The sequence below is a fragment of the Electrona antarctica genome, assembly GCF_951216825.1.
Source record: "Electrona antarctica genome assembly, chromosome: 7".
NCBI classification, from domain to species: Eukaryota; Metazoa; Chordata; class Actinopteri; order Myctophiformes; family Myctophidae; genus Electrona; species Electrona antarctica.
In genome coordinates, this window is record NC_136812.1 from 48,202,286 (window position 1) to 48,346,464 (window position 144,179).

Genomic DNA, 144,179 nt, shown 5'->3' on the forward strand with positions numbered 1-144,179 from the left:
GGGGGATTCAGATTTTACGGGGCCAGTTTCGAATTGCAGCCATCCGTAGGTGCCCTTTGAGAGCAGTTTTGAAGGAGTCAAGGGATTTGCATGTCTTAATGACTGTTGGTAGGGCGTTCCAAATTTTGGTGGCATAGGAGCGAAAAGAATTTAGTCCCTTGTTTGTGCCGAATCTGGGTTGTACATGGTTCGTTGCACTCCCTCTGGTGTTGTGGGTGTGGACTTTACATTAAGGAAGTATCTAGACAGGTACATGGGTATCTTGGTGGAGTATCGAATCTTGTGGACCAGACCCATTGCAAGATGCTGTACTCTGTCGTCGACCCTAAGCCATTCCAGTCTGTCAAAGCGGGCAGGGGTGAGGTGGGTTCGGGGGGTGAGGCCAAGTAGTATGCTTGTTGGATGAATGTTGTGTAGTGTCATGGCCGCCCCAATGCATTTCCAATGGGAGTCACATGGTTTGACACAACATTTGTGTTGTATGAGGGGGAGGGGCGCAGTCGAAACACAGCCGAAAGCCATACAACAGCTTGTAGTCCAAAATGTGGACTACAAACCATGTGACTTCCATTGGAAATGCATTGGGGCGGCCATGACACTACACAACATTCATCCAACAAGCATACAGCAATGCAGTAAAGGTCTGAGTGAGGCCTAATGATGCTTTGTTGTGCAATAGTGTCATGCACTAAAAATAGCTGATCTACAAACTCACAGCCTGTTGCAGATGCAGTAGATCTGCTATTTTTGGTGCATCACACCGTCGTAAGAAGGGAACTAGACTGCTCTGTGTGCTTGTTACATTGATATGTTGTGCTTCTGCTGGTTTGACAACCATTGATAGCTAAGATTGTACTGAATGACAACCATTCATTTTGTGTGATAGCTAACATTGTACTTGTCTGATAGTCATTGTGTATTATATTGAAGTAGCCTGTATACTACTTGTTAGTCATTCATTAAGCTGAACAGCAGAACATATTGACTCACCTCCGTATTGTCAGTTTTCACAGCATCAAGACTGGCTTTAAGTGACTGGATCTCCTGACAACAGAATGAAGAGTTGGAGTGATAAAGGATCAACAAAGACCAGAACAATTATGTTGCCTTACATTTGTGCTGGTGTTGTGCTGGAGTTCATGTGTTACATGTGTATATTTTGAAGTACCCTACTAGTAGTTAGCCATTCGTTAAACTGGACAGCAGAACATATTGACTCACCTCCCAAATTGCTGTGGTAGCCTGACAAAATAATTAGTGATGCAAATCGGCAAACACATCGGTATCGGCCGATTTGAGTTGTTTTTAGATTAATCGGGATCGGTTCGATTAATCAATCAGGCCGATTAATTAATTGGTCTGTCTTTACAGATAAACAATCCCAAAGTAACTTCTTGAACAGATCTACAAGCTTACAATATTAAATATAAAGGTATTCAAGTTAAACCTGACTTGCCTAAGCCTGCAGTGCAGACACCCTGTTACATGTATTTTTCTGAATGGACAAAATTATAAGAATTTTTCAATACAAAATTAGATCATATCGACATCAGTAATATCGGTTATCGGCCGTAAAAGCAATTAATTATATCGGATATCGATATCGGCCAAAATATCTAAAACCCTAAAAATAATGAATGATGTGTTATGAAGGCTCAACAGAGACCCACAACAATGTTTACGTGTTTATGTGTATACAGTATTTGAAGTATAGGCCTACTAGTTGTCATGTGTTAAACTGAACAGAAGCAGAACAGATTGACTCACCTCATCCAGATGCTGACAAAAGAAGAAGAGTTGGAGAGTTATAAAGGATCAACAGAGAACAGGAAAAAAAATTGTGTACCCTATATTTGAAGTACTAGTCATTTATGTGTGTATTTCATGTAGTAGTTTGTAGTCATTCTGTGTATATGTACGTCTACTGCACATTTGTGCTGGTGTTGTGCTGGAGTTCATGTGTTACATACATATTTGAAGTACCCTACTAGTAGTTAGCCATTCGTTAAACTGGACAGCAGAACATATTGACTCACCTGCCAATTTGCTGCGGTAACCTGACAAAATAATGAAGAGTTGGTGACGTTATAAAGTCTCAACAGAGACCCACAACAATGTTTACGTGTTTATGTGTATACAGTATTCAAAGTATAGGCCTACTAGTTGTCATGTGTTAAACTGAACAGAAGCAGAACAGATTGACTCACAGCATTCAGATGCTGACAAAGGAAAAGAAGAGTTGGAGAGTTATAAATGCTCAACAGAGACCAGAAAAAAATAATTGTGTACCCTATATTTGAAGTACTAGTCATTTATGTGTGTATTTCATGTAGTAGTTGTTAGTCATTCTGTGTATATGTACTACTGCACATTTGTGCTGGTGTTGTGCTGGAGTTCACGTGTTACATGTGTATATTTGAAGTACCATACTAGTAGTTAGCCATTCGTTAAACTGGACAGCAGCACATATTGACTCACCTGCCAAATTTCTGCGGTAATCTGACAAAATAACGAAGAGTTGGTGTTATAAAGGCTCAACAGAGACCCACAACAATGTTTACGTGTTTATGTGTATACAGTATTCGAAGTATAGGCCTACTAGTTGTCATGTGTTAAACTGAACAGAACCAGAACAGATTGACTCACCGCATTCAGATGCTGACAAAGGAAAAGAAGAGTTGGAGAGTTATAAAGGCTCAACAGAGACCAGAAAAAAATAATTGTGTACCCTATATTTGAAGTACTAGTCATTTATGTGTGTATTTCATGTAGTAGTTGGTACTCATTCTGTGTATATGTACTACTGCACATTAATGTGCTGGTGTTGTGCTGGAGTTCATGTGTTACATGTGTATATTTGAAGAACCCTACTAGTAGTTAGACATTCGTTAAACTGGACAGCAGAACATATTGACTCACCTGCCAATTTGCTGCGGTAACCTGACAAAATAATGAAGAGTTGGTGTTATAAAGTCTCAACAGAGACCCACAACAATGTTTACGTGTTTATGTGTATACAGTATTTGAAGTATAGTCCTACTAGTTGCCGTGTGTTAAACTGAACAGAAGCAGAACAGATTGACTCACCGCATTCATTTCCTGACAAAAGAAAAGAAGAGTTGGAGAGTAATAAATGCTCAACAGAGACCAGACATTTAGGTACTTCACTTGCACTTACATATATATTTCATTTACACATACATACTTCACTTGAAGTTGCACATACATACATACTTCACTTGCACAAATATAAATACTTAATTTGCGTGGATACAGTATTGGAAATATAGGCCTACTAGTTGTCATTTGTTAAACTGAACAGAAGCAGAACAGATTGACTCAACGCACGCACGCACACACACACACACACACACACACACACACACACACACACACACACACACACACACACACACACACACACACACACACACACACACACACACACACACACACACACACACACACACACACACACACACACACACACACTTGAAGTATGCATGCAGCATTTTAAGTATAGGCCTACTAGTTGTCATGTGTTAAACTGAACAGAAGCAGAACAGATTGACTCACCTCTCTCAGAACCTGACAAAAGAAAAGAAGAGTTGGAGAGTTATAAAGGATCAACAGAGACCAGAACAAAATAATTGTGTACCCTGTATTTGAAGTACTAGTCATTTATGTCATGTGTGTATTTCATGTAGTAGTTGTTGTTAGTCATTCTGTGTATACTATATGCACTACTTGTTGTCAGTACTAGTTCATGTGTTTACTTAGTCTTGTGTGTGTCTAATGTCTATTTGACCTTCTGTTGTGTTGCTGTGTCAGTTCACTGTGTGGTACAGACTGTCAGCAGGATGCTTTCCCTTGTCTCTTTGGATAATTCTCTCCCTTGTAAGAGAATGTTTGTTATTTTTGGCCTAGACTCAAACTGAATTTACAAGTCCCCTTTGGGTTCAGAAGTTTTTATTAGGGCCCGAGCACGGCACAGTAGTGCGAAGCCCTATTGAAATCGTAATGATTAATAAAGCTGCAAGCAGCGATGACCGGGGCCTCGCACGTGCAAGTTACAGGCAAATATCAAATAATCAGAACTGGGAGCTAGCAGAGCTAAGTAACTGAATGACAAGGATTTTTAACTGAGTCCAGTGAGGTGACTCATGACTCTGTACGGCAAACTGTTCAAAGGTTATGGCAAATGATAGAAACTATAGCATATTGACCAATCAGAAGAGGGGGCGGGGCTAAGTTTATGCACAAATGAAGTATTTATATATGTGTAAAAATTAAGTATGTATGTATGTGCAAGTGAAGTATGCATATGTGCAAGTGAAGTACCAATACTGTATGTATGTGCAAGAGAAGTATACATGTATGTGCAAGTTGACTATGCATTTTTGGCCTAAATGGCTTCTCATATTCACTTGTAGTGTTATAAATACTGTAAATAGAGCATCGCAGTCCCGCCCCCTTTCAGCGGCCTGAAAGAGAATTTCCCATTGATATTTCCCATAGACGTTTCAAAAAGTAGGTATATTTATTTTAAAGGGATAGTTCGGAATTTTTTAACTTAAGCTGTATGAAATACTTTCCATTAATACAGTGATTGCAACTGTATTGCCCTAGTCCCGTCGCTCCACAAAACCAGAGCAGTTCTGCTTGGTGAAATATTAAGTAATTCCGGTCATTTTGTGGGGGGCACAGAGGGCCACGCAGTAAAAGTAAATTAATTCACAAAACTAGCATCATTTGTATTGTTGACCTATTTATACCATATAGTGCAACTTTCGTTCATTTTTTACCCCTCTATACAGAACTAGGTTTTTTGTGTCCATATCACTACGCCCAAAAAATAGTTCCATGTGATAGAGGGGTCAAAGTTGAACGAAAGTTTTTTTTATTTTAGAAATAGGTCAACAATACAAGAGTACCACAGACGAATAACAGTCTAAGTCCACACTATTGATCCATAATATATAAATGATAGATAAGGGTTCAGGACAACGAGGCCTTTTCGTGGAGGGGGCAGTCTGAAATTTGGACTTAGACTGTTTTTCGTCTGTGGTACTCAATTATTATTAATGATGGTAGTTTTGTGGATTAATTTACTTTCAATGCGTGGCCCCAGTGCCCCCGACAAAATGACCGGAACTACTTAATATTCACCAAAACCAGAGCAGAACTCCCAGCATAGGACTCGGGCAATCAATTAATACAGTTGCAACCACTATATTAATGGTAAGTATTTCATACAGCTTAAGTTTAAAAATTGTGAACTATCACTTTAAGACCTTTTAAGGCCTCGGACAAAGCCAACTGGGATGGTGACAACTCATGACAATAAACACAATGTTTTGGGCCGAACAAATAATTAGAAAGAAGAAAAACAACCAAAAAAGTGTTGTACCCTGCCCCTTTTTTCTTCTTTCTAATTCGTCGGGTTAAGACTGCTCTATAGTCTTCTGTTATCTTTCACTATGGGTTCAAGTTACCCGTATTTGATGTTCCAGATATTCCATAGTATCCACGATCGAAGCACCTTTGAAAGTAAAATAATAAAGGTTAACCTCAAAGGCCCTTAAAACAAGGCTCCAAACAAACTGGTCAGGTTACTACTCACTCCCCGAACCCACCTCACCCCTGCCCATTTTGACAGACTGGAATGGCTTAGGGTTGACGACAGAGTACAGCCTCTTGCAATGGGTCTGATCCACAAGATTCGATACACCACAAGGTACCCATGTACCTGTCTAATTACTTCACTAAGATACCCATGTACCTGTCTAAATACTTCACTAAGATACCCATGTACCTGTCTAAATACTTCACTAAGATGCCCATGTACCTGTCTAAATACTTCCTTAATGTCAACAAAGTCCACACCCACAACACCAGAGGGAGCTCAATAAACCATGTGCAACCCAGATTCGGCACAAACAAGGGACTAAATTAATTTCTCTCCTATATGCCACCAAAATGTGGAACGCCCTACCAACAGTCATTAAGACATGCAAATCCCTTGACTTGTTGTTGGCTTGACCTGTTTTGGTGTGTTTATGTGTTTTCTCCAATCTGTTAATAAATTCTTCAATCAATCAAAAAAGTATTTGTTAACTGTGAAAAATCCACAGGCCACAGCAAAGAGACATTGGGTGCATGATTGGTTGGATACTGTGCAGAAGCAGAAGTACAGTTGAGAATAAATCCATTTGTTTGTTTTTTTGTTAAAAGTTTGAATCACAATAATAGTAATCATTGCTATACAGTGTTTGTTCAGTCACAGGGGTCTCCTTGTCTCTCCAGTTCTTTATCAGTAAGTGGTGACGGCAGATAGGAGACTGCTGGGCGAGCGCTGGCACTTTGGCATGGGGGGGTCAGATCAGCATAATGGAATATGTTCTGTACTGGTCATATATGGAGCGTGTCTTGAGTGTACAGGGTTTGTTGAGGTCAGATCAGATCAAGAGTTGCTGGCCATATATGGTGGTGTGACGTGTCACGAGGCGTGACCATATATGGAGGCGTTAAGGGTCTCAATGATGTCACGTGATGTCACGAGGCATGATGGATTGGCAACCATATATGGAGGTGTGACGGACGGACGGACGTGAGATGCAGGATTTCATACTAGTAAATGTGACCTCCGGTCGCAATAAACCGAAAATACATTTTCAGGTAGGTGACACAATTTCAGCCAATCAGGAGAGAGTAGCCATTAATCAGCTTTTTTTTGAGTGGTGCAAACCACTCCAATAACCAGCTTTGTCTGTATGTATGTGTCTATGTATGTGTGTACCTGTACGTGTGTGTACCTGTACGTGGGACCCAAAAAAATGAGCATGGTTACTATGGTCACTGACATTACGTCACACCACAGCTGATCAGGCTATATATATAAGACCTCAGTTCACACGGGTGTGATTTTTTTATTTCTTTGTGTCATCACTTACAATTCCACTTGTTTAATCTGTATCCTGACTGTGTTCTCTATCCTGATTGGATAACATTGTATCCAGACTTGGAGCTGGAGAGCATGGTACTGAACAAACACGCTATAGAAATGACTATCACAATATAGAGCTGGAGAGCATGGTACTGAACAAACACGCTATAGAAATGACTATCACAATATAGAGCTGGAGAGCACGGTACTGAACAAACTTAAGTAAAAGTACCAATACTGCAATTTAGAACTACTTCGTTACAAGTAAAAGTACGGAATTGAAAATGTACTTGAGCAAAAGTACAAAAGTATCTGCATCAAATTGTATTTAAAGTAGGACTACTAAAAGTAAAAGTACTCATTGTGCAGAATGTGCCATTTCACAAGTTCAAAATGTGTACAAAATCTATTGAAAATAGCAGATCTACAAGCTCACAATGAGTCGCGTTGCGAGTTTGCGACACATTGTGAGCTTGTAGATCGGCTATTTTCAAATGGCCGAAATGTATAGGGTTGAAGTGGTTAATGTATGTTTTCTAATCAAAATTATAATCGCCAAAGTAACTCAAGTTTTCAAATGATTGTAGTGGAGTAAAAGTACACATTTTGGCTCTGAGATGTAGTGGAGTAGAAGTAAAAGTATTGGAAATTGGAAATGCTCAAGTAAAGTACAAATACCTCAAAATTGTACTTAAGTATACAGTACTTAAGTAAAAGTACTTAGTAACTTTCCACCACTGTGAATGCCTCTGTACATACCTGCACAGTGGCTCAGAGACAGGACAGCCAGTATGGAGATGGAGATCAGGAAACACAGCTTCATCTAGTAACAGTAATAATAGTCAAATAAAATAATAATAAGAACATTGTATTTCATAACAACAATACTACAAAAAACACTCACATGTGTAAAGTCTGGTATTAAAAATCTACTTGAGTAAAAGTACAAAGGTATTGGCATCAAAATGTACTTAAAGTACTCATTAGGCAGAATGTCCCATTTCAAGTTTTCAAAATCTTTTGAAAATAGCCAAAATACATTGAGCTTTAGTGGTTAAAATAATAAAATCTAAATCTACAAAGTAACTATAGTAACTAAAGTTTTCAAATAGTTGTAGTGTAAAGTAAAGTAGAGTAAAAGTACGATATTTTCCTCAGAGATGAGGTGAAATACTCGATACTAACCCTACACAACAGAAAATGGGCTCACCGTTTCAAAAATGTTGTCCTGTTGGCTTGTTGCTTCTGAGATGAATCTAAATCAGATCCTGGCAAGAGAATATGGAGTTGGACTTATAAACGCTCAACAAAACAACAATGTGACCTTGCCATGATGCTATGGTCACGGGTATGTGAGTCATAACAGATACAAAAGTAAATAAAAGGTTTGATATAGAAAACGTGATGTTCTCCAAAGTCGATGAGATGTGCTTCAATCAATAGAATAGCAAGTATAAACCTAGACCTCGGGCAGGTGGGGTTATCAATACCTCCGTACACCAGTGGCGGAAAGTAACTAAGTACATTTACTTAAGTACTACTTAAGTACTTTACTTGAGTAAGTCCAATTTTCTGTACTTTAACTTCTACTCCACTACATTTCAGAGGCAATTAAATCTTGTACTTTCACACCACTATCATTATTTGACAACTTTAGTTACTAATTACTTTGTAGATTTTGATTATTATTACAAAGCATATACATTAACCACTTCAGTCCTATATACATTTTGCCCATTTGGAAATAGCAGATCTATAAACTCACAATGCGTCGCGATGCGTCGCATTGTGAGCTTTACATCTGCTATTTTCAAACAATTTTTTGACATTTTTTGACATTTGAAAACTTTTACTTTTGGTACTGTGGTAAATATTGGACACCCCCGAGTCCTAAGACCTGACTCACACCTTCGCAACAGATTGATGTATGCTTGTTGTATGAGATGTATGCTTGTTGTAAGCTCTCAATTCATTTCCAATGGGAGTCACATGGTTTGACACAACATTTGTGTTGTACGGCTTTCGGCTGTGTTTCGACTGCCCCCCTCCCCCTCATACAACACAAATGTTGTGTCAAACCATGTGACATCTGACATCTCATACAACAAGCATACATCAATCTGTTGCGACCGTGTGAGTCGCCCCTAAGGGGCCCCTATGGCCTCACTCACACGGTCGCAAAAGATTGCTGTATGCTTGTTGTATACAAAGGGTGTGACACAGCTTGCCCCAATGCATTTCCAATGGGAGTCACATGGTTTGACACAACATTTGTGTTGTATGAGGGGGAGGGGCGCAGTCGAAACACAGCCGAAAGCCATACAACAGCTTAACCATGTGACTTCCATTGGAAATGCATTGGGGCGGCCATGACACTCACAACATTCATACAACAAGCATGCATCAATGTTTTAAAGGTCTGAGTGAGGCCTAAGGGGCGACTCACACGGTCGCAACAGACTGATGTATGCTTGTTGTATGAGATGTATAGCTGATGCAAGCTCGCAATGCATTTCCAATGGGAGTCACATGGTTTGACACAACATTTGTGCTGTATGAGGGGGAGGGTGGCAGTCGAAACACAGCCGAAAGCCATTGTTTGGCAGCGGTGGCCGAACGGTTTGCGGAGCGGTCTTGATACCGGAAGATCGCCAGTTCGTATCTCCGGACCGGCACGTTAAAATTACCACCGCTGAAGTGCCCTTGAGCAAGGCATTGAACCACTACCATGAAATGTTCTATGAGCAGGGCCTGACTGTAAACAAGTATCTGATGCTTAGTCCAGTTACCCTGGGTAAATATAGTAACTTTGCTTTGTTGTGCACGAGTCAGGCCTTACTGTGTACCGAGACTTGACTAAAAACTGAGAGAAAGTTGAGACAGCAGACAGCAGCTTGATGTTTCCTCAGGCTCAGATGGTCATTTATTAGCAGACAGAGTACAAGGCTTCCGCTGCCAGCAAGTGGCAGTGGGCCCCAAAATGACCATCCACACGTATAATGACCGGACCAACTGACTGAATTCTCATAAAGGGTAGTTTACAGGCATAGAGGTGAAGAAGAGAGGCCTCTCTGAAGGCAATTTGATCAACAATTTGCTCCTGGCCCATCAACAAAACCCCTTTGTCATACAGATGAGATTACCCCAGGAACAAGTCAGGAGTCGACCATCCTGCAGGAACCATATAACAAAATAATTGTAATCTTGGTGGCACTTCACCTAGCTTTTGAATACAGTTAAGAACAGGCCTTGGGATACACTTGGCTTGTATAAGTAGGCCAGACAGGCCAGACCTATAGGCTTCACACGGTGCACATTTGTCCAAGAATAAGAGATAGGGCCTATCGCGTTGCGTGTTCGAGTCATGACAACCTTTGTTGCGTGTCTCTCCCTTTCTCTCTCTCTCTCTTTCCTGTCTATCTTCACTTGATACTATCAATAAAGGCAGAAAAGCCAGAAACAAATCTTTAAAAAGAAAAAAGGAGATATGTTGATTTATATGGTTCCAAATATCGTACAGTACATTTGTACTTTTACTCAAGTACATTTTGAATGCGGTACTTCTACTTGTAACAGAGTATCTACATTGCAGTATTGCTATGTATATATGTATGTGAGTACCGTACTTTTTCCATCACTGCCGTACACAAACGTGTCTGTGGCAAAAACATTTTTTTATTTTTACACACGTTATTTTTTATTTTTTAAGATATATTTTTGGGCTTTTTCTGCCTTTATTGGATAGTGTACAGTATGGTGACAGGCTGGCTTAGCAGCCTATAGTGCCCGGACCGCTCTACTAGCCGCCCAGGCACACACACCTTTATAATGTTATTGTTTTGAATGTCAGAATATGACACGTACTAGCTTGACACTATTGCACATTAGGAGGCCAAGTAGTAGTAGTGGACTAGTGGTTCTCAAATGTTTTATTTGCAAGGACCCCCGAGTGTACAAATGGACCCATAAGGGTCAATTTGGTTCAACTTGCAGGTTGAGAACCACATGCTTTGACAAGCCTGTGCGTGGTACAGTCGTTCTGCCATGAGCACAAGGAATGTTACAAGGACAAGCTGTACCATATACAATAGCTATCAGGCCTAAGAGGGCTATATCTTGCTCTCAGAGGCAATAAGGCAGGGGTGTCCAAACTTTTTTCAATGGGAGACATCTTGACTCTTATGTCATATATACTTATCATAGCCGGGGCACAAGGATGAATAACAGAAGATAAACAACATAATGTACTGGAAATAAATTTGTCGTGTGATACATATTGTCTGCAGTGTCATCTCGTTGGAGCTCGTCACTCAACTCACCACCATTGGAGGGACACTTGAGGAACTAAAAACACTGTGTACATGATTCTACACTATTGTCAACAACTTGGCACGTACCAAAGTACATAACCTCAGTGTTTTCGTTTATTACATAAAAATGCATAATATAAAAAGTTAAAATGTTCAGGTTGGAATTCTTAATGCTGCAGGCTGGTATATACACCATTTATGTTATTATGATTTATTAGTAACCTTATTTTCAGTACATTATGACGTAAGAGCCAAGATGTCTATAGGCCTGATAACTATTGTTGATTAGCCTCGTGTTGCGATACTAATAATATAACACTGCGTTGAGCCAATATGCATTGTTTATGGTACAGTTTGTCCACCACTCTGTACACCAAACCTACAGACAAGAATAGTCTTTTACATGCCACCAGTGCACACCCCCCTGCTTTGAAGAAAGGTTTGCCATATATTCTCAATTCCTTAGACTGAAACGAATCTGTAAGAGTCAGTCAGATTTTGATAAAGAAAGAGACATTATGTACAGAAACTTTGTTGAAAGAGGGTACCCCAAAAAATGGCTTGACTCTGCTTTAACTAAATTGAAGAAAAAAAAGAAACATTAATGTGCCTGCATCACTACCTAAAATCCTTTGAGCAATGATATACGTAGCATCCTAGAGAAACACTGGCATGTTTTGTCAGCTGATCCTGAAGGTGCCAAAGTGTTCACTGACCCTCCTCTTTTCTCTCATTATAGATCTCAAAGCATCAGAGACTATATGGTGAAAGCAGACTGCTACATACCCCCCCAGCAACACACAGGGCTGGATGGAGTCACCGGCTTCTACCCTTGTCTACATTGTGTGGCCTGTAAAAACTCCAAGAAAATGAACACATTTACAAGTGCAGTTACTATAACAAACAATACACTATCAGACAATTTGTAAATTGTAGTTCTTCTAATGTAGTCTACATGAGTAAGATGATTTCATGCAAATGCAATCTACAGTATGTAGGCAAAACATCCAGGGCAGTACGCACACGCATCATAGAACACATGAGTGCCATTAGATGCAAGGACATCAAATCTCCTGTCGCAAGACATTTCATGGAAGCCGGTCACTCCATAGCAGATCTGTCGTTCACAGTTATTGAACAAGTTAAGAAATCTAGAAGAGGGGGGATTTAGACACTAAACTCCTCCAAACTGAATCTAGATGGATTTTTTTATTTACAGTCTGTCAATCCGGGTGGCTTGAACGAAGATCTCTCACTCCAGTGCTACCTATAGAGAAGTTATTTTCAAAAAGTGTTTTGTATAAGACTGTCAAAATGTGATGTACGTATGCAGTAGGCCTACTCATGTTTCCTATATACCTGTATGAACTTGTATATCTATTCTGTAATGTCCACACCCCACCATCAGGTGATGTCACCAACACTAATAACACTAATTCTCAGCACCTGAGCTAGTATTGTTTGAGCTCTTTGTCTGTGAAAATCAAATAGCACTGACGAAGGTCGTCAGCGTTTGCTTTTTAATTGCACTTTGAGCACAGAGCACTTTATGAGCATGATACAATAAAAGGAAAAATGTTTCCCTAAGTCTCGATCAGTCTATAGACGTTTTTACTTCATTTTGTTATACAGTGAGCGAGTCGTTTTCGGTCAAGTTTTCCTCACAGTTTGTCCTTGTAACAGAACAGTATAACCATGGTCTGATTCCTTGTGCTCTTGGCAGAACGACTGTACCACAGGCCTGTACTAATAATTATTGTACATCTCCCCTGTCCGCTCATGTTTTAAAGCACAACCACCACCACCTTTTAAGCAATGCCTCTGACTCCTTAATTTCATATTATTAATTGACCAGTGAATTCCACTACACAACCCTATGGGACACGGCGAGAACATGCAAACTCCACACAGAAAGGCCCTTTCGCCAACTCCACCTAGGGTATGGGTGCTAATGACGCGGAGGAGAGAACACGCCCTCAGCCTCACATGCCCAGAACATCAGGATAAACCTGTGTGGTTTATTTACAGTAGTGGCAACATTTAACTTTGGAGAAAAACGGAATGTCAAAAAATACACCGCGGTGGCTGAGACCAGAGCCATAGAGTAATGGTTGAGACGAAGCAGTGAAAGGTCCTGAAAGAGTATGAGGTTTAAAGTACAGCAGCCTTGTGTTCATACATCAGAAAGATTGGGTATTGGGTAAGACTGATGTTATGTATCTTTCAGGACCTTTCACTGCTTCGTCTCAACCATTACTCTATGCAGTTTGCAGTTGCAAGTAGCTGCTGCTGCAAACTACTATTTTGACATAAATTGAGCTAGTGTTTATAATAATATAGAGTGACTTTTATTGCATGGTAGCACATATTATTTACATTCTTATAACTAGACTTGTAAATAGTGATATTCAAACGCATATATACCACCTGACCGGCTGCCGGGGTTTCTTTTTTGATTGATTGATGTCTTTATTGATCATTAAATAAAATCATCATTGTCACATATGCCTATATGTAACAAACATCTGACCCACCACAATGCACAAAAGCATAACGCTTTGTCTGTTTTTGTGTGAACACAAACACGGTGATTTAATTCTGATAGTGATCACCCTATAACGTAGCTGATTGGCTGAGCATATTGGCTGAGCATATTGGCTGAGCATATTGAGTATAAAAGTGAGGGCAGAAAAGTGAAGTGATTGGCCGGCATGACATTTGTGATGATTAATTTGATTGAATGAGCACGGAATGTGATGTAGCCTACGTATGAAGATGTATGATATAAGAGCGCCCCTCACTTCACACAAGTGCAATTTTTTCCTTATAAGTGGTCCGTAGACGTGGTGCATCACTGCATCAGTGCATGGAGGTATTGCATGCATGATTAGCCTGGATCCAGCCCGCAAAGACCCCGCCCACTCTTTGAGTAAGCTACAGTCTGATAATCAGGCTAATGCATGATGGTAATGTAGGATGTTGATTTTGCACTGGTCGAGTCATTATTATTAGGAAATTATTATGGACCATTGGTATAAAAAAAACAGTGGAAATGGTGATAATACACATGGATGCATATAGCAAGTGTTCCCATACAAAGCACTGTCTATATTAGCCCATATCCCACCCAACACAACAGGTTGATTCTAGGTCAAACCCACTACTGAGCGGCACGGGGGCTTTGACCTGCTCCGTTTCCGACCTGGGCCGGTTCACCCCTCCTTAGACAACCTGGTGGTCCCGGGCTCCCCCGGGAGCTCCATATCGATACCGAACTTAGTGCGGACACCCGATCGACATAGTCCACTGCAGCTCAGAACTCCTGAGCTCAAACGATCCGCCAGCCTCAGCCTCCCGGTAGCTTGGATTACAGGCGCACGCCACTGCGCCTAAAAGTACAGTAGGCCTACTTGAAATGCCATTCTGGAAAGGTGTCCCATTCCTCCATTACTGAAATTAGTTGTTGTTGTTGTTGTACTATTGTTGTACTATTCTATGTCTGCCTAAAAGTACAGTACTTGTTAGAGTTAAAGATTTAGCTGGGGACCTGGAGTCAGACTAACAGCGCCACCAACAGGTGGATTTTTGAAAAGGACTCAAATCATGAAGGCAGCTTACATGGAATCTTTCACAGACTTTCATAGGCTACTAGGCTGAGGAATATATCCCACCCTTTTCACATTGGCCAGTTACAGCGCCACCAACAGGTGGATTTTTAAAATGACTCAAATCTTGAAGATTTATATATATATATATATATATATATATTCACTCAAATAAATGGTTACATTCCTACAGTTGATCTGTTGTTGTTGTTGTTGTTGTATGGGAACACATGTATCATTTGCCACATATAACATTTGCTTGAATGGTGTTTGATACGTTTGAATGAGGCCTTATTAGGCCATATTCACACGTACCAAACGCAATCAAACAAATGTTTGGTTGTTTTTTTGTTCACAACACCAAGTTTGATGAGGTAGTATTATATATAAAAATTATTATATATTATTATATATATTATTATATTATTATATATAAAAAAGAAAGAAAAAAAGAAATGAGACATCTTCTCTTAACCTGAAGCTTATTTCAATTTATTAAGCTGACATGACAGAACATTTTAATCATAACATTTAGATCTATAGACCAATTATTTGTTTACAAACATGGGGACTGGGTGACTGTTTCATGTAATCAATTCCCAACAGCAAATTAAAGTTTGATGGGGCATTTTTTACACGTGAGTGCATGCTGTTTCTTATCAGTGTGACGTCGTCTGTCAGGGTGCATACTTAGTTTACTAGTCATTGGTTAGACATGGATTAAGGTTAGGTTTAGGTGTGCTGCCCCGTGGGAGGTTAGGTTTCGGGTGAGGGTTCGAGATAGTCCAACCAATAGTTATAGTGGTCGCTGTAGTCTTCCGGCGGCGTCTCTTCCGAGTTTTTAGACAGCTGGTGGATGGAAATGCAGCTTAATTAGCATCATACATCATCATACATCACATTCCGTGCTAAGCCAATCAAGTAAAAGTATCAATACTGCAATGTAGAAATACTCAGTTACAAGTAAGGCCTCACTCACACCTTTAAAACATTGATGCATGCTTGTTGTATGAATGTTCTAAGTGTCATGTCCGCCCCAATGCATATCCAATGGAAGTCACATGGTTTGAATCAACATTTTGGACTACAAGCTGTTGTATGGCTTTCGGCTGTGTTTCGACTGCACCCCTCCCCCTCATACAACACAAATGTTGTGTCAAACCATGTGACTCCCATTGGAAATGCATTGAGAGCTTACAACAAGCATACATCTCATACAACAAGCATACATCAATCTGTTGCGACCGTGTGAGTCGCCCCTAAAAGTCAGAAAATCTAAATGTACTTGAGTAAAAGTACAAATGTATTGGTATCAAAAGTACTTAACCCTAGAACACTAAACACGGGTGATTTTCACCCGGACGCTTATATCTTTGTAATTTTCATAATGTTGCTGATGTCTGAGGTGGATGGGTCTTTCAGTAGCTTCATGATGCTCAGTGACATCATAATGTTGCTGATGTCTGAGGTGGATGGGTCTTTCAGTAGCTTCATGATGCTCAGTGACATCATAATGTTGCTGATGTCTGAGGTGGATGGGTCTTTCAGTAGCTTCATGATGCTCAGTGACATCATAATGTTGCTGATGTCTGAGGTGGATGGGTCTTTCAGTAGCTTCATGATGACATTATGAGGTTATTCTGCTTTATTGTTCCTATACATGTTATTGTTTTTATGAAGTGAAATGTGACATGTGATGCTGACTATTTGTAGAATAGTATTCTTTCCTATGAGAAAAGTAACAGATTTCATTGTGAACCGTTTTATTTTGTCAGTTACCTTTTGTGGCATCTCTATATAAATATACAAACTATAACCCTACGATCTTCCTTAGTTAATAATTTCCCCTAATGCACAAAGGGCGATTGTTACAACATCATAGAAGGTAGCTTTGTTTCCCTGTCCACATCCCTGATTTTTTCTACAGGCAGGTGTTCGGGTGAATTTCACCCGTGTTTAGTGATAGTGTGATAGAGAAAAATCCCACACACTCACAATGGACTTTTATTTTATTGTTCTCTTCACTGGACCATTCTCACATGTCCTAGAAATGGGTGGACCAAAGGAGAAGTTCCCAACTTCATTTATCTTTTTTTTTTTTATATCTTTTGTTTTTTTGTGATAAGTCATGATGAAATATTAAAGAAGAGTGGCTCAAGTTGCCATATATTGCTGTATTGCAATATATTTTGATGAGAAATATTTTTTATGGAATATTTTACATTGTGTAAAATATACCCGTGTTTAGTGATGGTGTAACAAAAAACATGTTTAGTGTTCTATAGGGTTAAAGTACCAAAAGTAGAAAGTAGTCATTATGCAGAATGTCTCATTTCACAAGTTTTCAAATGTATGCAATGTATACAAAATAATTTAAAATGGCCAAAATGTATACATTGCTGAAGTAGTTAGTTTATGTTTTGTATAATAGTATCTAGTAACTAAAGGTTTCAAATAATTGCAGTGGAGTAAAAGTACCTCTGAGATGTAGTGGAGTAGAAGTAAAAGTATAGTGTAAATTGTAAATAATACTGTAAATTAAAAGTTCCTCAAAGTATTTAAGTAGCCTATACAGTACTAGAGTAAATGTATTTAGTTACATTACACCACTGACTGCAGCGCAGGAGGAGCACTAATGATGCTTTGTTGTGCAATAGTGTTAGTGTCATGCACTAAAAATAGCTGATCTACAAACTCACAGCCTGATTCAGATGCAGTATCTGCTATTTTTGGTGCATCACACCGTCGTAAGAAGGGAACTAGACTGCTCTGTGTGCTTGTTACATTGATATGTTGTGCTTCTGCTGGTTTGACAACCATTTGTGTCATAGCTAAGATTGTCCTGAATGACAACCATTCATTTTGTGTGACTAACATATTGTACTTGTCTGATAGTCATTGTGTATTATATTGAAGTAGCCTGTATACTACTTGTTAGTCATTCATTAAACTGAACAGCAGAACATATTGACTCACCTCCTTAAACATCTGGTGTATATAGCATGAGCAACATCAAGACGGGGTTATAGGTTATGGGTTATCTCCTGACAACAGAATGAAGAGTTGGAGTGATAAAGGATCAACAAAGACCAGCACAAATGTTGCCTTACATTTGTGCTGGTGTTGTGCTGGTGTTGTGTCTTGCATAGTCCCCAGTGAATAGGCAGGTTGCCCTTCACTGGTAACCTTACATTGGATTTTAAATAAGATAAAGGATCAACAAAGACCAGCACAAATGTTGCCTTACATTTGTGCTGGTGTTGTGCTGGAGTTCATGTGTTACATGTGTATATTTGAAGTACCCTACTAGTAGTTAGCCATTCGTTAAACTGGACAGCAGAACATATTGACTCACCTGCCAAATTGCTGTGCTAATGTCGTGTACTTTGGACACGACCTGACAAAATAATGAAGAGTTGGTGTTATGAAGACTCAACAGAGACCCACAACAATGTTTACGTGTTTGTTTATACAGTATATGAAGTATAGGCCTACTAGTTGTCATGTGTTAACCTGAACAGAAGCAGAACAGATTGACTCACCTGCCGAATTGCTGCGTTATTTGCTGCGGTAACCTGACAAAATAATGAAGAGTTGGTGTTATAAAGGCTCAACAGAGACCCACAACAATGTTTACGTGTTTGTGTGTATACAGTATATGAAGTATAGGCCTACTAGTTGTCATGTGTTAAACTGAACAGAAGCAGAACAGATTGACTCACCGCTTCCAGATGCTGACAAAAGAAAAGAAGAGTTGGAGAGTTATAAATGCTCAACAGAGACCAGACATTTAGGTACTTCACTTGCACATACATATATATTTCATTTACACATACATACTTCACTTGAAGTTGCACATACATACATACTTCACTTGCACAAATATAAATACTTAATTTGCGCACATATAGATACTTCATTCACACATACTTCACTTGTACATACATACATACATACATACATACATACATACATACATACATACATACATACATACATACATACATACATACATACATACATACATACAGGTACATACATACTTCATTCGCACATATACTGTATAACTTCACACACGCGCGCGCACACACAAACACACACACACACACACACACACACACACACACACACACACACACACACACACACACACACACACACACACACACACACACACACACACACACACACACACACACACACACACACGTACAAGCCGTCGTACATGTCCTGACACAATAATGAAGAGTTGGAGTTATAAAGGCTCAACAGAGACCAGCAAAAAAATTAATTGTGTACACAGTATGTGAAGTACTAGTAACTACTTGTTAATCATTTGTTAAACTGAACAGCAGAACATATTGACTCACCTTCTGACTGGCTTTACGTTCGTGGATCTCCTGACAACAGAATGAAGAGTTGGAGTGATAATATACATCATCATACAATAAATTCCGTGCTCAGCCAATCAAGTGAAAGCATCAATACTGCAATGTAGAAATACTCTGTTACAAGTAAAATTCAGAAAATCTAAATGTACTTGAGTAAAAGTACAAATGTATTGGTATCAAAAGTACTTAAGTACTTTTGTCAGGTCGTACATGACCTGACAAAATAATGAAGAGTTGGTGTTATAAAGTCTCAACAGAGACCCACAACAATGTTTACGGGTTTATGTGTATACAGTATATGAAGTATAGGCCTACTAGTTGTCATGTGTTAAACTGAACAGAAGCAGAACAGATTGACTCACCACTTTCAGTTCCTGACAAAGGAAAAGAAGAGTTGGAGAGTTATAAAGGCTCAACAGAGACCAGAACAAAATAATTGTGTACCCTATATTTGAAGTACTAGTCATTTATGTGTGTATTTCATGTAGTAGTTGGTAGTCATTCTGTGTATATGTACTACTGCACATTTGTGCTGGTGTTGTGCTGGAGTTAATGTGTTACATGTGTATATTTGAAGTACCCTACTAGTAGTTAGCCATTCGTTAAACTGGACAGCAGAACATATTGACTCACATGCCAAATTGCTGCGGTATTTGCTGCGGTAACCTGACAAAATAATGAAGAGTTGGTGTTATAAAGGCTCAACAGAGACCCACAACAATGTTTACGTGTTTGTGTATACAGTATATGAAGTGGCCTACTAGTTGTCATTTGTTAAACTGAACAGAAGCAGAACAGACTGACTCACCTCATTCATTTCCTGACAAAAGAAAAGAAGAGTTGGAGAGTTATAAATGCTCAACAGAGACCAGACATTTAGGTACTTTACTTGCACATACATATATATTTCATTTATACTTCACTTGAAGTTGCACATACATGCATACATACTTCACTTGCACAAATATAAATACTTAATCTGCGCACATATAGATACTTCATTCACACATACTTCACTTGTACATACATACATACATACATACATACATACATACATACATACATACATACATACATACATACACACACACACACACACACACACACACACACACACACACACACACACACACACACACACACACACACACACACACACACACACACACACACACACACACACACACACACACACACACACACACACACGTACAAGCCGTCGTACATGTCCTGACACAATAATGAAGAGTTGGAGTTATAAAGGCTCAAAAGAGACCAGCAAAAAAAAGAATTGTGTACACAGCATGTGAAGTACTAGTAACTACTTGTTAATCATTTGTTAAACTGAACAGCAGAACATATTGACTCACCTGACTGGCTTTACGTTGTTCCTGGATCTCCTGACAACAGAATGAAGAGTTGGAGTGATAAAGCATCAACAAAGACCAGCACAAATGTCCTTACATTTGTGCTGGTGTTGTGCTGGAGTTCATGTGTTACATGTGTATATTTGAAGTACCCTACTAGTAGTTAGACATTCGTTAAACTGGACAGCAAAACATATTGACTCACCTGCCAATTTTCTGCGGTAACCTGACAAAATAATGAAGAGTTGGTGTTATAAAGTCTCAACAGAGACCCACAACCATGTTTACGTGTTTATGTGTATACAGCATTTGAAGTATAGGCCTACTAGTTGTCATGTGTTAAACTGAACAGAAGCAGAACAGATTGACTCACCGGTTTCAGTTGCTGACAAAGGAAAAGAAGAGTTGGAGAGTTATAAAGGCTCAACAGAGACCAGAAAAAAAATATTGTGTACCCTATATTTGAAGTACTAATCATTTATGTGTGTATTTCATGTAGTAGTTGGTAGTCATTCTGTGTATATGTACTACTGCACATTTGTGCTGGTGTTGTGCTGGAGTTAATGTGTTACATGTGTATATTTGAAGAACCCTACTAGTAGTTAGCCATTCGTTAAACTGGACAGCAGAACATATTGACTCACCTGGAAAATTGCTGCGGTTCTCTGACAAAATAATGAAGAGTTGGTGTTATAAAGGCTCAACAGAGACCCACAACAATGTTTACATGTTTATGTGTATACAGTATTTGAAGTATAGGCCTACTAGTTGTCATTTGTTAAACTGAACAGAAGCAGAACAGATTGACTCACCTCATTCATTTCCTGACAAAATAAAAGAAGAGTTGGAGAGTTATAAATGCTCAACAGAGACCAGACATTTAGGTACTTCACTTGCACATACATATATATTTCATTTACACATACATACTTCACTTGAAGTTGCACATACATACTTCACTTGGACAAATATAAATACTTAATTTATACAATACATACAGTACTTAATTTGCACATATACTGTACACACACACACACACACACACACACACACACACACACACACACCCCCCCCACACACACACACACACACACACACACACACACACACACACACACACACACACACACACACACACACACACACACACACACACACACACACACACACACACACACACACACACACACAAACACACACACACGCACTTGAAGTATGCATGCAGTATTTATAGGCCTACTAGTTGTCATTTGTTAAACTGAAAAGAAGAAGAACAGATTGACTCCTCCCAAATTGCTGTGGTAGCCTGACAAAATAATTAGTGATGCAAATCGGCAAACACATCGGTATCGGCCGATTTGAGTTGTTTTTAGATTAATCGGCATCGGTTCAATTAATCAATCAGACTGATTAATTAATTGGTCTTTCTTTACAGATAAACAAGCCCAAAGTAACACCTTGAACAGATCTACAAGCTCACGATATTACATATAAAGGTATTCAAGTTAAACCTGACTTGCCTAAGCCTGCAGTGCAGACACCTTGTTACATGTATTTTTCTGAATGGACAAAATTATTAGAATTTTTCAATACAAAATTAGATCATATTGACATCAGTAATATCGGTTAACGGCCATAACAGCAATTCATTATATCGGATATCGATATCGGCCAAAATATTTCATCGGCACATCCCTAAAAATAATGAAGAGTTGGTGTTATGAAGGCTCTGCAGAGACCCACAACAATGTTTACGTGTTTATGTGTATACAGTATTTGAAGTATAGGCCTACTAGTTGTCATGTGTTAAACTGAACAGAAGCAGAACAGATTGACTGACCTCCATCTCCATCAGATGCTGACAAAGGAAAAGAAGAGTTGGAGAGTTATAAATGTTCAACAGAGACCAGAAATAAATAATTGTGTACCCTATATTTGAAGTACTAGTCATTTATGTGTGTATTTCATGTAGTAGTTGGTAGTCATTCTGTGTATATGTACTACTGCACATTTGTGCTGGTGTTCATGTGTTACATGTGTATATTTGAAGTACCCTACTAGTAGTTAGCCATTCGTTAAACTGGACAGCAGAACATATTGACTCACCTCCTGAATTGCTGCGATATACTGACAAAATAATGAAGAGTTGGTGTTATAAAGGCTCAACAGAGACCCACAACAATGTTTACGTGTTTATGTGTAGTATACAGTATTCAAAGTATAGGCCTACTAGTTGTCATGTGTTAAACTGAACAGAAGCAGAACAGATTGACTCACCGCTTTCAGATCCTGACAAAATAAAAGAAGAGTTGGAGAGTAATAAATGCTCAACAGAGACCAGACATTTAGGTACTTCACTTGCACATACATATATATTTAATTTACACATACATACTTCACTTGAAGTTGCACATACATACTTCACTTGCACAAGTATAAATACTTAATTTATACATACATACAGTACTTAATTTGCACATATACTGTGTACACACACACACACACAAACACACACACACACACACACACACACACACACACACACACACACACACTGTAGTAGGAGTTGTTAGTCATTCTGTGTATACTATATGCACTACTTGTTGTCAGTACTAGTTCATGTGTGTATACTTAGTCTTGTGTGTGTCTATTTGACCTTGTGTTGTGTTGCTGTGTCAGTTCACTGTGTGGTACTGAAGTCAGTTAGTTGTGTTGTGTTGTGTTAAGTTTAAAAATTGTGAACTATCACTTTAAGACCTTTTAAGGCCTCGGACAAAGCCAACTGGGATGGTGACAACTCATGACAATAAACACAATGTTTTGATCCGAACAAATAATTAGAAAGAAGAAAAACAACAAAAAAAGTGTTGTACCCTGCCCCTTTTTTCTTCTTTCTAATTTGTCGGGTGCGACTGCTCTATAGTCTTCAGTTATATACAATAAATATTTCACTATGGCTTCACGTTACCTACATGTATTTGTTTCATGGTCCATGAGGTCATGGCATCAGCACCTTTGAAAGTAAAATAATAAAGGTTAACCTCAAAGGCCCTTAAAACAAGGCTCCAGACTTCCCAAAACAAACTGGTCAGGTTACTACATGGCCTCACTCCCCGAACCCACCTCACCCCTGCCCATTTTGACAGAATGGCTTAGGGTTGACGACAGAGTACAGCATCTTGCAATGGGTCTGATCCACAAGATTCGATACACCACCAAGATAGCCATGTACCTGTCTAAATACTTCACTAAGATACCCATGTACCTGTCTAAATACTTCCTTAATGTCAACGAAGTCCACACCCACAACACCAGAGGGAGCTCAATAAACCATGTGCAACCCAGATTCGGCACAAACAAGGGACTAAATTAATTTCTCTCCTATATGCCACCAAAATGTGGAACGCCCTACCAACAGTCATTAAGACATGCGAATCCCTTGACTTGTTGTTGACTTGACCTGTTTTGGTGTGTTTATGTGTTTTCTCCAATCTGTTAATAAATTCTTCAATCAATCAAAAAAGTATTTGTTAACTGTGAAAAATCCACAGGCCACAGCAAAGAGACATTGGGTGCATGATTGGTTGGATACTGTGCAGAAGCAGAAGTACAGTTGAGAATAAATCCATTTGTTTGTTTTTTTGTTAAAAGTTTGAATCACAATAATAGTAATCATTGCTATACAGTGTTTGTTCAGTCACTGGGGTTTCCTTGTCTCTCCAGTTCTTTAACCAGTAAGTGGTGACGGCAGATAGGAGACTGCTGGGCGAGTGCTGGCACTTTGGCATGGGGGGGTCAGATCAGCATATGGAATATGTTCTGTACTGGTCATATATGGAGCGTGTCTTGAGTGTACAGGGTTTGTTGAGGTCAGATCAGATCAAGAGTTGCTGGCCATATATGGTGGTGTGACGTGTCACGAGGCGTGACCATATATGGAGGCGTTAAGGGTCTCAATGATGTCACGTGATGTCACGAGGCATGATGGATTGGCAACCATATATGGAGGTGTGACGGACGGACGGACGTGAGATGCAGGATTTCATACTAGTAAATGTGACCTCCGGTCGCAATAAACCGAAAATACATTTTCAGGTAGGTGACACAATTTCAGCCAATCAGGAGAGAGTAGCCATTAATCAGCTTTTTTTTGAGTGGTGCAAACCACTCCAATAACCAGCTTTGTCTGTATGTATGTGTCTATGTATGTGTGTACCTGTACGTGTGTGTACCTGTACGTGGGACCCAAAAAAATGAGCATGGTTACTATGGTCACTGACATTACGTCAGACCACAGCTGATCAGGCTATATATATAAGACCTCAGTTCACACGGGTGTGATTTTTTTATTTCTTTGTGTCATCACTTACAATTCCACTTGTTTAATCTGTATCCTGACTGTGTTCTCTATCCTGATTGGATAACATTGTATCCAGACTTGGAGCTGGAGAGCATGGTACTGAACAAACACGCTATAGAAATGACTATCACAATATAGAGCTGGAGAGCATGGTACTGAACAAACACGCTATAGAAATGACTATCACAATATAGAGCTGGAGAGCACGGTACTGAACAAACACGCTATAGAAATGACTATCACAATATAGAGCTTTTTAACACGTATTTTAACCAATGCAAATCAAGCCTACTGAATGCCCAGTGGTGAAAAAAGTACTCAATTGTTTTACTTAAGTAAAAGTACCAATACTGCAATTTAGAACTACTTCGTTACAAGTAAAAGTAAGGAATTGAAAATGTACTTGAGTAAAAGTACAAAAGTATCTGCATCAAATTGTACTTAAACTAGGACTACTAAAAGTAAAAGTACTCATTGTGCAGAATGTGCCATTTCACAAGTTCAAAATGTGTACAAAATCTATTGAAAATAGCAGATCTACAAGCTCACAATGAGTCACGTTGCGAGTTTGCGACGCATTGTGAGCTTGTAGATGGGCTATTTTCAAATGGCCGAAATGTATAGGGTTGAAGTGGTTAATGTATGTTTTCTAATCAAAATTAAAATCGCCAAAGTAACTCAAGTTTTCAAATAATTGTAGTGGAGTAAAAGTACACATTTTGGCTCTGAGATGTAGTGGAGTAGAAGTAGAAGTATTGGAAATTGGAAATACTCAAGTAAAGTACAAATACCTCAAAATTGTACTTAAGTATACAGTACTTAAGTAAAAGTACTTTCCACCACTGTGAATGCCTCTGTACATACCTGCACAGTGGCTCAGAGACAGGACAGCCAGTATGGAGATGGAGATCAGGAAACACAGCTTCATCTAGTAACAGTAATAATAGTCAAATAAAATAATAATAAGAACATTGTATTTCATAACAACAATACTACAAAAAACAATTACGTTTATGTTTGAAAATCTACAGAAAACTGTTTTGATTCCGTCATGTCGTTTGATTGTAGTAGTAGTAGTAGTAGTAGTATAGTGTTCTCTATGCCAAACTACAATCAACTAGTTTCAGTGTTGGAAAAAGTACTCACATGTGTAAAGTCTGGTATTAAAACTACTTGAGTAAAAGTACAAAGATATTGACATTAAAATGTACTTAAAGTACTCATTAGGCAGAATGTCCCATTTCAAGTTTTCAAAATCTTTTGAAAATAGCCAAAATACATTGAGCTTTAGTGGTTAAAATAATCAAATCTAAATCTACAAAGTAACTATAGTAATTAACGTTTTCAAATAGTTGTAGTGTAAAGTAAAGTAGAGTAAAAGTACAATATTTTCCTCAGAGATGTAGTGAAATACTCAATTTAAGTAAAAATATCTCAACATTTAACTCTAGTACAGTACAGTAGTTGAATAAATGTACTAAATGAGTCAGAACTACACAACAGAAAATGGGCTCACCGTTTCAAAAAAGTTGTCCTGTTGGCTTGTTGCTTCTGAGATGAATCTAAATCAGATCCTGGCAAGAGAATAAGGAGTTGGACTTATAAACGCTCAACAAAACAACAATGTGACCTTGCCATGATGCTATGGTCACGGGTATGTGAGTCATAACAGATACAAAAGTAAATAAAAGGTTTGATATAGAAAACGTGATGTTCTCCAATGTCGATGAGATGTGCTTCAATCAATAGAATAGCAAGTATAAACCTAGACCTCGGGCAGGTGGGGTCATCAATACCTCCGTACACCAGTGGCGGAAAGTAACTAAGTACATTTACTTAAGTACCACTTAAGTACTTTACTTTAGTAAGTCCAATTTTCTGTACTTTAACTTCTACTCCACTACATTTCAGAGGCAATTAAATATTGTATACTTTCACACCACTATAATTATTTGACAACTTTAGTTACTAGTTACTTCACTTCAGTCCTATATACATTTCGCCCATTTGGAAATAGCAGATCTATAAACTCACAATGCGTCGCGATGCGACACATTGTGAACTTGTAGATCTGCTATTTTCAAACCACTTTGACATTTTTTCACATTTGAAAACTTGTAAAACAGGACATTCTGAATAATGAGTACTTTTACTTTTGATACTGTGGTAAATATTGGACACCCCCGAGTCCTTGTACCGAGACTTGACTAAAAACTGAGAGAGAAAGTTGAGACAGCAGACAGCTGCTTGATGTTTCCTCAGGCTCAGATGGTCATTTATTAGCAGACAGAGTACAAGGCTTCCGCTGCCAGCAAGTGGCAGTGGGCCCCAAAATGACCATCCACACGTATAATGACCGGACCAACTGAATTATCATAACGTAGTGGCAGTTTACAGGCATAGAGGTGAAGAAGAGAGGCGTGTTCAATGCCTCTCTGAAGGCAATTTGATCAACAATTTGCTCCTGGCCCATCAACAAAACCCCTTTTACAGATTACCCCAGGAACAAGTCAGGACAGTCCTGCAGGAACCATATAACACAATAATTGTAATCTTGGTGGCACTTCACCTAGCTTTTGAATACAGTTAAGAACAGGCCTTGGGATACACTTAGCTTGTATAAATAGGCCAGACAGGCCAGACCTATAGGCTTCACACGGTGCACATTTGTCCAAGAATAAGAGATAGGGCCTATCGCGTTGCGTGTTCGAGTCATGACAACCTTTGTTGCGTGTCTCTCCCCTTCTCTCTCTCTCTCTTTCCTGTCTATCTTCACTTGATACTATATCAATAAAGGCAGAAAAGCCAAAAACAAATCTTTAAAAAGAAAAAAAGGAGATATGTTGAATTATATGGTTCCAAATACCGTACAGTACATTTGTACTTTTACTACAGTACATTTTGAATGCAGTACTTCTACTTGTAGTATCTACATTGCAGTATTGCTACTTTTACTTGAGTAAACAATGCGAGTACCGTACTTTGTCCATCACTGCCGTACACAAACGTGTCTGTGGCAAAGACTTGGTCTTGTCTGTGGCATTTTTTATTTTATTTTTACACACTTTATTTTTTATTTTTTAAGATATATTTTTGGGCTTTTTCTGCCTTTATTGGACAGTGTACAGTATGGTGACAGGCTGCCTTAGCAGCCTTTAGTGCCCGGACCGCTATACTAGCCGCCCAGGCACACACACTTTATAATGTTATTGTTTTGAATGTCAGAATATGACACGTACTCTTTACCATGACACTATTGCACATTAGGAGGCCAAGTAGTAGGCTACTAGTGGTTCTCAAATGTTTTATTTGAAAGGACCCCCGAGTGTACAAATGGACCCATAAGGGTCAATTTGGTTCAACTTGCAGGTTGAGAACCACATGCTTTGACAAGCCTGTGTGTGGTACAGTCGTTCTGCCATGAGCACAAGGAATGTTACAAGGACAAGCTGTACCATATACAATAGCTATCAGGCCTAAGAGGGCTATATCTTTTCTCAGAGGCACTAAGGCAGGGGTGTCCAAACTGTTTTCAATGGGGGCCAGATTAGAAAACATGAAAACACCCAAGGGCCAACTAGTGTACATCTCTTACCTATCGTAATTTACTTTCGGACCATAATAAAGTCACAGGCTACAAATGCATTGCATTTCAACCATTTTATTTCATCAATATCAAAAGGTCATTCATCATAATGAATGTAATCTGATTTGCAAGATAAAACAAGATAAAAGATAAAGATAAAACAAATAGTAGAAATAGTTTAAAAAAAAAATAGCCCTTATGACTATAAGGGCTCTATTTCCGTCAGTGCTTTTACCTGTACTGCGACAATGCCCACAAGTCAGCCAATGCCCGCAAATTACGGATATAGCAGCTTGTGTTATCCCTAAATGGTACCTTGGTGCAGCGTTACCCGCTATTATATCCATTATGCTGACACGACACCATTATTTGCATGGGCGTGTTGGCACGCTTTCCCCAAAATTGCTATTGTGGCCATACGCATTTGGGAAAGCGCATAGCAGAGTTTAAAAGCACCCGTAAACTGTAATCCCAAATCCGTTTGGCGGCATGCCTGCAATGGAGCATAAGCAGCGAGTGCATTCTCCGGCAGCAGCAATGAGACTCTGCGCTGTCGGGGGGAGGGGCGGAACCTGCCGGAGAAGGTGGGTGGATTGTGACAGCTTCGTTCCGCGGCACTGTCGGTCCGTTCCGTTCGGCAGCCGCCGCTCCAGACGTCGCAACTGCCGGTAACAGCCGCGGCGCTGCCGGGGGGAGGGGCGGCATCTGCCAGGGAAGCTGGGGGGATTATGACACTCGACTGCTGCTCACTTCCACGGCAGTGCGTTTGGTCCGACATGCGTTGCATCGTGCTTGCGGTTACGGTTAGGGTTTGGGGTAGAGTAGTTTTTCCACCACTGGCTCTTGCAGCCGATCAAGAACACGCCACCCGTCTCCTCACAGCTGATCCAGAACACCGCCACCCGTCTCCTCACAGCCGATCCAGAACACCGCCACCCGTCTCCTCACAGCTGATCCAGAACACCGCCACCCGTCTCCTCACAGCCAATCCAGAACACCGCCACCCGTCTCCTCACAGCCGATCCAGAACACCACCACCCGTCTCCTCACAGCCGATCCAGAACACCACCACCCGTCTCCTCACAGCCGATCCAGAACACCGCCACCCGTCTCCTCACAGCCGATCCAGAACACCGCCACCCGTCTCCTCACAGGAAAAAAAGAAGCGAGACCATATCACTGCAGCCTCGCTCCATTGGCTCCCTGTCTGCTTCCCAATTGACTTTAAGATTTCAACATGCTTTTGAAATGGGTTGGCACCCTTTCCCAGCCAGAGCCTTGAGATCAGCGACCAAAACAAAGAACTAGGGGTCATCGGGCCTTTGCGGCGGCTGCCCCAAAGTATAATTTGCCCATACATATAAAATCTTCCCAGTCGATAGTTACTACATGTATGTTCTATTGTTATTATCGTACGTTCAGCTAGACTTGCTCCGCCCATTTTACAGTGACACTCGTGCTCTAGCTGTGCCATCTTGACTCTCACACGAGAGAGTTTTGTGTGTGTGTGTGTGTGTGTGTGTGTGTGTGTGTGTGTGTGTGTGTGTGTGTGTGTGTGTGTGTGTGTGTGTGCGTGCGTGCGTGCGTGCGTGCGTGCGTGCGTGTGTGCGTGCATGCGTGTAACCCTGCCTTTTCAGATGTAACAGCTAATACACCAGATGCTGTTGTTCTTGATGAGGACAGTAGAGAAGTGACCATTTTGGAAGTGGCATGTATATTTGACAACAGTCTAGAAGAGGCATTCCTTTAACCTGACTCCGCCAGATAAGTCAGGTTAGCATTACTTACCTAGGTACTTAAAAGTACCAGCGTGCTATTATACAGCTTGGTTACAAATGTAAACTACTATCAGTTGGTATCACATGGTAACATTTTATCACCGTTTCCTGCCCCGGGCAGCCCACCTCATGCGACCCCTGTATGAGGCCCTTAGACGCAAATCCCCCAAGCACGCTGTGGACGGGTCCCCGGAGAGGGACAGCACATTCAGGGCTGCCAAGTACGCTCTATGTCACCATGCTGGCGCACCCGTTGCTCCATCACCACTGACGCTTTGGACTATGCCGTTGGTGCCGTGCACGAGCAGTGGGTGGACGGCGCCTGGCAGGCACGCGCTTTCTTCAGCCGACAGCTGAGCTGACAGCAGTGAGCGCAAGGTACAGCAATCCACCGACGTCGATGCCATGCTCCTGTGCGACGTCTCGCTGGGTCAGCCCAGGCCTGACGTGCCCTGTCGGTGGCGTCGGCGCGTTTTTGACGCTGTCCATGGGCTCTCTCACCTGGGCAGGAAGCCATCACAAAAACTGGTAGCAACCAAGTTTGTCTGGCATGGCCTCAAAAAGGATGTACGGGACTGGGTGACCACCTGCGTGACATGCCAACGCTCCAAAGTGCACCGCCACACTAAAGCCCCCCCTCTGACGCCATTCCTGGTGCCAGAACGGCGTTTCGACCACGTCAACGTGGACCTGATGAGCCCTCTGCCTCCTTCCCATGGCTTCACCCACCTTCTCACCATGGTGGACAGGACAACCCGCTGGCCGGAGGCCGTCCCACTGTCTTCGACGACGACTGCTGATGTTGCCCAGGCTTTCATCGAGACTGGGTTTCTCGTCTGACCTGTCCAGTGACCGTGGTTCCCAGTTCACGTCTGAGCTGTGGACCGCCGTTGCTGAGGGCCTGGGCACGAAGCTCCACCGCACCACCGCATACCACCCACAGGGAAACGGCATGTTTGAATGTTTTCCTCGCGCTATGAAAGCTGCTCTGCGGGCCAGCCTCACGGAACAATGCCTGGATCGACAGGCTTCCGTGGGTTATGCTGGGCATCAGGACTGCTCCCAGAGGCGTATCTACAATAAGGCGAGGGCAGGCGTCCGCCTGTCCAAATCCATTTCTGGCCTGGCCAAAATCCATACAATGAGAAAAAAAAAGGACAAAAACAAGACCTGAGAACTATTAATGGACAGCTGATTGGCCGTTGCGGTAGAGCGCGACCATCAATCACCCATTGGAATGTAAATGCATGCCTTTCAGCCTTTGTATCCTACTGTCTGGCAGGTATATCTCTTTGAAAACCTTTAGTGCTACGATTGTGCACGGGGAGACGACAATTAACACATGATCTTGCCTGCCCAAAACGTAATTCCTGGATACGCCACTGACTGCTCCCAAGGAGGATCTTTCGTCCCCTCCGCCACGACTCCCTGGTCGGCTTCCCGTCAACGTTCCTTGCTTCTGGATCAGGCAATAAATGGGACGTGTCGTCCTGCACACCCACAGAAAGAAGTAGCACTATCAAATATCAATCCATCATTTCCTGCTATTCCTACAAACGAAAAATAAATTGAAATTAAAATTAATGTCATTGAACCTTTAATACAGTGGTTCTCAACCTTTTCAGGCCATGACCCCCCAAAATAAATCATACGTTTTACTCTTATGTACAAGTCACAAGATGTAACAATAAAGTACAACATTGAACCTTGAAGGTATTAAAAAGGTCTTCAAATTCCTTACATTTTCACTTCACTGTCATCTGGAGACCACCCAAAATAATGTGGAGACCGTCCTGGGGGACCCCAACATATGGGCTGAGAACCACAAGCTTCAATACAATACGAGTGGACAAGGGAGACACATTGAGTTTGGACAGGCCTGTGGTACAGTAGTTCCTGCACGAGGACAAGCAATGTTACAAGGACAAGCTGTACCATAAACAATAGCTATCAGGCCTAAGAGGGCTATATCTTGCTCTCAGAGGCACTAAGGCAGGGGTGTCCAAACTTTTTTCAATGGGAGACATCTTGACTCTTATGTCATATATACTTATCATAGCCGGGGCACAAGGATGAATAACAGAAGATAAACAACATAATGTACTGGAAATAAACTTGTCGTGTGATACATATTGTCTGCAGTGTCATCTCGTTGGAGCTCGTCACTCAACTCACCACCATTGGAGGGACACTTGAGGAACTAAAAACACTGTGTACATGATTATACACTATTGTCAACAACTTGGCACGTACCAAAGTACATACCCTCAGTGTTTTCGTTTATTACATAAAAATGCATAATATAAAAGGTTAAAATGTTCAGGTTAAAATTCTTCATGCTGCAGGCTGGCATATGTCCATTTATGTTATTAGCATTTATTATATGTAACATTATTTTCGGTACATTATGACGTAAGAGCCAAGATGTCTATAGGCCTGATAACTATTGTTGATTAGCCTCGCGTTGCGATACTAATAATATAACACTGCGTTGAGACAATAAGCATTGTTTATGGTACAGTTTGTCCACCACTCTGTACACCAAACCTACAGACAAGAATAGTATTTTACATGCCACCAGTGCACACCCCCCTGCTTTGAAGAAAGGTTTGCCATATTTCAGATTTTGAAAAAGAGAGAGACATCGTGTACAGAAACTTTGTTGAAAGAGGGTACCCCAAAAAATGGCTTGACTCTGCTTTAACTAAATTGAATAATCCAAACCAGGTTGCACAGACTAAAAATAAACATTCATGTGCCTGCATCACTACCTATAATCCTTTGAGCAATGATATACGTAGCATCATAGAGAAACACTGGCATGTTTTGTCAGCTGATCCTGAAGGTGCCAAAGTGTTCACTGACCCTCCTCTTTTCTCTCATTATGGATGGAGTCACCGGCTTCTACCCTTGTCTACATTGTGTGGCCTGTAAAAACTCCAAGAAAATGAACACATTTACAAGTGCAGTTACTATAACAAACAATACACTATCAGACAATTTGTAAATTGTAGTTCTTCTAATGTAGTCTACATGATTTCATGCAAATGCAATCTACAGTATGTAGGCAAATCATCCAGGGCAGTACGCACACGCATCATAGAACACATGAGTGCCATTAGATGCAATGATATCAAATCTCCTGTCGCAAGACATTTCATGGAAGCCGGTCACTACATAGCAGATCTGTCGTTCACAGTTATTGAACAAGTTAAGAAATCTAGAAGAGGGGGTGATTTATTTTTTATTTACAGTCTGTCAATCCGGGTGGCTTGAACGAAGATCTCTCACTCCAGTGCTACCTATAGAGAAGTTATTTTCAAAAAGTGTTTTGTATAAGACTGTCAAAATGTGGTGTATGCAGTACTCATGTTTCCTATATAACTGTATGAACTATCTATTCTGTAATGTCCACGCCCCACCATCAGTAATAATAATAATTCTCAGCACCTGAGCTGTATTCTTTGAGCTCTTTAATAGCAAGTTCTTTGTCTGTGAAAATCATATAGCACTGACGAAGGTCTTAGGACCGAAACGTTTGCTTTTTAATTGCACTTTGAGCACAGAGCACTTTATGAGCATGATAAAATAAAAGGAAAAATGTTTCCCTAAGTCTCAGTCTATAGAAGTTTTTACTTCAAGTTTTCCTCACAGTTTGTCCTTGTAACAGAACAGTATAACCATGGTCTGATTCCTTGTGCTCTTGGCAGAACGACTGTACCACAGGCCTGTACTAATAATTATTGTACATCTCCCCTGTCCGATCATGTTTTAGAGCACAACCACCACCACCTTTTAAGCAATGCCTCTGACCCTTTAATTTCATACTATTAATTGACCAGTGAATTTCACTACACAAGACACGGCGAGAACATGCAAACTCCACACAGAAAGGCCCTTTCGCCAACTCCACCTATGGTATGGGTGCTAATGACGCGGAGGAGAGAACACGCCCTCAGCCTCACATGCCCAGAACATCAGGATACACCTGTGTAGTTTATGGCTGCTCCAACAGTAGTGGCAACATTCAACTTTGGAGAAAAACGGTATGTCAAAAAATACACCGCGGTGGCTGAGACCAGAGCCATAGAGTAATGGTTGAGACGATCACTGCTTCGTCTGTTGCCACTACTGTTGGAGTTAAATTGGACTTAAAAACAGCTATGGTTGGGGATTTCCTAATGTAACCTGGAATTTTATTCCAGCTTTGTGGTGCATAATAGTGCAATAGTACAAAATCCAAAATCACAGCCAATATCCGGTCTAATATCAGGGTATAAGGATATAATATTGATACTTTTTTTCTCCCGATCCGATTCCGATCATTTCGGTTCCTGAAAATGCATTTTCTGTTTAATAAAATGCTGGAGACATGGAGACTCCTGTAGTCCTATTACTGCAGCAAACACTATACAGCCATGAGTAGGCTATCAACAATATGGAGTTTTTTAACACTTATTTTAACTAAAGAAAATCTCTTACACAGTACAGAGACTATGAAAATATATTTTAATTTGATTATAACAACCATATTATTGCCCTTGATTTATCTTCTCTTTGAAAGAGTATACCTACTGTATTGACCTTGACTTATCTGCTCCTTGAAGGAAAACCTACTGTAGCATACGGTCCTTTTCCTTGACTCTCATTCTCCGACAGAGACATCTACTCATTACAGCCCATGTGTTATACTGTATCTTATCATTTGATTCCACCCTCTGGCCACAATCAATATTACATCAGAGCACATACGCACCCCTTGTGTACATGCTAACATCTATGAATGAGTGCAGGAAGGCATTCTGTTTTACATTTCTGGGTAGGCCACACCATCCTAAACGAGTACAGAGGTTTTTGTGAGCAATACTTAAAGGCAGCTAAAACAAGTTTGCAGCAGCAAACTAGTATTTTGACTTCAATTGAGCTAGTGTTTATAATAATATACAGTGACTTTTATTGAATGGTAGCATATACATTCTTATAACTAGACTAGTCCACTGCAGCTCAGAACTCCTGAGCTCAAACGATCCGCCAGCCTCAGCCTCCCGGTAGCTTGGATTACAGGCGCACGCCACTGCGCCCGGCGAGAAGCAGAGACACTTCTAGGGCTTTTAACTTTGAGAATCATTACGTCATTCATTGGTGATACTGCGCTCGTCACTGCCATCTAGTGGTAGTGTTAAACTGCTGCGGGTTTGGAAACAAAGTGGTGTGGAAAGTACTCACATGTTTTACTAAAAGTAATTAGCAATGTACAAACACTCTGGTGCAAGTAAAAGCCCAAAATTAAAAATGTAGGCCTACTTGAATAAAATTTGCTATTTGTAGCCTACTTACAAATAGCATTTCTACATACTTTAGAAAGTCGGAGCAGCCAGCCAGTCTACTAATGCAGAATGTCCTTGTCCCATTTCCCAAGTTTTCAAATGTCCATCCATCCATGAGATGAGATGAGATACTTTATTAATCCCCGAAGGGAGATTGAAGCGCTACAGCAGCATAGAGTGACACATAAATCAAGCTGAACAAACAAAAAAAACAGTAAACACATAAGTGGACATAAACACACTACCAGGACCACACGCAAACTTTGGGGAGGCAGTTCTTATGCATTTGCATTATAGTCTGATGGCAGGGTAGCAGTAACCTGACTCCGCCAGATGGGGCAGCAGAGAGTACACTGGAAACCCAGTATACTCTCTGCTGCCCCATCTGGCGGAGTCAGGTTAGGGTAACAGGTCATCTCGCCCCTTTGCCAACTCGCGTCCACGAAAAGTGAAGACGGCTCGCCCCGGAATTTCGAAAAGTGAAGACGGCTCGCCCCGGAATTTCGAAAAGTGAAGACGGCTCGCCCCAAGCCGTGGATAGCTCGCCCCCAAAGCGTGGATATCTCGCCCCAACGCATGGATATCTCGCCCCATGTTTATTTCATGTTTATTTTACCTTATTTCTCATATTAGAACATTTAGAATCAATGTTGTTTGTCAAAGGAGAACATTTAGAACCAGTTTGTTGTTGTTGTTGGTCAAATTAAAATTATGTATGGATAATGAATGGCTCACCCCCTTCCATTGTTCTGGAAATTCCATTCTGGAAAGGTGTTCCATTCCTCCATTACTGAAATTAGTTGTTGTTGTTGTTGTTGTTGTTGTACTATTGTTGTACTATTCTAGGTCTGCCTAAAAGTACAGTACTTGTTAGAGTTAAAGATTTAGTTGGGGACCTGGAGTCTGTGAAATCTTTCACAGACTTACAGCGCCACCAACAGGTGGATTTTTGAAAATGACTCAAATCATGAAGGCAGCTTACGTGGAATCTTTCACAGACTTTCATAGGCTACTAGGCTGAGGAATATATCCCACCCTTTTCACATTGGCCAGTTACAGCGCCACCAACAGGTGGATTTTGAAAATGATCAAACACCAATCAAGCAAATGTTTGGTCGTTTTTTGTAGGCCACCACAATGCTTTTCCAATGGGAGTCAAATGGTTTGACCAAACATTTTTGTTTGATGAAAGGGCAGGGGCAGAACACTGCCAGCAATCAGCAATCGAACACAAATGTTTGGTCAAACCATGTGACTCCCATTGGAAAAGCATTGTGGTGGCCTAAAAAAACAAAAAACGACCAAACATTTGCTTGATTGGTGTTTGATACATTTGAATGAGGCCTTATTAGGCCATATTCACATGTATCAAACGCAATCAAACAAATGTTTGGTCGTTTTTTTGTTTTATTATATAACATCACAACACCAAGTTTGATGAGGTAGTATTGCTTTGTTGTATTGCTTTGTTGTATTGCTTTGTTTTCAAATTTTAAGGTTTTCTTAATTTTTCATTTTCTAAAAAAGGAACATTTTGGAGTTGGGTGGTTTCTTCTCAACAGCAGAAATATGAAAGAAAAAACAACATAAATATGTATTATTGACACATTGTACCACATTGTAAAAATAAAAAGAAAGAAAAAAATAAATCAGACATCTTCTCATAACCTGAAGCTTATTTCAATTTATTAAGCTGACATATAGAACATTTTAATCATAACATTTAGATCTATAGACCAAATTTTTGTTTACAAACATGGGGTCTGGGCACACGGGTGACTGTTTCATGTAATCAATTCCCAACAGCAACTGAAAGTTTGATGGGGCATTTTTTTTCCATTGCATCTTACGAGAGGAAGGGTTCTTCTGCTGCCGGTATGCGCGCACATGCTGTTTCTTATCAGTGTGACGTCGTCTGTCGGGGTGTCATATATACTCTAAGGTCCATACTCCATCCAAAGGTAGTCTTCGCTGTAGTCTTCCGGCGGCGTCTCTTCCGAGTTTTTAGACAGCTGGTGGTGGATGGAAAAGCTGGAAAAGGTGGAAGCTTAATTAGCATCATACATCATCATACATCGCATTCCGTGCTCAGCCAATCAAGTAAAAGTATCAATACTGCAATGTCAGAAAATCTAAATGTACTTGAGTAAAAGTACAAATGTATTGGTATCAAAAGTACTTAACCCTAGAACACTAAACACGGGTGATTTTCACCCGGACACTTATATTTTTGTAATTTTCATAATGTTGCTGATGTCTGAGGTGGATGGGTCTTTCAGTAGCTTCATGATGCTCAGTGATACATCATAATGTTGCTGATGTCTGAGGTGGATGGGTCTTTCAGTAGCTTCTTGATGCTCAGTGACATCATAATGTTGCTGATGTCTGAGGTGGATGGGTCTTTCAGTAGCTTCATGATGCTCAGTGACATCATAATGTTGCTGATGTCTGAGGTGGGTGGGTCTTTCAGTAGCTTCATGATGCTCAGTGACATTATGAGGTTATTCTGCTTTATTGTTCCTATACATGTTATTGTTTTTATGAAGTGAAATGTGACATGTGATGCTGACTGTCACGGGGCAGCCCGTGCCCTATATACACACACACTCTGATTAAGGACATTGCACGCACGCACACACCACACAGACTGTGGGAGATGATGTAATGTCAATACTGTTGATGAATGCATTTCACTATTTATTCACAAGTCATAATGATGTACAATGTTTATTGTTTATTGAAACCTGTGGTTAGCTCATTGGCACTGGTATGGCCTCTCCAGTGCTGGCACTCTTCTGTCAGACTCTGAACTGCTGAACCAGAGCAGGGCTCAGCCAGTCAGCTTAAGACAGGGGGGAAGGGGCCAAGTACTGTTGAGGAGTAGGGGTGTTCCACAGTGTTGATGAGCAAAGTATTACTATTATCGGTGGAGATGATTGCAAACCCAAAGGATGTTTAGACTAAAATAGAACATCTACATCTAACATGTAGTCATGTTCAGCGGATATCGGTGAGCTTGTAGATAAGCTGTTTAGATTTAATTGCTTCTCTGTGAGTGGTAGGATTCTCTCATATAAAAGGGAGACTGCAGGCAGAGCTAGTGGGTTATGCTCGGGCAGGCAACATGCTGACAGCCCATTGAGAGAGCTGCTAGGGCCCATTTCATGGGCGTAGCCTAGTTCAGTTTTTGTTATTTTTCCTTTGTCCTAAGTTTGCCATTAAGTATTTTTGAGTTCTTTGTTTTGGATTTTTGGCCAGTATGATTTTTGCTGTTTGATATTTTTGTTATTGTGAATATCTGCACTGGAGCTGGAGTGGGAGAAATAAAAGCCATACAAAGCATCACTGACTGTTTTTGGAGCCTTGGCCGTTCGGGCAACTTCACACTGACTATTTGTAGAATAGTATTCTTTCCTATGAGAAAAGTAACAGATTTCATTGTGAACCGTTTTATTTTGTCAGTTACCTTTTGTGGCATCTCTATATAAATATACAAACTATAACCCTACGATCCCACTTATTTTTTTCCTTAGTTAATCATTTTCCCTAATGGACAAAGGGCGATTGTTACAACATCATAGAAGGTAGCTTTGTTTCCCTGTCCACATCCCTAGAAAAACTACAGGCAGGTGTTCGGGTGAATTTCACCCGTCTTTAGTGATAGTGTGATAGAGAAAAATCCCACACACCCACAATGGACTTTTATTGTATGTTTGTCTTCACTGGACCATTCTCACATGTCCTAGAAATGGGTGGACCAAAGGAGAAGTTCCCAACTTCATTTATCTTTTTTTTAGGAATATTTTTAAAATACTATTTTAATACTTTTTCGTTTTTTTGTTGATAAGTCATGATGAAATATTAATTATTATTAATATTGCAATATATTTTGATGAGAAATATTTGTTATGGAATATTTTTTTCTTGGGTAAAATATACCAGTGTTTAGTGATGGTGTAACAAAAAACATGTTTAGTGTTCTAGGGTTAAAGTACCAAAAGTAGAAAGTAGTCATTATGCAGAATGTCCCATTTCACAAGTTTTCAAATGTATGCAATGAAAAAAAATAATCAAATGGCCAAAATGTATACATAGCTGAAGTGGTTAGTTTGTTTTGTATAATAATCACAATCTACAAAGTATCTAGTAACTAAAGGTTTCAAATAATTGCAGTGGAGTAAAAGTACCTCTGAGATGTAGTGGAGTAGAAGTAAAAGTATACTGGAAATTGTAAATAATACTGTAAAGTAAAAGTTCCTCAAAGTATTTAAGTAGCCTACAGTACTAGAGTAAATGTATTTAGTTACATTACACCACTGACTGCAGCTCAGGAGGAGCACTAATGATGCTTTGTTGTGCAATAGTGTAATGCACTAAAAATAGCTGATCTACAAACTCACAGCCTGTTGCAGATGCAGTAGATTTAAGCAATAAGCCACGAGAGGTCTCAGGTTACCGGGTATTTTACAATGGCTGGGGGCGTAGGCAGACCCGACGTGGAGCGGAGGGTCTTCTACCCCCCAGCCATTGTAAAATACCAGGTTAGCTGGGGCCACATCACTTCCTTGTTGTGCTCGGCAAGTAGGCTATGTGACGGGAGAATAGCGCTTGATGTCTTTACGGGGCTGCCTGGAGCCACACATTCACAGTCATATGAGCCGGGCGGTGGTTAGGCGCCCGCACGGCATGGGTTTGTAAGGCAATCAAGCGCTCCCCTTCCCCAGTACAGCTACAGAGATGCGGAATCAGCTGCGAATGATATAAAGTGATTGAAGGTGTGGGTTATCGGTGAAATTTACACCGGTCACGTGACGGTAAGCAGCCAATCAGAATCAAGTATTGGGATTAACCGTTTTAGAAGGATCAACAAAGGCCAGCACAAATGTTGCCTTACATTTGTGCTGGTGTTGTGCTGGAGTTCATGTGTTTAATTTTCGTTAAACTGGACAGCAGAACATATTGACTCACCTGCTCAACTTCTGTGGTAACCTGACAAAATAATGAAGAGTTGGTGTTATAAAGGCTCAAAAGAGACCCACAACAATGTTTACGTGTTTATGTGTTTACAGTATTTGAAGTCTAGGCCTACTAGTTGTCATGTGTTAAACTGAACATAAGCAGAACAGATTGACTCACCGCATCCAGATGCTAACAAAAGAAAAGAAGAGTTGGAGAGTTATAAAGGCTCAAAAAATAATTGTCTACCCTATATTTGAAGTACTAGTCCTTTATGTGTGTATTTCATGTAGTAGTTAGTCATTCTGTGTATATGTAGGCTACTACTGCACATTTGTGCTGCATGGTGTTGTGCTGGAGTTCATGTGTTATTGTGTATATTTGAAGTACCCTACTAGTAGTTAGCCATTCGTTAAACTGGACAGCAGAACATATTGACTCACCTGCCAAATTATTGTGGTATCCTGACAAAATAATGAAGAGTTGGTGTTATAAAGGCTCAACAGAGACCCACAACAATGTTTACGTGTTTATGTGTATATACAGTATTTGAAATATAGGCCTACTAGTTGTCATTTGTTAAACTGAACAGAAGCAGAACAGATTGACTCACCTTATACACTCGATCCAGATCCTGACAAAGGAAAAGAAGAGTTGGAGAGTTATAAAGGCTCAACAGAGACCAGACATTTAGGTACATCACTATGTATGTATATACACTAGAATTTCGCGGGCCTTCGGCCCGCTCATCCCAGAGTTGCGTTGCCCCGCGTTGCGATACAGAAGTCCACAGATACAGAAGTGCACAGTGACACGCGTTGTATGCAGCTGTTTTGTGTTGCAGCGCGCGTGTAGTGTTGTTGTTGTTATCCATATATGCGCCTCGGTTCGTCCCGTTTGTTCCACGCCAGGTGTCGACGCAGTCGTTGGCGCAAATTTCGTATTATTTTAACTGTGTATGTAATCGCGGCTAGTAGCACAAATTTCTTTTTAGGAGCACGATGAAAAGTTATCAAATAATGTGTTTGAGGGCCCTCCTATATACAGCTTTAGTCCCCACACGTCTCAATATTTGCCATGGACAAAGAACAGAGAAATTAGGTCGAAATGCCGCTAAATATGACGTAAATTAAAATGTATTATATATATATTTTTTTTTAATTGAATGTAAATACTTTACTTATAAAAAAACCTGGCAACCCGCACCCCGCGATCATTTTCCGCGAACCGGAGCGGTGCTCCCTAGCCTGCTGGAGGGGTTCACATCATCCCATGCACCCTCGAGAGGAAAAAGAAGGAAAATAAATGCAGCCTTGAGCCTACGTACCAATGTGGTGTTGTGGAGCTTGATCACCTCCTCCTCCTCCTTTTCTCCCCAAATTGGCAATCCCAATAAATGCAAAAGTTGCCTAGTGTGAATACTTCCACAGCCTAATTACTAAAGGATAAACTATCAGTCTTCTCCGAAATCGGTCAATGTTTGTCAACTCAGCACGTGTTGACAACGCATAGTAAACAGAAGCCGTGTGTGTGTCACACCAAAAGTGGTGACCTATAGAATCCTGTACATAGAAGCATCACGCAATCGTCTCCCTCCCTGTGTGGGTCACGTGGTGGGCTGTGAGCAAATGGGAGAGGGAATGTAGTGTTGCCAGGTCCGCGTATTGTAAGCGAGTGGTAGTGTGTGTAAGTAGCGTGTTGAATGGCATTTTTTCTGTGCTTGTTTTCATAGACGTGGCAACAAATTAGGCGGGGGTGTCGGTGCTTGTGGCGTGTTTGTGTTTATTATTGATATTGATATTGTTTGCGAGTGTGGACGGGAGCCGGCTTTAGTGGCAGTCCGATGACAATTTTTACGCGGGTGGTGTTGAGTGCGGCCGTGCGGCGCGACATGAGGAGATAGGGAACGAACGACGCGGAGGGTAAGTGTGTGACGTGTTAGTGTGTTGTTGCAGTGTGTGTTGCAGCGTGTTGCAGCGTGTCAGTGACGTAGTAGCTGGTGACTTTCTTTTCGTGGTTTGGGCTTTGGGCACACCTTTTCAAATGTATAATAGATATATACATACATACATACAATCATACATACATACATACTTCATTCGCACATATAATGTATATACTTCACTTTGCACGCACGCACGCACGCACGCACGCACGCACGCACGCACGCACGCACGCACGCACGCACGCACGCACGCACACACACACACACACACACACACACACACACACACACACACACACACACACACACACACACACACACGTCACTGGTGGACGGGTGTCCGAACTGCCAAAAGCCCTCCTATGAGAAACAGTTGTGGTGTTTTATCATGAGTATAGGAAAAAATGGTGGTGTTTTATCATGAACATTAGTGAGGACCAATTATATGAAGAGATGTTGAAAAGTGGTGAAGTGGTCCTTTAACCGAAAAAAGCCAGCATACCATAACTAAAAAAAGAAAAGAAAAGAAAACCCTACTGTTCTTAGTGAGACTTTAATCACAAAGCATGGCTACTCATCAAGCCATTGTACAGGCTAGCAAGTCCTCTCACGCTCAATTTCCTGTATCGTGCCGAATATAAGATGACTCTGATTATAAGACGACCCACATTTTTCAAGACTCATTTGTGGAAAAAAACATTGACTGTCAAACAGTCTAGTACCCGATTACAGTACGACCTAATGTTTTTTGGGAAAAAACAAACAAACATATTATTAAATTCAGGCCAAATAGGGTATATCATTCTCTGTAGTATTATTTAATTATATCATTATAATTATAGTTTATTATCTACAAATCACACCCGTGTGAAGTGAGGGGCGCTCTTATCATCGTTTCATCATCATACATCATTTCAATCTGGCCAATCACAATCTGCGTCCTCACCTTCGTCTTCAATGTTTGTGTTTACGGTTACGCAATGTTTGTGTTTACGGTTACGCAATGTTTGTGTTTACGGTTACGCAATGTTTGTGGTTACGGTTATGCAATGTTTGTGTTTACACAAAAACTCAAAACTGGCCATTCGTTGTCAATGGCATTTAATTTGTGTTAGGACAATGTTTGTGTTTACACAAACCCTCAAAAGCCCCTCCTAAAAGCCCATACCAAAAAAATAATAATAAGGGAAAAAAATCCCCCATGGGATTTAAACCTATGATTTGAACACATTGGGTTGGTTTGAGAGCCAAGCATGCCAACTCATCAAGCTATTGCACAGGTACAAATAGCAATCAATGAAAATAACCCAAAACAAACACAAACACCTCAGTTCAGAAGTAGACCTGTGGCATTTCCATATGCTTTTAACTTGAAATAGAGTCTAGCTTTTAATTTGAAATAGAGCTTCCTGTTCAAGCATTGTGCCCTTCTGTTACAGTACATGCATACTCAACATACCGTACACACTATACTCAACCACACGCACGCACGCATGCACGCACGCACGCACACACACACACACACACACACACACACACACACACACACACACACACACACACACACACACACTTGAAGTATGCATGTATGTGTTTATGTGTATATACAGTATTTGAAGTATAGGCCTACTAGTTGTCATTTTGTTAAACTGAACAGAAGCAGAACAGATTGACTCACCCGAGTCACCTCTCTCATTTCCTGAAAAAAGAAAATAAGAGTTGGAGAGTTATAAAGGATCAACAGAGACCAGACATATACATACTTCATTCGCACATATACTGTATATACTTCACTTCGCACGCACGCACGCACGCACGCACGCACGCACGCACGCACGCACGCACGCACGCACGCACGCACGCACACACACACACAGACACACACACACACAATCTCAGTCAAAATTATGCCTAAACCCCTATAATCTCACTAAATCTTAATCTAAAACTAACCTTAACCCTAACCTCAGTCTCATAAGAAGTCTCATAGGAAGGCTGTGGGCAGTTCAGAAACGCGTCCACCAGGGACATCATTGATGGAGAATCCAAGCTAATAGAAACGGCAGGCTTTCTTTTCCAGAAAAGTTGCAATGCAAAAGTTGAAGCCATCGTTCTCACGATAATACAAATCTAAATATATTTTAAAACAAATCTTGTTTAAAAATAATTCTGCCTAATGATGATGTCAATGGTGGACGGGTGTCCGAACTGCCCAAAGCCCTCCTATGACACACTGACTGAGTAGGAAAAAAATGGTGGTGTTTTATCATGAACATTATTGAGGACCAATTATATGAAGAGATGTTGAAAAGTCGGCCAAAATATCTCATCGGCACATCCCTAAAAATAATGAAGAGCTGGTGTTATGAAGGCTCAACAGAGACCCACAACAATGTTTACGTGTTTATGTGTATACAGTATTTGAAGTATAGGCCTACTAGTTGTCATGTGTTAAACTGAACAGAAGCAGAACAGATTGACTCACCACTCTCAGTTCCTGACAAAAGAAAAGAAGAGTTGGAGAGTTATAAAGGATCAACAGAGACCAGAACAAAATAATTGTGTACCCTATATTTGAAGTACTAGTCATTTAGGTGTGTATTTCATGTAGTAGTTGTTAGTCATTTTGTGTATATGTACTACTGTACATGAACAGCAGAACATATTGACTCACCTCCTTAATGATCAGTATGCTAGTATTAGCAGCATCAAGACGAAGATTAAGTGACTGGAACTCCTGACAACAGAATGAAGAGTTGGAGTGATAAAGGATCAACAAAGACCAGCACAAATGTTGCCTTACATTTGTGCTGGTGTTGTGCTGGAGTTCATGTGTTACATGTGTATATTTGAAGTACCCTACTAGTAGTTAGACATTCGTTAAACTGGACAGCAGAACATATTGACTCACCTGCCAAATTGTTGTGGTAACATGACAAAATAATGAAGAGTTGGTGTTATAAAGGCTCAACAGAGACCCACAACAATGTTTACGTGTTTATGTGTATACAGTATATGAAGTATAGTCCTACTAGTTGTCATTTGTTAAACTGAACAGAAGCAGAACAGATTGACTCACCTCATTCAGATACTGACAAAAGAAAAGAAGAGTTGGAGAGTTATAAATGCTCAACAGAGACCATGACATACTTCACTTGCACAAATATAAATACTTAATTTATACATACATACAGTACTTAATTCGCACATATACTGTATATACTCACACACACACACACACACACACACACACACACACACACACACACACACACACACACACACACACACACACACACACACACACACACACACACACACACACACATACAGTATTTTAAGTATAGTCCTACTAGTTGTCATGTGTTAAACTGAACAGAAGCAGAACAGATTGACTCACCTCTCTCAGTTCCTGACAAAAGAAAAGAAGAGTTGGAGAGTTATAAAGGATCAACAGAGACCAGAACAAAATAATTGTGTACCCTATATTTGAAGTACTAGTCATTTATGTGTGTATTTCATGTAGTTGTTAGTCATTCTGTGTATATGTACTACTGCACATTTGTGCTGGTGTTGTGCTGGAGTTCATGTGTTACATGTGTATATTTGAAGTACCCTAGTAGTAGTTAGACATTCGTTAAACTGGACAGCAGAACATATTGACTCACCTGAAAAATTACTGCGGTATCCTGACAAAATAATGAAGAGTTGGTGTTATAAAGACTCAACAGAGACCCACAACAATGTTTACGTGTTTATGTGTATACATTATTTGAAGTATAGGCCTACTAGTTGTCATTTGTTAAACTGAACAGAAGCAGAACAGACTGACTCACCTCATTCATTTCCTGACAAAAGAAAAGAAGAGTTGGAGAGTTATAAATGCTCAACAGAGACCAGACATTTAGGTACTTCACTTGCACATACATATATTTCATTTACACATACATACATACTTCACTTGCACAAATATAAATACTTAATTTGCGCATATATAGATACTTCATTCACACATACTTCACTTGTACATACATACATACATACATACATACATACATACATACATACATACATACATACATACATACATACATACATACATACATACATACATACATACATACATACATACATACATACATACATACATACTTCATTCGCACATATACTGTATATACTTCACTTCACGCATGCACGCACGCACGCACGCACGCACGCACGCACGCACGCACGCACGCACGCACGCACGCACGCACGCACGCACGCACGCACACACACACACACACACACACACACTCAGACACACACACACACACACACACACACACACACACACTCAGACACACACACACACACACACACACACACACACACACACACACACACACACACACACACACACACACACACACACACACACACACACACACACACACACACACACTCAAGCCGTCGTACATGTCCTGACACAATAATGAAGAGTTGGAGTTATAAAGGCTCAACAGAGACCAGCAAAAAAAATAATTGTGTTCACAGTATGTGAAGTACTAGTAACGTTAAAGGTTACTTTAGTAACCACGGTTGTATATATAAATTGAACGAAATACCTTTCGTTTATGGGTAGGTTTCCTTCAAAACCTAGCTGCAGAACATTATTTTATGTACTCCCAGGACAGAAAATTCTAGAATTTTCGCTGTCCTGGGCTCTAAGGGTGACGTAGGAAGCCACGCCTATCCCGTATAGATACCTGCGTGGCTACGTCAGCCCTCATTCGGAACTTTTCTTCTGCTTTAGAGAACAGAAGGGCGTTCCACGAAAGGTATTTCGTTCAATTTATATATACAACCGTGGTTACTAAAGTAACCTTTAACGTTGTATTATATAGAAATTTCACGAAATACCTTTCGTTTATGGGACTTTATGAACTCCCGTGACCTGAACTTCCAGTGGGTCCCAGGTAAACCTTTTGGGAGGGGCTCGGACCCTTTTGGGTCCAGAACCTAGTCCTTGTGGAGGGCAGGAGGCAGCGCTATGCTGCCCTGATGCCTTACTGAGCAGCGGCCCCCAAGACCGCGTGCGCTAGCGAAGGCGCTGCCACATCTAGGTTATAGTATGTGGCGAAAGTCGAGGGTGTAGACCAGCTTGCTGCTGTGCAGACTTCCTGAATGGAGACACCCTTGTAGAGTGCCCAGGAAGCTGCCACACCTCTTGTGGAGTGGGCCCTCAGGGCTTGAGGGGAATCCACGCCTTGGCTAGTGTAGGCCAGACGGATGGCTTCCACTATCCAGTTAGAGATAGTGACCTTCGTGACGGGCTTTCCTTTGGTCCTGGCACCCCAGGACACAAAGAGTTGGCTTCCTTGTCTGAAGGGAGCCAGTCTATCCGCGTATATGCGTAAAGCTCTGACTGGGCAGAGGCAATTAAGCCTGCTGTCTTCGTCAGAGGAGAACGGCGGGGGATGGAAAGCCTGTAGGTTCACTGGCACACACACTGAGAGAGCATTTTTGGGAATGAAGGCGGGGTTTGCCTTTAGGGTGACCTTGGTCGACCCCTCATCGAACCTCATGCAGTCTGGAGAGATCGAGAGCGCATGTAGGTCGCTGACCCTTTTTGCTGTCGTGAGTGCGATCAGGAGAGCCACCTTCAGGGTTAGGAGCTTGAGGCTCACGGTTTGTAGTGGTTCAAAGGGTGCTGTAGCCAGCGCCTTTAGAACCAGGGACAAATCCCACGAGGGAACGAGGGATCTGCATGTCCTATGTTCCCTGCGTACACCCTTCATGAATTGTTTTACCAGCGGGTGCTTCCACACCGTCTGGTTATCAAAGCCTGGGTGGCAGGCAGAGATTGCCGCCAAATGGACCTTGACTGAGGAGAGGCCTAGACCGTTGTCTAGGAGCTCCTGCAGGAATGACAGGACGTCGATCACTGAGGCCTGGTAGGGGACTGTTTGGTCTGGTCTTCGTGAGCACCAATGCTCGAAGACGCGCCAGGCTGTGTCGTAACGGTCCCTTGTTGACTGGGCTCTGCCTTTCTGAATCGTTTCGATTACGTTCGGAGGTAGACCCACGGCAGTCAACATCACCCTTTGACGGGCCAGACCCATAGGTCTAGGTCCTGGGGGTGAGGGTGGAAGATCTCCCCCCTCGCTTGAGAGAGGAGATCCGCTCGAAGGGGAATTCTCCACGGCTGGTCGTAGAGGAGAGGGGTTATTTCCGACCTCCAGACCCCCCACGACGGGGCTATTAGGAGCACCTTCAGACCCTGAGTCCTCACTCTGTCCAGAGTGGGGCTGATGAGGGATAGCGGGGGAAAGGCGTAGAGAAGGGTTTTGGGCCATTGGTGTGACAGAGCGTCTAGCCCCAACGTTGATGGTCCCCTGATTGCGAAGAAGAGGGGACACTTCGTGTTCTCCTCTGTGGCAAAGAGATCCACCTTGGATTTCCCAAACCTGCTCCAGACCTGGGCCACTGCATGAGGGTGTAGTGACCAGTCTGAGTAGCGGAGAGGTCCTCTGGACAGCAGGTCTGCCCCTGTGTTCAGAAGACCTGGGACGTGACATGCTACTATTGAGAGGACGCGTGTGTTGCACCACAGGATCAGTTTCTGAGCCAGTTGATGAAGACGAGGGGACCTGAGTCCACCTTGTCTGTTGATGTAGCACATGGCCGTGGTGTTGTCTGTCCTGACTAGGACATGGCAACCCAGGATGCGCTGCTCGAAGTATTTCAGGGCGAGGAAGACTGCCATGAGCTCTAAGTAATTTATGTGAAGGGCACGTAGTGGCCCCAACCATAAACCTCTGGCTGTGAGTCCTTCCATCGTGGCTCCCCAGCCTGTCATGCTGGCGTCTGTAGTGATGACTTTCCTGATCAGAGGCTTTCCCATGGGGACGCCCTCTGAGAGGGTTTTCCTGTCTGACCACCATTGAAGGGCTAGTATGCATTGTGATGTTACTGTTACCTTCTGGTGCCGACGGTGCATTGGTACATGTAGAGAGCCTATCCATCGTTGGAAAGGTCTCATATGTAGCCTTGCTAGGCGGATTAAATAGACCGCAGAGGCCATTAACCCCGCCATCCGGAGGCATGCATGAAAAGGAATCGAGCGTCCCCTTTTGAATGACGCCACGCACTGCAGTGTTGCGTCTATTCTCTCTTGGCTCAGGCGGGCCGTGTAAGAGATTGAGTTCAGTGTTATGCCTATAAAGTCTATTGACTGTGTTGGCATAAGCATGCTCTTCTCGTGGTTTATTATAAACCCAAGCGAGTCGAGGTGGCTGAGCACACGATGTGTGTGCGACAGTGCTTCTCGTGGAGAGTCTGCAAGTAGGATCCAGTCGTCTACGTATGTAGCGAGACGGATCCCTTGCTGTCGGAGCGGAGCGATAGCTGCCGCGGTGCACTTTATGAAGACTCTGGGACTCAGTGACATTCCGAAGGGAAGGACTGTGTACTCGTACACTTTTCCTCTGAACCCGAAGCGCAGAAATTTTCTGTGCGGCGGGTAAATCGGAATGTGGAAATATGCGTCTTGCAGGTCTATCGACGTAAACCAGTCCCCTTCGCGAATTAGGCGTAGGAGGACTGGTGGAGTAAGCATTTTGAATCGCAGCTTTTTTAAGTGACGATTCAATGCCCTCAGGTCTAGAATGGGACGGAGTCCGCCCCCCTTTTTCTTTACCAAGAAATAGCGGGAGTAAAAACCGTTCATTGATTGGTCGAGGGCCACCTCTGTGATGGCGCCTTTCTGCATTAATGAATTGATTTCCTCTTGCAGAATGGCGGCCTTTTGCCCGCTCGCTTCTGAGAAAATAATTTTCCTGGAAGTGGGCGGTTTGGAGGCGAACTGTAGCCTGTATCCTGTCTGAATTGTACGGATTATCCACGGGGAAGCCCCGGATATCCGCCATTGTGACAGATGACGTGACAAAGGGTTCCCTGTGCTTGTCAGCGTGGTGCATGGCCTGTCTAGGGGAAGACTTACTTTGTGTGAAATGTCTCCCTCTAGTGAATTTTTTCGGTATTGAGTTTGGAAAAAATTGGCGTGGAGTTCTCGGCCTGTGACAGCTAAAGCTGTCACAGTGTGGGTTATCTTTCCCACTGGGCCTATGCCCTTCAGAGTTGGTTTTATTGTTTTTTGTGTTTTTTGTTTTTTTGTTTTCTTTATTGAACAACGTGGAAAAACATACACATGTGAATTGCACATAACAATTTTGGGGGTCTGTACAACGGTGCTCACAGCACTGTGTACAGGCCCCCTTAAGCGCTTCAGCGCAGGCTCTGAGGTGAGATCTGTGATCCCCACCTCTGGCCTTGAACTCTGAGTGTGGTGGGGAAGATGACCCGGCCCGGGCAGGTCATTTGCGCTTCCCCTGGCCTCGGCCTCTGGGAGCGCTCCTGGCCTTGTAGGGCGGCGGAGAGGTGCGGCGGTCTGCTCTGCCTCGGCCTGCAGGCTGTCGCTGTCTATCTCCGCTCCGGTCCTGGGACCTGGGTTTGTCATCGGTCTTGGCCTTCCAGGGTGCCTTCTTGGCCTTGGGGCGGCCTACCGGGGCGGCCTGGTTGGCCAGCGGTTCGAGCGCCTTCATCGTCTTGGTGGAGGACTCGAGCTGTTGGATGGTCTCTGACATCTTGGCCAGAGCGTCCTTAAACATACTGTCTGGGTGGATATTTCCAGCCACAAACTCTTTCTTTGTCTCCAGGGAGATGGCGCTGGTCTGATCGACCCAACGCCATCTCTCCTGGAGGATGGAACATGCCATTGCCTTGGCGTTGTGGAGAGTGGAGTCCCTCTGGAGGGTGGCCATCTCGTGATTCAGGCGGCGTAACTCGGCCAGGTCTTCTGGCAGTTCCGCTAGCTGGACTTTAATGGACTTCTGTCCCATCTCAATGAGGAGGCTCTTCATGGAACCCTGGAGAAGTGCTCCTGCATTGAGGGCCTTCGCCACGAAGGACATGTGTGCATACTGCCACTTGTTCAGTTTTGAGGCTTCCCTCACGCTGCTGGACAGGAGCTGCGGTTCCTTTACGTGGTGATCCACTCTAGGAGCTGCAGGGTTGGCCAGGTAGGCCGCTACAGCCTTGTCCATAGCTGGCATGAAGTCTATGGCGAGGGTTTGTTTATCTGGTATGTCGTTGGGCCCCTTGGCACTGGCCTTGGGAAAATCCACCTTCAGGAGGGGTTCGTCCCAGGCGTGCATCATGGCCTCCTCGAAGCCCTGTGCCATAGGGAGCTTCTGTCTTCTAGGTGCAGGGGGGGGGGCGGACTCATCAGTCCTGCCTTCCCATGGTAGTACCTTGACAGTTGACTTAGGCCATGTGTGGTTACAACGTGCACTAGCCTTCCTGTATATCTCGTAAATATTGGAGTCATCCATGGGGGGTACAGGAGGCGGGGGGACAGGAGCCCTGGCTTGCTGGTGCTCCTGTATGTCCATGGCATCCAGGTCGTCGAAGGGGCGACGAGTGGTGCTGACGTAGTCCCCGGGGGAGAGGTCATCATGGCCATCTCGTTCGTCCGCGTAGGCCTCGTCCAGGACGTGGTAGTCCTGGAGTTGCTCCTGGAAGGAAGGGAGCTCGTCATCACGAAGCTCCCCTTCCTCCCTGGTAGTCCAATGCTCCCGACCGGGAGACATTGCGCGGTCTGGGGAAAGGTCCAGGCGGTCCACCATATAGCTGGGTGCAACGGCAGGCTGTCTGCGTCTAGCTGTATGTCTGGGCGGGCACTCAATGGTGGCCTGCACGACGTGTTGTCGAGCACGTGGAGCTGGGGAAGAGCGGCGCGGTGCGAAGGTATCCCTTGGCCTCGCGCCATGAGCCTCGTAATCAGTGGCCTCGTGAGCCCTGGTTGCAGAGGCTGAAGTAGCGTACCTGTCTCGGCTAGCGCCGGCAGGTGCTGCTCTTGAAGAAGAGGCTCCGGTTGGGGCTCTGTTGCCCGAGTAGTCGAGCCTCTGTCTCGGGGTAGCTCGTTGTATGCGAGCTCGTCGCGGGGGAGGAGTGGGGCTCCTCTCTCGGAGTCCGTGGGCGGCAAAGTTGTCATAATACCTTTGGACACGTCCGAGCCTGTTGTTTAGGACGTCGTCGTCCATTTTCTCACAATGGAGGCAAACGGGACCGATTTCCTCCATGGACTCACGGGTGTGGGTGAGGCCGAGACAATACATGCACTCGGCATGCCCGTCTTTGCCCGACATCGTGTTCCCGCATCCCCAGGTGGAGCACGTCTTTTGTTTGGGGCCTTCTTGACAGTCGGCGGGCACCGGCTGTCCTCGATGGCGTCTTTCCCCGGGCTGGGTCTCCCTCGTCAGCGACATGGTTGCTTGTAGAGAGAGGAGTCCGAGTGCTTAACAGCCACAGGTTTATCTTCCTCGTGGCGTGTAATAGTAGACCACAGGCGTATCTGCCTAGTAGCGCTAAGCTAACTATCGATAGCTTTAAGCTAACAAACGCTAGCTTTAGCGAGAGAGAAAAAGAGGCGCGAGCTGTTTTTTCCGACAAGCTAGCGTAGCAACAAGTTGCCTAGAACTCACTTGTGTCGAAGTTCGGCTTTTTTTCTCGAGAAGTATCCTTCTGTTTGCTTCGAGAGTGTGCCAGAGATCTCACGGTCCTAAAGAATTAATCTCTCGGCCGAGTTTGCGAGATATATTACCCTGCACACACTGGAATGTTAAAGTTCGTTCTCGCAGCTTAGCAGAAGAAAAGTTGAATGAGGGCTGACGTAGCCACGCAGGTATCTATACGGGATAGGCGTGGCTTCCTACGTCACCCTTAGAGCCCAGGACAGCGAAAATTCTAGAATTTTCTGTCCTGGGAGTACATAAAATAATGTTCTGCAGCTAGGTTTTGAAGGAAACCTACCCATAAACGAAAGGTATTTCGTGAAATTTCTATATAATACAACTACGTGTTAATCATTTGTTAAACTGAACAGCAGAACATATTGACTCACCTTCTGACTGGCTTTAAGTTCCTGGATCTCCTGACAACAGAATGAAGAGTTGGAGTGATAAAGGATCAACAAAGACCAGCACAAATGTTGCCTTACATTTGTGCTGGTGTTGTGCTGGAGTTCATGTGTTACATGTGTATATTTGAAGTACCCTACTAGTAGTTAGACATTCGTTAAACTGGACAGCAGAACATATTGACTCACCTCCCAAATTGCTGTGGTAGCCTGACAAAATAATTAGTGATGCAAATCGGCAAACACATCGGTATCGGCCGATTTGAGTTGTTTTTAGATTAATCGGCATCGGTTCGATTAATCAATCAGACCGATGAATTAATCGGTCTGTCTTTACAGATAAACAAGCCCAAAGTAACAGCTTGAACAGATCTACAAGCTCACTTAAATATAAATAAGTATTCAAGGTAAACCTGACTTGCCTAAGCCTGCAGTGCAGACACCTTGTTACATGTATTTTTCTGAATGGACAAAATTATTAGAATTTTTCAATACAAAATGAGATCATATTGACATCAGTAATATCGGTTAACGGCCATAACAGCAATTAATTATATCGAATATCGATATCGGCCAAAATATCTCATCGGCACATCCCTAAAAATAATGAAGAGCTGGTGTTATGAAGGCTCTGCAGAGACCCACAACAATGTTTACGTGTTTATGTGTATACAGTATTTGAAGTATAGGCCTACTAGTTGTCATGAGTTAAACTGAACAGAAGCAGAACAGATTGACTCACCGCTTTCAGATCCTGACAAAAGAAAAGAAGAGTTGGAGAGTTATAAAGGCTCAACAGAGACCAGAACAAAACCCTATATTTGAAGTACTAGTCATTTATGTGTGTATTTCATGTAGTAGTTGTTAGTCATTTTGTGTATATGTACTACTGCACATGAACAGCAGAACATATTGACACACACACACACACACACACACACACACACACACACACACACACACACACACACACACACACACACACACACACACAGACACACACACACACACACACACACACACACACACACACACACACACACACACACACACACACACACACACACACACACACACACACACACACACTCAGACACACACACACACACACACACACACACACACACACACACACACACACACACACACACACACACACACACACACACACACACACACGCCGTCGTACATGTCCTGACACAATAATGAAGAGTTGGAGTTATAAAGGCTCAACAGAGACCAGCAAAAAAATTAATTGTGTTCACAGTATGTGAAGTACTAGTAACTACATGTTAATCATTTGTTAAACTGAACAGCAGAACATATTGACTCACCTTCTGACTGGCTTTAAGTTCCTGGATCTCCTGACAACAGAATGAATGAATGAATGAATGAATTTTATTTATATAGCACCTTTCCAAACAAAAAGTTACAAAGTGCTTTACAGACAGGATTAAAAAAACAACAATCATAAAGAACAATCAAGAACATCAGAATTAATAAAGCATAACATCAGATCAAAACAAATCACGGACAGAAAGAAAGGTAAATAAATGAAAAAATATACATACACACCTACATACATATACACATGTACATACTTTCTCACACACACACACACACACACACACACACACACACACACACACACACACACACACACACACACACACACACACACACACACACACACACACACACACACACACACACACACACACACAGGTCTATATACACCTACACACATACATATAAGACTGAAATTAGGAAAAACACTTGACATACAGGTGTGTTTTTAAAAGCTGTTTAAAAGCGGGCACTGTCTCCGCTTGCCTAAGGGCCAAGGGGAGGGCATTCCAGAGCGATGGAGCGCGGGCCGCAAAAGACCGGTCACCTCTGGTGACAAGATGAGTTATAGGTGGGACTAGAAGGGCCCTATCTGCAGATCTGAGGCTGCGGACCGGCCTGTGGGGTCTTAGCAAATCTGTGATGTAACTGGGGGCTAGTCCATGTAGGGCTTTGAAAGTGATTAATAAAACCTTAAAATCGATCCTGTAGCTCACAGGGAGCCAATGTAGGGTAGCCAGGATTGGCGTGATATGTTCACGTTTACGTGTGTTGGTGAGTAGGCGTGCCGCGGAGTTTTGCACCATCTGGAGACGTGCTATGTTTTTTTTGCTCATGCCGGAATAAACAGAGTTACAATAATCCAGTCTTGAAGAAATGAAGGAGTGTATAACTGTTTCTAGGTCTGCATGTGACAAAAATGATTTAATTTTAGCAATGTTCCTAATCTGGTAGTAGCAGGACTGGACAACTTTGGTAACTTGGGTGTTAAAGGAGATGTCAGGGTCAAAGAAGACACCCAGGTTGCGGGCTGATTGTGAAATGTTTGCAGATAAAGTGCCGAGTTCAGAGTGGAATGGGAGGGTGGAGTGTGGAGGACCGAAAATAATAACTTCTGATTTAGAGTCATTCAATTTAAGGAAATTTTGCGACATCCAATTTTTTATGTCAGAGAGACAAGTAAGTAGCCGATGTACATTTCCGGTACTACCAGGTTTTAGTGGGATGTATAATTGCGTATCGTCGGCATAGCTATGGAATTGGATGCCATGACTCCTAATGATGTTACCAATTGGCAACATATAAATAGTAAAAAGTAAAGGACCCAGAATGAAGAGTTGGAGTGATAAAGGATCAACAAAGACCAGCACAAATGTTGCCTTACATTTGTGCTGGTGTTGTGCTGGAGTTCATGTGTTACATGTGTATATTTGAAGTACCCTACTAGTAGTTAGACATTCGTTAAACTGGACAGCAGAACATATTGACTCACCTCCCAAATTGCTGTGGTAGCCTGACAAAATAATTAGTGATGCAAATCGGCAAACACATCGGTATCGGCCGATTTGAGTTGTTTTTAGATTAATCGGCATCGGTTCGATTAATCAATCAGACCGATGAATTAATCGGTCTGTCTTTACAGATAAACAAGCCCAAAGTAACAGCTTGAACAGATCTACAAGCTCACTTAAATATAAAGAAGTATTCAAGGTAAACCTGACTTGCCTAAGCCTGCAGTGCAGACACCTTGTTACATGTATTTTTCTGAATGGACAAAATTATTAGAATTTTTCAATACAAAATGAGATCATATTGACATCAGTAATATCGGTTAACGGCCATGACAGCAATTAATTATATCGGATATCGATATCGGCCAAAATATCTCATCGGCACATCCCTAAAAATAATGAAGAGCTGGTGTTATGAAGGCTCTGCAGAGACCCACAACAATGTTTACGTGTTTATGTGTATACAGTATTTGAAGTATAGGCCTACTAGTTGTCATGTGTTAAACTGAACAGAAGCAGAACAGATTGACTCACCGCTTTCAGATCCTGACAAAAGAAAAGAAGAGTTGGAGAGTTATAAAGGCTCAACAGAGACCAGAACAAAATAATTGTGTACCCTATATTTGAAGTACTAGTCATTTATGTGTGTATTTCATGTAGTAGTTGTTAGTCATTTTGTGTATATGTACTACTGCACATGAACAGCAGAACATATTGACACACACACACACACACACACACACACACACACACACACACACACACACACATACACACACACACACACACACACACACACACATATACAGTATTTGAAGTATAGGCCTACTAGTTGTCATGTGTTAAACTGAACAGAAGCATAACAGATTGACTCACCTCTCTCAGTTCCTGACAAAAGAAAAGAAGAGTTGGAGAGTTATAAAGGATCAACAGAGACCAGAACAAAATAATTGTGTACCCTATATTTGAAGTACTAGTCATTTATGTGTGTATTTCATGTAGTAGTTGTTAGTCATTCTGTATATGCACTACTTGTTGTCAGTACTAGTTCATGTGTGTATTTAGTCTTGTGTGTGTCTATTTGACCTTGTGTTGTGTTGCTGTGTCAGTTCACTGTGTGGTACTGAAGTCAGTTAGTTGTGTTGTGTTGCTGTGTCAGTTCACTGTGTGGTACTGAAGTCAGTTAGTTGTGTTGTGTTGCTGTGTCAGTTCACTGTGTGGTACTGAAGTCAGTTAGTTGTGTTGTGTTGCTGTGTCAGTTCACTGTGTGGTACTGAAGTCAGTTAGTTGTGTTGTGTTGTGTTGTGTTATGTTTAAAAATTGTGAACTATCACTTTAAGACCTTTTAAGGCCTCGGACAAAGCCAACTTTGTGTGGACCCCAGGAAGAGTAGCTGCTACTAAGGTAGTAGCTAATGGGGATCCAAATAAACAAATAAATAAAATAAACAAATAAACTGGGATGGTGACAACTCATGACAATAAACACAATGTTTTGGGCCGAACAAATAATTAGAAAGAAGAAAAACAACAAAAAAAGTGTTGTACCCTGCCCCTTTTTTCTTCTTTCTAATTTGTCGGGTGCGACTGCTCTATAGTCTTCTGTTTTATACAATAAATCTTTCACTATGGGTTCACGTTACCAGTATTTGATTTTCCACAGTCCATGTGGGCATGGCATCAGCACCTTTGAAAGTAAAATAATAAAGGTTAACCTCAAAGGCCCTTAAAACAAGGCTCCAGACTTCCCAAAACAAACTGGTCAGGTTACTACTTGGCCTCACTCCCCGAACCCACCTCACCCCTGCCCATTTTGACAGAATGGCTTAGGGTTGACGACAGAGTACAGCATCTTGCAATGGGTCTGATCCACAAGATTCGATACACCACCAAGATACCCATGTACCTGTCTAAATACTTCACTAAGATACCCATGTACCTGTCTAAATACTTCACTAAGATACCCCTGTACCTGTCTAAATACTTCACTAAGATACCCATGTACCTGTCTAAATACTTCCTTAATGTCAACGAAGTCCACACCCACAACACCAGAGGGAGCTCAATAAACCATGTGCAACCCAGATTCGGCACAAACAAGGGACTAAATTAATTTCTCTCCTATATGCCACCAAAATGTGGAACGCCCTACCAAGAGTCATTAAGACATGCGAATCCCTTGACTTGTTGTTGACTTGACCTGTTTTGGTGTGTTTATGTGTTTTCTCCAATCTGTTAATAAATTCTTCAATCAATCAAAAAAGTATTTGTTAACTGTGAAAAATCCACAGACCACAGCAAAGAGACATTGGGTGCATGATTGGTTGGATACTGTGCAGAAGCAGAAGTACAGTTGAGAATAAATCCATTTGTTTGTTTTTTTTTTAAAAGTTTGAATCACAATAATAGTAATCATTGCTATAAAGTGTTTGTTCAGTCACAGGGGTCTCCTTGTCTCTCCAGTTCTTTATCAGTAAGTGGTGACGGCAGATAGGAGACTGCTGGGCGAGTGCTGGCACTTTGGCATGGGGGGGTCAGATCAGCATATGGAATATGTTCTGTACTGGTCATATATGGAGCGTGTCTTGAGTGTACAGGGTTTGTTGAGGTCAGTTCAGATCAAGAGTTGCTGGCCATATATGGTGGTGTGACGTGTCACGAGGCGTGACCATATATGGAGGCGTTAAGGGTCTCAATGATGTCACGTGATGTCACGAGGGATGATGGATTGGCAACCATATATGGAGGTGTGACGGACGGACGCGAGATGCAGGATTTCATAATAGTAAATGTAACCTCCGGTCGCAATAAACCGAAAATACATTTTCAGGTAGGTGACACAATTTCAGCCAATCAGGAGAGAGTAGCCATTAATCATCTTTTTTTTGAGTGGTGCAAACCACTCCAATAACCAGCTTTGTCTGTATGTATGTGTCTATGTATGTGTGTACCTGTACGTGTATGTACCTGTACGTTGGACCCAAAAAAATGAGCATGGTTACTATGGTCACTGACATTACGTCAGACCACAGCTGATCAGGCTATATATATAAGACCTTGCACCACTCAGTTCACACGGGTGTGATTTTTTTATTTCTTTGTGTCATCACTTACAATTCCACTTGTTTAATCTGTATCCTGACTGTGTTCTCTATCCTGATTGGATAAAATTGTATCCAGACTTTTCATCATAATAAAAAAGCTGGAGAGCATGGTACTGAACAAACACGCTATAGAAATGACTATCACAATATAGAGCTGGAGAGCATGGTACTGAACAAACACGCTATATAAATGACTATCACAATATAGAGCTGGAGAGCACGGTACTGAACAAACACGCTATAGAAATGACTATCACAATATAGAGCTGGAGAGCACGGTACTGAACAAACACGCTATAGAAATGACTATCACAATATAGAGCTTTTTAACACTTATTTTAACCAAAGCAAATCAAGCCTACTGAATGCCCAGTGGTGGAAAAAGTACTCAATTGTTAAGTCTTAAGTAAAAGTACCAATACTGCAATTTAGAACTACTTCGTTACAAGTAAAAGTACGGAATTGAAAATGTACTTGAGTAAAAGTACAAAAGTTTCGGCATCAAATTGTACTTAAAGTAGGACTACTAAAAGTAAAAGTACTCATTGTGCAGAATGTGCCATTTCACAAGTTCAAAATGTGTACAAAATCTATTGAAAATAGCAGATCTACAAGCTCACAATGAGTCGCGTTGCGAGTTTGCGACGCATTGTGAGCTTGTAGATCGGCTATTTTCAAATGGCCGAAATGTATAGGGTTGAAGTGGTTAATGTATGTTTTCTAATCAAAATTAAAATCGCCAAAGTAACTCAAGTTTTCAAATGATTGTAGTGGAGTAAAAGTACACATTTTGGCTCTGAGATGTAGTGGAGTAGAAGTAAAAGTATTGGAAATTGGAAATGCTCAAATAAAGTACAAATACCTCAAAATTGTACTTAAGTATACAGTACTTAAGTAAAAGTACTTAGTAACTTTCCACCACTGTGAATGCCTCTGTACATACCTGCACAGTGGCTCAGAGACAGGACAGCCAGTATGGAGATGGAGATCAGGAAACACAGCTTCATCTAGTAACAGTAATAATAGTCAAATAAAATAATAATAAGAACATTGTATTTCATAACAACAATACTACAAAAAACAATGTGTAAAGTCTTGTATTAAAAATCTACTTGAGTAAAAGTACAAAGGTATTGGCATCAAAATGTACTTAAAGTACTCATTAGGCAGAATGTCCCATTTCAAGTTTTCAAAATCTTTTGAAAATAGCCAAAATACATTGAGCTTTAGTGGTTAAAATAATAAAATCTAAATCTACAAAGTAACTATAGTAACTAAAGTTTTCAAATAGTTGTAGTGTAAAGTAAAGTAGAGTAAAAGTACGATATTTTCCTCAGAGATGTAGTGAAATACTCGATACTCTCAACATTTAACTCTAGTACAGTACAGTACTTGAATAAAGGTACTAAATGAGTCAGAACTAACCCTACACAACAGAAAATGGGCTCACCGTTTCAAAAATGTTGTCCTGTTGGCTTGTTGCTTCTGAGATGAATCTAAATCAGATCCTGGCAAGAGAATAAGGAGTTGGACTTATAAACGCTCAACAAAACAACAATGTGACCTTGCCATGATGCTATGGTCACGGGTATGTGAGTCATAACAGATACAAAAGTAAATAAAAGGTTTGATATAGAAAAAGTGATGTTCTCCAAAGTCGATGAGATGTGCTTCAATCAATAGAATAGCAAGTATAAACCTAGACCTCGGGCAGGTGGGGTCATCAATACCTCCGTACACCAGTGGCGGAAAGTAACTAAGTACATTTACTTAAGTACCACTTAAGTACTTTACTTTAGTAAGTCCAATTTTCTGTACGTTAACTTCTACTCCACTACATTTCAGAGGCAATTAAATATTGTACTTTCACACCACTATCATTATTTGACAACTTTAGTTACTAATTACTTTGTAGATTTTGATTATTATTACAAAGCATATACATTAACCACTTCAGTCCTATATACATTTTGCCCATTTGGAAATAGCAGATCTATAAACTCACAATGCGTCGCGATGCGTCGCATTGTGAGCTTTACATCTGCTATTTTCAAACAATTTTTTGACATTTTTTGACATTTGAAAACTTTTACTTTTGGTACTGTGGTAAATATTGGACACCCCCGAGTCCTAAGGCCTGACTCACACCTTCGCAACAGATTGATGTATGCTTGTTGTATGAGATGTATGCTTGTTGTAAGCTCTCAATTCATTTCCAATGGGAGTCACATGGTTTGACACATTTGTGTTGTACGGCTTTCGGCTGTGTTTCGACTGCCCCCCTCCCCCTCATACAACACAAATGTTGTGTCAAACCATGTGACATCTGACATCTCATACAACAAGCATACATCAAACTGTTGCGACCGTGTGAGTCGCCCCTAAGGGGCCCCTATGGCCTCACTCACACGGTCGCAAAAGATTGCTGTATGCTTGTTGTATACAAAGGGTGTGACACAGCTTGCCCCAATGCATTTCCAATGGGAGTCACATGGTTTGACACAACATTTGTGTTGTATGAGGGGGAGGGGCGCAGTCGAAACACAGCCGAAAGCCATACAACAGCTTAACCATGTGACTTCCATTGGAAATGCATTGGGGCGGCCATGACACTCACAACATTCATACAACAAGCATGCATCAATGTTTTAAAGGTCTGAGTGAGGCCTAAGGGGCGACTCACACGGTCGCAACAGACTGATGTATGCGTGTTGTATGAGATGTATAGCTGATGCAAGCTCGCAATGCATTTCCAATGGGAGTCACATGGTTTGACACAACATTTGTGCTGTATGAGGGGGAGGGTGGCAGTCGAAACACAGCCGAAAGCCATTGTTTGGCAGCGGTGGCCGAACGGTTTGCGGAGCGGTCTTGATACCGGAAGATCGCCAGTTCGTATCTCCGGACCGGCACGTTAAAATTACCACCGCTGAAGTGCCCTTGAGCAAGGCATTGAACCACTACCATGAAATGTTCTATGAGTAGGGCCTGACTGTAAACAAGTATCTGATGCTTAGTCCAGTTACCCTGGGTAAATATAGTAACTTTGCTTTGTTGTGCACGAGTCGGGCCTTACTGTGTACCGAGACTTGACTAAAAACTGAGAGAAAGTTGAGACAGCAGACAGCAGCTTGATGTTTCCTCAGGCTCAGATGGTCATTTATTAGCAGACAGAGTACAAGGCTTCCGCTGCCAGCAAGTGGCAGTGGGCCCCAAAATGACCATCCACACGTATAATGACCGGACCAACTGACTGAATTCTCATAAAGGGTAGTTTACAGGCATAGAGGTGAAGAAGAGAGGCCTCTCTGAAGGCAATTTGATCAACAATTTGCTCCTGGCCCATCAACAAAACCCCTTTGTCATACAGATTACCCCAGGAACAAGTCAGGACCATCCTGCAGGAACCATATAACAAAATAATTGTAATCTTGGTGGCACTTCACCTAGCTTTTGAATACAGTTAAGAACAGGCCTTGGGATACACTTGGCTTGTATAAGTAGGCCAGACAGGCCAGACCTATAGGCTTCACACGGTGCACATTTGTCCAAGAATAAGAGATAGGGCCTATCGCGTTGCGTGTTCGAGTCATGACAACCTTTGTTGCGTGTCTCTCCCTTTCTCTCTCTCTCTCTTTCCTGTCTATCTTCACTTGATACTATCAATAAAGGCAGAAAAGCCAGAAACAAATCTTTAAAAAGAAAAAAGGAGATATGTTGAATTATATGGTTCCAAATACCGTACAGTACATTTGTACTTTTACTCAAGTACATTTTGAATGCGGTACTTCTACTTGTAACAGAGTATCTACATTGCAGTATTGCTATGTATATATGTATGTGAGTACCGTACTTTTTCCATCACTGCCGTACACAAACGTGTCTGTGGCAAATTTTTTATTTTATTTTTACACACTTTTTTATTTTTTAAGATATATTTTTGGGCTTTTTCTGCCTTTATTGGATAGTGTACAGTATGGTGACAGGCTGGCTTAGCAGCCTATAGTGCCCGGACCGCTCTACTAGCCGCCCAGGCACACACACCTTTATAATGTTATTGTTTTGAATGTCAGAATATGACACGTACTAGCTTGACACTATTGCACATTAGGAGGCCAAGTAGTAGTAGTGGACTAGTGGTTCTCAAATGTTTTATTTGCAAGGACCCCCGAGTGTACAAATGGACCCATAAGGGTCAATTTGGTTCAACTTGCAGGTTGAGAACCACATGCTTTGACAAGCCTGTGCGTGGTACAGTCGTTCTGCCATGAGCACAAGGAATGTTACAAGGACAAGCTGTACCATATACAATAGCTATCAGGCCTAAGAGGGCTATATCTTGCTCTCAGAGGCAATAAGGCAGGGGTGTCCAAACTTTTTTCAATGGGAGACATCTTGACTCTTATGTCATATATACTTATCATAGCCGGGGCACAAGGATGAATAACAGAAGATAAACAACATAATGTACTGGAAATAAATTTGTCGTGTGATACATATTGTCTGCAGTGTCATCTCGTTGGAGCTCGTCACTCAACTCACCACCATTGGAGGGACACTTGAGGAACTACAAACACTGTGTACATGATTATACACAACAACTTGGCACGTACCAAAGTACATAACCTCAGTGTTTTCGTTTATTACATAAAAATGCATAATATAAAAAGTTAAAATGTTCAGGTTGGAATTCTTCATGCTGCAGGCTGGTATATACACCATTTATGTTATTATGATTTATTAGTAACCTTATTTTCAGTACATTATGACGTAAGAGCCAAGATGTCTATAGGCCTGATAACTATTGTTTATTAGCCTCGCGTTGCGATACTAATAATATAACACTGCGTTGAGACAATATGCATTGTTTATGGTACAGTTTGTCCACCACTCTGTACACCAAACCTACAGAGAAGAATAGTCTTTTACATGCCACCAGTGCACACCCCCCTGCTTTGAAGAAAGGTTTGCCATATATTCTCAATTCCTTAGACTGAAACGAATCTGTAAGAGTCAGTCAGATTTTGATAAAGAAAGAGACATCATGTACAGAAACTTTGTTGAAAGAGGGTACCCCAAAAAATGGCTTGACTCTGCTTTAACTAAATTGAAGAAAAAAAAGAAACATTAATGTGCCTGCATCACTACCTATAATCCTTTGAGCAATGATATACGTAGCATCCTAGAGAAACACTGGCATGTTTTGTCAGCTGATCCTGAAGGTGCCAAAGTGTTCACTGACCCTCCTCTTTTCTCTAGATCTCAAAGCATCAGAGACTATATGGTGAAAGCAGACTGCTACATACCCCCCCAGCAACACACAGGGCTGGATGGAGTCACCGGCTTCTACCCTTGTCTACATTGTGTGGCCTGTAAAAACTCCAAGAAAATGAACACATTTACAAGTGCAGTTACTATAACAAACAATACACTATCAGACAATTTGTAAATTGTAGTTCTTCTAATGTAGTCTACATGAGTAAGATGATTTCATGCAAATGCAATCTACAGTATGTAGGCAAAACATCCAGGGCAGTACACACACGCATCATAGAACACATGAGTGCCATTAGATGCAAGGACATCAAATCTCCTGTCGCAAGACATTTCATGGAAGCCGGTCACTCCATAGCAGATCTGTCGTTCACAGTTATTGAACAAGTTAAGAAATCTAGAAGAGGGGTGATTTAGATTTAGAGTTTAGACACTAAACTCCTCCGAACTGAATCTAGATGGATTTTTTTATTTACAGTCTGTCGATCCGGGTGGCTTGAACGAAGATCTCTCACTCCAGTGCTACCTATAGAGAAGTTATTTTCAAAAAGTGTTTTGTAAAAGACTGTCAAAATGTGGCGTATGCAGTACTCATGTTTCCTATATAACTGTATGAACTTGTATATCTATCCTGTAATGTCCTCGCCCCACCTTCAGGTGATGTCACCAATTAGTAATTCTCAGCACATGAGCTAGTATTGTTTGAGCTCTTTGTCTGTGAAAATCATATAGCACTGACGAAGGTCTTAGGACGGAAACGTTTGCTTTTTAATTGCACTTTGAGCACAGAGCACTTTATGAGCATGATACAATAAAATTAAAAATGTTTCCCTAAGTCTCAGTCTATAGAAGTTTTTACTTCATTTTGTTATACAGTGAGTGAGTCGTGTTCGGTCAAGTTTTCCTCACAGTTTGTCCTTGTAACAGAACAGTATAACCATGGTCTGATTCCTTGTGCTCTTGGCAGAACGACTGTACCACAGGCCTGTACTAATAATTATTGTACATCTCCCCTGTCCGCTGTATTAAAGCACAACCACCACCACCTTTTAAGCAATGCCTCTGACTCCTTAATTTCATACTATTAATTGACCAGTGAATTCCACTACACTATGGTTGGGGATTTCCTAATGTAACCTGGAATTTCATTCCAGCTTTGTGGTGCATAATAGTGCAATAGTACAAAATCCAAAATCACAGCCAATATCCGGTCTAATATCAGGGTATAAGGATATAATATTGATACTTTTTTTCTCCCGATCTGATTCCGATCATTTCGGTTTCTGAAAATGCATTTTCTGTTTAATAAAATGCTGGAGAGACATGGAGACTCCTGTAGTCCTGTTTTTTACTGCAGCAAAAACTATACAGCCATGAGTAGGCTATCACAATATGGAGCTTTTTAACACTTATTTTAACTAAAGAAAATCTCTTACACAGTACAGAGACTATGAAAATATATTTTAATTTGATTATAACAACCATATTATTGACCTTGATTTATCTTCTCTTTGAAAGAGTATACCTACTATATTGACCTTGACTTATCTGCTCCTTGAAGGAAAACCTACTGTAGCATACGGTCCTTTTCATTGACTCTCATTCTCTGACAGAGACATCTACTCATTACAGCCCATGTGTTATACTGTATCTTATCATTTGATGCCACCCTCTGGCCACAATCAATATTACATCAGAGCACATACGCACCCCTTGTGTATGCTAACATCTATGAATGAGTGCAGGAAGGTATTCTGTTTTACATTTCTGGGTAGGCCACTCCATCCTAAACGAGTGCAGAGGTTTTTGTGAGCAATACTTAAAGGCAGCTAAAACAACTTCAATTGAGCTAGTGTTTATAATAATATACAGTGACTTTTATTGCATGGTAGCACATACATTCTTATAACTAGACTTGTAAATAGTGATATTCAAACGACCACCTGACCGGCTGCCGGGGTTTATTTTTTGATTGATTGATGTCTTTATTGATCATGAAATAAAATCATCACTGTCACATATATGTAACAAACATCTGACCCACCACAATGCACAAAAGCATAAAGCTTTGTCTGTTTGTGTGAACACAAACACGATGATTTAATTTGCTGATAGTGATCACCCTATAACCTAGCTGATTGGCTGAGCATATTGAGTATAAAAGGCAGAACAGTGAAGTGATTGGCCGGCATGACATTTGTGATGATTAATTTGATTGAATGAGCACGGAATGTGATGTAGCCTACGTATGATGATGTATGATATAAGAGCGCCCCTCACTTCACACGAGTGCGATTTTTTCCTTCTAAGTGGTCCGTAGACGTGGTGTATTGCATGCATGATGGTAATGTAGGATTTGTTGATTTTGCACTGGTCGAGTCATTATTATTAGGAAATTATTATGGACCATATTTGGTATAAAAAAAACAGTGGAAATGGGGATAATACACATGGATGCATATAGCAAGTGTTCCCATACAAAGCACTGTCTATAATCTTAGCCCATATCCCACCCAACACAACAGGTTGATTCTAGGTCAGGTGGTCCCTCGTTCATAACCACCCATGCCGGCATAAAAAGACTAGGTCTGGCTGTATTGCTCAGGCTGCACTGCAGTGTCTATTCACGGGCGCGAACCCACTACTGAGCGGCACGGGGGCTTTGACCTGCTCCGTTTCCGACCTGGGCCGGTTCACCCCTCCTTAGACAACCTGGTGGTCCCGGGCTCCCCCAGGAGCTCCATATCGATACCGAACTTAGTGCGGACACCCGATCGACATAGTCCACTGCAGCTCAGAACTCCTGAGCTCAAACGATCCGCCAGCCTCAGCCTCCCGGTAGCTTGGATTACAGGCGCACGCCACTGCGCCTAAAAGTACAGTACTTGAAATTCCATTCTGGAAAGGTGTCCCATTCCTCCATTACTGAAATTAGTTGTTGTTGTTGTTGTACTATTGTTGTACTATTCTATGTCTGCCTAAAAGTACAGTACTTGTTAGAGTTAAATATTTAGCTGGGGACCTGGAGTCAGACTAACAGCGCCACCAACAGGTGGATTTTTGAAAATGACTCAAATCATGAAGGCAGCTTACATGGAATCTTTCACAGACTTTCATAGGCTACTAGGCTGAGGAATATATCCCACCTTTTTCCAGATTGGCCAGTTACAGCACCACCAACAGGTGGATTTTGAAAATGACTCAAATCTTGAAGATTTATATATATATATATATATATATATATATATATATTCACTCAAATAAATGGTTACATTCCTACAGTTGATCTGTTGTTGTTGTTGTTGTTGTTGTAGTAACGACCCAGCACACTCAAACAAAAGAGGCTGTTCGCCACATGTATCATTTGCCACATGTAACATTTGCTTGATTGGTGTTTGATACGTTTGAATGAGGCCTTATTAGGCCATATTCACACGTACCATTCAAACATAAGTTTGATGAGGTAGTATTATATATACAAATTATTATATATTATTATATATATTATTATATTATATATATAAAAAAGAAAGAAAAAAAGAAATGAGACATCTTCTCTTAACCTGAAGCTTATTTCAATTTATTAAGCTGACATGACAGAATATTTTAATCATAACATTTAGATCTATAGACCAAAAATGTGTTTACAAACATGGGGACTGGGCTCACGGGTGACTGTTTCATGTAATCAATTCCAAACAGCAAATTAAAGTTTGATGGGGCATTTTTTACACGTGAGTGCAGCTAGAAACTTTCCATTGCATCTTACGAGAGGAAGGGTTCTTCTGCTGCCGGTATGCGCGCGCATGTTGTTTCTTATCAGTGTGACGTCGTCTGTCGGGGTGCATACTTAGTTTACTAGTCATTGGTTAGACATGGATTAAGGTTAGGTTTAGGTGTGCTGCCCCGTGGGAGGTTAGGTTTCGGGTGAGGGTTCGAGATAGTCCAACCACTAGTTATAGTGGTCGCTGTAGTCTTCCGGCGGCGTCTCTTCCGAGTTTTTAGACAGCTGGTGGATGGAAATGCAGCTTAATTAGCATCATACATCATCATACATCACATTCCGTGCTAAGCCAATCAAGTAAAAGTATCAATACTGCAATGTAGAAATACTCAGTTACAAGTAAGGCCTCACTCACACCTTTAAAACATTGATGCATGCTTGTTGTATGAATGTTCTAAGTGTCATGGCCGCCCCAATGCATATCCAATGGAAGTCACATGGTTTGAATCAACATTTTGGACTACAAGCTGTTGCATGGCTTTCGGCTGTGTTTCGACTGCACCCCTCCCCCTCATACAACACAAATGTTGTGTCAAACCATGTGACTCCCATTGGAAATGCATTGAGAGCTTACAACAAGCATACATCTCATACAACAAGCATACATCAATCTGTTGCGACCGTGTGAGTCGCCCCTAAAAGTCAGAAAATCTAAATGTACTTGAGTAAAAGTACAAATGTATTGGTATCAAAAGTACTTAACCCTAGAACACTAAACACGGGTGATTTTCACCCGGACACTTATATCTTTGTAATTTTCATAATGTTGCTGATGTCTGAGGTGGATGGGTCTTTCAGTAGCTTCATGATGACATTATGAGGTTATTCTGCTTTATTGTTCCTATACATGTTATTATTTTTATGAAGTGAAATGTGACATGTGATGCTGACTATTTGTAAAATAGTATTCTTTCCTATGAGAAAAGTAACGGATTTAATTGTGAACCGTTTTATTTTGTCAGTTACCTTTTGTGGCATCTCTATATAAATATACAAACTATAACCCTACGATCTTCCTTAGTTAATAATTTCCCCTAATGCACAAAGCGCGATTGTTACAACATCATAGAAGGTAGCTTTGTTTCCCTGTCCACATCCCTGATTTTTTCTACAGACAGGTGTTCGGGTGAATTTCACCCGTGTTTAGTGATAGTGTGATAGAGAAAAATCCCACACACTCACAATGGATTTTTATTTTATTGTTCTCTTCACTCAACACTGGACCATTCTCACATGTCCTAGAAATGGGTGGACCAAAGGAGAAGTTCCCAACTTCATTTATCTTTTTTTTTTTAATATATTTTGTTTTTTTGTGATAAGTCATGATGAAATATTAAAGAAGAGTGGCTCAAGTTGCCATATATTGCTGTATTGCAATATATTTTGATGAGAAATGTTTTTTATGGAATATTTTACATTGTGTAAAATATACCCGTGTTTAGTGATGGTGTAATAAAAACATGTTTAGTGTTCTATAGGGTTAAAGTACCAAAAGTAGAAAGTAGTCATTATGCAGAATGTCTCATTTCACAAGTTTTCAAATGTATGCAATGTATCAAAAATAATTTCAAATGGCCAAAATGTATACATTGCTGAAGTAGTTAGTTTATGTTTTGTATAATAGTATCAAGTAACTAAAGGTTTCAAATAATTGCAGTGGAGTAAAAGTACCTCTGAGATGTAGTGGAGTAGAAGAAAAAGTATAGTGTAAATTGTAAATAATACTGTAAATTAAAAGTATTTAAGTAGCCTATACAGTACTAGAGTAAATGTATTTAGTTACATTTCACCACTGACTGCAGCTCAGGAGGAGCACTAATGATGCTTTGTTGTGCAATAGTGTTAGTGTCATGCACTAAAAATAGCTGATCTACAAACTCACAGCCTGTTTCAGATGCAGTAGATCTGCTATTTTTGGTGCATCACACCGCCGTAAGAAGGGAACTAGACTGCTCTGTGTACTTGATATGTTGTGCTTCTGCTGGTTTGACAACCATTTGTGTCATAGCTAAGATTGTCCTGAATGACAACCATTAATTTTGTGTGACTAACATATTGTACTTGTCTGATAGTCATTGTGTATTATATTGAAGTAGCCTGTATACTACTTGTTAGTCATTCATTAAACTGAACAGCAGAACATATTGACTCACCTCCTTAAACATCTGGTGTATATAGCATGAGCAACATCAAGACTGGTGTTTAAGTTCCTCGATCTCCTGACAACAGAATGAAGAGTTGGAGTGATAAAGGATCAACAAAGACCAGCACAAATGTTGCCTTACATTTGTGCTGGTGTTGTGCTGGAGTTCATGTGTTACATGTGTATATTTGAAGTACCCTACTAGTAGTTAGCCATTCGTTAAACTGGACAGCAGAACATATTGACTCACCTGCCAATTTTCTGCGGTAAGCTGACAAAATAATGAAGAGTTGGTGTTATAAAGGCTCAACAGAGACCCACAACAATGTTTACGTGTTTATGTGTATACAGTATTCGAAGTATAGGCCTACTAGTTGTCATTTGTTAAACTGAACAGAAGCAGAACAGATTGACTCACCGCATTCAGATACTGACAAAGGAAAAGAAGAGTTGGAGAGTTATAAAGGCTCAACAGAGACCAGAAAAAAATAATTGTGTACCTTATATTTGAAGTACTAGTCATTTATGTGTGTATTTCATGTAGTAGTTGGTAGTCATTCTGTGTATATGTACTACTGCACATTCGTGCTGGTGTTGTGCTGGAGTTCATGTGTTACATGTGTATATTTGAAGTACCCTACTAGTAGTTAGACATTCGTTAAACTGGACAGCAGAACATATTGACTCACCTGCCAATTTGCTGCAGTAACCTGACAAAATAATGAAGAGTTGGTGTTATAAAGTCTCAACAGAGACCCACAACAATGTTTACGTGTTTATGTGTATACAGTATTCGAAGTATAGGCCTACTAGTTGTCATTTGTTAAACTGAACAGAAGCAGAACAGATTGACTCACCTTATTCATTTCCTGACAAAAGAAAAGAAGAGTTGGAGAGTTATAAATGCTCAACAGAGACCAGACATTTAGGTACTTCACTTGCACATACATATATATTTAATTTACACATACATACTTCACTTGAAGTTGCACATACATACATACTTCACTATATATATACTTCATTCACACATACTTCACTTGTACGTACATACATACATACATACATACATACAGGTACATACATACCTCATTCGCACATATACTGTATATACTTCACTTCACACGCGCACACACACACACTCTCTCTCTCTCTCTCTCTCTCTCTCTCTCTCTCTCACACACACACACACACACACACACACACACACACACACACACACACACACACACACACACACACACACACACACACACACACACACACACACACACACACACACACACGTACAAGCCGTCGTACATGTCCTGACACAATAATGAAGAGTTGGAGTTATAAAGGCTCAACAGAGACCAGCAAAAAAATGAATTGTGTACACAGTATGTGAAGTACTAGTAACTACTTGTTAATCATTTGTTAAACTGAACAGCAGAACATATTGACTCACCTTCTGACTGGCTTTACGTTCCTGGATCTCCTGACAACAGAATGAAGAGTTGGAGTGATAATATACATCATCATACAATAAATTCCGTGCTCAGCCAATCAAGTGAAAGCATCAATACTGCAATGTAGAAATACTCTGTTACAAGTAAAAGTCAGAAAATCTAAATGTACTTGAGTAAAAGTACAAATGTATTGGTATCAAAAGTACCGTGGTGGGAGTTCTGCTCTGGTTTTGGTGAAATTTTAAGTAGTTCTGGTCATTTTGTGGGGGGCACAGGGGGCCACGCATTAAAAGTAAATGAAACCACAAAACTAACGTAATTTGTATTGTTGACCTATTTCAAAAATATTAGTGCAACTTTCGTTCATTTTTTACCCCTCTATCACACGGAACTATGTTTTTGTGTCCATATCACTACGCCCAAAAAATAGTTCCATGTGATGAAGGGGTCAAAGTTGAACGACAGTTGGCTAATATTTTAGAAATGGGTAAACAATACAAATTACGTTAGTTTTGTGAATTAATTTACTTTTACTGCGTGGCCCCAGTGCCCCCCACAAAATGACCGGAACTACTTAATATTGAACAAAACCAGAGCAGCAAGTATTTCATACAGCATAAGTTCAAAAAATCTGAACTATCCCTTTAACCCTAGAACACTAAACACGGGTGATTTTCACCCGGGCGCTTATATTTTTGTAATTTTCATAATGCTGCTGATGTCTGAGGTGGATGGGTCTTTCAGTACATTAATGATGCTCAGTGACATCATAATGTTGCTGATGTCTGAGGTGGATGGGTCTTTCAGTAGCTTCATGATGCTCAGTGACATCATAATGTTGCTGATGTCTGAGGTGGATGCGTCTTTCAGTAGCTTCATGATGCTCAGTGACATCATAATGTTGCTGATGTCTGAGGTGGATGGGTCTTTCAGTAGCTTCATGATGCTCAGTGACATCATAATGTTGCTGATGTCTGAGGTGGATGGGTCTTTCAGTACATTCATGATGCTCAGTGACATCATAATGTTGCTGATGTCTGAGGTGGATGGGTCTTTCAGTAGCTTCATGATGCTCAGTGACATCATAGAAGGTAGGTTTGTTTCCCTGCCCACATCCCTGATTTTTTCTACAGGCAGGTGTTCGGGTGAATTTCACCCGTGTCTAGTGATAGTGTGATAGAGAAAAATCCCACACACCCAGAATGGACTTTTATTTTATTGTTCTCTTCACTGGACCATTCTCACATGTCCTAGAAATGGGTGGACCAAAGGAGAAGTTCCCAACTTCATTTCTCTTCTTTTAGGAATATTTTTAAAATACTATTTTAATAACTATTTTTCGTTTTTTTGTGATAAGTCATGATGAAATATTAAAGAAGAGTAGCTCAAGTTGCCATATATTGCTATATTGCAATATATTTTGATTAGAAATATTTTTTATGGAATATTTTACCTTGGGTTAAAATATACCCGTGTTTAGTGATGGTGTAATAAAAACATGTTTAGTGTTCTAGGGTTAAAGTACCAAAAGTAGAAAGTAGTGATTGTGCAGAATGTCCCATTTCACAAGTTTTCAAATGTATGCAATGTATACAAATAATTTCAAATGGCCAAAATGTATACATAGCTGAAGTGGTCAGCTATGTATCATCAAGTATCTAGTAACTAAAGGTTTCAAATAATTGCAGTGGAGTAAAAGTACCTCTGAGATGTAATGGAGTAGAAGTACAAATATACTGGCAATTGTAAATAATACTGTAAATTAAAAGTTCCTCAAAGTATTTAAGTAGCCTATACAGTACTAGAGTAAATGTATTTAGTTACATTACACCACTGACTGCAGCACAGGAGGAGCACTAATGATGCTTTGTTGTGCAATAGTGTCATGCACTAAAAAATAGCTGATCTACAAACTCACAGCCTGTTGCAGATGCAGTAGATCTGCTATTTTTGGTGCATCACACCATCGTAAGAAGGGAACTAGACATGTGTGCTTGTTACATTGATATGTTGTGCTTCTGCTGGTTTGACAACCATTTGTGTGATAGCTAAGATTGTACTGAATGACAACCATTAATTTTGTGTGATAGCTAACATTGTACTTGTCTGATAGTCATTGTGTATTATATTGAATTAGCCTGTATACGTAGTCATTCATTAAACTGAACAGCAGGACATATTGACTCACCGCTTGCGTACAAGCGGTCGTACATGATCTGACAAAATAAGGAAGAGTTGGTGTTATAAAGTCTCAACAGAGACCCACAACAATGTTTACGTGTTTATGTGTATACAGTATTCGAAGTATAGGCCTACTAGTTGTCATGTGTTAAACTGAACAGAAGCAGAACAGATTGACTCACCGCATTCAGATGCTGTCAAAGGAAAAGAAGAGTTGGAGAGTTATAAAGGCTCAACAGAGACCAGAAAAAAATAATTGTGTACCCTATATTTGAAGTACTAGTCAATTATGTGTGTATTTCATGTAGTAGTTGGTAGTCATTCTGTGTATATGTACTACTGCACATTTGTGCTGGTGTTGTGCTGGAGTTAATGTGTTACATGTGTATATTTGAAGTACCCTACTAGTAGTTAGCCATTCGTTAAACTGGACAGCAGAACATATTGACTCACCTCCCAAATTGCTGCGATATTTGCTGCGGTAACCTGACAAAATAATGAAGAGTTGGTGTTATAAAGTCTCAACAGAGACCCACAACAATGTTTACGTGTTTGTGTATACAGTATATGAAGTGGCCTACTAGTTGTCATTTGTGAAACTGAACAGAAGCAGAACTCAGACTGACTCACCTCATTCACCTCATTCATTTCCTGACAAAAGAAAAGAAGAGTTGGAGAGTTATAAATGCTCAACAGAGACCAGACATTTAGGTACTTTACTTGCACATACATATATATTTTATTTACACATACATACTTCACTTGAAGTTGCACATACATACATACTTCACTTGCACAAATATAAATACTTAATTTGCGCATATATAGATACTTCATTCACACATACTTCACTTGTATGTACGTACATACATACATACATACATACATACACATACATACATACATACATACATACATACATACATACATACATACATACATACATACATACATACATACATACATACATACATACATACATACATACTTCATTCGCACATATACTGTATATACTTCACTTCACGCATGCACGCACGCACGCACGCACGCACGCACGCACGCACGCACGCACACACACACACACACACACACACACACACACACACACACGCACACACTTGAAGTATGCATGTATGTGTTTATGTGTATATACAGTATTTGAAGTATAGGCCTACTAGTTGTCATTTTGTTAAACTGAACAGAAGCAGAACAGATTGACTCACCCGAGTCACCTCTCTCATTTCCTGAAAAAAGAAAATAAGAGTTGGAGAGTTATAAAGGATCAAAAGAGACCAGACATATACATACTTCATTCGCACATATACTGTATATACTTCACTTCGCACGCACGCACGCACGCACGCACTCACGCACGCACGCACGCACGCACGCACGCACGCACGCACGCACGCACGCACGCACAGACACACACACACACACACACACACACACAATCTCAGTCAAAATTATGCCTAAACCCCTATAATCTCACTAAATCTTAATCTAAAACTAACCTTAACCCTAACCTCAGTCTCATAAGAAGTCTCATAGGAAGGCTGTGGGCAGTTCAGAAACGCGTCCACCAGGGACATCACATCTAACTTGGACTCAGGGGGGTGGACGCCTCTGCCTTGCATAGTCCCCAGTGAATAGGCAGGTTGCCCTTCACTGGTAACCTTACTTTGGATTTTAAATATATTAAGGTATTGTAGGCTGGGATTTTACAAAAAAGCCCCCCTTTTAAATACATACAGACATACAGACATACATACATACTTATAAGGTATGCCATCTGGTGGCTAATGAACCAAACACACATTCTCAGAAGTTGAAGCAGTTTTAGAGGACCCACTTTTAGGCCAGTGCAACAGAGCATGCTCTTGCCTTTTTTTAAAACCTTACCCATTTTAACCAAATACATACATACATACATACATACATACATACATACATACATACATACATACATACATACATACATACATACATACATACATACATACATACATACATACATACATACATACATACATACATACATACATACATACATACATACATACAGGACGCCTCTGCCTTGCATAGTCCCCAGTGAATAGGCAGGTTGCCCTTCACTGGTAACCTTACTTTGGATTTTAAATTTATGAAGGTATTGTAGGCTGGGATTTTACAAAAAAGCCCCCCTTTTAAATACATACAGACATACAGACATACATACTTTGGACGCCTCTGCCTTGCATAGTCCCCAGTGAATAGGCAGGTTGCCCTTCACTGGTAACCTTACTTTGGATTTTAAATATATGAAGGTATTGTAGGCTGGGATTTTACAAAAAAGCCTCCCTTTTAAATACATACAGACATACAGACATACATACATACTTATAAGGTATGCCATCTGGTGGCTAATGAACCAAACACACATTCTCAGAAGTTGAAGCAGTTTTAGAGGACCCACTTTTAGGCCAGTGCAACAGAGCATGCTTTTGCCTTTTTTAAACCTTACCCATTTTAACCAAATACATACATACATACATACATACATACATACATACATACATACATACATACATACATACATACATACATACATACATACATACATACATACATACATACATACATACATACATACATACATACATACATACATACATACATACAGTATACATACTTCATTCGCACATATACTGTATATACTTAACTTCACACGCACGCACGCACGCACGCACGCACGCACACACACACACAGTCATACATACATACCTCCTTCGCACATATATAAATACTTCACTTGTACAGTCATACATACATACCTCCTTCGCACATATATAAATACTTCACTTGTACAGACACACACACACACACACACACACACACACACACACACACACACACACACACACACACACACACACACACACACACACACACGTACAAGCCGTCGTACATGTCCTGACAATAATGAAGAGTTGGAGTTATAAAGGCTCAACAGAGACCAGCAAAAAAATGAATTGTGTTCACAGTATGTGAAGTACTAGTAACTACTTGTTAATCATTTGTTAAACTGAACAGCAGAACATATTGACTCACCTTCTGACTGGCTTTACGTTCCTGGATCTCCTGACAACAGAATGAAGAGTTGGAGTGATAATATACATCATCATACAATAAATTCCGTGCTCAGCCAATCAAGTGAAAGCATCAATACTGCAATGTAGAAATACTCTGTTACAAGTAAAAGTCAGAAAATCTAAATGTACTTGAGTAAAAGTACAAATGTATTGGTATCAAAAGTACTTCAAGGGATAGTACAGATTTATTTAACTTAAGCTGTATGAAATACTTGCCAATAATATAGTGGTTGCAACTGTATTAATTGATTGCCCTAGTTTTGCCCTAGTCCCGTCGCTCCACAAAACCAGAGCAGTTCTGCTTGGTGAATTATTAAGTAATTCCGGTCATTTTGTGGGGGGCACAGAGGGCCACGCAGTAAAAGTAAATTAATTCACAAAACTAGCATCATTTGTATTGTTGACCTATTTATACCATATAGTGCAACTTTTGTTCATTTTTTACCCCTCTATACAGAACTAGGTTTTTTGTGTCCATATCACTACGCCCAAAAAATAGTTCCATGTGATAGAGGGGTCAAAGTTGAACGAAAGTTTTTTTTATTTTAGAAATAGGTCAACAATACAAATGATGGTAGTTTTGTGGATTAATTTACTTTCAATGCGTGGCCCCAGTGCCCCCCACAAAATGACCGGAACTACTTAATATTCACCAAAACCAGAGCAGAACTCCCAGCACAGGACTCGGGCAATCAATTAATACAGTTGCAACCACTATATTAATGGTAAGTATTTCATACAACTTAAGTTTAAGAATTGTGAACTATCACTTTAAGACCTTTTAAGGCCTCGGACAAAGCCAACTGGGATGGTGACAACTCATGTCAATAAACACAATGTTTTGGGCCGAACAAATAATTAGAAAGAAGAAAAACAACAAAAAAAGTGTTGTACCCTGCCCCTTTTTTCTTCTTTCTAATTCGTCGGGTTAAGACTGCTCTATAGTCTTCTGTTATCTTTCACTATGGGTTCAAGTTACCTGTATTTGATATTGCAGGCGGTCAATGGACCCTTGCAGGCCGTCAATGGTCCTTTCCAGGCCGTCAATGGTCCATATCGGCAGAGCACCTTTGAAAGTAAAATAATAAAGGTTAACCTCAAAGGCCCTTAAAACAAGGCTCCAGACTTCCCAAAACAAACTGGTCAGGTTACTACTTGGCCTCACTCCCCGAACCCACCTCACCCCTGCCCATTTTGACAGACTGAAATGGCTTAGGGTTGACGACAGAGTACAGCATCTTGCAATGGGTCTGATCCACAAGATTTTCTACACCACCAATATACCCATGTACCTGTCTAAATACTTCACTAAGATACCCATGTACCTGTCTAAATACTTCAGATACCCATGTACCTGTCTAAATACTTCACTAAGATACCCATGTACCTGTCTAAATACTTCCTTAATGTCAACAAAGTCCACACCCACAACACCAGAGGGAGCTCAATAAACCATGTGCAACCCAGATTCGGCACAAACAAGGGACTAAATTAATTTCGCTCCTATATGCCACCAAAATGTGGAACGCCCTACCAACAGTCATTAAGACATGCAAATCCCTTGACTCCTTCAAAACCGCTCTCAAAGGGCACTTACGGACAGCTGCAATTCGAAACTGGCCCCTGTAAAATCTGAATCCCCCACCCACCCTTTTCACCTCACTGTATAGGCCTATGTTGTTGTTGTTGGGTTTTTTTTTTGGGGGGGGGGGGTTCCCCTTTATAACTCCTGATGATTTCCTGTTTTTGGTTTTTCTACAATCTGTTAATAAATTCTTCAATCAATCAAAATCAAATGAGTTAACTGTGAAAAAACCACAGACCACAGCAAAGAGACATTGTATTGGGTGCATGATTGGTTGGATACTGTGCAGAAGCAGAAGTACAGTTGAGAATAAATAAAAAAAAACATTTTTTGTTAAAAGTTTGAATCACAATAATAGTAATCATTGCTATAAAGTGTTTGTTCAGTCACAGGGGTCTCCTTGTCTCTCCAGCTCTTTAACCATTAAGACGCCCTGAGGGCGAGAAGCGACCTCGCCCGGGTGACGGCAGATAGGAGACTGCTGGGCGAGCGCTGGCACTTTGGCATGGGGGGGTCAGATCAGCATATGGAATATGTTCTGTACTGGTCATATATGGAGTGTGTCTTGAGTGTACAGGGTTTGTTGAGGTCAGATCACAAGAGTTGCTGGCCATATATGGTGGCGTGACGTGTCACGAGGCGTGACCATGTAGGCAGGCGTTAAGGGTCTCAATGATGTCACGTGATGTCACGAGGTCAGATCCACATGGAGATCTAAGGGTCTCCATGATGTCACGAGATGTCACGAGGCATGATGGATTGGCAACCATATATGGAGGTGTGACGGACGGACGCGAGATGCAGGATTTCATACTAGTAAATGTGACCTCCGGTCGCAATAAACCGAAAATACATTTTCAGGTAGGTGACACAATTTCAGCCAATCAGGAGAGAGTAGCCATTAATCAGCTTTTTTTTATAGTGTGCAGTTTGAATTTTCTCCGCTTATTTCTTTGTGTCATCACTTACAATTCCACTTGTTTAATCTGTATCCTGACTGTGTTCTCTATCCTGATTGGATAAAATTGTATCCAGACTTTTCATCCTAATAAGAAAGCTGGAGAGCATGGTACTGAACAAACACGCTATATAAATGACTATCACAATATAGAGCTTTTTAACACGTATTTTAACCAATGCAAATCAAGCCTACTGAATGCCCAGTGGTGAAAAAAGTACTCAATTGTTTTACTTAAGTAAAAGTACCAATACTGCAATTTAGAACTACTTCGTTACAAGTAAAAGTAAGGAATTGAAAATGTACTTGAGTAAAAGTACAAAAGTATCTGCATCAAATTGTACTTAAACTAGGACTACTAAAAGTAAAAGTACTCATTGTGCAGAATGTGCCATTTCACAAGTTCAAAATGTGTACAAAATCTATTGAAAATAGCAGATCTACAAGCTCACAATGAGTCGCGTTGCGAGTTTGCGACGCATTGTGAGCTTGTAGATGGGCTATTTTCAAATGGCCGAAATGTATAGGGTTGAAGTGGTTAATGTATGTTTTCTAATCAAAATTAAAATCGCCAAAGTAACTCAAGTTTTCAAATGATTGTAGTGGAGTAAAAGTACACATTTTGGCTCTGAGATGTAGTGGAGTAGAAGTAAAAGTATTGGAAATTGGATATACTCAAGTAAAGTACAAATACCTCAAAATTGTACTTAAGTATACAGTACTTAAGTAAAAGTACTTAGTAACTTTCCACCACTGTGAATGCCTCTGTACATACCTTCACAGTGGCTCAGAGACAGGACAGCCAGTATGGAGATGGAGATCAGGAAACACAGCTTCATCTAGTAACAGTAATAATAGTCAAATAAAATAATAATAAGAACATTGTATTTCATAACAACAATACTACAAAAAACTATTACGTTTATGTTTGAAAATCTACAGAAAACTGTTTTGATTCCGTCATGTCGTTTGATTGTAGTAGTAGTAGTAGTATAGTGTGCTCTATGCCAAACTACAATCAACTAGTTTCAGTGTTGGAAAAAGTACTCACATGTGTAAAGTCTGGTATTAAAAATCTACTTGAGTAAAAGTACAAAGGTATTGGCATTAAAATGTACTTAAAGTACTCATTAGGCAGAATGTCCCATTTCAAGTTTTCAAAATCTTTTGAAAATAGCCAAAATACATTGAGCTTTAGTGGTTAAAATAATAAAATCTAAATCTAAAAGTAACTATAGTAACTAAAGTTTTCAAATAGTTGTAGTGTAAAGTACTTGAAAAATTGTACTAAATGAGTCAGAACTACACAACAGAAAATGGGCTCACCGTTTCAAAAATGTTGTCCTGTTGGCTTGTTGCTTCTGAGATGAATCTAAATCAGATCCTGGCAAGAGAATATGGAGTTGGACTTATAAACGCTCAACAAAACAACAATGTGACCTTGCCATGATGCTATGGTCACGGGTATGTGAGTCATAACAGATACAAAAGTAAATACAAGGTTTGATATAGAAAACGTGATGTTCTCCAATGTCGATGAGATGTGCTTAAATCAATAGAATAGCAAGTATAAACCTAGACCTCGGGCAGGTGGGGTCATCAATACCTCCGTACACCAGTGGTGGAAAGTAACTAAGTACATTTACTTAAGTACTACTTAAGTACTTTACTTGAGTAAGTCCAATTTTCTGTACTTTAACTTCTACTCCACTACATTTCAGAGGCAATTAAATATTGTATACTTTCACACCACTATAATTATTTGACAACTTTAGTTACTAGTTACTTCACTTCAGTCCTATATACACTTCGCCCATTTGGAAATAGCAGATCTATAAACTCGCTTGTAGATCTGCTATTTTCAAACCAGTTTTAGACTTTTTTTCACATTTGAAAAACAGGACATTCTGAATAATGAGTACTTTTACTTTTGATACTGTGGTAAATATTGGACACCCCCGAGTCCTTGTACCGAGACTTGACTAAAAACTGAGAGAAAGTTGAGACAGCAGACAGCAGCTTGATGTTTCCTCAGGCTCAGATGGTCATTTATTAGCAAGGCTTCCGCTGCCAGCAAGTGGCAGTGGGCCCCAAAATGACCATCCACACGTATAATGACCGGACCAACTGAATTATCATAACGTAGTGGCAGTTTACAGGCATAGAGGTGAAGAAGAGAGGCGTGTTCAATGCCTCTCTGAAGGCAATTTGATTAACAATTTGCTCCTGGCCCATCAACAAAACCCCTTTTACAGATTACCCCAGGAACAAGTCAGGACAGTCCTGCAGGAACCATATAACACAATAATTGTAATCTTGGTGGCACTTCACCTAGCTTTTGAATACAGTTAAGAACAGGCCTTGGGATACACTTGGCTTGTATAAATAGGCCAGACAGGCCAGACCTATAGGCTTCACACGGTGCACATTTGTCCAAGAATAAGAGATAGGGCCTATCGCGTTGCGTGTTCGAGTCATGACAACCTTTGTTGCGTGTCTCTCCCCTTCTCTCTCTCTCTCTCTCTCTCTCTCTCTCTCTTTCCTGTCTATCTTCACTTGATACTATATCAATAAAGGCAGAAAAGCCAAAAACAAATCTTTAAAAAGAAAAAAAGGAGATATGTTGAATTATATGGTTCCAAATACCGTACAGTACATTTGTACTTTTACTACAGTACATTTTGAATGCAGTACTTCTACTTGTAGTATCTACATTGCAGTATTGCTACTTTTACTTGAGTAAACAATGCGAGTACCGTACTTTGTCCATCACTGCCGTACACAAACGTGTCTGTGGCAAAGACTTGGTCTTGTCTGTGGCATTTTTTATTTTATTTTTACACACTTTATTTTTTATTTTTTAAGATATATTTTTGGGCTTTTTCTGCCTTTATTGGACAGTGTACAGTATGGTGACAGGCTGCCTTAGCAGCCTTTAGTGCCCGGACCGCTATACTAGCCGCCCAGGCACACACACTTTATAATGTTATTGTTTTGAATGTCAGAATATGACACGTACTCTTTACCATGACACTATTGCACATTAGGAGGCCAAGTAGTAGGCTACTAGTGGTTCTCAAATGTTTTATTTGAAAGGACCCCCGAGTGTACAAATGGACCCATAAGGGTCAATTTGGTTCAACTTGCAGGTTGAGAACCACATGCTTTGACAAGCCTGTGTGTGGTACAGTCGTTCTGCCATGAGCACAAGGAATGTTACAAGGACAAGCTGTACCATATACAATAGCTATCAGGCCTAAGAGGGCTATATCTTTTCTCAGAGGCACTAAGGCAGGGGTGTCCAAACTGTTTTCAATGGGGGCCAGATTAGAAAACATGAAAACACCCAAGGGCCAACTAGTGTACATCTCTTACCTATCGTAATTTACTTTCGGACCATAATAAAGTCACAGGCTACAAATGCATTGCATTTCAACCATTTTATTTCATCAATATCAAAAGGTCATTCATCATAATGAATGTAATCTGATTTGCAAGATAAAACAAGATACAAGATAAAGATAAAACAAATAGTAGAAATAGTTTTTTAAAAAAAATAGCCCTTATGACTATAAGGGCTCTATTTCCGTCAGTGCTTTTACCTGTACTGCGACAATGCCCACAAGTCAGCCAATGCCCGCAAATTACGGATATAGCAGCTTGTGTTATCCCTAAATGGTACCTTGGTGCAGCGTTACCCGCTATTATATCCATTATGCTGACACGACACCATTATTTGCATGGGCGTGTTGGCACGCTTTCCCCAAAATTGCTATTGTGGCCATACACATTTGGGAAAGCGCATAGCAGAGTTTAAAAGCACCCGTAAACTGTAATCCCAAATCCGTTTGGCGGCATGCCTGCAATGGAGCATAAGCAGCGAGTGCATTCTCCGGCAGCAGCAATGAGACTCTGCGCTCCCGGGGGGAGGGGCGGAACCTGCCGGAGAAGGTGGGTGGATTGTGACAGCTTCGTTCCGCGGCACTGTCGGTCCATTCCGTTCGGCAGCCGCCGCTCCAGACGCCGCAACTGCCGGTAACAGCCGCGGCGCTGCCGGGGGGAGGGGCGGCATCTGCCAGGGAAGCTGGGGGGATTATGACACTCGACTGCTGCTCACTTCCACGGCAGTGCGTTTGGTCCGACATGCGTTGCATCGTGCTTGCGGTTACGGTTAGGGTTTGGGGTAGAGTAGTTTTTCCACCACTGGCTCTTGCAGCCGATCAAGAACACGCCACCCGTCTCCTCACAGCTGATCAAGAACACGCCACCCGTCTCCTCACAGCTGATCCAGAACACCACCACCCGTCTCCTCACAGCCGATCCAGAACACCGCCACCCGTCTCCTCACAGCTGATCCAGAACACCGCCACCCGTCTCCTCACAGCCGATCCAGAACACCGCCACCCGTCTCCTCACAGCCGATCCAGAACACCACCACCCGTCTCCTCACAGCCGATCCAGAACACCACCACCCGTCTCCTCACAGCCGATCCAGAACATCGCCACCCGTCTCCTCAGAGCCGATCCAGAACACCGTCACCCGTCTCCTCACAGGAAAAAAAGAAGCGAGACCATATCACTGCAGCCTCGCTCCATTGGCTCCCTGTCTGCTTCCCAATTGACTTTAAGATTTCAACATGCTTTTGAAATGGGTTGGCACCCTTTCCCAGCCAGAGCCTTGAGATCAGCGACCAAAAAAAAGAACTAGGGGTCATCAGGCCTTTTCCGCAGCTGCCCCAAAGTATAATTTGCGCATACATATCAAATCTTCCCAGTCGATAGTTACTACATGTATGTATATTGTTCTATTGTTATTATCGTACGTTCAGCTAGACTTGCTAAGCCCATTTTACAGTGACACCACTCGTGCTCTATAGCTGTGCCATCTTGACTCTCACATGAGAGAGTTTTGTGTGTGTGTGTGTGTGTGTGTGTGTGCGTGCGTGCGTGCGTGCGTGCGTGCGTGCGTGCGTGCGTGCGTGCGTGTAACCCTGCCTTTTCAGATGTAACAGCGAGAGTTCATCACATGGTAACGTATAGCCCACCTCATGCGACCCCTGTATGAGGCCCTTAGACGCAAATCCCCCAAGCACGCTGTGGACCGGTCCTCGGAGAGGGACAGCACATTCAGGGCTGCCAAGTACGCTCTATGTCACCATGCTGGCGCACCCGTTGCTCCATCACCACTGACTATGCCGTTGGTGCAGTGCACGAGCAGTGGGTGGATGGCGCTGGCAGGCACGCGCTTTCTTCAGCCGACAGCTGCGTCCCAGCGAGCGCAAGGTACAGCACTCCACCGACGTCGATTCCATGCTCCTGTGCGACGTCTCGCTGGGTCAGCCCAGGCCTGCCGTGCCCTGTGGGTGGCGTCGGCGCGTTTTTGACGCTGTCCATGGGCTCTCTCACCTGGGCAGGAAGCCATCACAAAAACTGGTAGCAGCCAAGTTTGTCTGGCATGGCCTCAAAAAGGATGTACGGGACTGGGTGACCACCTGCGTGACGTGCCAACGCTCCAAAGTGCACCGCCACACTAAAGCCCCCCCTCTGACGCCATTCCTGGTGCCAGGACGGCGTTTCGACCACCTCAACGTGGACCTGATGAGCCCTCTGCCTCCTTCCCATGGCTTCACCCACCTTCTCACCATGGTGGACAGGACAAACCGCTGGCCGGAGGCCGTCCCACTGTCTTCGACGACGACTGCTGATGTTGCCCAGGCTTTCATCGAGACCTAGGTTGCTCGTCTCACCTGTCCAGTGACCGTGGTTCCCAGTTCACGTCTGAGCTGTGGACCGCCGTTGCTGAGGGCCTGGGCACGAAGCTCCACCGCACCACCGCATACCACCCACAGGGAAACGGCATGTTCGAATGTTTTCCTCACGCTATGAAAGCTGCTCTGCGGGCCACCCTCACGGAACAATGCCTGGATCGACAAGCTTCCGTGGGTTATGCTGGGCATCAGGACTGCTCCCAGAGGCGTATCTACAATAAGGCGAGGGCAGGCGTCCGCCTGTCCAAATCCATTTCTGGCCTGGCCAAAATCCATACAATGAGAAAAAAAAGGACAAAAACCAGACCTGATAACTATTAATGGACAGCTGATTGGCCGTTGCGGTAGAGCGCGACCCTCAATCACCCATTGGAATGTAAATGCATGCCTTTCAGCCTTTGTATCCTACTGTCTGGCAGGTATATCTCTTTGAAAACCTTTAGTGCTACGATTGTGCACGGGGAGACGACAATTAACACATGATCTTGCCTGCCCAAAACGTAATTCCTGGATACGCCACTGACTGGAGGATCTCCAGTCCTCATCTGCCGAGTTGGTTTATGGCCAGCCGCTGCGGGTCCCGGGGGATTTCGTCCCCTCCGCCACGACTCCCTGGTCGGCTTCCCGTCAACGTTCCTTGCTTCTGGATCAGGCAATAAATGGGACGTGTCGTCCTGCACACCCAAAGAAAGAAGTAGCATTATCAAATATCAATCCATCATTTCCTGCTATTCCTACAAACGAAAAATAAATTGAAATTAAAATGAATGTCATGAAACCTTTAATACAGTGGTTCTCAACCTTTTCAGGCCATGACCCCCCAAAAGAAATCATAAGTTTTACTCTTATGTACAAGTCACAAGATGTAACAATAAAGTACAACATTGAACCTTGAAGGTATTAAAAAGGTCTTCAAATTCCTTACATTTTCACTTCACTGTCATCTGGAGACCACCCAAAATAATGTGGAGACCGTCCTGGGGGTCCCAACATACGGGTTGAGAACCACAAGCTTCAATACATGAGTGGACAAGGGAGACACATTGAGTTTGGACAGGCCTGTGGTACAGTAGTTCCTGCACGAGGACAAGCAATGTTACAAGGACAAGCTGTACCATAAACAATAGCTATCAGGCCTAAGAGGGCTATATCTTGCTCTCAGAGGCACTAAGGCAGGGGTGTCCAAACTTTTTTCAATGGGAGACATCTTGACTCTTATGTCATATATACTTATCATAGCCGGGGCACAAGGATGAATAGCAGAAGATAAACAACATAATGTACTGGAAATAAACGTGTGATACATATTGTCTGCAGTGTCATCTCGTTGGATGATTATACACTATTGTCAACAACTTGGCACGTACCAAAGTACATACCCTCAGTGTTTTCGTTTATTACATAAAAATGCATAATATAAAAAGTTAAAATGTTCAGGTTGGAATTCTTCATGCTGCAGGCTGGCATATGTCCATTTATGTTATTAGGATTTATTATATGTAACATTATTTTCGGTACATTATGACGTAAGAGCCAAGATGTCTATAGGCCTGATAACTATTGTTGATTAGCCTCGCGTTGCGATACTAATAATATAACACTGCGTTGAGACAATATGCATTGTTTGGTACAGTTTGTCCACCACTCTGTACACCAAACCTACAGACAAGAATAGTCTTTTACATGCCACTAGTGCACACCCCCCTGCTTTGAAGAAAGGTTTGCCATATTTCAGATTTTGAAAAAGAGAGAGACATCGTGTACAGAAACTTTGTTGAAAGAGGGTACCCCAAAAAATGGCTTGACTCTGCTTTAACTAAATTGAATAATCCAAACCAGGTTGCACAGACTAAAAATAAACATTCATGTGCCTGCATCACTACCTATAATCCTTTGAGCAATGATATACGTAGCATCATAGAGAAACACTGGCATGTTTTGTCAGCTGATCCTGAAGGTTCCAAAGTGTTCACTGACCCTCCTCTTTTCTCTCATTATGGATGGAGTCACCGGCTTCTACCCTTGTCTACATTGTGTGGCCTGTAAAAACTCCAAGAAAATGAACACATTTACAAGTGCAGTTACTATAACAAACAATACACTATCAGACAATTTGTAAATTGTAGTTCTTCTAATGTAGTCTACATGATTTCATGCAAATGCAATCTACAGTATGTAGGCAAAACATCCAGGGCAGTACGCACACGCATCATAGAACACATGAGTGCCATTAGATGCAATGACATCAAATCTCCTGTCGCAAGACATTTAATGGAAGCCGGTCACTCCATAGCAGATCTGTCGTTCACAGTTATTGAACAAGTTAAGAAATCTAGAAGAGGGGGTGATTTCTTTTTTATTTACAGTCTGTCAATCCGGGTGGCTTGAACAAAGATCTCTCACTCCAGTGCTACCTATAGAGAAGTTATTTTCAAAAAGTGTTTTGTATAAGACTGTCAAAATGTGGTGTATGCTGTACTCATGTTTCCTATATAACTGTATGAACTATCTATTCTGTAATGTCCACGCCCCACCATCAGGTGATGTCACCAATTAGTAATTCTCAGCACCTGAGCTGTATTGTTTGATCTCTTTAAGAGCAAGTTCTTTGTCTGTGAAAATCATATAGCACTGACGAACGTCTTAGGACCGAAAAGTTTGCTTTTTAATTGCACTTTGAGCACAGAGCACTTTATGAGCATGATAAAATAAAAGGAAAAATGTTTCCCTAAGTCTCAGTCTATAGAAGTTTTTACTTAAAGTTTTCCTCACAGTTTGTCCTTGTAACAGAACAGTATAACCATGGTCTGATTCCTTGTGCTCTTGGCAGAACGACTGTACCACAGGCCTGTACTAATAATTATTGTACATCTCCCCAGTCCGCTCATGTTTTAAAGCACAACCACCACCACCTTTTAAGCAATGCCTCTGACCCCATAATTTCATACTATTAATTTACCAGTGAATTTCACTACACAACCCTAGGGGACACGGCGAGAACATGCAAACTCCACACAGAAAGGCCCTTTTGCCAACTCCACCTAGGGTATGGGCGCTAATGACGCGGAGGAGAGAACACGCCAACAGGCGTTCGTCTTACGGTGCGCGTGGACGATATCACTACTGTTGGAGTTAAATTGGACTTAAAAACAGCTATGGTTGGGGATTTCCTGGAATTTTATTCCAGCTTTGTGGTGCATAATAGTGCAATAAAAAAACATCACAGCCAATATCCGGTCTAATATCAGGGTATAAGGATATAATATGACGTGATCGGCTCCGATTTCCGATCACGTGATCGGATTGGGACTCCTTAAAAGGGTAGTGTAAGTGATATTTTGTGGTTAAAACAAAAGGATTTTTAAATCACTATATTCTGATAGTAATCATGGCTATAGAGTGTTTGTTCAGTAGACCGTAGACGTCTCCTTGTCTCTTTACTAAACAGAAAATACATTTTCAGGTATATGTGACACATTTTCAGACAATCAGGAGAGAGTAGCTTTTCATGAGCTTAATTTTTTATAGTGTTCCAGTTCCAATATTGTCTGCTCATATCTTTGTGTCATCACTTACAATTCCACGTGTTTCATCTGCATCCTGACTGCGTTCTCTATCCGGATTGGATAAAATTGCTATCCCAGTTTCAGTTTCGGTTTTCTGAAAATGCATTTTCTGTTTAATGAAAAGCTGGAGAGACATGGAGACTCCTCTTACTGCAGCAAACACTTTTTAACACTTATTTTAACTAAAATGGTAAATGGTAAATGGTGCATTTATATAGCACCTTTATCCAAGGCGCTTTACATAGATTGTGCATTACATTCACACACATTCATACACCGATTGCGGCAGAAGCCATGCAAGGCACCAACCAGCACATCGGGAGCAATTTGGGGTTCAGTGTCTTGCCCAAGGACACTTCGACATGTAGACAGGAGGAGCCGGGATTCGAACCGCCGACCCATGGATCATTGGATGACCTGCTCTACCTGCTCTACCTCCTGAGCCACAGTCGCCCTAAACTAAAGAAAATCTCTTACACATTACAGAGACTATGAAAATATATTTTAATTTGATTATATCAACCATATTATTGACCTTGATTTATCTTCTCTTTGAAAGAGTATAGGCCTACCTACTGTATTGACCTTGACTTATCTGCTCCGTGAAGGAAAACCTACTGTAGCATACGGTCCTTTTTCCTTGACTCTCATTCTCTGACAGAGACAGTATAGACAGACACTCATTACAGCCCATGTGTTATACTGTATCTTATCATTTGATGCCCCCCTCTGGCCACAATCAATATTACATCAGAGCACATGCACCCCTTTGTGTATACTGTTACTGTATATGCTAAAACATCTATGAATGAGTGCAGGAAGGCATTCTGTTTTACATTTCTGGGTAGGCCACACCATCCTAAACGAGTGCAGAGGTTTTTGTGAGCAATAGCCTACTTAAAGGCAGCTAAAACAAGTTTGCAGCAGCAAGTATACCTACTATTGCTGCTGCAAACTAGTATTTTTACTTCATTTGAGCTAGTGTTTATAATAATATAGAGTGACTGTTAGTGCATGGTAGCGCATATTATTTACATTCTTATAACTAGACAAATAGTGATATTTAAACGCATATATACCACCTGACCTGCTGGGGTTTATTTTTTGATTGATTGATGTCTTTATTGATCATGAAATAAAATCATCACTGTCACATATGTTACAAACATCGGACCCACCGTCCACAATGCACAAAAGCATACAGCATTGTCTGTTTGTGTGAACACAAACACGATGATTTGATTTGCTGATCACCCCATAGCGTAGATTTGATTGGCTGAGCATATTGAGTATAAAAGTGAGGGCAGAAAAGTGAAGTGATTGGCCGGCATGACATTTGTGATGATTCATTTGATTGAATGATCACGGAATGTGATGTAGCCTACGTATGATGATGTATGATATAAGAGCGCCCCTCACTTCACACGAGTGTGATTTTTCTCTTCTAAGTGGTCCGTACTAGACGTGGTGCATGGAGGTATTGCATGCATGATGTATTTAGTAGGCTGGATGTGTTGATTTTGCACTGGTCGAGTCATTATTAGGACATTATGATGGACCATTGGTATAAAAAAAAACAAAAAAAAAACAGTGGAAATACACATGGATAATACACATGGATGCATATAGAAAATGTTCCCATACAAAGCACTATCTTAGCCCATATCCCACCCAATACAACAGTGGTCCCCAGGTTGATTCTAAGTCAGGGTGGTGGTCCCTCGTTCATAACCACCCGTGTCATAAAAAGACTAGGTCTCGCTGTATTGCTCAGGCTGCACTGCAGTGTCTATTCATGGGCGCGAACCCACTACTGAGCGGCACGGGGGCTTTGACCTGCTCCGTTTCCGACCTGGGCCGGTTCACCCCTCCTTAGACAACCTGGTGGTCCCGGACTCCCCCGGGAGCTCCATATCGATACCGAACTTAGTGCGGACACCCGATCGACATAGTCCACTGCAGCTCAGAACTCCTGAGCTCAAACGATCCGCCAGCCTCAGCCTCCCGGTAGCTTGGATTACAGGCGCACGCCACTGCGCCCGGCGAGAAGCAGAGACACTTCTAGGGCTTTTAACTTTGAGAATCATTACGTCATTCATTGGTGATACTGCGCTCGTCACTGCCATCTAGACGGTGGTGTTAACCTGCTGCGGGTTTGGAAACAAAGTAGTGTGGAAAGTACTCACATGTTTTACTAAAAGTAATTAGCAATGTACAAACACTCTCAGCGGCGTCAACTTTGGGTTTGCCTGAGGGCTTGGGCACTCACTGAAAAAATAATAAACCAAATAGCACCCACTGAGATTAAGGCTGAAGATCCCCTCCCCCTGGTCATTTTGTCACGTAGGCACACACCTTTACGGTGTTCACAGAACAGGTATTCAAATGCTAATACGGTGGCTTTGTTCCAGTGACCGCACGGTTCATTCACACTCCGTCTCCTGCAGCAACACAACACTAACACGGTCAGCGGAGAGGCTGCTGTCTGTGTACCGTCGGCCCGTCTGTAAAGAGCCATGACTTGAGACTTGACAAACAGAGCCATCTCAGCCAAAATACAATTTAATTATTTACTGTTGATCATGCTGAAATGTTGAAACAAGATGCTGAAACAATTGAATGTGTTCATTAATTGTTGTGATTAACTGAAAGCGTGCACCATTTATTAGCAAACTGTAAATTATAAAGTATACCAAACAAATGTTTTTTTCCCCCGCTGCGGCGCGGGGGGGGGGGGGGGGCGGGGGGGGGAGGCGGGGCCGGGGGGCACCCACTGCCGTTATAGGAACCTGCCGCCCCTGAACACTCTGGTGCAAGTAAAAGCCCAAAATTCAAAATGTAGGCCTATTTGAATAAAAGTAGCTATTTGTAGCCTACTTACAAATAGCATTTCTACATACTTTAGAAAGTCGGAGCAGCCAGCCAGTCTACTAATGCAGAATGTCCTTGTCCCATTTCCCAAGTTTTCAAATGTCCATCCATCCATGAGATGAGATGAGATACTTTATTAATCCCTGAAGGGAAATTGAAGCGCTACAGCAGCAGAGCGACACATAAATCAAGCTGAACAAACAAAAAAACAGTAAACACAAATAAACACAAGTGGACATAGGCCTAAACACACTAGACCAGGACCACACGCAAACTTTGGGGAGGCAGTTCTTATGCATTACATTATAGTCTGACGGCAGGGTAACAGTAACCTGACTCCGCCAGATGGGGCAGCAGAGAGTACACTGGGTTCCCCCCTCCTGCTCCCATCTGGGAACTCTCAGGCAGACTTGATGCCCGGCCACAAAACGGCCTGGCCAATCAGCGGTACCCAGTACCCAGTGTACTCTCTGCTGCCCCATCTGGCGGAGTCATCTGACGGCTCGCCCCAAGCCGTGGATAGCTCGCCCCCAAAGCGTGGATAGCTCGCCCCCAAAGCGTGGAATGGAAATTCCATTCTGGAAAGGTGTTCCATTCCTCCATTGTTACTGAAATTAGTTGTTGTTGTTGTTGTTGTTGTACTATGCTGTGGCAGTCCATTCTGGAAAGGTGTTCCATTCCTCCATTACTGAAATTAGTTGTTGTTGTTGTTGTTGTTGTACTATTGTTGTACTATTCTATGTCTGCCTAAAAGTACAGTACTTGTTAGAGTTAAAGATTTAGCTGGGGACCTGGAGTCTGTGAAATCTTTCACAGACTTACAGCGCCACCAACAGGTGGATTTTTGAAAATGACTCAAATCATGAAGGCAGCTTACGTGGAATCTTTCACAGACTTTCATAGGCTACTAGGCTGAGGAATATATCCCACCCTTTTCACATTGGCCAGTTACAGCGCCACCAACAGGTGGATTTTGAAAATGACTCAAATCATGAAGATTTTAGGCTGAGACATATATATATATATATTCACTCAAATAAATGGTTACATTCCTACAGTTGATCTGTTGTTGTTGTTGTAGTAAGGACCCAGCACACTCAAACCAAAGAGGCTGTTCGCCACACGTATCAAACACCAATCAAGCACATGTTTGGTCGTTTTTTTAGGCCACCACAATGCTTTTCCAATGGGAGTCACATGGTTTGACCAAACATTTTTGTTTGATGAGGGGGCAGGGGCAGAACACTGCCAGCAATCAGCAATCAAACACAAATGTTTGGTCAAACCATGTGACTCCCATTGGAAAAGCATTGTGGCGGCCTAAAAAAACAAAAAAACTACCAAACATTTGCTTGATTGGTGTTTGATACGTTTGAATGAGGCCTTATTAGGCCATATTCACACGTATCAAACGCAATCAAACAAATGTTTGGTCGTTTTTTTGTTTTAATATTATATAACATCACACCAAGTTTGATGAGGTAGTATTGCTTTGTATTGCTTTGTTGTATTGCTTTGTTTTCAAATGTTAAGGTTTTCTTAATTTCCTGAACATTTTATATTTTTAATTTTCTAAAAAAGGAACATTTTGGAGTTAGGTCCAACAGCAGAGATATGAAAGAAAAAAACAACATAAATGTATTATGTATTATGTATTATTGACACATTGTACCAAAAAAGAAATCAGACATCTTCTCTTAACCTGAAGCTTATTTCAATTTATTAAGCTGACATGACAGAACATTTTAATCATAACATTTAGATCTATAGACCAATTATTTGTTTACAAACATGGGGACTGGGCACACGGGTGACTGTTTCATGTAATCAATTCCCAACAGCAACTGAAAGTTTGATGGGGCATTTTTTTCCCATTGCATCTTACGAGAGGAAGGGTTCTTCTGCTGCCGGTATGCGCGCGCATGCTGTTTCTTATCAGTGTGACGTCGTCTGTCGGGGTGTCATATATACTCTAAGGTCCATACTCCATCCAAAGGTAGTCTTCGCTGTAGTCTTCCGGCGGCGTCTCTTCCGAGTTTTTAGACAGCTGGTGGTGGATGGAAAAGCTGGAAAAGGTGGAAGCTTAATTAGTATCATACATCATCATACATCGCATTCCGTGCTCAGCCAATCAAGTAAAAGTATCAATACTGCAATGTCGAAATACAAGTAAAATTCAGAAAATCTAAATGTACTTGAGTAAAAGTACAAATGTATTGGTATCAAAAGTACTTAACCCTAGAACACCAAACACGGGTGATTTTCACCCGGACACTTATATTTTTGTAATTTTCATAATGTTGCTGATGGCTGAGGTGGATGGGTCTTTCAGTAGCTTCATGATGCTCAGTGACATCATAATGTTGCTGATGTCTGAGGTGGATGGGTCTTTCAGTAGCTTCATGATGCTCAGTGACATCATAATGTTGCTGATGTCTGAGGTGGGTGGGTCTTTCAGTAGCTTCATGATGCTCAGTGACATCATAATGTTGCTGATGTCTGAGGTGGATGGGTCTTTCAGTAGCTTCATGATGACATTATGAGGTTATTCTGCTTTATTGTTCCTATACATGTTATTATTTTTATGAAGTGAAATGTGACATGTGATACCGACTATTTGTAAAATAGTATTCTTTCCTATGAGAAAAGTAACAGATTTCATTGTGAACCGTTTTATTTTGTCAGTTACCTTTTGTGGCATCTATATATAAATATACAAACTATAACCCTACGATCCCGCTTATTTTTTTCCTTAGTTAATAATTTTCCCTAATGCACAAAGGGCGATTGTTACAACATCATAGAAGGTAGCTTTGTTTCCCTGTCCACATCCCTAGAAAAACTACAGGCAGGTGTTCGGGTGAATTTCACCCGTGTCTAGTGATAGTGTGATAGAGAAAAATCCCACACACTCACAATGGACTTTTATTTTATTTTTTTCTTCACTGGACCATTCTCACATGTCCTAGAAATGGGTGGACCAAAGGAGAAGTTCCAAACTTCATTTATCTTCTTTTAGGAATATTTTTAAAATACTATTTTAATAACTATTTTTCATTTTTTTGTGATAAGTCATGATGAAATATTAAAGAAGAGTAGCTCAAGTTGCCATATATTGCTGTATTGCAATATATTTTGATGAGAAATATTTGTTATGGAATATTTTACATTGTGTAAAATATACCCGTGTTTAGTGATGGTGTATCAAAAAAACATGTAGAAAGTAGTCATTATGCAGAATGTCCCATTTCACAAGTTTTCAAATGTATGCAATGTATACAAATAATTTCAAATGGCCAAAATGTATACATAGCTGAAGTGGTTAGTTTATGTTTTGTATAATAATTAAGTATCTAGTAACTAAAGGTTTCAAATAATTTCAGTGGAGTAAAAGTACCTCTGAGATGTAATGGAGTAGAAGTAAAATTACTGGAAATTGTAAATAATACTGTAAATTAAAAGTTCCTCAAAGGTGTATTTACGTAGCCTACAGTACTAGAGTAAATGTATTTAGTCAGATTTTACGGGGGCCAGTTTCGAATTGCAGCCATCCCTAGGTGCCCTTTGAGAGCGGTTTTGAAGGAGTCAAGGGATTTGCATGTCTTAATGACTGTTGGTAGGGCGTTCCACATTTTGGTGGCATAGGAGCGAAAATAATTTAGTCCCTTGTTTGTGCCGAATCTGGGTTGTACATGGTTCGTTGCACTCCCTCTGGTGTTGTGGGTGTGGACTTCGTTAACATTAAGGAAGTATCTAGACAGGTACATGGGTATCTTGGTGGAGTATCGAATCTTGTGGACCAGACCCATTGCAAGATGCTGTACTAGTGTCGTCGACCCTAAGCCATTCCAGTCTGTCAAAGTTGGCAGGGGTGAGGTGGGTTCGGGGGGTGAGGCCAAGTAGTATGCTTGTTGGATGAATGTTGTGTAGTGTCATGGCCGCCCCAATGCATTTCCAATGGGAGTCACATGGTTTGACACAACATTTGTGTTGTATGAGGGGGAGGGGCGCAGTCGAAACACAGTCGAAAGCCATACAACAGCTTGTAGTCCAAAATGTGGACTACAAACCATGTGACTTCCATTGGAAATGCATTGGGGCGGCCATGACACTACACAACATTCATCCAACAATCATACAGCAATGCAGTAAAGGTCTGAGTGAGGCCTAATGATGCTTTGTTGTGCAATAGTGTCATGCACTAAAAATAGCTGATCTACAAACTCACAGCCTGTTGCAGATGCAGTAGATCTGCTATTTTTGGTGCATCACACCGTCGTAAGAAGGGAACTAGACTGCTCTGTGTGCTTGTTACATTGATATGTTGTGCTTCTGCTGGTTTGACAACCATTGATAGCTAAGATTGTACTGAATGTCAACCATTCATTTTGTGTGATAGCTAACATTGTACTTGTCTGATAGTCATTGTGTATTATATTGAAGTAGCCTGTATACTACTTGTTAGTCATTCATTAAACTGAACAGCAGAACATATTGACTCACCTCCGTAATGTAATTCGGTGACAAGAAAGCTTCCACAGAAACAAGACTGGCATTAAGTGAGTGGATCTCCTGAAAACAGAATGAAGAGTTGGAGTGATAAAGGATCAACAAAGACCAGCACAATTATGTTGCCTTACATTTGTGCTGGTGTTGTGCTGGAGTTCATGTGTTACATGTGTATATTTGAAGTACCCTACCTACTAGTAGTTAGCCATTCGTTAAACTGGACAGCAGAACATATTGACTCACCTCCCAAATTGCTGTGGTATCCTGACAACAGAATGAAGAGTTGGTGTTATAAAGGCTCAACAGAGACCCTCAACAATGTTTACGTGTTTACGTGTATACAGTATAGGCCTACTAGTTGTCATTTGTTAAACTGAACAGAAGCAGAACAGATTGACTCACCGCATTCACATACATACATACATATATACATACATACGTACGTACGTACGTGCGAGCGTGCGTGCGTGCGTGCGTGCGTGCGTGCACACACACACACACACACACACACACACACACACACACACACACACACACACACACACACACACACATACATACATACATACATACAGATTTTAAATATATGAAGGTATTGTAGGCTGGGATTTTACAAAAAAGCCCCCCTTTTAAATACATACATACATACAGACATACAGACATACATACTTATAAGGTATGCCATCTGGTGGCTAATGAACCAAACACATTCTCAGAAGTTGAAGCAGTTTTAGAGGACCCACTTTTAGGCCAGTGCAACAGAGCATGCTTTTGCCTTTTTTTAAAACCTTACCCATTTTAACCAAATACATACATACATACATACATACATACATACATACATACATACATACATACATACATACATACATACATACATACATACATACATACATACAGGTACATACATACTTCATTCGCACATATACTGTATAACTTCACACGCGCGCGCGCGCACACACACACACACACACACACACACACACACACACACACACACACACACACACACACACACACACACACACACACACACACACACACACATACACACACACACACACACACACACACACACACACACACACACACACACACACACGTACAAGCCGTCGTACATGTCCTGACACAATAATGAAGAGTTGGAGTTATAAAGGCTCAACAGAGACCAGCAAAAAAATGAATTGTGTACACAGTATGTGAAGTACTAGTAACTACTTGTTAATCATTTGTTAAACTGAACAGCAGAACATATTGACTCACCTTCTGACTGGCTTTACGTTCCTGGATCTCCTGACAACAGAATGAAGAGTTGGAGTGATAATATACAGGCCAATAGGGTATATCCTTCTCTGTAGTATTATTTAATTATATCGTTATAATTATAGTTTATTATCTACAAATCACACCCGTGTGAAGTGAGGGGCGCTCTTATCATCGTACATCCTCATACATCATTTCAATCAGGCCGATCACAATCTGCGTCCTCACCTTCGTCTTCAATGTTTGTGTTTACGGTTACGCAAACACTCAAAACTGGCCATTCGTTGTCAATGGCATTTAATGGCATCTTTGTGTTAGGACAATGTTTGTGTTTACACAAACCCTCAAAAGCCCCTCCTAAAAGCCCATACCAAAAATATAATAATAAAGGGGAAAAAAATCCCCCATGGGATTTGAACCTATGATTTGAACACATTGGGTTGGTTTGAGAGCCAAGCATGCCAACTCATCAAGCTATTGCACAGGTACAAATAGCAATCAATGAAAATAACTCAAATCAAACACAAACACCTCAGTTCAGAAGTAGACCTGTGGCATTTCCATATGCTTTTAACTTGAAATAGAGTCTAGCTTTTAATTTGAAATAGAGCTTCCTGTTCAAGCATTGTGCCCTCCTGTTACAGTACATGCATACTCAACATACCGTACACACTATACGCAACCACACGCACGCACGCACGCACGCACGCACGCACGCACGCACGCACGCACGCACGCACGCACACACACACACACACACACACACACACACTTGAAGTATGCATGTATGTGTTTATGTGTATATACAGTATTTGAAGTATAGGCCTACTAGTTGTCATTTGTTAAACTGAACAGAAGCAGAACAGATTGACTCACCTGTCTCAGTTCCTGACAAAAGAAAAGAAGAGTTGGAGAGTTATAAAGGATCAACAGAGACCAGACATACATACATACATACTTAATTCGCACATATACTGTATATATTTCACTTCGCACGCACGCACGCACGCACGCACGCACGCACGCACGCACGCACGCACGCACGCACGCACGCACGCACGCACACACACACACACACACACACACACACACACACACACACACACACACACACACACACACACACACACACAGACACACACACACAATCTCACACACAAACACACAAACAATCTCAGTCAAAATTATGCCTAAACCCCTATAATCTCACTAAATGTACATCTAAAACTAACCTTAAAGGAGAATTCCATACTAAACGGCTTTCTTACCTTTCTTTGTAGTTGTTACATCCCCACCAAAGAGGTGTTATTTTGTGCAAAAGCTCCTTATTGGCTATTTCCCCTACCATAAGCCCTAAATGAATTGCATTGAATTGAATGGGAATTGAATGGGGCTATGGGGTGTTGTGCTAATTCGCTTATTTCCATCACTCAAAATTATAATTATTTTTGTATATATCCTCTCTTCATAATGTAAATATCCCAAGCGGCACACTTTACTACTTATTTTGATGGAAATAAGCGAATTAGCACAACACCCCATAGCCCCATTCAATTCAATCCAATTCATTGAGGGATTATGGTAGGGGAAATAGCCAATCATTATTTTTTGCACAAAAAAACACCTACTGGACCTCTTTGGTGGGGACATAACGACTACAAAGAAAGGTAAGAAAGCCTTCTAGCATGGAATTCTCCTTTAACCCTAACCTCAGTAAAATTATGCCTATAACCTTAACCGAAAAAAAACGGCCAAATCAAAAAAAAAAAAGAAAAAAAAGAAAACCCTACTGTTCTTAGTGAGACTTTAATCACAAAGCATGGCTACTCATCAAGCCATTGTACAGGCTAGCAAGTCCTCTCACGCTCAATTACCCGTATTGGGCCGAATATAAGATGACTCTGATTATAAGACGACACACATTTTTCAAGACTCATTTGTGGGAAAAAAACATAAACAGTCTAGTACCCGATTACAGTACGACCGGCCCAATTTTTTGGGGGATATTTCCATTGGAAAAAACAAACAAACATATTATTAAATGCAGGCCAAATAGGGTATATCATTCTCTGTAGTATTATTGAATTATATCATTATAATTATAGTTTATTATCTACAATCACACCCGTGTGAAGTGAGGGGCGCTCTTATCATCATACATCATCATTCATCATTTCAATCCGGCCAATCACAATCTGGCCATTCGTTGTCAATGGCATTCAATGTTTGTGTTAGGACAATGTTTGTGTTTACACAAACCCTCAAAAGCCCTTCCTAAAAGCCCATACCAAAAAAAGGGGAAAAGAATCCCCCATGGGATTTTAACCTATGATTTGAACACATTGGGTTGGTTTGAGAGCCAAGCATGCCAACTCATCAAGCTATTGCACAGGTACAAATAGCAATCAATGAAAATAACTCAAAACAAACACAAACACCTCAGTTCAGTTCAGAAGTAGACCTGTGGCATTTTTAACTTGAAATAGAGTCTAGTTTTTAATTTGAAATCGAGCTTCCTGTTCAAGCATTGTGCCCTCCTGTTACAGTACATGCATACTCATACGGTACTCAACACACACACTTGAAGTATGCATGTATGTGTTTATATGTATACAGTATTTGAAGTATATGCCTACTCATTTGTTAAACTGAACAGAAGCAGAACAGATTGACTCACCTCTCTCAGAACCTGACAAAAGAAAAAAAGGAGAGAGTTATAATTAAAGGATCAACAGAGACCAGCAAAAAAATGAATTGTGTACACAGTATGTGAAGTACTAGTAACTACTTGTTAATCATTTGTTAAACTGAACAGCAGAACATATTGACTCACCTTCTGACTGTCTTTAAGTTCCTGGATCTCCTGACAACAGAATGAAGAGTTGGAGTGATAAAGGATCATGTGTTACATGTGTATATTTGAAGTACCCTACTAGTAGTTAGCCATTTGTTAAACTGGACAGCAGAACATATTGACTTCTCCCAAATTGCTGTGGTAGCCTGACAAAATAATTAGTGATGCAAATCAGCAAACACATCCCTATCGGCCGATTTGAGTTGTTTTTAGATTAATCGGCATCGGTTCGATTAATCAATCAGACCGATTCATTAATCAGTCTGTCTTTACAGATAAACAAGCCCAAAGTAACAGCTTGAACAGATCTACAAGCTCACTTAAATATAAAGAAGTATTCAAGGTAAACCTGACTTGCCTAAGCCTGCAGTGCAGACACCTTGTTACATGTATTTTTAGAATGGACAAAATTATTAGAATTTTTCAATACAAAATGAGATCATATTGACATCAGTAATATCGGTTAACGGCCATAACAGCAATTAATTATATCGGATATCAATATCGCCCAAAATATCTCATCGGCACATCCCTAAAAATAATGAAGAGTTGGTGTTATGAAGGCTCTGCAGATACCCACAACAATGTTTACGTGTTTATGTGTATACAGTATTTGAAGTATAGGCCTACTAGTTGTCATGTGTTAAACTGAACAGAAGCAGAACAGATTGACTCACCGCTTTCAGATCCTGACAAAATAAAAGAAGAGTTGGAGAGTTATAAATGCTCAACAGAGACCAGAACAAAATAATTGTGTACCCTATATTTGAAGTACTAGTCATTTAGGTGTGTATTTCATGTAGTAGTTGTTAGTCATTCTGTGTATATGTACTACTGCACATGAACAGCAGAACATATTGACTCACCTCCTTAATGATCAGTATGCTAGTATTAGCAGCATCAAGACGAAGATTAAGTGACTGGAACTCCTGACAACAGCATGAAGAGTTGGAGTGATAAAGGATCAACAAAGACCAGCACAAATGTTGCCTTACATTTGTGCTGGTGTTGTGCTGGAGTTCATGTGTTACATGTGTATATTTGAAGTACCCTACTAGTAGTTAGACATTCGTTAAACTGGACAGCAGAACATATTGACTCACCTGCCAAATTGTTGTGGTAACCTGACAAAATAATGAAGAGTTGGTGTTATAAAGGCTCAACAGAGACCCACAACAATGTTTACGTGTTTATGTGTAGTATACAGTATTCGAAGTATAGGCCTACTAGTTGTCATGTGTTAAACTGAACAGAAGCAGAACAGATTGACTCACCGCTTTCAGATCCTGACAAAATAAAAGAAGAGTTGGAGAGTTATAAATGCTCAACAGAGACCAGACATTTAGGTACTTCACTTGCACATACATATATATTTCATTTACACATACATACTTCACTTGAAGTTGCACATACATACTTCACTTGCACAAGTATAAATACTTAATTTATACATACATACAGTACTTAATTTGCACATATACTGTGTACACACACACACACACACACACACACACACACACACACACACACACACACACACACACACACACACACACACACACACACACACACACACACACACACATACAGTATTTTAAGTATAGGCCTACTAGTTGTCATGTGTTAAACTGAACAGAAGCAGAACAGATTGACTCACCTCTCTCAGTTCCTGACAAAAGAAAAGAAGAGTTGGAGAGTTATAAAGGATCAACAGAGACCAGAACAAAATAATTGTGTACCCTATATTTGAAGTACTACTCATTTATGTGTCTATTTCATGTAGTAGGAGTTGTTAGTCATTTTGTGTATACTATATGCACTACTTGTTGTCAGTACTAGTTCATGTGTGTACTTAGTCTTGTGTGTGTCTATTTGACCTTGTGTTGTGTTGCTGTGTCAGTTCACTGTGTGGTACTGAAGTCAGTTAGTTGTGTTGTGTTGTGTTAAGTTTAAAAATTGTGAACTATCACTTTAAGACCTTTTAAGGCCTCGGACAAAGCCAACTGGGATGGTGACAACTCATGACAATAAACACAATCTTTTGATCCGAACAAATAATTAGAAAGAAGAAAAACAACAAAAAAAGTGTTGTACCCTGCCCCTTTTTTCTTCTTTCTATTTCGTCGGGTTAAGACTGCTCTATAGTCTATAGTTATCTTTCACAATGGGTTCACGTTACCTCTATTTGATGGTTCAGGTAATGGATAGTATTCACGATCGAAGCACCTTTGAAAGTAAAATAATAAAGGTTAACCTCAAAGGCCCTTAAAACAAGGCTCCAGACTTCCCAAAACAAACTGGTCAGGTTACTACTTGGCCTCACTCCCCGAACCCACCTCACCCCTGCCCATTTTGACAGAATGGCTTAGGGTTGACGACAGAGTACAGCATCTTGCAATGGGTCTGATCCACAAGATTCGATACACCACCAAGATACCCATGTACCTGTCTAAATACTTCACTAAGATACCCATGTACCTGTCTAAATACTTCATTAATGTCAACGAAGTCCACACCCACAACACCAGAGGGAATCTCAATAAACCATGTGCAACCCAGATTCGGCACAAACAAGGGACTAAATTAATTTCTCTCCTATATGCCACCAAAATGTGGAACGCCCTACCAACAGTCATTAAGACATGCGAATCCCTTGACTTGTTGTTGACTTGACCTGTTTTGGTGTGTTTATGTGTTTTCTCCAATCTGTTAATAAATTCTTAAATACATTTTCAGGTAGGTGACACAATTTCAGCCAATCAGGAGAGAGTAGCCACTAATCAGCCTGGGCACGTTGTTTTGAGTGGTGCAAACCACTCCAACAACCAGCTTTGTCTGTATGTTTGTGTACCTGTGTACGTGTCCGTGCACAGGTGAGCATGGTTGCTATGGTTAGTGTGTGACGTCACTGACATAGCTGATCAGACTATATAAGACCTTGCACCACTCAGTTCACACGGGTGTGATTTTTTTTATAGTGTGCAGTTTGAATTTTCTCCGCTTATTTCTTTGTGTCATCACTTACAATTCCATTTGTTTAATCTGTATCCTGACTGTGTTCTCTATCCTGATTGGATAAAATTGTATCCAGACTTTTCATCTTAAAAGCTGGAGAGCATGGTACTGAACAAACACGCTATAGAAATGACTATCACAATATAGAGCTGGAGAGCACGGTACTGAACAAACACGCTATAGAAATGACTATCACAATATAGAGCTGGAGAGCATGGTACTGAACAAACACGCTATAGAAATGACTATCACAATATAGAGCTGGAGAGCATGGTACTGAACAAACACGCTATAGAAATGACTATCACAATATAGAGCTGGAGAGCATGGTACTGAACAAACACGCTATAGAAATGACTATCACAATATAGAGCTGGAGAGCACGGTACTGAACAAACACGCTATAGAAATGACTATCACAATATAGAGCTGGAGAGCATGGTACTGAACAAACACGCTATAGAAATGACTATCACAATATAGAGCTTTTTAACACTTATTTTAACCAAAGCAAATCAAGCCTACTGAATGCCCAGTGGTGGAAAAAAGTACTCAATTGTTTTACTTAAGTAAAAGTACCAATACTGCAATTTAGAACTACTTCGTTACAAATAAGAGTAAGGAATTGTACTTGAGTAAAAGTACAAAAGTATCTGCATCAAATTGTATTTAAACTAGGACTACTAAAAGTAAAAGTACTCATTGTGCAGAATGTGCCATTTCACAAGTTCAAAATGTGTACAAAATCTATTGAAAATAGCAGATCTACAAGCTCACAATGCTTCGCGTTGCGAGTTTGCGGCGCACTGTGAGCTTGTAGATCGGCTATTTTCAAATGGCCGAAATGTATAGGGTTGAAGTGGTTAATGTATGTTTTCTAATCAAAATTAAAATCGCCAAAGTAACTCAAGTTTTCAAATGATTGTAGTGGAGTAAAAGTACAAATTTTGGCTCTGAGATGTAGTGGAGTAGAAGTAAAAGTATTGGAAATTGGAAATACTCAAGTAAAGTACAAATACCTCAAAATTGTACTTAAGTATACAGTACTTAAGTAAAAGTACTTAGTAACTTTCCACCACTGTGAATGCCTCTGTACATACCTGCACAGTGGCTCAGAGACAGGACAGCCAGTATGGAGATGGAGATCAGGAAACACAGCTTCATCTAGTAACAGTAATAATAGTCAAATAAAATAATAATAAGAACATTGTATTTCATAACAACAATACTACAAAAAACAATTACGTTTATGTTTGAAAATCTACAGAAAACTGTTTTGATTCCGTCATGTCGTTTGATTGTAGTAGTAGTAGTATAGTGTTCTCTATGCCAAACTACAATCAACTAGTTTCAGTGTTGGAAAAAGTACTCACATGTGTAAAGTCTGGTATTAAAACTACTTGAGTAAAAGTACAAAGGTATTGGCATTAAAATGTACTTAAAGTACTCATTAGGCAGAATGTCCCATTTCAAGTTTTCAAAATCTTTTGAAAATAGCCAAAATACATTGAGCTTTAGTGGTTAAAATAATAAAATCTAAATCTACAAAGTAACTATAGTAATTAAAGTTTTCAAATAGTTGTAGTGTAAAGTAGAGTAAAAGTACAATATTTTCCTCAGAGATGTAGTGAAATACTCGATTTAAGTAAAAATATCTCAACATTTAACTCTAGTACAGTACAGTAGTTGAATAAATGTACTAAATGAGTCAGAACTAACCCTACACAACAGAAAATGGGCTCACCGTTTCAAAAATGTTGTCCTGTTGGCTTGTTGCTTCTGAGATGAATCTAAATCAGATCCTGGCAAGAGAATAAGGAGTTGGACTTATAAACGCTCAACAAAACAACAATGTGACCTTGCCATGATGCTATGGTCACGGGTATGTGAGTCATAACAGATACAAAAGTAAATAAAAGGTTTGATATAGAAAACGTGATGTTCTCCAATGTCGATGAGATGTGCTTCAATCAATAGAATAGCAAGTATAAACCTAGACCTCGGGCAGGTGGGGTCATCGATACCTCCGTACACCAGTGGCGGACAGTAACTAAGTACATTTACTTAAGTACCACTTAAGTACTTTACTTGAGTAAGAGGCAATTAAATATTGTATACTTTCACACCACTATAATTATTTGACAACTTTAGTTACTAGTTACTTCACTTCAGTCCTATATACATTTCGCCCATTTGGAAATAGCAGATCTATAAACTCACAATGCGTTGCGATGCGACACATTGTGAACTTGTAGATCTGCTATTTTCAAACCACTTTGACATTTTTTCACATTTGAAAACTTGTAAAACAGGACATTCTGAATAATGAGTACTTTTACTTTTGATACTGTGGTAAATATTGGACACCCCCGAGTCCTTGTACCGAGACTTGACAAAAACTGAGAGAGAAAGTTGAGACAGCAGACAGCTGCTTGATGTTTCCTCAGGCTCAGATGGTCATTTATTAGCAGACAGAGTACAAGGCTTCCGCTGCCAGCAAGTGGCAGTGGGCCCCAAAATGACCATCCACACGTATAATGACCGGACCAACTGACTGAATTCTCATAAAGTAGTGGTAGTTTACAGGCATAGAGGTGAAGAAGAGAGGCCTCTCTGAAGGCAATTTGATCAACAATTTGCTCCTGGCCCATCAACAAAACCCCTTTTACAGATTACACCAGGAACAAGTCAGGACAGTCCTGCAGGAACCATATAACAAAATAATTGTAATCTTTGTGGCACTTCACCTATCTTTTGAATACAGTTAAGAACAGGCCTTGGGATACACTTGGCTTGTATAAGTAGGCCAGACAGGCCAGACCTATAGGCTTCACATGGTGCACATTTGTCCAAGAATAAGAGATAGGGCCTATCGCGTTGCGTGTTCGAGTCATGACAACCTTTGTTGCGTGTCTCTCCCCTTCTCTCTCTCTCTCTCTCTTTCCTGTCTATCTTCACTTGCTACTATATCAATAAAGGCAGAAAAACCAAAAACATTTTTTTTAAAAGAAAAAAAGGAGATATGTTGAATTATATGGTTCCAAATACCGTACAGTACATTTGTACTTTTACTCAAGTACATTTTGAATTTAGTACTTCTACTTGTATCTACATTGCAGTAGCTACATTTACTTGAGTAAACAATGCGATTACCGTACTTTGTCCATCACTGCCGTACACAAACGTGTGGCAAAGACTTGGTCTTGTCTGTGGCATTTTTATTTTTTATTTTTACACACTTTATTTTTTATTTTTTAAGATATATTTTTGGGCTTTTTCTGCCTTTATTGGATAGTGTACAGTATGGTGACAGGAAATGGGGGAGAGAGTTGGGGGGTGATACGCGGCACGCGGGGTCGAACCCGCGACACGCTGTCAGGCTGTCAGGCTTAGCAGCTTATAGTGCCCGGACCGCTATACTAGCCGCCCAGGCACACACACCTTTATAATGTTATTGTTTTGAATGTCAGAATATGACACGTACTCTTTACCATGACACTATTGCACATTAGGAGGCCAAGTAGTACTAGTGGTTCTCAGATGTTTTATTTGCAAGTGTTCAAATGGACCCATAAGGGTCAATTTGGTTCAACTTGCAGGTTGAGAACCACATGCTTTGACAAGCCTGTGTGTGGTATAGTCGTTCTGCCATGAGCACAAGGAATGTTACAAGGACAAGCTGTACCATATACAATAGCTATCAGGCCTAAGAGGGCTATATCTTGTTCTCAGAGGCACTAAGGCAGGGGTGTCCAAACTGTTTTCAATGGGGGCCAGATTAGAAAACATGAAAACACCCAAGGGCCAACTAGTGTACATCTCTTACCTATCGTAAAAAATAGCCCTTATGACTATATTTTACCTGTACTGCGACGCTGCCCACAAGTCAGCCAATGCCCGCAAATTACGGATTTAGCAGCTTGTGTTATCCCTAAATGGTACCTTGGTGCAGCGTTACCCGCTATTATATCCATTATGCTGACACGACACCATTATTTGCATGGGCGTGTTGGCACGCTTTCCCCAAAATTGCGTGTATGTGACCATACACATTTGGGAAAGCGCATAGCGGAGTTTAAAAGCACCCGTAAGCTGTATTGCAAAATCCGTTTGGCGGCATGCCTGCAATGGAGCATAAGCAGCGAGTGCATTCTCCGGCAGCAGCAATGAGACTCTGCGCTGTCGGGGGGAGGGGCGGAACCTGCCGGAGAAGGTGGGTGGATTGTGACAGCTTCGTTCCGCGGCACTGTCGGTCCGTTCCGTTCGGCAGACGCCGCTCCAGACGCCGCAACTGCCGGTAACAGCCGCGACGCTGCCGGGGGGAGGGGCGGCATCTGCCGGGGAAGCTGGCGGGATTATGACACTCGACTGCTGCTCACTTCCACGGCAGTGCGTTTGGTCCGACATGCGTTGCGTCGTGCTTGAGGTTAGGGTTAGGGTTTGGGGTAGAGTAGTTTTTCCACCACTGGCGCTTGCAGCCGATCCAGAACACCACCACCCGTCTCCTCACAGCCGATCCAGAACACCGCCACCCGTCTCCTCACAGGAAAAAAAGAAGCGAGACCATATCACTGCAGCCTCGCTCCATTGGCTCCCTGTCTGCTTCCCAATTGACTTTAAGATTTCAACATGCTTTTGAAATGGGTTGGCACCCTTTCCCAGCCAGAGCCTTGAGATCAGCGACCAAAACAAAGAACTAGGGGTCATCGGGCCTTTGCGGCGGCTGCCCCAAAGTATAATTTGCCCATACATATAAAATCTTCCCAGTCGATAGTTACTACATGTATGTTCTATTGTTATTATCGTACGTTCAGCTAGACTTGCTCCGCCCATTTTACAGTGACACTCGTGCTCTAGCTGTGCCATCTTGACTCTCACACGAGAGAGTTTTGTGTGTGTGTGTGTGTGTGTGTGTGTGTGTGTGTGTGTGTGTGTGTGTGTGTGTGTGTGTGTGTGTGTGTGTGTGTGTGTGTGTGTGTGTGTGTGCGTGCGTGCGTGCGTGCGTGCGTGCGTGCGTGTGTGCGTGCATGCGTGTAACCCTGCCTTTTCAGATGTAACAGCTAATACACCAGATGCTGTTGTTCTTGATGAGGACAGTAGAGAAGTGACCATTTTGGAAGTGGCATGTATATTTGACAACAGTCTAGAAGAGGCATTCCTTTAACCTGACTCCGCCAGATAAGTCAGGTTAGCATTACTTACCTAGGTACTTAAAAGTACCAGCGTGCTATTATACAGCTTGGTTACAAATGTAAACTACTATCAGTTGGTATCACATGGTAACATTTTATCACCGTTTCCTGCCCCGGGCAGCCCACCTCATGCGACCCCTGTATGAGGCCCTTAGACGCAAATCCCCCAAGCACGCTGTGGACGGGTCCCCGGAGAGGGACAGCACATTCAGGGCTGCCAAGTACGCTCTATGTCACCATGCTGGCGCACCCGTTGCTCCATCACCACTGACGCTTTGGACTATGCCGTTGGTGCCGTGCACGAGCAGTGGGTGGACGGCGCCTGGCAGGCACGCGCTTTCTTCAGCCGACAGCTGAGCTGACAGCAGTGAGCGCAAGGTACAGCAATCCACCGACGTCGATGCCATGCTCCTGTGCGACGTCTCGCTGGGTCAGCCCAGGCCTGACGTGCCCTGTCGGTGGCGTCGGCGCGTTTTTGACGCTGTCCATGGGCTCTCTCACCTGGGCAGGAAGCCATCACAAAAACTGGTAGCAACCAAGTTTGTCTGGCATGGCCTCAAAAAGGATGTACGGGACTGGGTGACCACCTGCGTGACATGCCAACGCTCCAAAGTGCACCGCCACACTAAAGCCCCCCCTCTGACGCCATTCCTGGTGCCAGAACGGCGTTTCGACCACGTCAACGTGGACCTGATGAGCCCTCTGCCTCCTTCCCATGGCTTCACCCACCTTCTCACCATGGTGGACAGGACAACCCGCTGGCCGGAGGCCGTCCCACTGTCTTCGACGACGACTGCTGATGTTGCCCAGGCTTTCATCGAGACTGGGTTTCTCGTCTGACCTGTCCAGTGACCGTGGTTCCCAGTTCACGTCTGAGCTGTGGACCGCCGTTGCTGAGGGCCTGGGCACGAAGCTCCACCGCACCACCGCATACCACCCACAGGGAAACGGCATGTTTGAATGTTTTCCTCGCGCTATGAAAGCTGCTCTGCGGGCCAGCCTCACGGAACAATGCCTGGATCGACAGGCTTCCGTGGGTTATGCTGGGCATCAGGACTGCTCCCAGAGGCGTATCTACAATAAGGCGAGGGCAGGCGTCCGCCTGTCCAAATCCATTTCTGGCCTGGCCAAAATCCATACAATGAGAAAAAAAAAGGACAAAAACAAGACCTGAGAACTATTAATGGACAGCTGATTGGCCGTTGCGGTAGAGCGCGACCATCAATCACCCATTGGAATGTAAATGCATGCCTTTCAGCCTTTGTATCCTACTGTCTGGCAGGTATATCTCTTTGAAAACCTTTAGTGCTACGATTGTGCACGGGGAGACGACAATTAACACATGATCTTGCCTGCCCAAAACGTAATTCCTGGATACGCCACTGACTGCTCCCAAGGAGGATCTTTCGTCCCCTCCGCCACGACTCCCTGGTCGGCTTCCCGTCAACGTTCCTTGCTTCTGGATCAGGCAATAAATGGGACGTGTCGTCCTGCACACCCACAGAAAGAAGTAGCACTATCAAATATCAATCCATCATTTCCTGCTATTCCTACAAACGAAAAATAAATTGAAATTAAAATTAATGTCATTGAACCTTTAATACAGTGGTTCTCAACCTTTTCAGGCCATGACCCCCCAAAATAAATCATACGTTTTACTCTTATGTACAAGTCACAAGATGTAACAATAAAGTACAACATTGAACCTTGAAGGTATTAAAAAGGTCTTCAAATTCCTTACATTTTCACTTCACTGTCATCTGGAGACCACCCAAAATAATGTGGAGACCGTCCTGGGGGACCCCAACATATGGGCTGAGAACCACAAGCTTCAATACAATACGAGTGGACAAGGGAGACACATTGAGTTTGGACAGGCCTGTGGTACAGTAGTTCCTGCACGAGGACAAGCAATGTTACAAGGACAAGCTGTACCATAAACAATAGCTATCAGGCCTAAGAGGGCTATATCTTGCTCTCAGAGGCACTAAGGCAGGGGTGTCCAAACTTTTTTCAATGGGAGACATCTTGACTCTTATGTCATATATACTTATCATAGCCGGGGCACAAGGATGAATAACAGAAGATAAATAACATAATGTACTGGAAATAAACTTGTCGTGTGATACATATTGTCTGCAGTGTCATCTCGTTGGAGCTCGTCACTCAACTCACCACCATTGGAGGGACACTTGAGGAACTAAAAACACTGTGTACATGATTATACACTATTGTCAACAACTTGGCACGTACCAAAGTACATACCCTCAGTGTTTTCGTTTATTACATAAAAATGCATAATATAAAAGGTTAAAATGTTCAGGTTGGAATTCTTCATGCTGCAGGCTGGCATATGTCCATTTATGTTATTAGCATTTATTATATGTAACATTATTTTCGGTACATTATGACGTAAGAGCCAAGATGTCTATAGGCCTGATAACTATTGTTGATTAGCCTCGCGTTGCGATACTAATAATATAACACTGCGTTGAGACAATAAGCATTGTTTATGGTACAGTTTGTCCACCACTCTGTACACCAAACCTACAGACAAGAATAGTATTTTACATGCCACCAGTGCACACCCCCCTGCTTTGAAGAAAGGTTTGCCATATTTCAGATTTTGAAAAAGAGAGAGACATCGTGTACAGAAACTTTGTTGAAAGAGGGTACCCCAAAAAATGGCTTGACTCTGCTTTAACTAAATTGAATAATCCAAACCAGGTTGCACAGACTAAAAATAAACATTCATGTGCCTGCATCACTACCTATAATCCTTTGAGCAATGATATACGTAGCATCATAGAGAAACACTGGCATGTTTTGTCAGCTGATCCTGAAGGTGCCAAAGTGTTCACTGACCCTCCTCTTTTCTCTCATTATGGATGGAGTCACCGGCTTCTACCCTTGTCTACATTGTGTGGCCTGTAAAAACTCCAAGAAAATGAACACATTTACAAGTGCAGTTACTATAACAAACAATACACTATCAGACAATTTGTAAATTGTAGTTCTTCTAATGTAGTCTACATGATTTCATGCAAATGCAATCTACAGTATGTAGGCAAATCATCCAGGGCAGTACGCACACGCATCATAGAACACATGAGTGCCATTAGATGCAATGATATCAAATCTCCTGTCGCAAGACATTTCATGGAAGCCGGTCACTACATAGCAGATCTGTCGTTCACAGTTATTGAACAAGTTAAGAAATCTAGAAGAGGGGGTGATTTATTTTTTATTTACAGTCTGTCAATCCGGGTGGCTTGAACGAAGATCTCTCACTCCAGTGCTACCTATAGAGAAGTTATTTTCAAAAAGTGTTTTGTATAAGACTGTCAAAATGTGGTGTATGCAGTACTCATGTTTCCTATATAACTGTATGAACTATCTATTCTGTAATGTCCACGCCCCACCATCAGTAATAATAATAATTCTCAGCACCTGAGCTGTATTCTTTGAGCTCTTTAATAGCAAGTTCTTTGTCTGTGAAAATCATATAGCACTGACGAAGGTCTTAGGACCGAAACGTTTGCTTTTTAATTGCACTTTGAGCACAGAGCACTTTATGAGCATGATAAAATAAAAGGAAAAATGTTTCCCTAAGTCTCAGTCTATAGAAGTTTTTACTTCAAGTTTTCCTCACAGTTTGTCCTTGTAACAGAACAGTATAACCATGGTCTGATTCCTTGTGCTCTTGGCAGAACGACTGTACCACAGGCCTGTACTAATAATTATTGTACATCTCCCCTGTCCGATCATGTTTTAGAGCACAACCACCACCACCTTTTAAGCAATGCCTCTGACCCTTTAATTTCATACTAATAATTGACCAGTGAATTTCACTACACAAGACACGGCGAGAACATGCAAACTCCACACAGAAAGGCCCTTTCGCCAACTCCACCTATGGTATGGGTGCTAATGACGCGGAGGAGAGAACACGCCCTCAGCCTCACATGCCCAGAACATCAGGATACACCTGTGTAGTTTATGGCTGCTCCAACAGTAGTGGCAACATTCAACTTTGGAGAAAAACGGTATGTCAAAAAATACACCGCGGTGGCTGAGACCAGAGCCATAGAGTAATGGTTGAGACGATCACTGCTTCGTCTGTTGCCACTACTGTTGGAGTTAAATTGGACTTAAAAACAGCTATGGTTGGGGATTTCCTAATGTAACCTGGAATTTTATTCCAGCTTTGTGGTGCATAATAGTGCAATAGTACAAAATCCAAAATCACAGCCAATATCCGGTCTAATATCAGGGTATAAGGATATAATATTGATACTTTTTTTCTCCCGATCCGATTCCGATCATTTCGGTTCCTGAAAATGCATTTTCTGTTTAATAAAATGCTGGAGACATGGAGACTCCTGTAGTCCTATTACTGCAGCAAACACTATACAGCCATGCAGAGCCGGATTGACCTTGCTGAGGGCCCCCGGGCTGGAGCAAATTTGAGGGCCCCCCTTGGGGCGCGCGGCGAAGCCGCGCGTCCCGTGATTTGGCCGAGCGGCGCAGCCGCGAGGCCGAAAAAATTTTGGGCTATTTTGTTTTCATTTTGGGGTACCCAGGCCCCTAAAAAGAGAGGCAGGCAGGCAGAAGCTCTCGATGGTTTAACCATAATACAACTAAATACAATAACAATACACACATTTCACTTGAATTGGATTTCACTTTATAATTTTATAATTCAAAAAAAAAAAAAAAAAAAAATATTTTTTTTTTTTTTTTTTTTTGGCCCCCCTAGTCGGGGGCCCCCGGGCTTCAGCCCACCCTAGCCCAACGGTAAGTCCGGCTCTGCAGCCATGAGTAGGCTATCAACAATATGGAGTTTTTTAACACTTATTTTAACTAAAGAAAATCTCTTACACAGTACAGAGACTATGAAAATATATTTTAATTTGATTATAACAACCATATTATTGCCCTTGATTTATCTTCTCTTTGAAAGAGTATACCTACTGTATTGACCTTGACTTATCTGCTCCTTGAAGGAAAACCTACTGTAGCATACGGTCCTTTTCCTTGACTCTCATTCTCCGACAGAGACATCTACTCATTACAGCCCATGTGTTATACTGTATCTTATCATTTGATTCCACCCTCTGGCCACAATCAATATTACATCAGAGCACATACGCACCCCTTGTGTACATGCTAACATCTATGAATGAGTGCAGGAAGGCATTCTGTTTTACATTTCTGGGTAGGCCACACCATCCTAAACGAGTACAGAGGTTTTTGTGAGCAATACTTAAAGGCAGCTAAAACAAGTTTGCAGCAGCAAACTAGTATTTTGACTTCAATTGAGCTAGTGTTTATAATAATATACAGTGACTTTTATTGAATGGTAGCATATACATTCTTATAACTAGACTAGTCCACTGCAGCTCAGAACTCCTGAGCTCAAACGATCCGCCAGCCTCAGCCTCCCGGTAGCTTGGATTACAGGCGCACGCCACTGCGCCCGGCGAGAAGCAGAGACACTTCTAGGGCTTTTAACTTTGAGAATCATTACGTCATTCATTGGTGATACTGCGCTCGTCACTGCCATCTAGTGGTAGTGTTAAACTGCTGCGGGTTTGGAAACAAAGTGGTGTGGAAAGTACTCACATGTTTTACTAAAAGTAATTAGCAATGTACAAACACTCTGGTGCAAGTAAAAGCCCAAAATTAAAAATGTAGGCCTACTTGAATAAAATGTGCTATTTGTAGCCTACTTACAAATAGCATTTCTACATACTTTAGAAAGTCGGAGCAGCCAGCCAGTCTACTAATGCAGAATGTCCTTGTCCCATTTCCCAAGTTTTCAAATGTCCATCCATCCATGAGATGAGATGAGATACTTTATTAATCCCCGAAGGGAGATTGAAGCGCTACAGCAGCATAGAGTGACACATAAATCAAGCTGAACAAACAAAAAAAACAGTAAACACATAAGTGGACATAAACACACTACCAGGACCACACGCAAACTTTGGGGAGGCAGTTCTTATGCATTTGCATTATAGTCTGATGGCAGGGTAGCAGTAACCTGACTCCGCCAGATGGGGCAGCAGAGAGTACACTGGAAACCCAGTATACTCTCTGCTGCCCCATCTGGCGGAGTCAGGTTAGGGTAACAGGTCATCTCGCCCCTTTGCCAACTCGCGTCCACGAAAAGTGAAGACGGCTCGCCCCGGAATTTCGAAAAGTGAAGACGGCTCGCCCCGGAATTTCGAAAAGTGAAGACGGCTCGCCCCAAGCCGTGGATAGCTCGCCCCCAAAGCGTGGATATCTCGCCCCAACGCATGGATATCTCGCCCCATGTTTATTTCATGTTTATTTTACCTTATTTCTCATATTAGAACATTTAGAATCAATGTTGTTTGTCAAAGGAGAACATTTAGAACCAGTTTGTTGTTGTTGTTGGTCAAATTAAAATTATGTATGGATAATGAATGGCTCACCCCCTTCCATTGTTCTGGAAATTCCATTCTGGAAAGGTGTTCCATTCCTCCATTACTGAAATTAGTTGTTGTTGTTGTTGTTGTTGTTGTACTATTGTTGTACTATTCTAGGTCTGCCTAAAAGTACAGTACTTGTTAGAGTTAAAGATTTAGTTGGGGACCTGGAGTCTGTGAAATCTTTCACAGACTTACAGCGCCACCAACAGGTGGATTTTTGAAAATGACTCAAATCATGAAGGCAGCTTACGTGGAATCTTTCACAGACTTTCATAGGCTACTAGGCTGAGGAATATATCCCACCCTTTTCACATTGGCCAGTTACAGCGCCACCAACAGGTGGATTTTGAAAATGATCAAACACCAATCAAGCAAATGTTTGGTCGTTTTTTGTAGGCCACCACAATGCTTTTCCAATGGGAGTCAAATGGTTTGACCAAACATTTTTGTTTGATGAAAGGGCAGGGGCAGAACACTGCCAGCAATCAGCAATCGAACACAAATGTTTGGTCAAACCATGTGACTCCCATTGGAAAAGCATTGTGGTGGCCTAAAAAAACAAAAAACGACCAAACATTTGCTTGATTGGTGTTTGATACATTTGAATGAGGCCTTATTAGGCCATATTCACATGTATCAAACGCAATCAAACAAATGTTTGGTCGTTTTTTTGTTTTATTATATAACATCACAACACCAAGTTTGATGAGGTAGTATTGCTTTGTTGTATTGCTTTGTTGTATTGCTTTGTTTTCAAATTTTAAGGTTTTCTTAATTTTTCATTTTCTAAAAAAGGAACATTTTGGAGTTGGGTGGTTTCTTCTCAACAGCAGAAATATGAAAGAAAAAACAACATAAATATGTATTATTGACACATTGTACCACATTGTAAAAATAAAAAGAAAGAAAAAAATAAATCAGACATCTTCTCATAACCTGAAGCTTATTTCAATTTATTAAGCTGACATATAGAACATTTTAATCATAACATTTAGATCTATAGACCAAATTTTTGTTTACAAACATGGGGTCTGGGCACACGGGTGACTGTTTCATGTAATCAATTCCCAACAGCAACTGAAAGTTTGATGGGGCATTTTTTTTCCATTGCATCTTACGAGAGGAAGGGTTCTTCTGCTGCCGGTATGCGCGCGCATGCTGTTTCTTATCAGTGTGACGTCGTCTGTCGGGGTGTCATATATACTCTAAGGTCCATACTCCATCCAAAGGTAGTCTTCGCTGTAGTCTTCCGGCGGCGTCTCTTCCGAGTTTTTAGACAGCTGGTGGTGGATGGAAAAGCTGGAAAAGGTGGAAGCTTAATTAGCATCATACATCATCATACATCGCATTCCGTGCTCAGCCAATCAAGTAAAAGTATCAATACTGCAATGTCAGAAAATCTAAATGTACTTGAGTAAAAGTACAAATGTATTGGTATCAAAAGTACTTAACCCTAGAACACTAAACACGGGTGATTTTCACCCGGACACTTATATTTTTGTAATTTTCATAATGTTGCTGATGTCTGAGGTGGATGGGTCTTTCAGTAGCTTCATGATGCTCAGTGATACATCATAATGTTGCTGATGTCTGAGGTGGATGGGTCTTTCAGTAGCTTCTTGATGCTCAGTGACATCATAATGTTGCTGATGTCTGAGGTGGATGGGTCTTTCAGTAGCTTCATGATGCTCAGTGACATCATAATGTTGCTGATGTCTGAGGTGGGTGGGTCTTTCAGTAGCTTCATGATGCTCAGTGACATTATGAGGTTATTCTGCTTTATTGTTCCTATACATGTTATTGTTTTTATGAAGTGAAATGTGACATGTGATGCTGACTGTCACGGGGCAGCCCGTGCCCTATATACACACACACTCTGATTAAGGACATTGCACGCACGCACACACCACACAGACTGTGGGAGATGATGTAATGTCAATACTGTTGATGAATGCATTTCACTATTTATTCACAAGTCATAATGATGTACAATGTTTATTGTTTATTGAAACCTGTGGTTAGCTCATTGGCACTGGTATGGCCTCTCCAGTGCTGGCACTCTTCTGTCAGACTCTGAACTGCTGAACCAGAGCAGGGCTCAGCCAGTCAGCTTAAGACAGGGGGGAAGGGGCCAAGTACTGTTGAGGAGTAGGGGTGTTCCACAGTGTTGATGAGCAAAGTATTACTATTATCGGTGGAGATGATTGCAAACCCAAAGGATGTTTAGACTAAAATAGAACATCTACATCTAACATGTAGTCATGTTCAGCGGATATCGGTGAGCTTGTAGATAAGCTGTTTAGATTTAATTGCTTCTCTGTGAGTGGTAGGATTCTCTCATATAAAAGGGAGACTGCAGGCAGAGCTAGTGGGTTATGCTCGGGCAGGCAACATGCTGACAGCCCATTGAGAGAGCTGCTAGGGCCCATTTCATGGGCGTAGCCTAGTTCAGTTTTTGTTATTTTTCCTTTGTCCTAAGTTTGCCATTAAGTATTTTTGAGTTCTTTGTTTTGGATTTTTGGCCAGTATGATTTTTGCTGTTTGATATTTTTGTTATTGTGAATATCTGCACTGGAGCTGGAGTGGGAGAAATAAAAGCCATACAAAGCATCACTGACTGTTTTTGGAGCCTTGGCCGTTCGGGCAACTTCACACTGACTATTTGTAGAATAGTATTCTTTCCTATGAGAAAAGTAACAGATTTCATTGTGAACCGTTTTATTTTGTCAGTTACCTTTTGTGGCATCTCTATATAAATATACAAACTATAACCCTACGATCCCACTTATTTTTTTCCTTAGTTAATCATTTTCCCTAATGGACAAAGGGCGATTGTTACAACATCATAGAAGGTAGCTTTGTTTCCCTGTCCACATCCCTAGAAAAACTACAGGCAGGTGTTCGGGTGAATTTCACCCGTCTTTAGTGATAGTGTGATAGAGAAAAATCCCACACACCCACAATGGACTTTTATTGTATGTTTGTCTTCACTGGACCATTCTCACATGTCCTAGAAATGGGTGGACCAAAGGAGAAGTTCCCAACTTCATTTATCTTTTTTTTAGGAATATTTTTAAAATACTATTTTAATACTTTTTCGTTTTTTTGTTGATAAGTCATGATGAAATATTAATTATTATTAATATTGCAATATATTTTGATGAGAAATATTTGTTATGGAATATTTTTTTCTTGGGTAAAATATACCAGTGTTTAGTGATGGTGTAACAAAAAACATGTTTAGTGTTCTAGGGTTAAAGTACCAAAAGTAGAAAGTAGTCATTATGCAGAATGTCCCATTTCACAAGTTTTCAAATGTATGCAATGAAAAAAAATAATCAAATGGCCAAAATGTATACATAGCTGAAGTGGTTAGTTTGTTTTGTATAATAATCACAATCTACAAAGTATCTAGTAACTAAAGGTTTCAAATAATTGCAGTGGAGTAAAAGTACCTCTGAGATGTAGTGGAGTAGAAGTAAAAGTATACTGGAAATTGTAAATAATACTGTAAAGTAAAAGTTCCTCAAAGTATTTAAGTAGCCTACAGTACTAGAGTAAATGTATTTAGTTACATTACACCACTGACTGCAGCTCAGGAGGAGCACTAATGATGCTTTGTTGTGCAATAGTGTAATGCACTAAAAATAGCTGATCTACAAACTCACAGCCTGTTGCAGATGCAGTAGATTTAAGCAATAAGCCACGAGAGGTCTCAGGTTACCGGGTATTTTACAATGGCTGGGGGCGTAGGCAGACCCGACGTGGAGCGGAGGGTCTTCTACCCCCCAGCCATTGTAAAATACCAGGTTAGCTGGGGCCACATCACTTCCTTGTTGTGCTCGGCAAGTAGGCTATGTGACGGGAGAATAGCGCTTGATGTCTTTACGGGGCTGCCTGGAGCCACACATTCACAGTCATATGAGCCGGGCGGTGGTTAGGCGCCCGCACGGCATGGGTTTGTAAGGCAATCAAGCGCTCCCCTTCCCCAGTACAGCTACAGAGATGCGGAATCAGCTGCGAATGATATAAAGTGATTGAAGGTGTGGGTTATCGGTGAAATTTACACCGGTCACGTGACGGTAAGCAGCCAATCAGAATCAAGTATTGGGATTAACCGTTTTAGAAGGATCAACAAAGGCCAGCACAAATGTTGCCTTACATTTGTGCTGGTATTGTGCTGGAGTTCATGTGTTTAATTTTCGTTAAACTGGACAGCAGAACATATTGACTCACCTGCTCAACTTCTGTGGTAACCTGACAAAATAATGAAGAGTTGGTGTTATAAAGGCTCAAAAGAGACCCACAACAATGTTTACGTGTTTATGTGTTTACAGTATTTGAAGTCTAGGCCTACTAGTTGTCATGTGTTAAACTGAACATAAGCAGAACAGATTGACTCACCGCATCCAGATGCTAACAAAAGAAAAGAAGAGTTGGAGAGTTATAAAGGCTCAAAAAATAATTGTCTACCCTATATTTGAAGTACTAGTCCTTTATGTGTGTATTTCATGTAGTAGTTAGTCATTCTGTGTATATGTAGGCTACTACTGCACATTTGTGCTGCATGGTGTTGTGCTGGAGTTCATGTGTTATTGTGTATATTTGAAGTACCCTACTAGTAGTTAGCCATTCGTTAAACTGGACAGCAGAACATATTGACTCACCTGCCAAATTATTGTGGTATCCTGACAAAATAATGAAGAGTTGGTGTTATAAAGGCTCAACAGAGACCCACAACAATGTTTACGTGTTTATGTGTATATACAGTATTTGAAATATAGGCCTACTAGTTGTCATTTGTTAAACTGAACAGAAGCAGAACAGATTGACTCACCTTATACACTCGATCCAGATCCTGACAAAGGAAAAGAAGAGTTGGAGAGTTATAAAGGCTCAACAGAGACCAGACATTTAGGTACATCACTATGTATGTATATACACTAGAATTTCGCGGGCCTTCGGCCCGCTCATCCCAGAGTTGCGTTGCCCCGCGTTGCGATACAGAAGTCCACAGATACAGAAGTGCACAGTGACACGCGTTGTATGCAGCTGTTTTGTGTTGCAGCGCGCGTGTAGTGTTGTTGTTGTTATCCATATATGCGCCTCGGTTCGTCCCGTTTGTTCCACGCCAGGTGTCGACGCAGTCGTTGGCGCAAATTTCGTATTATTTTAACTGTGTATGTAATCGCGGCTAGTAGCACAAATTTCTTTTTAGGAGCACGATGAAAAGTTATCAAATAATGTGTTTGAGGGCCCTCCTATATACAGCTTTAGTCCCCACACGTCTCAATATTTGCCATGGACAAAGAACAGAGAAATTAGGTCGAAATGCCGCTAAATATGACGTAAATTAAAATGTATTATATATATATATTTTTTTAATTGAATGTAAATACTTTACTTATAAAAAAACCTGGCAACCCGCACCCCGCGATCATTTTCCGCGAACCGGAGCGGTGCTCCCTAGCCTGCTGGAGGGGTTCACATCATCCCATGCACCCTCGAGAGGAAAAAGAAGGAAAATAAATGCAGCCTTGAGCCTACGTACCAATGTGGTGTTGTGGAGCTTGATCACCTCCTCCTCCTCCTTTTCTCCCCAAATTGGCAATCCCAATAAATGCAAAAGTTGCCTAGTGTGAATACTTCCACAGCCTAATTACTAAAGGATAAACTATCAGTCTTCTCCGAAATCGGTCAATGTTTGTCAACTCAGCACGTGTTGACAACGCATAGTAAACAGAAGCCGTGTGTGTGTCACACCAAAAGTGGTGACCTATAGAATCCTGTACATAGAAGCATCACGCAATCGTCTCCCTCCCTGTGTGGGTCACGTGGTGGGCTGTGAGCAAATGGGAGAGGGAATGTAGTGTTGCCAGGTCCGCGTATTGTAAGCGAGTGGTAGTGTGTGTAAGTAGCGTGTTGAATGGCATTTTTTCTGTGCTTGTTTTCATAGACGTGGCAACAAATTAGGCGGGGGTGTCGGTGCTTGTGGCGTGTTTGTGTTTATTATTGATATTGATATTGTTTGCGAGTGTGGACGGGAGCCGGCTTTAGTGGCAGTCCGATGACAATTTTTACGCGGGTGGTGTTGAGTGCGGCCGTGCGGCGCGACATGAGGAGATAGGGAACGAACGACGCGGAGGGTAAGTGTGTGACGTGTTAGTGTGTTGTTGCAGTGTGTGTTGCAGCGTGTTGCAGCGTGTCAGTGACGTAGTAGCTGGTGACTTTCTTTTCGTGGTTTGGGCTTTGGGCACACCTTTTCAAATGTATAATAGATATATACATACATACATACAATCATACATACATACATACTTCATTCGCACATATAATGTATATACTTCACTTTGCACGCACGCACGCACGCACGCACGCACGCACGCACGCACGCACGCACGCACGCACGCACGCACGCACACACACACACACACACACACACACACACACACACACACACACACACACACACACACGTCACTGGTGGACGGGTGTCCGAACTGCCAAAAGCCCTCCTATGAGAAACAGTTGTGGTGTTTTATCATGAGTATAGGAAAAAATGGTGGTGTTTTATCATGAACATTAGTGAGGACCAATTATATGAAGAGATGTTGAAAAGTGGTGAAGTGGTCCTTTAACCGAAAAAAGCCAGCATACCATAACTAAAAAAAGAAAAGAAAAGAAAACCCTACTGTTCTTAGTGAGACTTTAATCACAAAGCATGGCTACTCATCAAGCCATTGTACAGGCTAGCAAGTCCTCTCACGCTCAATTACCCGTATTGGGCCGAATATAAGATGACTCTGATTATAAGACGACCCACATTTTTCAAGACTCATTTGTGGAAAAAAACATTGACTGTCAAACAGTCTAGTACCCGATTACAGTACGACCTAATGTTTTTTGGGAAAAAACAAACAAACATATTATTAAATTCAGGCCAAATAGGGTATATCATTCTCTGTAGTATTATTTAATTATATCATTATAATTATAGTTTATTATCTACAAATCACACCCGTGTGAAGTGAGGGGCGCTCTTATCATCGTTTCATCATCATACATCATTTCAATCTGGCCAATCACAATCTGCGTCCTCACCTTCGTCGCACGCACGCACGCACGCACGCACGCACGCACGCACGCACGCACGCACGCACGCACGCACGCACGCAGGCACACACTCACACACTCACACACTCACACACACACACACTCTGAACAGAAGCAGAACAGATTGACTCACCTTTCTCAGTTCCTGACAAAAGAAAAGAAGAGTTGGAGAGTTATAAAGGATCAACAGAGACCAGACATACATACATACTTAATTCGCACATATACTGTATATAATTCACTTCGCACGCACGCACGCACGCACGCACGCACGCACGCACGCACGCACGCACGCACGCACGCACGCACGCACGCACACACACACACACACACACACACACACACACACAAACACACACACACACACACACACACAATCTCAGTCAAAATTATGTCTAAACCCCTATAATCTCACTAAATGTATCTAAAACTTACCTTAAAGGAGAATTCCATACTAAAAGGCTTTCTTACCTTTCTTTGTAGTTGTTACATCCCCACCAAAGAGCTGGTCCAGGTGTTATTTTGTGCAAAAGCTCCTTATTGGCTATTTCCCCTACCATAAGCCCTAAATGAATTGCATTGAATTGAATGGGGCTATGGGGTGTTGTGCTAATTCGCTTATTTCCATCACTCAAAATTATAATCTTTTTGCATATATCCTCTCTTCATAATGTAAATAATATCCCAAGCGGCACACTTTACTACTTATTTTGATGGAAATAAGCGAATTAGCACAACACCCCATAGCCCCATTCAATTCCCATTCAATTCAATGCAATTCATTGAGGGCTTATGGTAGGGGAAATAGCCAATAAGGAGTTTTTGCACAAAATAACACCTGGACCTCTTTGGTGGGGATATAACGACTACAAAGAAAGGTAAGAAAGCCTTCTAGCATGGAATTCTCCTTTAACCCTAACCTCAGTAAACTTATGCCTATAACCTTAACCGAAAAAAGCCGGCCAGGTCTAAACAAAAAAAAAAGAAAAGAAAACCCTACTGTTCTTAGTGAGACTTTAATCACAAAGCATGGCTACTCATCAAGCCATTGAACAGACTAGCAAGTCTCAATTACCCGTATTGGGCCGAATATAAGATGACTCTGATTATAAGACGACACACATTTTTCAAGACTCATTTGTGGGAAAAAAATCACACCCGTGTGAACTGAGTGGTGTAAGGTTTTATATAGCATGATCAGCTGTGGTCTGACGTAATGTCTGACGTTAAAGATCTTTGGCTAGGTAGACTCGTCTTCTGATGTGATGATTTGTGACCATGAAGTTGATTCAGCTGGAGTTTTTGTCCGATGTGAGGTATTATATAAGGTAAGGTATTATATAGCCTGATCAGCTCTGATCTGACGTAATGAAATCACACCTGGATGTGATTTCACAACTGGCTTTTTTTGTGCAGAGAAAATGACCATGGTTGCTACGGTCATCCAGTTCACCCGGGTGTGATTTAATTACGTCAGAAATTATTTTGAACATAGCAACCATGCTCATTTTTTTCTGCACACAAAAGCCAGTTGTAGGAGTGGTTTACACCACTCAAAAACATAAACAGTCTAGTACCCGATTACAGTACGACCCCATTTTTTGTGGGATATTTCCATTGGAAAAAACAAACAAACATAGTATTAAATTCAGGCCAATAGGGTATATCCTTCTCTGTAGTATTATTTAATTATATCGTTATAATTATAGTTTATTATCTACAAATCACACCCGTGTGAAGTGAGGGGCGCTCTTATCATCGTACATCATCATACATCATTTCAATCTGGCCAATCACAATCTGCGTCCTCACCTTCGTCTTCAATGTTTGTGTTTACGGTTACGCAATGTTTGTGTTTACGGTTACGCAATGTTTGTGTTTACGGTTACGCAATGTTTGTGGTTACGGTTATGCAATGTTTGTGTTTACACAAAAACTCAAAACTGGCCATTCGTTGTCAATGGCATTTAATTTGTGTTAGGACAATGTTTGTGTTTACACAAACCCTCAAAAGCCCCTCCTAAAAGCCCATACCAAAAAAATAATAATAAGGGAAAAAAATCCCCCATGGGATTTAAACCTATGATTTGAACACATTGGGTTGGTTTGAGAGCCAAGCATGCCAACTCATCAAGCTATTGCACAGGTACAAATAGCAATCAATGAAAATAACCCAAAACAAACACAAACACCTCAGTTCAGAAGTAGACCTGTGGCATTTCCATATGCTTTTAACTTGAAATAGAGTCTAGCTTTTAATTTGAAATAGAGCTTCCTGTTCAAGCATTGTGCCCTTCTGTTACAGTACATGCATACTCAACATACCGTACACACTATACTCAACCACACGCACGCACGCATGCACGCACGCACGCACACACACACACACACACACACACACACACACACACACACACACACACACACACACACACACACACACACACACACACACACACACACTTGAAGTATGCATGTATGTGTTTATGTGTATATACAGTATTTGAAGTATAGGCCTACTAGTTGTCATTTTGTTAAACTGAACAGAAGCAGAACAGATTGACTCACCCGAGTCACCTCTCTCATTTCCTGAAAAAAGAAAATAAGAGTTGGAGAGTTATAAAGGATCAACAGAGACCAGACATATACATACTTCATTCGCACATATACTGTATATACTTCACTTCGCACGCACGCACGCACGCACGCACGCACGCACGCACGCACGCACGCACGCACGCACGCACACACACACACAGACACACACACACACAATCTCAGTCAAAATTATGCCTAAACCCCTATAATCTCACTAAATCTTAATCTAAAACTAACCTTAACCCTAACCTCAGTCTCATAAGAAGTCTCATAGGAAGGCTGTGGGCAGTTCAGAAACGCGTCCACCAGGGACATCATTGATGGAGAATCCAAGCTAATAGAAACGGCAGGCTTTCTTTTCCAGAAAAGTTGCAATGCAAAAGTTGAAGCCATCGTTCTCACGATAATACAAATCTAAATATATTTTAAAACAAATCTTGTTTAAAAATAATTCTGCCTAATGATGATGTCAATGGTGGACGGGTGTCCGAACTGCCCAAAGCCCTCCTATGACACACTGACTGAGTAGGAAAAAAATGGTGGTGTTTTATCATGAACATTATTGAGGACCAATTATATGAAGAGATGTTGAAAAGTTGAGCCTTTATAAAGTTGGTGTTATAAAGGCTCAACAGAGACCCACAACAATGTTTACGTGTTTATGTGTATACAGTATTTGAAGTATAGGCCTACTAGTTGTCATGTGTTAAACTGAACAGAAGCAGAACAGATTGACTCACCTCTCTCAGTTCCTGAAAAAAGAAAAGAAGAGTTGGAGAGTTATAAAGGCTCAACAGAGACCAGAACAAAATAATTGTGTACCCTATATTTGAAGTACTAGTCATTTATGTGTGTATTTCATGTAGTAGTTGTTAGTCATTTTGTGTATATGTACTACTGTACATGAACAGCAGAACATATTGACACACACACACACACACACACACACACACACACACACACACACACACACACACACACACACACACACACACACACATATACATATACAGTATTTGAAGTATAGGCCTACTAGTTGTCATGTGTTAAACTGAACAGAAGCAGAACAGATTGACTCACCTCTCTCAGTTCCTGACAAAAGAAAAGAAGAGTTGGAGAGTTATAAAGGATCAACAGAGACCAGAACAAAATAATTGTGTACCCTATATTTGAAGTACTAGTCATTTATGTGTGTATTTCATGTAGTAGTTGTTAGTCATTCTGTATATGCACTACTTGTTGTCAGTACTAGTTCATGTGTGTATTTAGTCTTGTGTGTGTCTATTTGACCTTGTGTTAACTGTCAGTTAGTTGTGTTGTGTTGCTGTGTCAGTTCACTGTGTGGTACTGAAGTCAGTTAGTTGTGTTGTGTTGCTGTGTCAGTTCACTGTGTGGTACTGAAGTCAGTTAGTTGTGTTGTGTTGCTGTGTCAGTTCACTGTGTGGTACTGAAGTCAGTTAGTTGTGTTGTGTTGCTGTGTCAGTTCACTGTGTGGTACTGAAGTCAGTTAGTTGTGTTGTGTTGCTGTGTCAGTTCACTGTGTGGTACTGAAGTCAGTTAGTTGTGTTGTGTTGCTGTGTCAGTTCACTGTGTGGTACTGAAGTCAGTTAGTTGTGTTGTGTTGCTGTGTCAGTTCACTGTGTGGTACTGAAGTCAGTTAGTTGTGTTGTGGTGGAAAAAAGTACTCAATTGTTTTACTTAAGTAAAAGTACCAATACTGCAATTTAGAACTACTTCGTTACAAATAAGAGTAAGGGTGCACTCACACGGTTAATGCAATTCTTGTGCTCGTTGGATGCTCGTTGGGTAGTGTCATGGCCGCCCAATGTATTTCCAATGGAGGTCACATGGTTTGACCCAACATTGTGTTGTGTGAGGGGGAGGGGCGCAGTCGTCCGCCCCTCCCCCTCACACAACACAATGTTGGGTCAAACCATGTGACCTCCATTGGAAATACATTGGGCGGCCATGACACAACACAACATGCATCCAACGAGCATCCAACGAGCACGAGAATTGCATGAAAGGTGTGAGCTCAGCCTTAGGGTGCACTCACACGGTTAATGCAATTCTCTGTGCTCGTTGGGTGTTGTGTCATGGCCGCCCAGCGGCCCAATGCATTTCCAATGGAGGTCACATGGTTTGACCCAACATTGTGTTGTGTGAGGGGGAGGGGCGCAGTCGTGCGCCCCTCCCCCTCACACAACACAATGTTGGGTCAAACCATGTGACCTCCATTGGAAATACATTGGGCGGCCATGACACTACCCAACGAGCATCCAACGAGCACGAGAATTGCATGAAAGGTGTGAGCTCAGCCTTAGGCTGAGCTCACACCTTTCATGCAATTCTGTGCTCGTTGGATGCTTGTTGGATGCATGTTGTGTTGTGTCATGGCCGCCCAATGTATGTGAGGGGTGAGGGGGAGGGGGAGGGGCGGACGACTGCGTGAGGGGGACGACTGCGTGAAGGGGACGACTGCGCCCCTCCCCCTCACACAACACAATGTTGGGTCAAACCATGTGACCTCCATTGGAAATGCATTGGGCCGCTGGGCGGCCATGACACAACACCCAACGAGCACAGAGAATTGCATGAAAGGTGTGAGCTCAGCCTAAGGCTGAGCTCACACCTTTCATGCAATTCTCGTGCTCGTTGGATGCTCGTTGGGTTGTGTCATGGCCGCCCAATGTATTTCCAATGGAGGTCACATGGTTTGACCCAACATTGTGTTGTGTGAGGGGGAGGGGCGCACGACTGCGCCCCTCCCCCTCACACAACACAATGTTGGGTCAAAGCACGTGACTCCCATTGGTAATACATTGGGCGGCCATGACACAACACAACATGCATCCAACGAGCATCCAACGAGCAGAGAATTGCATGAAAGGTGTGAGCTCAGCCTAAGGCTGAGCTCACACCTTTCATGCAATTCTGTGCTCAACAAAACAACAATGTGACCTTGCCATGATGCTATGGTCACGGGTATGTGAGTCATAACAGATACAAAAGTAAATAAAAGGTTTGATATAGAAAACGTGATGTTCTCCAATGTCGATGAGATGTGCTTCAATCAATAGAATAGCAAGTATAAACCTAGACCTCGGGCAGGTGGGGTCATCAATACCTCCGTACACCAGTGGCGGAAAGTAACTAAGTACATTTACTTAAGTACCACTTAAGTACTTTACTTTAGTAAGTCCAATTTTCTGTACTTTAACTTCTACTCCACTACATTTCAGAGGCAATTAAATATTGTATACTTTCACACCACTATAATTATTTGACAACTTTAGTTACTAGTTACTTCACTTCAGTCCTATATACATTTCGCCCATTTGGAAATAGCAGATCTATAAACTCACAATGCGTCGCGATGCGACACATTGTGAACGTGTAGATCTGCTATTTTCACATTTGAAAACTTGTAAAACAGGACACCCCCGACTCGAGTCCTTGTACCGAGACTTGACTAAAAACTGAGAGAAAGTTGAGACAGCAGACAGCTGCTTGATGTTTCCTCAGGCTCAGATGGTCATTTATTAGCAGACAGAGTACAAGGCTTCCGCTGCCAGCAAGTGGCAGTGGGCCCCAAAATGACCATCCACACGTATAATGACCGGACCAACTGACTGAATTCTCATAAAGTAGTGGTAGTTTACAGGCATAGAGGTGAAGAAGAGAGGCCTCTCTGAAGGCAATTTGATCAACAATTTGCTCCTGGCCCATCAACAAAACCCCTTTTACAGATTACACCAGGAACAAGTCAGGACAGTCCTGCAGGAACCATATAACAAAATAATTGTAATCTTGGTGGCACTTCACCTAGCTTTTGAATACAGTTAAGAACAGGCCTTGGGATACACTTGACTTGTATAAGTAGGCCAGACAGGCCAGACCTATAGGCTTCACACAGTGCACATTTGTCCAAGAATAAGAGATAGGGCCTATCGCGTTGCGTGTTCGAGTCATGACAACCTTTGTTGCGTGTCTCTCCCCTTCTCTCTCTCTCTCTCTCTCTCTCTCTCTTTCCTGTCTATCTTCACTTGATACTATCAATAAAGGCAGAAAAGCCAAAAACAAATCTTTAAAAAGAAAAAAGGAGATATGTTGAATTATATGGACTTTACTCAAGTACATTTTGAATGCGGTGGAGCAGGGTTCCCCAATTAATTTTCCTCAAGGGCCATATTTTGACTAGGGTACCAGGCTGGGGGCCGAGTCCGCACGCGTGAGGTCGAGGTCTTGCCCTGAAAATTCATTTTCAGGGCAAGACCCCATTTGAAAAGGATGCCCAGTTTGACATGCATAGGCTACTGACCCCCATTTAATGCCATTTATATCTGGGACCCCCTCCCAAAAAGATTTTTTTTTTTTTTTTTTAATTCTTCCGCGGGCCGCAAGGGGGCGCTCTGCGGGCCGCCTATTGGGGAACCCTGGTGTACAGTATGGTGACAGGAAATGGGGAGAGAGTTGGGGGGTGATACGCGGCACGCTGGGTCGAACCCGCGACACGCTGTCAGGCTGTCAGGCTTAGCAGCTTATAGTGCCCGGACCGCTATACTAGCCGCCCAGGCCAAGGCCCCAGTGAGGCTCTTCAACGTTGAAGCACTGGGCCCTAGTGGTAAGAGGAGGGACTACAGGTGGACCCGTGGATTCATGACCAGGAAACCCCATGCAGCTGGGCTTTAACATTGAGCACTCGGTAGCACTTCCGCATTTGACCACCAAAATGTGGTGGTCAAATGCGGAAGTAGACGTTTTGAGACGGTTCTTCCGGGTGCTTCAAAACGCCACTGAGCAACTTCCACTGACATATATAGCGGGGGGCGGAGCTTCGCGCCAGTTCAGTCTCTATCCTTCTTTATACTCTATGGCCCAGGCACACTCACCTTTATAATGTTATTGTTTTGAATGTCAGAATATGACACGTACTCTTTACCATGACATTAGGAGGCCAAGTAGTAGGCTACTAGTGGTTCTCAAATGTTTTATTTGCAAGGACCCCCGTGTACAAATGGACCCATAAGGGTCAATTTGGTTCAACTTGCAGGTTGACAACCACATGCATTGACAAGCCTGTGTGTGGTACAGTCGTTCTGCCATGAGCACAAGGAATGTTACATCTCCTCTTGGCCTTAATGTAGACCTTAAATCCTTTTTATAAAATACAATTAAAATATTTTTGTATCAAATATACTTAACGTTTTTATTACATTTTTGCAAACCTATCTTTTAACCTTAATAGTGATGGCCGCCTTCCCCTTTTCACCTGCAGGTGACCTACCTACTATAGGCCTATTCCATTATAACTAGGGGCATTCAGGTCTATTGTCAGGACATGGATTTAATTCACATAAATCTTTGAATATTTCTCTATATTGATTGCATTGAATGTATTTAATTATGTATTTAATTTTGTATACATTTTGTATAGATTTCGCTGTTGTATGGTTCTATATTTCACAATTATATATCTGTTTATTTCTTTGTATATTTCTCAGATACATTTTAGTGTCTCTAAGACAAGGAATGTATATTCCAGAGCCTCTTATGATGCCTTATAGTCATTTTTTAGATAAACTCCTGTATTTGAACTTGAGACACCACATGAACTCCAACTCACAGGGACAGGTCTTACTTAACCCGTGTTCCCCTAACCCAGGGGTGCCCAAAAGGTAGATCGCGATCTACCAGTAGATCACAAAGGCTGTGCAGGTAGATCACATGACATGCCCCTAAAGAGTATTTAATTTAAATATATTGAAGAAGAAAAAACGATTAAAAAAAAAAAACTTCTCCCCCTCTATTTCCCATTCCAAGTGCAGTCAAAAAGTGTGGGCACCCCTGGATAGGGTGTGTAAGATGGGTGACAAATTCCAAATGTACTTTGTCAATGAATTTAGCTTTCTCTCTCCATTCTGTCATAAACTATAGCAAAACCAAACCAAAACAGGGCGGCGGTGGTTAAATACGGGGGGGACATATTTTGACAGCAGAAACTGCCTGTCATAATTTCTCCCCCCTCCCTATCCAAAGCCCCCCCAGGTACATTATATATTTAAACTATTTTCAGCAATGGTACATTTATTTTTTCAGTGGGTAGATCTTGTTGAGCTGGTCATTTTGAAAGTAGATCTCACGTCATAAATGTGTGGGCACCCCTGCCTAACCCCTTCTGATTGGTTGCATGACTCTCTGGCACCATATTTAAGTGTGAACCATTATGTGCTCTGTATTCACTGATGAAGGCTTAACCGCCGAAACGTTGGATTCATTTTTTTGTCTTACCTGCTGTCCCCAAAATATTGGCACTCTGGCTATTGGCGTGTGCGGTCACCCTCTTGTTTTTTCAAGATTTCCTCTACAAGGACAAGCTGTACCATATACAATAGCTATCAGGCCTTGTTCTCAGAGGCACTGAGGCAGGGGTGTCCAAACTTTTTTCAATGGGGGCCAGATTAGAAAACATGAAAACACCCAAGGGCCAACTAGTGTGCATCTCTTACCTATCGTAATTTACCTTCGGACCATTATGACGTAAGAGCCAAGATGTCTATAGGCCTGATAACTATTGTTTATTAGCCTCGCGTTGCGATACTAATATACCACTGCGTTGGGACAATATGCATTGTTTATGGTACATTTTGTCCTTGTAACAGAACAGTATAACCATGGTCTGATTCCTTGTGCTCTTGGCAGAACGACTGTACCACAGTCCTGTACTAATTATTATTGTACATCTCCCCTGTCCGCTCATATATTAAAACACAACCACCACCACCTTTTAAGCAATGCCTCTGACCCCTTAATTTCATACTATTAATTGACCAGTGAATTCCACTACACAACCCTAGGGGACACGGCGAGAACATGCAAACTCCACACAGAAAGGCCCTTTCACCAACTCCACATAGGGTATGGGCGCTAATGACGCGGAGGAGAGAACACGCCCTCAGCCTCACATGCCCAGAACATCAGGATAAACCTGTGTAGTTTATGGCTGCTCCAACAGTAGTGGCAACATTCAACTTTGGAGAAAAACTGTATGTCAAAAAATACACCGCGGTGGCTGTGAGGGCTGCCTCAGCAGCCTCACATTGAGACAGCCTATATTGTATGGTGACTTTTCCTTTTTGTCTATTTATTTAGGTTATATACATTCTCATGATGTTTTACATACACTTAACACACAAACACATTGAAATAACTATACACAAGACACACAGCTGGAATGACTATTATTTAGTTTTGTCTGTTTATTTACATTTTGAGCTGACTGAGTTTTCTTTGAGTTTTCAGTTCACTGATTGGCTGGCCAGAGCAAGGGGAGCCAGCTGCTCCATATTGGCAGCTGCTGGGGACAATCGGACTGCACCACAGTCTCTCTGCACCATGGGGAGGGGCAGGGGTTGTTGATAGTGGGTTTGAGTTACAGTCTTTGTATTTACCCCCTTGTGTTTCGGATGGGTTGACCCATCCCTATATATGTTCCCCTCATGTGCCATTCTGGAGATCAGTTGTGTTGTTCAGTTCAGGTTTTGTTTAGTTATGTTTAAGTTGATCTCATTTTGTTTGGGCCCACATTTGTTATTTGTTTACTATTATTTGGAACCAAGAAATAAATACCACAAATGAACTTTTAAGTTAAACCCACAACAAGTTTCCCTGTGTCTCTCCTTCCAACCAACTCGGTCCCTGACAGATGGTGGCAGTGGTGGGATCGGCCGGTGGAGAGCACAGGAGGGTTTCAGTATTATTTTGTTTGTTTAAAAAAAAAAAAAAAAAAAAAACAGATGAATCATGTTACGTGGAAGAGGAACAAGAGCACCAACAAAACCAACACAGGAGGATGAGGAGAATAATCCAGAACTTGGAGCCACTGGAGAGGACACTGAGGAGACCAGCCGAGAGCCAACACTGGCAGACCTGGCTGGTATGTTTCAGGCCCACATGGCCATGCAGGAGACCCGGGATGCTCGTCAGGAGCAACGTTACAATGCACTGAAAAATCAGTTCCAACAGTTGCAGCTGGAGGTGGAGGCGCATGCTCCCCCAGAGCAGGCTCCAGGCCCTGAACCTGGTCCACCAGCCCCAGCAACAGTGTCTCCAGATGGTTCTCCAGATGTCACCACCTCAGGTCGGTTTCGTTTCTCTCCAGAGCCTAGATTAGAAAAACTATCTGAGAATGATGATATTGAGCATTTTCTGATAACTTTTGAAAAAATCTCAGCAGCATGTAGGTGGCCTAAATCAGATTGGGTTTTTCGCCTAATTCCATTGCTTACTGGCAAGGCGAGAAGTGCCTATGTACATATGGATGTTGATGAGACTCATGATTACGAGAATGTTAAAAATGCCATTCTAAGAAAGTATGACATTAATCCAGAGACTTATAGGCAGAGATTTCGCAACACTGATGTTGAATCGGGTGAAACGCCCAAAGAACTGTATGTAAGGTTAAAGGAGCTCTATCAGAAGTGGATCCGACCTAAACATAAAACTGTTAAGGATGTGGGTGAAATTATCATTTTGGAGCAATACTTACGCATGTTGTCCCCTGAGCTTCAGATATGGATCAAGGAGCGTGATCCCCAATCGGCAGCAGAGGCTGCGTCGCTAGCTGATACGTTTGTGGCCGCCAGGAGGACAGGACAACCATGGAGCTACAGCACCTGGAGGGCTGCAAAAGACAATCGCTGGCCTGCCTCTCCTCAATACCACCAGAAGTCAACACCAGGTGTGGGTAAGGCTCCCATCAGGGAAAACCAGCCAACGAATACACAAACTAAACAGGCTAATAGACTACCCACTTGCTACTTGTGTGGAGAGGAAGGCCATATCAAACCCAATTGCCCGAAGAACCCAATGAAGCTCACTCAAATGTGTGTGGTGCCACGAAAACATGATTTAAAAACGAATAATGATCAAAGCATGAATATGGAAACTGTTAAAATTAATGGGAAGACACTGAAGGCCCTAATTGACACCGGCAGTGATCAGACCCTTGTGCACCAGAAATTTGTGCCACCCAATGTTATTCACCCTTTTGAGACAATCCCCATTTGCTGTGTGCATGGAGATAAGAAGCCGTACCCCACAGCAGACATGTACATTGAAGTGCAAGGGCAAACGTATCTGTTGAACATTGGAGTGGCCGATAATCTGCCTTTTCCAGCCGTGTTAGGTAGTGACCTGCCTGTCTTATTTGATTTGTTGCACAAACCGCACAGTTGTAATGTTGCCGTAACCAGAGCCCAAGCCAAGTTGGTAGATGAGCCCTCTGTAACCCTCAGTACCCTGCCCTTTTATGATGCAGACCTAGACCAACAGCCAGGGAAAGCCCGAAAGCCAAAGAGACAAAGGAAGCAGGAGAAGTTCCAGCATACTGTGGTAAAAACAACAGAGGAGATAGCTCCAGATCTGCCACTGGGCTTTAAGGTGCCTTTAAACATGGTGCAGATGCAACAGGATGACCCCAGTTTAGCTACACTATTGGGTAATGCCAAAGAGGGGGGTGATGGGTTGGAGAACAGCTCTAGAGAAGAGTATTTCCTACAGAAGGGTATGCTCTACCATCAGCAGGGGCCAGTTAAGCAGATAGTCGTTCCCGAGGCAGCCCGAGAGACGGTACTTACCTTGGGCCATTCAGTTCCCTGGGCGGGCCACCTAGGGAAACACAAGACCCTGGCACGCATTAAACGACATTTTGACTGGCCTGGTCTACGAGCAGATGTTACCCAGTTTTGTAGGACTTGCCCTCAATGTCAGAAGTCATCAGCTAAAAAACCCTCGAGAGCTCCCCTACAGCCTCTCCCCATTATTAGCACCCCCTTCGAACGATTGGGTATGGACGTGGTTGGTCCGGTTGAAAAAAGTAAAGCTGGAAACCGTTACATGCTGGTGATTACAGACTATGCTACTAGATATCCAGAAGTGTTCCCTCTAAAAAATACCAAAGCAAAGACGGTGGCATTCTCCTTGGTGCAGTTTTTCTCCAGGGTGGGCCTGGCCCGGGAAATTTTAACTGATCAGGGCTCAAACTTTATGTCCAACCTCCTCAAACAGGTTTACCAACTGCTAGGCATCAAGAGGATACGAACGACACCTTACCATCCACAGACGGATGGACTAACAGAGAGGTTCAACCAGACTCTTGAACAAATGCTCCGTAAGTTTGTTGATGACACTGGCTCTGACTGGGACCAATGGCTACCTTACCTCCTCTTTGCATATAGGGAAGTACCCCAAGCCTCAACGGGGTTCTCTCCATTTGAACTGCTGTATGGTCATGAGGTGAGGGGACCTCTGACCTTGCTGAAGGAGACCTGGGAAGGGGACCAGAGGGAGGAGGGAGATGTCGATGTAATAACCTATGTGTTTCAGATGCGAGAAAAGCTACAGAGGATGACAAAACTGGCTCAGCAGCACATGGCAGAGGCCCAACAGTATCAAAAAACGTGGTATGATAAGTCAGCACGACAGAGGTCCTTTAGCCCAGGACAGAAAGTTCTGGTCATGCTACCCACCAGCGACAACAAGCTACTGGCAAAGTGGCAAGGGCCATTTGAGGTGGAGAAACAACTTGGACCTACCACCTACCAGGTTGCAACACCAGGACGGCCACGTTCAAGTAAGGTGTTGCATGTGAACCTCCTCAAAGAATGGGCTGAAAGACCAGAGAAGACTGCAGGGGTTATGATGATCAAAGTGGTGGACGAGGAGGAGGCTGTAGACGACCAATATTTGCCCTCACCTGCCCCAGCAGTGTTTGATCTAGGCCATCTGTCAACTGATCAACAAAACCAGGTGAAAGCTTTATGTAATCCGCAAATATTTCAAGAATATCCAGGCCGCACAAATATTGTTGAACATGACATTGTCTTAACAGAAAAAGCTGACATAAAACGTATGAGTTACAGGATCCCAGAACGCCTCCAGGACTCCCTGAAAAAGGAGGTGGATCTGATGCTGTCCCTGGGCACCATTGAGGAGTCTAAAAGTGAGTGGTGTAACCCAGTTGTTCTAGTCCCAAAGAAAGATGGCACAATACGATTTTGTATTGATTTTAGATACCTGAACTCTGTGTCAAAATTTGATTCTTACCCAACACCACGTATTGATGACCTGATTGAACGGCTGGGCAAAGCAAAGTACCTGACCACCATTGACTTATGCAAGGGCTACTGGCAAGTCAATCTTTCCAGGCGGTCTAGGGAGCTGACAGCCTTTCGGACTCCATGGGGGCTTTTCCAGTTCTGTGTTATGCCATTTGGGTTGCATGGGGCCCCAGCAACCTTTCAAAGACTTATGGATCAGGTATTGAGAGGATGTTATGACTATGCATGTTCATATCTTGATGATGTAGTTATTTTCAGTGCCTCTTGGGACGAACATCTTCGACATTTGGGGGAGGTCCTGGGGCGGATCCAATCGGCAGGCCTGACCATTAACCCTGCAAAATGTGTGTTCGCCAAGGAGGAGACGGAGTACTTGGGGTTTGTAATTGGGAGGGGGGTTATCAAACCACAGGTCCACAAGGTCCATGCCATCAACTCCTGTCCCCTACCTCATACCAAGAAGCAGCTGAGGTCCTTCCTGGGCATGGCAGGCTTCTATCATCGGTTTATACCCAATATGTCAGACAGAGCGGCTATCCTCACAGACATGACCGGAAAAACACGCCCCAATGGTCTCCGGTGGACGAAGGAGGCAATGGCAGCCTTTAGAGACATTCAGCAGGCTCTGGGTACGAATCCTGTCCTACACAGTCCTGACTTTGAGAAGCCGTTCGTTTTACAGACTGATGCTTCAGACAGGGGGATCGGAGCTGTTCTTCTGCAGGGCCCGATGGAGGACCAACACCCCCTGGCATTCATCAGCCGCAAGCTGGTGCCAAGAGAGGTTCGTTATTCCACGGTAGAAAAAGAAGCCCTGGCCATCAAGTGGGCCCTCGACTCATTCAAGTATTACCTCCTGGGGAGGGAATTCACTATCCAGACTGACCATAGAGCCCTCCAGTGGATGCAGCGGATGAAAGACACCAATGGCCGCATCACAAGGTGGTACCTGGCCATGCAACCCTTCCGCTTTACAGTGCAGCACATCCCCGGCAAACTCAACGTGACTTCAGATTACCTCTCTCGCTGTTTCAGCGAGAGTTCCGAAGGGGGGGAGTGTGTGAGGGCTGCCTCAGCAGCCTCACATTGAGACAGCCTATATTGTATGGTGACTTTTCCTTTTTGTCTATTTATTTAGGTTATATACATTCTCATGATGTTTTACATACACTTAACACACAAACACATTGAAATAACTATACACAAGACACACAGCTGGAATGACTATTATTTAGTTTTGTCTGTTTATTTACATTTTGAGCTGACTGAGTTTTCTTTGAGTTTTCAGTTCACTGATTGGCTGGCCAGAGCAAGGGGAGCCAGCTGCTCCATATTGGCAGCTGCTGGGGACAATCGGACTGCACCACAGTCTCTCTGCACCATGGGGAGGGGCAGGGGTTGTTGATAGTGGGTTTGAGTTACAGTCTTTGTATTTACCCCCTTGTGTTTCGGATGGGTTGACCCATCCCTATATATGTTCCCCTCATGTGCCATTCTGGAGATCAGTTGTGTTGTTCAGTTCAGGTTTTGTTTAGTTATGTTTAAGTTGATCTCATTTTGTTTGGGCCCACATTTGTTATTTGTTTACTATTATTTGGAACCAAGAAATAAATACCACAAATGAACTTTTAAGTTAAACCCACAACAAGTTTCCCTGTGTCTCTCCTTCCAACCAACTCGGTCCCTGACAGTGGCTGAGACCAGAGCCATAGAGTAATGGTTGAGACGAAGCAGTGAAAGGTCCTGAAAGAGTATGAGTATGAAGTACAGCAGCCTTGTGTTCATACATCAGAAAGATTGGGTATTGGGTAAGACTGATGTTATGTATCTTTCAGGACCTTTCACTGCTTCGTCTCAACCATTACTCTACAATTTACAATTTACAATTTAGGCATTTAGCAGACGCTCTTAATCCAGAGCGATTTACATTAAGCAATAACAAAAGCATGGCATACATCACATATATTAAAAAAAAAGTAGTTATCATGAATCATGCGTAAACTAAGAACGTAACAGTGGAGTATCTATGTAAACTATACATACTATACTATATAATATATTATACATGTGTACTATAAAGTGCTATGACTACATAAAGTGCAATTCTAGAGCTGTCTACGTAACAAGCTATAAGTCTGTTTAAAATACTATCTAAGTCTACATAATGTACTATCTAAGGGGCTAGGCTAGGGCAAGTGCTACGGGCCATGGTGGAGTCTGAAGAGGTGGGTTTTCAGACTACGGCGGAAGATTGGGAGTGAGGCTGCAGTTCTGACTGTGATGGGAAGTGCATTCCATAGTTTTGGAGCCAGAAGGGAGAAGAGTTTGGGACGTGTGGAGCGTTGTCCCGGCGTTTTTAGTGAAGGTACCTCCAGCTTCCCTGCGTTGGCTGATCTGAGTGCGCGGGAGGGTTTGTAGGGTACGATCATCGTACGATCATACTCTATGGCTCTGGTCTCAGCCACTGCTGTGTATTTTTTGACATTCCGTTTTTCTCCAAAGTTGAATGTTGCCACTACTGTTGGAGTTAAATTAGACTTAAAAACAGCTATGGTTGGGGATTTCCTAATGTAACCTGGTATTTTATTCCAGATTTGTGGTGCATAATAACCCAGTGTACTTTCTGCTGCCCCATCTGGCGGAGTCAGGTTAGCATAATAGTGCATTAGTACAAAATCCAAAATCACAGCCAATATCCGGTCTAATATCAGGGTAGGGATATAATATTGATACTTTTTTTCTCGTGTGACGTGACCGGCTCCGATTTCCGATCACCTGATCGGATTGGGACAACCCTACTTTTAAGGAAGACTCCTTAAAGGGATAGTTCAGATTTTTTGAACTTAAGTTGTATGAAATACTTGCCATTAATATAGTGGTTGCAACTGTATTAATTGATTGCCCGAGTCCCATGGTGGGAGTTCTGCTCTGGTTTTGGTCAATATTAAGTAGTTCCGGTCATTTTGTGGGGGGCACTGGGGCCACGCAGTAAAAGTAAATGAATCCACAAAACGAACGTAATTTGTATTGTTGACCTATTTCTAAAATATTAGTGCGACTTTCGTTCAACTTTGACCCCTCTATCACATGGAACTATTTTTTGGGCGTAGTGATATGGACACAAAAAACATAGTTCTGTGTGATAGAGGGGTAAAAAAAGAACGGAAGTTGCACTAATATTTTAGAAATAGATCAACAATACAAATTACGTTAGTTTTGTGGATTCATTTACTTTTACTGCGTGGCCCCCAGTGCCCCCCACAAAATGACCGGAACTACTTGATATTTCACCAAAACCAGAGCAGAACTCCCACCACAGGACTCGGGCAATCAATTAATACAGTTGCAACCACTATATTAATGGCAAGTATTTCATACAACTTAAGTTCAAAAAATCTGAACTATCCCTTTAAGGGTAGTGTAAGTGATATTTTGTGGTTAAAAAATGATTTTTGTTAAATGGTTAAATCACTATATTCTGATAGTAATCATGGCTATAGTCAGAGTGTTTGTTCAGTAGACCGTAGACGTCTCCCTGTCTCTTTACTAAACAGAAAATATTTTTTCAGGTATATGTGACACATTTTCAGACAATCAGGAGAGAGTAGCTTTTTATGGGCTTAATTTTTTATAGTGTTCCAGTTCCAATATTGTCTGCTCATTTCTTTGTGTCATCACTTACAATTACACGTGTTTAATCTGCATCCTGACTGCGTTCTCTATCCGGATTGGATAAAATTGGTATCCCAGTTTCAGTTTCGGTTTCTGAAAATGCATTTTCTGTTTAATAAAATGCTGGAGAAACATGGAGACTCCTGTAGTCCTGTTACTGCAGTCTGCAGTAACACAGCAATGAGTACTATCACAATATGGAGCTTTTTGAGTGGTGTAAACCACTCCTACAACTGGCTTTGTTAGTTTACGTGTCTGTCCGTGCCAAAAAAATCACACCCGTGTGAACTGAGTGGTGTAAGGTCTTATATAGACTGATCAGCTGTGGTCTGACGTAATGTCTGACGTAATGAAATCACACCCGTGTGAACTGGATGACCATAGCAACCATGCTCATTTTTTTGGCACAGACAGACAGACTAACAAAGCCAGTCGTAGGAGTGGTTTACACCACTCAAAAATGAGCATGCAGGTTGCTATGGTCACCCAGTTCACACGGGTGTGATTTCATTACGTCAGACATTACGTCAGACCACAGCTGATCAGTCTATATAAGACCTTACACCACTCAGTTCACACGGGTGTGATTTTTAACACTTATTTTAACTAAAGCAAATCTCTTACACAGTACAGAGACTATGAAAATATATTTTTGATTATAACAACCATATTATTGACCTTGATTTATCTTCTCTTTGAAAGAGTATACCTACTATATTGACCTTGACTTATCTGCTCCTTGAAGGAAAACCTACTGTAGCATACGGTCCTTTTTCCTTGACTCTCATTCTCTGACAGAGACAGTAGGCCTATAGACACTCATTACAGCCCATGTGTTATACTGTATCTTATCATTTGATGCCCCCCTCTGGCCACAATCAATATTACATCAGAGCACATGCACCCCTTTGTGTGTAGGCCTACTGTATGCTAAACATCTATGAATGCGTGCAGGAAGGCATTCTGTTTTACATTTCTGGGTATGCCACACATGAAGTACATCATAAACGAGTGCAGAGGTTTTCGTGAGCAATAGGCCTACTTAAAGGTAAGCTACTATTGCTGCTGCAAACTAGTATTTTATTTTTACTTCATTTGAGCTAGTGTTTATAATAATATAGAGTGACTTTTATTGCATGGTAGCACATATTATTTACATTCTTATAACTAGACAAATAGTGATATTGAAACGCATAGGCCTATATAGGCCTACCACCTGACCTGGTTTCTTTTTTGATTGATTGATGTCTTTATTGATCATGAAATAAAATCATCACTGTCACATGTTACAAACATCTGACCCACTACAATGCACAAAGCATACAGCTTTGTCTGTTTGTGTGAACACAAACACGGTGATTTAATTTGCTGATCACCCTATTGGCTGAGCATATTGAGCATAAAAGTGAGGGCAGAAAAGTGAAGTGATTGGCCGGCATGACAATTGTGATGATTAATTTGATTGAATGAGCACGGAATGTTATGTAGCCTACGTATGAAGATGTATGATATAAGAGCGCCCCTCACTTCACACAAGTGCGATTTTTTTCCTTCTAAGTGGTCCGTAGACGTGGTGCATGGAGGTATTGCATGCATGATGGTAATGTAGGATTTGTTGATTTTGCACTGGTCGAGTCATTATTATTAGGAAATTATTATGGACCATTGGTATAAAAAGAAAAACAGTGGAAATGGGGATAATACACATGGATGCATATAGCAAGTGTTCCCATACAAAGCACTGTCTATAATCTTAGCCCATATCCCACCCAACACAACAGGTTGATTCTAGGTCAGGTGGTCCCTCGTTCATAACCACCCATGCCGGCATAAAAAGACTAGGTCTCGCTGTATTGCTCAGGCTGCACTGCAGTGTCTATTCACGGGCGCGAACCCACTACTGAGCGGCACGGGGGCTTTGACCTGCTCCGTTTCCGACCTGGGCCGGTTCACCCCTCCTTAGACAACCTGGTGGTCCCGGGCTCCCCCAGGAGCTCCATATCGATACCGAACTTAGTGCGGACACCCGATCGACATAGTCCACTGCAGCTCAGAACTCCTGAGCTCAAACGATCCGCCAGCCTCAGCCTCCCGGTAGCTTGGATTGCAGGCGCACGCCATTGCGCCCGGCGAGAAGCAGAGACACTTCTAGGGCTTTTAACTTTGAGAATCATTACGTCATTCATTGGTGATACTGCGCTCGTCACTGCCATCTAGTGGTGGTGTTTGGAAAGTACTCACATGTTTTACTAAAAGTAAAAGCAATGTACACACACTCTTGTTCAAGTAAAAGCCCAAAATTCAAAATGTACTTGAATAAAAGTAGCTATTTGTAGCCTACTTACAAATAGCATTTCTACATACTTCGGAGTCGGAGCAGCCAGCTAGCCTACTAATGCAGAATGTCCTTGTCCCATTTCCCAAGTTTTCAAATGTCCATCCATCCATGAGATGAGATGAGATACTTTATTAATCCCCAAAGGGAAATTGAAGCGCTACAGCAGCATAGAGCGACACATAAATCAAGCTGAACAAACAAAAAAACAGTAAACACAAATAAACAAAAGTGGACATCTCGCCCCGCGAAAAGTGAAGACGACTTGCCCCGGAATTTCGAAAAGTGAAGACGGCTCGCCCCAAGCCGTGGATAGCTCGCCCCCAAAGCGTGGATATCTCGCCCCACCGCGTGGATATCTTGCCCCAAAGCACGGATATCTCGCCCCATGTTTATTTCATGTTTATTTTACCTTATTTCTCGTATTAGAACATTTAGAATCAATGTTGTTTGTCAAAGGAGAACATTTAGAACCAGTTTGTTGTTGTTGTTGTTGTTGTTGTTGGTCAAATGAAAATGATGCATGGATAATGAATGGCTCACCCCCCTCCATTGTTCTGGAAATTACATTCTGGAAAGTTGTTCTATTCCTCCATTGTTACTGAAATTAGTTGTTGTTGTTGTACTATTCTGCTATGTCTGCCTAAAAGTACAGTACCTGAAATTCCATTCTGGAAAGGTGTTCCATTCCTCCATTACTGAAATTTGTTGTTGTTGTTGTTGTTGTTGTTGTTGTACTATTGTTGTACTATTCTATGTCTGCCTAAAAGTACAGTACTTGTCAGAGTTAAAGATTTAGCTGGGGACCTGGAGTCTGTGAAATCTTTCACTATTGGTTTTCCTGGTGGGTGGTGATGGGTGGTGATCCACCTGAACTGAAGCCGCACCCACAGCTGTTAAATTAACACCCTTTTTTAAGATATTTTTAGGGCTTTTTTGCCTTCATTGATAGATCACAGTAGGTAGACAGGAAACGGGGAGAGAGATGTGGGGGAAGACACACAACAAAGTGCGTCGGGATCGGGACTCGAACTCGCGACACAGTGTCATGCTGGATTACCAGCCAAGGTGCCTGGACCGCTAAAACACCCTTTTTAAAGGGACCTGCAACTCTGTAATCTCCCAGCAGATGACCAGCACATTGTCCTCTCTGTGTCCACCTTCTGCCCACAGTATCCCCAAACTCTCCCAAGTTTGTTGCATCTTAGGATCTCTACACACCAAGCAGCTATTGCTGCTATGACAACCGCAACGTCATCAAAACACGGCGTCCAATCAGCTGTGACACAAAGCCTTGGGAGAGTTTGGGTATATAAATAAATGCAGAGTGGACTGAACAGAAGACACAGAGAGACAGAGCACAGAGACCTAACCCTAGTTGTACATGTGGTGAGAACGGAGAATTGCAGCAATGTTGGACTTTGAACACATTAAAAACATCATGACCAAGGCGCATGTGAAATACCACGGGATGTGTGTTGTACTGATGAGGAAGAATGCAGAGACGATAGATGAGTTGCAGAAAGCAGAAGCAACGATCCAGGAAATGGAAAAGACGATAAAAGTCCTGGAGCAAGAGCGGCCGACTCAAGAGCTCAAGATCCGGACAATGGATAGGTTGCTGCAGGACGTGGACGCAGAGGACAAGAGGTACAGCTACCGAGCGACGGAGGAGAGAATTAAAGAGCTGGAGCTGGAGAGGACCGCTCAAGAGCTCAAGATCCTGAAAATGGACATGGCCTTGCAAGATGTGCAGGAGAAGGAGAGAAAAGGGAACTATCAAGCGGCGGAACAGATCAAAGACCTGGAGGCAGAGAGGACCACTCGAGAGCTCAAGATCCAGAAGATG

The 144,179-nt window shown here is 41.7% G+C and overlaps 2 protein-coding genes and 3 long non-coding RNA genes across 11 annotated transcripts; all 5 read right to left on the bottom strand.

The window, feature by feature from the left end:
* Positions 1–21,451: 21,451 nt before the first annotated feature.
* On the bottom strand, positions 21,452–26,550 carry LOC306926044. The gene is made up of 5 exons (XR_013790360.1): positions 26,496–26,550; positions 25,844–25,907; positions 23,592–23,632; positions 22,726–22,908; positions 21,452–22,477 (listed from the first exon to the last, which is right to left on the bottom strand). It is a non-coding gene; the product is annotated as an uncharacterized lncRNA (long non-coding RNA).
* A 10,788-nt stretch (positions 26,551–37,338) lies between these two features.
* Positions 37,339–81,372, bottom strand: LOC306926042 (uncharacterized protein). 5 transcript variants are annotated; one of them, XM_079505273.1, is made up of 15 exons: positions 81,323–81,372; positions 80,772–80,835; positions 78,433–78,521; positions 77,413–77,442; positions 75,546–75,566; positions 74,953–74,973; positions 74,776–74,808; positions 74,505–74,516; positions 72,141–72,170; positions 44,250–44,270; positions 41,240–41,260; positions 41,070–41,090; positions 40,807–40,818; positions 40,639–40,659; positions 37,339–37,701 (listed from the first exon to the last, which is right to left on the bottom strand). In XM_079505273.1, exons 2-15 carry the CDS (start codon positions 80,833–80,835, stop codon positions 37,675–37,677), a joined length of 423 nt encoding a protein of 140 aa, XP_079361399.1. In that variant the 5' UTR covers positions 81,323–81,372; the 3' UTR covers positions 37,339–37,674. The 5 variants fall into 5 exon arrangements, with proteins under 5 accessions (XP_079361399.1, XP_079361401.1, XP_079361403.1 ...); XM_079505275.1 differs by lacking the exons at positions 37,339–37,701; positions 40,639–40,659; positions 40,807–40,818; ... (1 more) ...; positions 41,240–41,260; positions 44,250–44,270 and adding exons at positions 68,331–68,775; positions 70,704–70,769; positions 70,944–70,964; ... (1 more) ...; positions 71,383–71,403; positions 71,551–71,562; XM_079505277.1 differs by lacking the exons at positions 37,339–37,701; positions 40,639–40,659; positions 40,807–40,818; ... (1 more) ...; positions 41,240–41,260; positions 44,250–44,270 and adding exons at positions 68,331–68,775; positions 70,704–70,769; positions 70,944–70,964; positions 71,383–71,403; positions 71,551–71,562.
* On the bottom strand, positions 58,008–60,999 carry LOC306926045. The gene is made up of 3 exons (XR_013790361.1): positions 60,943–60,999; positions 60,436–60,499; positions 58,008–58,075 (listed from the first exon to the last, which is right to left on the bottom strand). It is a non-coding gene; the product is annotated as an uncharacterized lncRNA (long non-coding RNA).
* Positions 81,373–93,893: 12,521 nt separating the features above from the next.
* Positions 93,894–102,373, bottom strand: LOC306926041 (uncharacterized protein). Of its 2 annotated transcripts, XM_079505272.1 has the most exons (10): positions 102,102–102,373; positions 101,931–101,951; positions 101,694–101,756; positions 101,505–101,516; positions 100,795–100,836; positions 98,850–98,861; positions 97,974–98,003; positions 96,954–96,974; positions 96,705–96,773; positions 93,894–94,267 (listed from the first exon to the last, which is right to left on the bottom strand). In XM_079505272.1, the coding sequence occupies exons 1-10, from the start codon at positions 102,240–102,242 to the stop codon at positions 94,241–94,243; spliced, it is 438 nt and encodes a 145-aa protein (XP_079361398.1). In that variant the 5' UTR covers positions 102,243–102,373; the 3' UTR covers positions 93,894–94,240. The 2 variants fall into 2 exon arrangements, with proteins under 2 accessions (XP_079361398.1, XP_079361397.1); XM_079505271.1 differs by lacking the exon at positions 101,505–101,516 and having other exon boundaries at positions 101,682–101,756; positions 102,102–102,370.
* A 13,939-nt stretch (positions 102,374–116,312) lies between these two features.
* Positions 116,313–125,258, bottom strand: LOC306926705. 2 transcript variants are annotated; one of them, XR_013790417.1, is made up of 7 exons: positions 125,174–125,258; positions 122,739–122,750; positions 120,330–120,350; positions 120,160–120,180; positions 119,897–119,908; positions 119,729–119,749; positions 116,313–116,791 (listed from the first exon to the last, which is right to left on the bottom strand). It is a non-coding gene; the product is annotated as an uncharacterized lncRNA (long non-coding RNA). The 2 variants fall into 2 exon arrangements; XR_013790418.1 differs by lacking the exons at positions 122,739–122,750; positions 125,174–125,258 and having other exon boundaries at positions 120,330–121,734.
* Between the last annotated feature and the right edge of the window lie 18,921 nt (positions 125,259–144,179).

Bases quoted from the DNA above. Each gene is read 5' to 3' on its own strand.
- LOC306926042 (XM_079505273.1), bottom strand. From the start codon at position 80,835: ATGAAGCTGTGTTTCCTGATCTCCATCTCCATACTGGCTGTCCTGTCT. The intron at 77,443-78,432 runs GTAACTTGAACC...TTCTGTTGTCAG, and splicing joins GCCTGCAATATCAAATACAG to GAGATCCAGGAACGTAAAGC. The intron at 41,261-44,249 runs GTGAGTCAATCT...TTCCTTTGTCAG, and splicing joins AAATGAGAGAGGTGACTCGG to GATCTGGATCGAGTGTATAA.
- LOC306926041 (XM_079505272.1), bottom strand. From the start codon at position 102,242: ATGTATGTGCAACTTCAAGTGAAGTATGTATGTGTAAATGAAATATAT. The intron at 96,975-97,973 runs GTGAGTCAATAT...TTCTGTTGTCAG, and splicing joins AACGTAAAGCCAGTCAGAAG to GATACCACAGCAATTTGGGA. The intron at 94,268-96,704 runs GTGAGTCAATAT...CACCTTTTCCAG, and splicing joins CACCGAATTACATTACGGAG to CTTTTCCATCCACCACCAGC.